At 41.1% G+C, this 104,431-nt stretch overlaps 1 protein-coding gene across 31 annotated transcripts; it reads left to right on the forward strand.

The window, feature by feature from the left end:
- Positions 1-2,796: 2,796 nt before the first annotated feature.
- On the forward strand, positions 2,797-94,274 carry C2CD5 (C2 calcium dependent domain containing 5). 31 transcript variants are annotated; one of them, XM_081926759.1, is made up of 31 exons: positions 2,797-3,178; positions 10,347-10,433; positions 10,874-11,045; positions 12,606-12,701; positions 13,746-13,901; positions 16,757-16,955; positions 19,808-20,017; positions 20,878-21,029; positions 24,225-24,416; positions 27,008-27,093; positions 27,885-27,917; positions 32,414-32,522; positions 38,205-38,270; positions 49,147-49,176; positions 52,636-52,750; positions 54,239-54,334; positions 57,091-57,282; positions 58,032-58,218; positions 60,662-60,826; positions 61,769-61,906; positions 63,528-63,591; positions 68,736-68,797; positions 76,015-76,113; positions 76,987-77,076; positions 79,616-79,703; positions 80,657-80,743; positions 87,988-88,029; positions 89,897-89,998; positions 90,933-91,120; positions 91,760-91,906; positions 93,436-94,274. In XM_081926759.1, the coding sequence occupies exons 1-31, from the start codon at positions 3,089-3,091 to the stop codon at positions 93,577-93,579; spliced, it is 3,684 nt and encodes a 1,227-aa protein (XP_081782885.1). In that variant the 5' UTR covers positions 2,797-3,088; the 3' UTR covers positions 93,580-94,274. The 31 variants fall into 31 exon arrangements, with proteins under 31 accessions (XP_081782885.1, XP_081782858.1, XP_081782880.1 ...); XM_081926732.1 differs by having other exon boundaries at positions 2,798-3,178; positions 54,239-54,427; XM_081926754.1 differs by having other exon boundaries at positions 2,798-3,178; positions 54,239-54,427; positions 89,927-89,998.
- The last annotated feature ends 10,157 nt before the right edge of the window (positions 94,275-104,431 follow it).

The raw sequence follows: 104,431 nt of genomic DNA on the forward strand, positions 1-104,431 counted from the left end.
TATTCAGAAGGCGTGTGGTTCGTGTTTTCATTGTCCTATATCTTCTGCCCGAAGGCAACAATTCAAAGAAGTTGTGAGCAGGATGGGTGGGATCTCTCAGGATATTGTGTGACTTCTTGAAGCTGCGAGACGTGAAGATCTCATCCAGGGTTGGTAGTTGGAGCCCAATAACATTCTGGGCAATTTTAATTATTCTCTGTAAAGCTTTTTAATCCATTTCAGAGCTCCTCCCATACCACGATAATATACTATAGGTTAAGACACTCTCGATGGTACTGTGATAATAGGACAGAAGTAGGTGCTGAGATAGATTCAGTCCCCTGAGCATTCTCAGGAAATACAACCTCCCCTGCACCTTCCTCACAACCATATTAATATTTGCAGTCCATGAGAGGTCCTCAGAGATATAAATGCCCAGGTATTTAAAACTACCAACCCTCTCCACCTCCTCGCCATTTATGTGCAATGGTAAAAATACACTTTTCTTTCTCCTAAAGTCAATTATGAGTTCTTTGGTTTTTTTGGTGTTAAGCATAAGATTGTTTTCTTTACACCATTGAATTAACCCCTGTACTTCTTTCCTATAAGCAGTCTCATCGTTCTCACTAATGAGCCCCACCACTGTTGTATCATCCGCAAATTTGATGATTGTGTTGGACTTATACAGTGGGGTGCAATCAAATGTGTACAGGGAATAGAGAAAGGGACTTAGCACACATCCCTGAGGGGCTCCTGTGCTTAATACTAGAGTAGAAGAATAGTAAGGTCCCATTCTCACTGTCTGCGGCCTATCAGTCAGGAAATTCCTTACCCACAGACAGATCTTCTGATGTATACCCAAATTGGTCATTTTAAGGAATAACCTGTCTGGCAGAATTGTATTGAAGGCAGAACTGTAGTCCACAAACAACAGCCTTGCGTAGGTTCCCTGTCGTTCTAGATGACTCAGTACAGTATGGACAGCGATGGAAATAGCATCATCAGTAGATCTGTTTCTTCTGTATGCAAACTGGAACGGGTCTAGAGTGGATGGAAGACCAGCCTTAATATGATCTAGCACCAATCTCTCAAAACATTTCATAACGACAGATGTTAGGGCTATTGGTCTATAGTCATTGAGGGATACCACCACTGACTGCTTGGGGACTGGCACTATAATCGATGTCTTCAGGCAGGTAGGGACAGAACCCTGCAACAGGGATAGGTTAAAAATGTCCGTAAATACACCAGCTAATTCTGCAGTGCAGTCCCTAATAACTCGTCCCATGATTCCATCCGGTCCAGCTGCCTTCCTAATGTTAATGCTCCGAAAGGCACGTTGTACGTCAGAGGTCTGTAATAAAAATGGTTGTTTATCAGTAATAGTTTCTGATATGCTGGTAGCCAATGCTGTAGTGACGGTAGTTCCAGTTCCCACCTCGAAGCGACTAAAGAATTGATTCAGTTGATCAGCCAGGTGCGCACTGCTGCTAGCCAGTTCGTTTTTAATATTTTGCCCTGTAATTTGTCGCAGGCCTTGCCATACTCGACGAGGGTTGGAGCTCTCAAAATGCTTTTCGATCCTCCGGCAGTACATAGCTTTGGCATCTCTAATGCCCTTTTTCAATTTGGCTCTGGCTTCTCTATACTGTTGCGCATCACCAGAGTGAAAAGCAGCATTTCTTGCCTTTAACAGAAGATACACATCCCTGTTTAGCCAGGGCTTGTTGTTAGGGAACACCCGTATTTGTTTGGTGGTAGTGACAACATCAATGCAGCTTTTAACGTAGAACAGTACTGTTGAAGCGTATGTGTCCACATTATTCTCCACAAAAAGCGACCACTCGGTGCTCCGAAAGCAATCTTGAAGTTGCTCAGATGCACCTACTGGCCACACTCGTATCTCTCTAGTTGATGGTCTAATTCTGCGTACGAGAGGTCTATATGATGGTATCATAAGTAAAGATATGTGGTCTGACTGTCCCAAATTGGGCAAGGGCTTGGTCTTGTATCCATGCATGATGTTACTATATACTCGGTCCAGGGTATTTCCCCCCCTAGTGGGACAATCAACATACTGGTGGAACTTAGGAAGCACAGTCCTTAAATCGGCTCTGTTGAAATCACCAGCAACCACAAATGCTCCATCCGGGTGGGCCCGCTGCTGTTTGCTAATAGCAGTTAGCAGGTGGCCCATAGCTGTAGTAGTGTTTGCATCGGGAGGTATATACACCACTGTTATTATAACAACATTAAACTCACGTGGCAAATAAAAAGGGCCTTTTAACGCAGCTGCAGGTGCAGCCGCAGCAGCGACAAAACCCCGCTTGCAGGCATGGAAAAGCCCATCAATCTCCAGCTCGGTGCTCTCCCGCGCGGCCTGGGAAGGTAACCTAGGCAACCGCAAGCCGGGCTCCTATCGGCGACTCGGCGCTCGATACTGCTCTGGCCTCCACCGACGGCTCGCGCTTTATCCGCCCTGTTTTAAATAACGGGTTGACGAGGAGGACGCGCCCCTTTCTCCCCACCCCAAAACAAGAGGTCCAATGGGTGGAAGCCCGAGAATCATTTAAAATAATTTATTTAAAACGACCCCCTTCAGCGCTGAGACAGTTAGCCGGCTAATGGCAACAGGCCTGCAAGCTAACGCGCCTGCGCGGAAGTCGCCATCGTCTCTTGTCACCCGTCGTAACCGCATTCCCTTTCGCGCATGCGCAGACACAGGGAAAGCAGGCCTGAGGGAAGGAAAATCATCGGCGGGAGGGGGGCGGTGAAGGGAACGAGAGGAGCGATGTTGTTCGACGAGTGCGCAGGCGCGGGGAGCCGCCGCAGCCCTAGCCGTGGAGAGCCTCGTGCTTAATGCGCTCGGGGAGGGCCGTTGGGGAGGGTACCTTCTGCTCGCGCCCGAGCGCGCGCGGGGGGGATGCGCATGCGCACGGGCGACGTTTACACCGTTTCTGCCTCGGTCTCTCTGCGCTCTCTCCCCCCCCCCCCGGCCACCGCTTTCCTTGGACGGAGCCTCCGCTCTATGGGCCGCCCGCCTCGGGCTTTTACCTCAGCCGCCCCGGGCGGAAGGTGAAGAGGAGGAGGGGACTGAGGCGAAAGGAAGATGCCCGGGAAGCTGAAGGTCAAGATTGTGGCGGGGCGGCACCTGCCCGTCATGGACCGAGCCAGTGACCTGACAGACGCCTTCGTGGAGGTTTGAAGGGGCGGGAAGGCGGGAGGGGCTTCTCTCTCTCTCGGTCTCTGTCTCTCCTCAGGGCTCGGCCCCGGTCAATACACCTGCGGCTCTTCGCATTTATTGATTTGCCGGGGGCCATTTGTGCTTCCGAGGTCGTCTCGCCTCGGCGCTTCGACCGGCGGGGCTGGCGCCGCGCGGCGCCCTCCTCCTGTTCGTGAAAAACTTCGGAACTCCCTGCCACTTGAGGTCCAGCAGGCGCCTTTCCTGCGCATGCTTAGAAAAACAAAAACAAAAAAGCCTACCCGCTTTTTAGACTAGCCAGATGTTTGGGAAGTCGAGGTGGTTTTAGCTCGTTTTGTAAGGTGTTGGGTTGTTATTATTATTACTGTATTTATGTTTTTTGTAATGCGCTTTCGTTAAAAATAAATACAATCAAGGGGTGTATAATTTTTGTGGAATAGTTTTCTGCACACCCCCCCATTGTTAAAAAAAACAACCACCTCAAAGTGATTTAGGATAAAATTCTCACACACAAAAATCACAACCCTACTTTAAAACATACAAGAGTTAAAATACTAAAACAAATTAGAATCATCTCAACTTCTCTAAACAGTGGTGTTTTTAGCAGGTGCCAAAAATGCAATTTATTTTATTTGCTTATTAAACTTACTAGTCGCTTGTCACCCAAAGTTTTCCAAGCAACTTGCAGAAATATATAGCCAGATGGGTGGGGTACAGGTAATAAATTGTTATTATTATTATGCACCTATTTAATACCATAAGGGGAGGGGGGAATCATGCAATACTTCAGTATATCATCTTACATAACATTTAAGGGGAAAAAAACACACCTACCATAAGTACCGTAATAACAGAAAACAATAATTGCCTAAATTTGCATACAGCACACAGTAAAATACATACGTGTGTGTATGCATGTGTGTGTCTTTTTCATGTTCTGTTATTGTTTGATTATTTAATAAATCGTTCAGTAGATCAAACCAATCAAACCACTTTGCGAGGCCTGCGTGAAAAGCAAGTGGCATGTATGAACACCTTAAATAAGCAACTAATCACAATGCATTATTACTACTTACTGGTCACTTGTCACCCAGAAAGATCTCCCAAGCAACTTGAAAAGCACATACATTGGTGAATACACTATATGACAGAAAAGGGAAAATAAAGATATAAAAATTCTAAATAAGGTTTTATAAAGGGCCAGGTTGAATAGAAAATGAGCATGAATGTATGGTATATTCTTAATCAGATTATATGTAAGGTTATTACAGCAGTATTCTCTGTTGTTGACATTTGTGTGTGTCGAGAAATAATGGAGTACGCCTCCAGTGTTGAAGTCAAACTCCTGTGTTAGCAGCACCAAAGTGACAAAGTGACAGCCTGGACAGTGTATATAAAGGTCCTGGGCTGCCCAAATGACAAGAACCCCCTCTTGGCCTCGCTGATGTGGTCCAAAGGAAAGCAGAGCAATATGTTTGGCACCAGCTTGGCTGTAGGAATTGGCGGAAGGAGGCGTACAAAGAGCCATACAGCCATCTTAGGGACTCCACTCCGAATTTATGTAGTGTTTGCTCCTTAACCTTTTTTCTCCCAAAGATGTCCCACAAGGCAGCAAAGGTTTAGGATTAGAATTTTCCATCTTCTAGTTGGTCAGGCTACCTTCCCAGGTTGATTTGCCTCACCTGCCCCTCTTACCATTAATCTCCTAATATCCAACCAAAAATCTATTGTCTTGCAATTTCATTGAAACATAGAACAACAGAGATGTAAGGGACTCAGTGGGTCATCTAGTCCAGTCCCCTGCAATGTCCATTTGATGTTTGCTTTGCTACTGGGGGAGGAAGAGTCTTTGTCCTCCTCCACGTCCTCTCCTTTTCTAAACTAAAAAGTGTAAAATATTGTTGCTCCAACCTCTTGATCAAATCTGTGTTCAGTTCTTGCTGAGAATTGTACAAACAGTAGTTATCAAGTACCTTGTAGTTCACAGGACATGGCTGCTGGATTATATACAACTAGGTGAATTGCATGTCACACAGGCCTGATATAGATGGTAACTTGTTTTCCCGGCTTGTGAGCTAGGTGCTTGTGTGTTGGCCAGTGCACTTATGGCAGAGAGCTAGAGCCACTCTTGGCATGTGTATTTGCATGTGACCAGAAACGTGTGTTACAGATATTTGAGTACACATACAGGCAGAACACGTCTACTTGTAAAGAAACATAATATATGAAGTTGCCCGGTATGCTGCGCATAGTAGTCTACATGAAGATTTTATTTCTTATACAGTACTGGTATAAAAGGTCTACATGAAAGTGGTTTAATGTAATATTTGAAGTAATTATTCAAGGAATTGTTTTCCCCAATGCTTAGTTTAAAAAAGGAGAAATGTCATTTCATATTTTTTGTACCATATGCTTTCCTTTTATTAGCTATAGATAGGTGTTGGCTGTGTTTCTTCAGTAGTGATGGAACAACACTTGGCTCATACTCAGAAATACTATCTTTACTATTTAACTTGTCCCTGAGCTCAGTTCAGGCATTGAAAACTGATTTTGTGGTCTTGGTGACTATGTTTGGTGGGCTTTTTTCTACCTCTTTAATGAACAAGAGCCTGAAATTTTATCTCTCACATGTAAGCAAATTATTATTCATTGTACTAAATTGACAATTGACATGTTTAGGGTTGTCAGTTTCTCACATATAACAATTATTGTGCCTTTAATACAGTAATTGCTTTGCAGACTTCTATACGTAATGCACCTATTATGCCTGCTTATTGTAGGGAGAATGCTTGCCATCTTTTTCCTCACAGAGCTTCTGTGTTTTTAAGACTTGTATAATGTTCAGAAATGATAATGATGAGAATGATAACAGCAACAACAATAATTTATTTATGCCCCACCTTTCCCACTGATGGGGCCCAAGGCAGCTTACAGATAATAATATGAACTGATAAAAACATAGAAAAAACAATAATTAAAAACCTATCAAACATTGATAGATTATATATATGTATACAGTTTTAATTCTATTTAAAGCATATCAAAATTTCTCCCATAAATTATTGGGACAACAAGAAGGGAGACAGTCTTGCTTCTCTAGGGAGGGAGCTCCAAAGTCTGGGAGCAGCCACCAAGAAAGCCCTCACCCATGCCCCTGCCAAGCATGCCTGGGAGGGCAGTGGGACCAAGAGAAGGGCCTCCCCGAAGGTCTCAAAGGTTTGTTTGGGGGAATACAGTCTTTCAGATCGCCTGGACCTAAGCTGTGTAGGACTTTATAAGGGGATAACCAGTACTTTGAATTTTGCCAGAAACAGTCAGTGAAGGTGTTGTAGCAAAAGAGTCGTATGCTTCCTACAACCAGCCCCAGTCAACAATCTGGCTGCAGCTTTCTGAGCACCTTTGAAAAGCAGCCCTGCATAGAGCTTATTAGAGTAACCCAAACAGAACGTAACTAAGGCTTGTGTCACTGGCCAAATCAGATATCTAAAGGAACAGGTGCAGCTGGCACACTAACTGGGTGGCGTTGTGGGTTAAACCACAGAGCCTAGGACTTGCCGATCAGAAGGTCGGCGGTTCGAATCCCCGTGACGGGGTGAGCTCCCGTTGCTCGGTCCCAGCTCCTGCCAACCTAGCAGCTCAAAAGCATGTCAAAGTGCAAGTAGATAAATAGGTACCGCTGTGGCGGGAAGGTAAACAGTGTTTCCGTGCACTTCTCTGGTTCACCAGAAGCGGCTTAGTCATGCTGGCCACGTGACCTGGAAGCTGTACGCCGGCTCCCTCGGCCAATAAAGCGAGATGAGCACCGCAACCCTAGAGTCGGTCACGACTGGACCTAATGATCAGAGGTCTCTTTACCTTACCTTTACCTTTAATCCTGGACAATGCAGAGGCAAGAGGCAAGAAGAAAGTCTTCAGCATATGTGCCGCTGGGGTGCAAAGAACCACCCAGCGCCCCCAAATTTAGTTGTGAGCGCCGTCATTGAGTCTAACAAGCGCCGCCACTGGCACGGTGCATCTTTGGTAAATGAACGCACAAAGTCGAAAGTCCTTTAGTGAAACAGTAGGTATACATTTCGGTAATACCTAGGTATATATGTATTTTGTTTTTCTAGCTTGATCAAAATTATTTATTATTTCATAACAGGTAGGTATTTAAGAGCTTAGGCGGATTCCGCGGGTGGCACTTGGCGCCCCCCAGAATTCGCTGCCCAGGTGCCCTACACCTCTTGCACCCCTGGGCAAAGACAGCCCTGCAGAGACCTGGGCATACAAGTAGTTTCTACACTTTCCCCCATCAAGGCCTCTCTGTGATGTGGGAATTCATGTGGGTGTTAAAGACAAAGAGCCTTTGCAAAAAAGGTGATAACTAGATTTAAGTCATTTCTGTTATCCACTGTTGGTTCATTTACACTGTTTTAAAATCAGTTGCAATGTCAGCTAGAGCACATCTGGTGATAATTCAGGGCACAATTGGGAACCAAATGTGGTTTAAAGCCCATTTAAGAGCTTATTTTATGGTGGTTGTGGTGGCAAAAGAAATATTTCCCACTGATATTGCAACTGCAGAATGCCATCTGACAGTGTTGCTTAGGAAAGACAGGAGGCTGATACAGTTGGATGACTGTGATTCTTTGGAATCAAATATCACTCACTCTGATATGCTTGAAATATGATCTGTCTTGGATAACAAGCCAGTTTCAGGAACTGTATAGGATGTCCCCTTAGCAGTTGCATGGGTGATGGATTTCACCTGAGGTTGTGAACTAAGTACTTGGGGAAGTCTGGTCAACAATTTTCTCTCCTGACTTTCTTCTGTCCTAGCTGGTGACAGCCAGCTGAGAGGCTTTGCCTGCTCTTGTGTATATGGTAATGAATACAACTTTACCAGAGGGTTCATTTTGGGCCACCTTGAAGGAGGCATGGTTGTTCACATTATTTAGCTGTTTATAAACTTCTGTGACAATTGTAGACTGCGGAAAGTCAGCACACAAAAAAAATATGTATGTATGTAAATAATCACATAGAAAGATATTAATTTCACTTATTTTTGTACAAAAGTGTGCTTAAAATACTGACCTTTAATCTTCCATGTTAAATACTATTACAACACTGTGGAATGCCTCTGTTCTGTATTCTGCTCTTCAAAATGCAGTGGGTGGAAACATTGGAAGTCAAGCCTTTGTAATGCCTGAAAGGTCAGATACAAGTCTGATGCAGAAAACTTTGTGGCCATCTGAAAAAACTGTGCTTGTTCTCTTAGTTGAACATGCACCTAAACTTTCCAACATTAAGAAGATTTGTGTCGATTGTGTTCCAATTATACAAATAGGAAAAGGAAATACTGTATAATAACTAACCTTTAGTCTCTTTGAGTGAGATCCAACATTTCACCAGCAGACATAATGGGACTCCTTTCTCTTTCTCCCCAACCCCACGCCTTTCCAAACTAGTTCTGGAGATGCCTCAGCCATCTGGAGCATATTTTGGAGGAGTATGGGGAGAAGAGAATTCACATTTGTGCGAGTGGTTGTCTGCTTTGCAAGTGGAATGCCACAATTTGGTAACACTTTTTGAGGTTTTCAAAATAAATACTAATTCTTCCCTGTCCTCAGCTCTTTAAAATTAGCTATGATTCTTCTGTAGATTACAAAAAACCATGTGCAGAAAGAGCCTTTAAGCTCTGTGCCTTGCTTATCAGGCGCTGAGAAACTCTTGTGAGCTCTGGAGGCCTGCATGAGATCTTGGATGGCCCTGCGAGATCTTGTGCTGGCTCTGGAAGGTAAGATTGCTTGCACAGGGGTAGTTCCAGGAGGTTGTTTTGATTATACACGATTTTGACTTTACATGCCACCCCCTGGAACATCCTTCAAGATGCGATCCTACTGTATATTAATAGACTAAATAATTTCGTTGTAGCAGTTATGAAGCTTCTGACAATGTTGGCTGAGCCATAGGAATGTGATGAATGTTGATGAACATTCTATTTCCTGAGTGAATCAAGCTGTTAGCCATAGAATGTTCAAAAACATGGGGGAAGTTAAAGGACAGTTGGCCTTTTACAGAACCTAGAGATAGGCAGAGTTCTGTGGGCAAGGTAGGGAGACTGAGAGGCAGAAAAATGAACGAGAAGCCCTTCAGTCTCATGGTTGTTTGAGGGAGGAAGCCCAAGGTGTTTTAGCTAGATGTGTTTGCTTGGAAATTTTCTAATTTGGTTAATTTTCCAGACAAGCTCCTCTCAAATTTTGGGATATTGAGTCTTTTTGATTAAATATGTGTTGAATCCTAAAGATTTCAAAGTTGCATCTATTAGAAAATTGCACATGTTAAATAGCTTTAGTACTCGTTTTTAATCTCTCTTCTGTATGTGAATAGAAACTTTCCATCTTACACATTAGTTTACATGTGTATTGATGGAGCTGTAGTTGGGAGATGAATCCTGAAGGGACCTTGCTCTACATTCCCCCCCCCGAACATCTTAATTTTCCTTCTGCCTTGTTTTTCATTTTTCACGATATAATCTACAAGTGTATAAGTCCTTCACTTGCTCACATGTTCAATAATTATGTGTAGAATCTGCAAGCATGCTCACCCACAAACACTGTACAGTGAGCAGATAGTTTTCACTGTCTAGCCCACTTTTCATCTCCCATATAAGCACAGCCATTTTCTTTCGCACCACTCATTTTCTCTCATTCTCACTGTTCTGCTATAAACCACACACTGTTTTCTCTCATGCGCATTCAGTAATCATCTTCAGAGTCTTCTGAGCCTATGCATTGTTGTTTGCTGTCTCTTAGGAGGTATAACAGACTAACTGCTGAGGGATAGAAGTGCTAGCTGCTTACCAGCTGCATTGGAATTGAAGATGTAAGCTGGTTACTATCTAGTTTGGAACTCTGAGCCAATCTAGATGTTGGGGTTGTGACTTGGCATACCAGGACAAAAATTTCCACCTCCCCAGCTTTATAATTTCAAAGAACTCACAGTGTTAAGTCAGAGCAATCACATTTAAAGGCCCACCTTACAGACATGTAGCAATGGTCTGTCAAATGTTTGAAAACAATTGCATGGCACTAACTTTACGTTAAAAGTGTAAGTTTTGGAAAAAGGTGGAGAACAAGATTTTGCTTCAATTTGTCTTTTTTTTTTTTGGTATATTTTTCAGGTGAAGTTTGGAAACACCACATTTAAGACAGATGTGTATCCCAAATCTCTCAATCCTCAGTGGAATTCTGAATGGTTTAAATTTGAGGTAAATTCAACAAAAAAGGTAGACTTCAAAGCAAATTATTGAGTAAGCCCAAAGAATGTCCATTTTCAACTAACAGCAGCTCCTCATTTTGTCTGAATCAGCACAAAATGTACTTAATTTAATCTGGTTTGTCCAAAGAAAGAAGATCAAACTGGTTTCTGATTTTGGATTGTTTAGATAAACTGTAGCAAAAAACTTAATTGCAGTTCCCATTTCAGACAGAAAAACAAACTAGTTGAAGAACAGAAGTGGATGTTTTGTAGTGGTCATCTGAACAGAACTATTTGGAATTCGTAGTTTTGAGTCTCCTACCAGTTTCATGTTAATCTTTATTGTATGCTCCACAGGGAATTTAAACTAGCAATTTTGAATCAATAAAGGTTTTGTTAATAGAGATTCTGCCTTGTGAAATTTTGAAGCTCCATATTTTTATTTTCTAGGTGGATGATGAAGATCTACAAGATGAGCCTCTGCAGATAACTGTTCTTGATCATGATACTTATAGTGCTAATGATGCCATTGGAAAAGTTTACATTGATATTGATCCTCTCCTCTACAGTGAAGCAGCTACAGTTATTTCTGGCTGGTTTCCAATTTATGATACGATACATGGTGAGATTTTTAACATTGTTTTAAAACATATTTTATTTGGCAAATCGTTTAGGAGTGTTGGGGTAGACTCATTGTGCCATTTAAAATACAAATTAGTTTTAAGTTTTCCTGAGACATCAGTTGAGTTCTTTCAGTTTCACATGTTGTTTCAAAGAAAGAAGTTGTGTTTAAAGTTATGCCATTTTTTCTTTTGCCATGGATCATAGCACTGGGATGACAAATCTTCCAATGCTAAATCCCGGAAAATCTGGACAAAAATAGTATAATATAATATAATATAATATAATATAATATAATATATGAGCAATACCTAAACAGTGCTGTGTAATAGCTGTTGTGATGCAGCTTTTGTGTGATCTTCATTGTTAGTAGACTCACAGAAGTTAGTGATCTAGTTGGATCTTGCCCTGTGTAATGTAAGTTTGTGTGTGTGTGTGTGTATGTGTGTGATGCTGTTTTTATAAACAACAGTTACAAAACCAACAATAATAAACGATTAGTACTGATATGTCTACATTAACTTTGTGGAAAGAAATTTAATTTAAATTAATTTTAGAAACAAATCAAATAATTCTGCACCATATACTTAATGTGGTCACTTAAGTTATACTTAACATTTTAAGATAATTTTAAGAATACCAGGTGTAATCTTTAAATCACATTCTGCCATCATAATATTTTCTGAAAAGCTTTCCTTAAAAAACTAGTTATGGAAGGAATGCCTTTTATTTTAAGTAGACCTGTGTTATGGAATGATTTGCACTCTTTTAAAAAGGATACAGCACATGACATAGGGTCATTAAGGGTGTTCCTCAATCAGTTTCCTGATGAACTTACTGGCTTTGACTCATGTTTCAAGGGATTAGAGTTCACAGAGTGGTGAAGCAATGTGCTGAAGCAGTAAGTTTTACTTGACATCAGGCTTACACCATCCTTCAGCTAGGACATAACTATGGAGGGTTTCTTGCAGCTATTTAGATCTGTTCTTGACATACTCTCCAGTTTGACACTGTTGCAGACTGTGGTTGTTTTTATCTTCCCAAGATGCAGGTTCCCAAGCAGTTTTAATTCACTATAAAAGTTGCTCATACCTTTCATGTTGTATTCCATGTTGTATATCATGGATATACTATAATATGTGATGCCATAGAATAAAGAATATTCCATTGCTATTTGGGACTGAAATACTGAATAAGAATGTTCCAGTTGCATCTGCCCAGTTATTAAAATTTTCATTAGAGGCCCTTTTATAGGTTACTTCTCAGTCAGGAAGAATCTGGTGACATGTGAAAGGACATTATCTACCAGTACCCCCATTGCCCAGTCCATGTGGTGTGTTTAGTTTTCATTTGAGTACCTATTTGATTTTTAGTATTTTTGTGGCTCTGTTTTTACCATCTTTTAATAGATTATCTATTGTTTTCTGTTCTTTAATTAATTCTGAACCCCCTTGGGAGTCTTTGGGCTGACAATGGTATTCCGATATTTAAAGCAATCATGGAAGACTATTTTTCTATTGTAATACAAATTCTCACTTTCTCGCATATTTTTTACAAACAGGTATACGTGGAGAGATCAATGTGGTGGTGAAAGTAGACCTCTTCAATGATTTAAATCGTTTTAGACAGTCATCATGTGGAGTTAAATTTTTTTGCAGTAAGTCTAAAACCATAGTTGGAAAAAATTGTCTGTGAAAAATGAGATAAGTGATGTACTAAAGAAATAAAGCTTTTAAGATTTATATTCTCTAGATTGAAAATAGTCAGTTAGTGCAGAATACAAGTGCCAGAAGAGACTGCCTGTTTGTTTCCATCCCCAATTCAAAGCAAATGGATTTATACATACATACATACATACATATATACATACATACTTACATACATAATAAGGTAAAAGGACCCCTGACCGTTAGGTCCAGTCGCGGACGACTCTGGGGTTGCGGCGCTCATCTCGCTTTACTGGCCGAGGGAGCCGGCGTACAGCTTCTGGGTCATGTGGTCAGCATGACTAAGCCTCTGCTGGCGAACCAGAGCAGTGCACGGAAACACCATTTACCTTCCCTCCACAGCGGTACCTATTTATCTACTTGCACTTTTGACATGCTTTTGAACTGCTAGGTTGGTAGGAGCAGGGGCCAAGCAATGGGAGCTCACCCCGTTGCGGGGATTCGAACCACCCACCTTCTGATCGGCAAGCCCTAGGCTCTGTGGTTTAACCCACAGCGCCACCCACGTGCCTACATACATACATACATACATATATTTAAACCCTTAATAATTTTGGCATCCAGATAGCTGAAGGAGCCACAAATCTCATACCAGACTACCCACACTTTTGCAGTCCTTTTGCGATCCCTTACTCCGAATGCCTCCTTTGGAGGTGAGATGGGTATCAACTAGCAAGGGGGCTTTTTTGGGGAGGCTGTGGTGCCCCAGCTATGGAATGCTCTTTCCAAGAGGCTTCTTGGTACCAGTGCTTTTTAAAATTTCTTTTTAGTGCTTGATGTTTTTAGCATGATTCATCTGTAAGCTTTTTATCTTTGTGTTTTATGGTTTTTTGGCGGGGGGGGGGGTGTATTTCTATTTTTTAAAAAATCAAATTATTTTATTATAATCCGGCCTGGAATGAGTTGTGGGAAAAGGTAGTATATCGTTGTGTTAAATAATTAAATATTTTACACTGTGCTTATGCTTTTAACAGCTACTTCTATTCCAAAGTGCTATAAAGCTGTAATCATTCATGGGTTTGTAGAAGAACTGGTGGTTAATGAAGATCCAGAATATCAGTGGATAGACCGAATCCGTACACCAAGGGCATCAAATGAGGCCAGGCAGAGGCTTATTTCATTAATGTCAGGTAATTACAATATCATTTATTGCCTTGAAAAAGACACACATTAATCTAATAAAGGCTCTGCATTTCTGTTAATTTCTGTTGAGATGTTTTGCAGATTTTATTACTGTGTTTTAAAGCCAGCTGAACATTTTATAGTTAACATTACCTGGAAGAATAGAAAAGTATCAAGTTTGTAGTTCAGGGCTGCTTCCTGAACAATCCTTGCCACTGGAGACTCAGATGGCCATGGTGGTTAGGACAACATTCCACCAACAGCAACTGTTGTGCAAGCTGCACCAGTTCCTCCGCAGAGGTAACTTGGCCACAAGCTAGTAAATGCATTAGTAATTATGTAGAGGCTATTCATATAAATCTTGGTAAATAAAATAAAACAAGTAACTTTTAGACTGGATTATTGCAATGCACTCTATTTGTAGTTGCCCTTGAGGCTGATTTGGTGGTATATACAGTGGCTAGGATGCTTGATGGACTATCCTACCATGCACATATTACTTTGGTGCCAAAGGAATTGTGCTGGTTGTCTGTTTGCTGACAAACTGATTGTAACGTTTTGTTACTCTTCTTACAAAGCCCTATACAGCTTGGGACCAGACTACTTGAGGGCCTCCTTCTGTTTAAACCAGCTCAGTCCCTATATAAACCAGCTCATCATTGTGGGAGGCCCTTCTAGTCATACACGTCCAGCAGAGTTGCATCACGTGACTGAAAAGAGGGCCTTCTCTGCTATGACACTCACATTGTCGAATGACCTCCACTTAGAGATATGATGCAGGTGTTTCACCAGCCAGTAAAAGCTTACCTGTCACAGTTGTCAATCTTGGCCACTGATCCTTAATACCAGCTTTAAATGAACTGGATATCTGTTACATTCTTTACAAAAAAAACAAACAAAAAACAAATACAGTAAACTAGTTTGTTATTTTTATGATGAAAATGCTTTCTACATTTATTTTAAACAGATAAAAACAATTTCTCTCTTGGGTATTAGGAAGTCTACAAAAAATCATATTAATAGTAACTGGTAAACATTTCACTTGTTAACATATACAGTAACTTAATATAGCAATAATTTACAAACAGATACAGTAATTGCAACTTGGGGGTGGTGATTTCTAGTCTGTGTTGAAACTTTAGCTCACATTATACAGCAGCCACGTATCCCCTGGAAAGTTGGAATTTCAAAGGTCATTTTGAAATGTTGAACTATGTAAGCAATCTTTACAGAATAACAGTGTAGACACTGAATGAGTGAAGATCTGCTCTTAACTGCTTAATGATTCTTTTTCATATACTTGGCCTCTGATTCAGCCTACAGTTGTTTGTCTTGCACTGTTACTAATTATAGTAGTTCTAGCACTTAGCAAAATTTTTTTTTTTTTACTTTCTGAAAGTATATTATTTACAGCATTTAAAAGTTGGAAATCTGTTATGTGCTTTCTGATGGAATATTGCCTCCTTTGGAGGGGGTTGTAGTCCCTCTGAAAGACTGTGGAGATTTCTGCACCATTTCTCTACTTTTTGCTCTTCAATCACCTCCACATGCTCTATAAATTGCTTGCTTTGTGACATGTTCAGTTGTAGTTTGGAGGAGGTGTGTGGTCACAAGCATTTAGTTTTGAAGGTTGTTTTTTAATATCCGTAACAACATGGAAAGATGATTTAAATTACATCCTGTTATACAGAAGATGTAATTCTTTTGTATAGCTAAAGTTTCAGTGTCCATTTATTTTCAAATTTTGCATCAGTCTATGAATGCTTACATAGTACATGCAAGAGCAACACAATTGGGCCTGCCACAGAAAATGATCTACAAATATATTTAAAGTCTGCTTGTAGTCTGCAGAAAAACACTTTTGGTCTCGTACTAATGATGGGTTTACAGTCTCAATGCACTTGCCTACTATTAACACTGCTCCCTAGAGATTTCTTGATGATCAATTTTGCACATTAGAGAGTGTTTCTAAATTCTTTTCTAGGCAATGGATTTCAGCACTGCCTATGTTTATTCTGAACTTAGTTTACTACTGCGTAAATGAGTATAGGAATGAAGCTGGCATAATTTATATTTATATTTAGAGAGATTACACACACACACACACACTTTCCATTGTTGTTTTGTTTAGCACTAATACATCAGCTGTTGCTCCTAGAAGCTGTCAGCATGCAACAGCAGCCATACCCAGGGTCCAGCTTTGACTAGCTCTCTAAACCAGGAGAGGGTAGCCAATGGATCTCAAATCCTCAGTGAGTTAGGGACTTCCTCTGCATGTGAAGAAAGGCTCTGGAGGATTGTGCTGTTTTAAAATAAAAGTGTAGCAAATTTGAATAATAGCTCCTATTTTATCAGTATTATAATATATTAGAAAATGGCTTGGAAAATGTTTGGCGTCTATTTTCATGGTTATAAAAAGTTTCAGCAGAGACACTAAGGGCCACTTCACAGACTATATAGTTGTCATGAATTTAACCTGTGTACAGGAAACTTGTTTGCAAATAAGCATATATCTGCATCTGTCTTATTTCTACTACAGGGATAGGGAGCCTATGGCCCTTTAGATGTTGAAGGCTCATCAGACCTGAAGAATGTCCAACCACATCAGAAGGGCCATAGCTTCCCTGTAGCAGTTCTATAGGCATCTATAAAATATTTTTATGCATCTGTAAAATTGTAACTGGTGAAACAGTCCTTAAGCCCATGTACTTCTGGATGACAGAGCACAAAATTATAAAAAAGGGAATAAATCATGCTATCTAAATGTGAATACATTTTTCTGTTCTCATCTTTTTTTTGTTATCAGACTTGCAAATATATTTTAAGTTAATTTCTGGCTAACTGGCATACACCTCTTTTGCAGGAGAGCTGCAAAGGAAGATTGGCTTGAAGGTACTTGAAATGAGAGGGAATGCAGTTGTTGGCTATTTGCAGTGTTTTGATCTGGAGGGAGAATCTGGACTAGTAGTACGAGCCATAGGAACAGCCTGTACCTTGGATAAATTAAGTAACACATCAGCATTCTTACCCACATGTAATTCCCCATCCAAAGATATGAAGGAGTAAGTATGAGTCAGATGTTCATTGGAAAGAGATTTTCATGTTTTGTTTATATACTCATACAGTTTTGCATAATTTCATTTGTCTGCTGTGATTTCATACACACGTTCCTGCCTACCAATCTTGTTGGTAATTTTTTGGAATTTAGAAATCTGAGGGGATTCAAAATGAACTGATGGTCCTATTTGACCAGATGCTGCAGAAATAAAAATTGTGTGACAAATGCCTATGCAGTCATACCATATATAATTCTAGCAGTGTTACACAAGGAGCTGCTGATTGTGTTTGCCTCTTCTACGTTGCAGTTCGATGTGCGAGTTTTACTGGTGGTGAACCTGCATCAATGGAATGTTTTGTCTTTCAGAATCTTTTGCCATATTACAATTTTTCAACAGGCCTTCTGTTTCCAGTACTTGTAGTCTGAATGTGCATCTGCATAAGAGACAAAAGTATTACAATGTGAATATTAAATGCTATAATACCATAAGATGCTAATATGTGTTAAGCTTTTTCTATCAGGTTCTTATATCTGCCTTTATTCTAAATAAGAGAGGGAAGCACCAAGTTGTCTTTGCTGCTCTTTGACCTGAAATAGTAGGCAAGCTTTCACTTCACTTATAGTTCATGGAGTTCAGTTTTTAGCATGAGCAAGTGAAATAAAAATAGTAGCATGCCAGCCTGAAAGCACCTTGTTTGGGAAAGCTATGTATATGCCTGGTGAAAGAGCATCTAGCTACATTTACAGCATCATAAAGATTTTTTTATGCCAGCCCTAAGAGAAGGACCAGCATATGTTTTTTCTGTGTGTGTAAATTGGGATTATGTGTGCTCTAGTTGAGATAGCTGGAATCTTGAAAACTATCCATTACCGGTATTTAGGAGCTTATTATTGAAAATAATTATTTTCATACATTGAGGTATGTGCAAATGTTAGACTCACCCTCCTGTAACTGCAGTGGCGTAGCGTGGGTTGTCAGCACGGCAAGTAATTTGCACCCCCTAACCCGTGGATTTGTGCCCCCTAACCCGTGGATTTGCGCCCCCTAACCCTAAACCCCAGATGTTGGACCCGGTGCGGCCAGCCCCCCCCTGCACCCCCCACGTTACGCCACTGTGTAACTGTATATTTTGTCAATATTCTTTGTACACTGCTGTTGCTGGGATTGCTGAACCTTAGGTTTCACACCTATCCCATAATTCCGCAGTTAAACTTGCCACATTCTGTTTCCATATCCCTCTAAGGTTGGCTCAGGTTTTATGAGCTGCTGCAGGAAGCACCACACTGACATGGTTTGTGTGAAAGCAATTGATAGCTTAATGAAGGGTATATGGACAAAGTTAGTCTGTGCGATAGCTAATCAAGTTGCTTTTGCACTGGTAAGATAAATAAATGCTTCCAAATCTTTATTCTGAATTAGCTTCATTCATTGTTCAAAGTTGATGCTAGTTTGATCAGACGATCAAAACAAAATGCTTTGTGAACTTGAATATCACTGGCTATTTTTATTTATTTCTGTTTTCAGCTAGTCATGAGACTGGTCCACAGATACTGGCTTGGCTTGCTAGCCAACCTTTACTTGATCTTGCAACATACATCCTTCCTCAAATCCTCTGGCATGCACAGAGGGCTTGGCGGGGAAGAGTAGAGATTTTTTCCCTTTTAGCGTTAGTATGGAGAGAAATACTGCAACCCAGAATATATTTTTTCCCTGCTGTTTCTTGCCTTTTCCAATTCTCAGCACAAGTGAGAGTTTAGAGAAGTATGGGCTACTGGGTTTTATTTTCATCAGAAAACATGGGAAACTCATATATTGTGAGTAATTTGTATATACCCATCTTTTAGCTAAGAACCATGTTTTTTTTAAAAGACATTTTTTCTTTACAAAGCTTCCCTGTAGTGGAAGCATAGGTCCATAAGTAAAACCATGCAAGTGCCACATTGCTTTTACACATCTAATAACCTACTAAGAATGTTCTTCCTATATCTGTTGTCATTCCATCTTGAAAAGAAAATGAAAACATTATTTCTCCATTTGCTGGTTGCACCTTGCATGCTAAGATTTTTATATTTATTAGAAACAGAATCAAGCCAGTCTAAAGAAATTGCATTGAATCCAGGTTTTACAAGATTAGCAGGCACCTGCGGGTATTTATTTCTTCCCAGTTAACACATTGCTACAGATACAATGTCACTTTTAACAAGGTAATGCTTAGCTGCTTTCTTAAGATTTCATCTTAACTGTTTAGAGCAGGGGTGTAAAAAAAATGAGTTGGAGGGCCAACTTCTCAGTGAGTAGATCCTTGGGAACCACATCCATTTTTTTAAAATAAAGAAATGTGAATCCCAGCACAATTTGTTAAACATCTGCTGCTGAGTCCCCCCCTCACACCACAATTTCAAGTATTTCACTGTCTGGTGTATATCCCTGACGGGGCGGGGGGGGAGAGCTATGAACGAGAAGCTCCTGTCGGAATCCACTGTCCAATGGCTCCCTAGTTCATCTCCCTTGTGTGAGCATAATTAATTTGCCGAGGCCTTTACTTAGCATGAGATAAATTGGAGTGGCAGGCTAGAGCCATGTCGTTGATTGATCTGCTTGCAAGGAAGCATGCCAGTTTGCCATTTTTGGCTTCTTGGCTCACAAGACTGAAGTTCTGTGAAATATGGTAGGTGTCCTGTGGGCCATGTTGGGAACCACAAAAAGATATGATAAGGCCCTCAAGCCTTACGTTTGACACCCCTGCTTTAGAGCCTGCTCTTAAAGCTCCCTGAAATATTTTTTAAATGTAACTTTGCAATCTTTTGTATGTATTTTTTTTTCTTTCCTTCCGCCTTGGCTGCAAATTCTCTCAGGTCTCCGCTGGTTCATCCACCAAGCCATGGATGTCGCTCGACTCACAACAGCCCAATTCACACAGCTACTGGCTCACGGCTTACTCAGAACTTCTCTGTGTCTGTTCCCACTCTCATCTACACTGGTACGAGACTGCTCAGACTCAGAAGCTGGGGAGAGACAGGCTACAGGCACAGTGACTGCAAAGGGCAGGCAGGCAGGCAGTGTAGGCAGGTACCACAAAACCTTTCTCACTGGGAGTCTTACTCCTGGAAATAACTACATTAGTCTTCATCTGATACAACAGAGGTGATAGGCGACTGGAATTTAAGCATCTCTCTCTGTACTTTTGCTTGGTGTGTGTGTGAGTTTTTTTTCCCTTTCCAGTTATAAACTGAAAAACCTAAGGTGTGAAAATATCCCTTGTCATGGGGGGATTGGGCTTGATTGGGCTTCAGGCTTAATCATGATGTCCTCAAAGATGTTTCTGTGACTGAAGTCTTAATTTGGACAAACAGGTAAGGTACTATTAAATGTAACCAAGGTTGTCAATACAATGGTATCAGTCTGGTTTCCTTCTTTGTTTTTAGCTGTGGCACACTGCAGATGCTAAAGGATAAGGAAACTTTCTTGGAAATATATATGTGTGTGTGTATATATAAGTGTCTGTGTCTGTGTATATAAACACACAGATATATGGTCTGCAATTGTCTTTGTTTTCCTTTTTGATAATCTGGTTCAAAAAAGCATTTTGCACTGCTACCCCAAGTGATGGTTTTGATGGGTTTTACTTTCTTTGCCTGTTTTTCTTGGTTTTTGATGCTTCATTCCTCAGCTGTGTATTTTGTTCTTGTTTTTGTTTTGCTATCAAATGTTTGCCATCTCCCTGCAATAATGCTGAGTTGGTAAACAAACTTTTTGTTTTTTGGTTTTTTGCCGTTGCCTTTGGCCTCATAATCCAGCTTTGCACTTCAGGACAACTAGTGGCCCTTCCCCATCCCTTCCCACAGCCTGTTGTTGGGATCATGCTGCTATCAGCCCGGTCCTTTGGCATAGGATCACTGAATATGTTTCCACCTTCTTCTGGCAGGATTCCTTTCAATGAAGATCCCAATCCCAATCCTCATTCATCAGGACCCTCCACCCCTCTGAAAAACCAAATCTATTCCTTTTCACCTTCCAAGTCCTACAGTCGACAGTCCTCTTCTTCTGACACAGATTTGAGTTTGACACCCAAAACTGGTAAGGTGCTGCCACCCACGTTATTTTGATTTGTTTATTTGTTTTGTTTAATTTGTGTTGTTTCTATTAGCTTTTTTACTCACTTCCTTTTCTCTGTTTTTTGGCATTTAAGTTAGCACAACAACCGTAAAATAGGAGATCTCTCCTACTCCAATAAAGTTTGAAAACTGTCTATATGTATAACACTTATGAATTGATTTTTGCATTATTTTGTTTATGGACAGCTTTTGCAAGCTGACATATAGTACATCAGAATATAATAGAAAGGTTACAAGGAGTTTTCTTTTAATTTCCTCCACATCATATTGCAAATTATGGAGATAAATAGTCACCATAATATGTTGGGGAAGTAGTTTCGCATGTCCTTTTTAACAGTGTCATACTCATAAGACTAACTACCTTCTAATCCAAATATGTTTCTGTATGCGTGCACTTCTTGGCAATTAATCACTTGAGCTTTCTAGAAATGTGGCCGATGGGCTGCCTGCTGAGCTGCTTCCAAGCTATGTACAATTGGCATAGACACCACCTACTTTAAGATAGTAGTAAATTCTTGTTAGCAACTTATGTTTTTGATGTAGAAAACATTTTAAGTTTTATTATTTCATTTAATGTATGGAGTGAATGCATGCCATCTTACAAACACTGAACAAATGCCATAATCCCTTAATGTTGCTGCTTTACTCTGCCTGCTAATTCAGTGGTTCTCAAACCGTGGGACAGGCTTCCCTTAGGAGGCATGAGGCACCAGGAGAAAGGTTCCAGTCCGGGATAGGATCTTGAAAATTGTAGTGCCGTCCTTGGGCTCCAACCGAGACCTCAGTGGAGTACCCCTGACAAACAACCTCTCTGATCAGTGTGGGACTTGAGGCAAATTGCATCTTCTCAGGGTGATTTGACAGACAAGAAACCTAGAAACTGCTCCTGCTTTGATCTTTGATGAATCACTATGCAAAGCTCCAGTTTTCTTTTCTAAAATATATGTGGGGGGTATTATCCAGATCCTTATGCATAACAGCAAGTCACTTGCACCTAATTTAGGTGGAAGGATCTCTGCAGGTTCATCTGTGGAAAATAATTGATATTATGTGCAGAATGTAGTGGATGTTTGAAAAGGAGCCTGAGTTCAGAAAGTTTGAGAAACACTGCTCTAACTATTTGGCTATGTGCATTAATTTTCACGCAATCTACTTTTGTTCTTTTTGTCGTTAAGAACAAACTCTGCTAGAAGATAATGCAATGGTTTTGGTTGTCTTTTTGTTTTTTGAAATAATAATTTTAGAAAATGCTACAGAATCTCAGCTGTGAACAGCTGTATTTTAAATCCGGTTTTCCCCTGCCCCATTTTGTTGTTGTTGCACTTGAAAATATTGTAGGCTGGGGAAACCCAGCTAGATGGGCGGGGTATAAATAATAAATTATTATTGTTGTTGTTGCAGGTGAAATTAGTAATGTTAGGGAGTATGTTTTTCATCTGTTTCCTCTTAAAAGAGTACATCTTTATTTTGTACTTCCTTTGCTAGATAAAATGATACCTACTGTATATTCCTGTTTATGTTGATTTAAGAGGCTATTTTAACATGTGGTGGGGAATCTAAACTTGATCATACTTTGAGTAGGCCTATGGTATCCATGGGACTTAAAATAACTTTGGCATCGCTGGGTCTATTTTAAGTATGGATCCAACCCATTGTCTTTACAGAAATAAATTATTTTCCTATGCTGTTGAATTTAAAGAAATGGAAAGAAATAGTTGACATGGCATTAACCATTCTTAGAAAGTAGGCTAACATTTGTGCATGTGTGTGAGGGAGAGAGAGACAGACATGCACACATACACACACACACAGAGAGAGAGAGAGAGAGAGAGAGAACATTTACTGCACTAGATCTAATATAACTAATGGGAGGAGCAAGGATCTGAACAACTTGTCCAAAATCTTGCCCTCACTTACATTCCTTTGACTTTGGTGAAATTTAAGTAGGCTAATTGGCTAGACCATGGATGGAATCCAAAGGGCCTCTCATGCAAATGGGATACATTTCTGCTCATACCAAGTGTGTTTGTGTGTGTGTGGTGGGGAATTCTACATTTTCTTCTTATTCCTTCCTCCATCTACATCTACCCTGTTTCGTATCCCATTCTATTCCTAATGAACCCGGTCCTTTTCATTGGCTGAAGCTAGACTCAGTGTCTGGAAAGTTTCATTCCATTAGCAGAATTTGACTTGGAGTTTGTTGGATCTCAAACTCTGAAACCAGTTCCATGATGTCAAGAGAGGTTTAGACACATTCTGCTTGAAAAGCAAACCTCTATAATGCATGACAAATCAAGAAGAGTTTTCAAAAAAAGATTTCATACTGAAAGTTACTTCCTCATTCTACTGATAGAACACTTCCCATCCGCTAAGTGGCACCATAGGCTACAATCACGTCTAACCAAATAGAGTATACTAATAGAAATGATGGTGTATATTCTTTCTAAATATATTACAAGTGTATATTGCTAAAAAAGGGTCAAGTTTTGCTGTCAGCGTAGGTTAAGTGTTAGTGATTACCATCTTCAGAATGCTACTTTGATGCAGCTTAGTCTTGATTTATGACTCGTGCTGTTTTTTGGTTTTTGGCTTTTTGCAAACCAGCAGAATAATCTTCCTAATAAAATGTTTCTAGCTGTTTTTCTAACGCTGGTCATTACCCTAACATATATGTGGAGGAAATTGAGAAGATAGGAACTAAAAATAAAAACTTAGAGTAGATCAAACATGAAATAAAAATTAAAGGCTGTGTGGTTCAGGTTAAGAAATTCCAAAATTCTTCTGAAAAAGAAAATGTACATTTTTTAGGCTCGTGGAAAGTAGCTGTTCATCATCTGCAAGCAAATTTATTTTGAATATTAGAGTTCGAAATAAAAGTAAAAGCACATTGAAACCATTCCTGCTATTAAGGAAGAACAGTTTATTAAAGTATCATTTGAATGTGCTCTTCATTCACATTGTAGTGCTGTATTTGTCATTTCACTTATTGTATGTCAGTAATAGCTCATTCATATTCTGTTAGGTTGTCTGTTCGTTTTTACAAAATTTGTTTTTGCTTGATTCATTTTGTTTTTTCCCCTTCATTTTGCTTTTTTTCTTTTTGATTTCTTTTTAGTCATCTTCTGAAATCTATCATCTCTACTGCTTCCCTCCACAGCACCTTCCCCCCAGGGACCTAGGATTTTCCTGTATCCCAGCTCCCCTACACTATCTTGTGATTCCCCACAGCTTAAACAGCCCTGTCTCCTTCTCTCTGGGTCTATCTCTAACCCTCTTCACTCTAGCCATGCCAACCCAATTCTGAGGAAAAGTGTTTCTTTCACTGAAGAGCTGCTTCTGGCTGCTTCTGGTAGGATCAATCTTAAATCGCCTTGCTGTTTTTTTTTTAGTCCCACTATTGGCGCTGAGGGTAGTTTTAAAGCTTCTCTTGTTTTCGCTGCACACCCTTTTAAAACTCTGAAAACTGCTGGCTGCATGACGATAACAAAAGTCTACTCACTAAATGGGTTTTTCAACTTAATCAGCTTTCCCCCCTTTAAAGTTTGGTCACCATTTAAAGAAACCTCATCCTTTTTATACTACAGACTTTTCTCTTTTTTTCTCCAAAAACTTTACCAAGCATTGGTAATTGGCTTGTTTTTCATCATTAGATGGTGATGTAATAATTCATTTCCAGTCATTTTAAAATGTTCCTCTGTTTTACCTGGAACAAGCATTCATTCTTCCTCTTCAGGCCATTTCTATTACTCTGTTGACCATCATGTGGCCATCAGCCATATTTGGTTTCTGTCCTGTTTTGAATACCTTTCCCAATATGCACCTCTGTTTTGCCTGTTATTTCTCTAGATTGCTTTGCTGAATACATACTTGGTTAGTGTTTGTCTACAGGTAGTGTTTTAGTTGTCCTTTCTTCTGCAAAAATATGTTTCATTTCCACAAATAGTCTTCATTCCATTCTGTCTTCGTTCTTAGTATTGTATAGTCCCTTGTAAGATATTAAAGTAGATTGACAATACAGAATGGGACTATACAGATGCTAATGTTAGTTTCCTTATCCAAAAGCAGCTAAAAATATTTCCTTTGGTTTTTTTTTTTTTGTCCTTACTCTAGAATCTGGCAGTTTTAATAAAAGTGGGGGCAACCAACATCATGTAGATTACCAATATAAGTTCAAACACTTACAACCACTTTCTGCTTGCATTATTTGGATTTGTGAATTTGCAAGTGGTTAAAAAATTCCAACCATTTCAGATATTTTGTACGAAATTAATGTATGAATGGGTGGGAAATCTTACACCTTACCATGAGCTTATCTGTTCGAATTGTGGGTTTCTTTTTACTTGCCTTATTTTAAACAGATTAGTTTTTAGTCTAGTATAGGATGGTATTTAGTGTATGCATCAGTATTTGAATTGTCAATGGTATGGCTGTCCATATTTATTTGAGATAGGGATGCCTTTAAGGGGGGGCAAGGGGCTGAGAGCCCCCCCCAATTTTCAAGAAAGTAGACAGGCCCCCTCAATATTCTGCAGCAATGTTCGCACACTGTGTGTGCATGCCATGTGACGTGCGCACATCACGCTCAAGTTGCACGGTGCGTGTGACACGTCAGCATGTCACACAGCGTGCGCGAGTGATGCCAGTGTGTTGTGCAGGCACAGTGGTACCGGCCCCCTCAATTGCAGGGGCAAGCCGCTGTGCCTGATTTGAGATATTTAGAGTGCCAGTGATGTTCTGTTTTGTAAGTATTATGTGCTAATGGGTAAGACCCTTTTATTTCAGTGAGGCTTGCCCAAAAGCTGTTTCTGGTGGATTATATCTTACGAGAGAGAATACACATTTCATCACTGGGATTGTTATGATTTTTAGATGAGACTGATTCATATTGGTGTAAGGAAACTAGGCAGCATTGAAACAAGCCCTTAGCAAGTATATTGTAAAAAACATTACTGGCTTTGATAGTAGAAATTGCATTAGAAACACAGGAAGCTGCTTTCTGCGAAGTTAGACCTTTGGTCCACCTGCCTACACAGGCAGCTTCTCTCCAGAGTTTCAAGAAATAGTTTCCTTTCCCCACCTGCCAATGTCAGGGATTAAACTTTTGCATGTTTTCTACCCCTGAGCTGTGGCCTTCCTTATTATTTTAGATGCTCCTGCTGTGTGAACACTGAGGTGTAATGCCCCTAAATGCTTTAATACTTTACCCTGAAAATTTTACTGTAGAAACTAAAAGTGTTGACAGTTGCACGTTTGCCTTTCTAAATGCTCTGGGCTCATGTGAATATCATATAGTGCAAAACTCCAAGGTTTAGACCACTGTTGTGGTGCAAAAATAGTCTATTACTCTGAAACATTTGAAAAGAGAAGTACATAAATAATCCAATTACCGTAATGTCAGGAGAAGAGAGTCACAATCTTTTGCCAACAGTACACTGAAACCTCTAAAACGCTAGGTTTTACTTAACCACAATTTATGAGCATGCTGACAGATTTTTTTATTCTAATTGATGACCTGCTTGTAAAAGTTAGAGCTTGAAGCCTGAAGTTCCCAGTATTATCAGTGAAAGAAAGAACAAACTATGCTTAAATCTTTTGACCTTCTACTGTTTTATTTCTATCTACACTAAATCTCTTTTAATTTTTCTGTACATATTGATGGAAAATTTTGCCATCTTTTTGCTGCATCGGATAAATAAAAATACATTATTTGGTCTTCTTTACAATTAGAAATAAAAAGACCGACACATTGTATTTATCAAAATATGTTTTTTTGTGCAAAGGTACATGGTAAATGATTTTGGCTTTCCGAATCTTGCAAGTTTGAACTTTCATAATTTTTACATTTGCATGTATATGCCATGTTTTTTAAATGAAAATTCAGTATAATATATTATTTAGCTGTTTGATATGACTGCTTACTTACATGCTGATATCCTTTAGGAATGGGCAGTGGGAGTGCTGGAAAAGAAGGGGGGCCATTAAAAGCTCTGTTAAGACAGCAAACTCAGACGGCTTTGGAGCAAAGGGTAAGAAAAGCATGATGATCCTATTTTTAACTTGCATGTCTGAACCCGTCACTGTGGAAATGTCTCTTTATCAACTGCTAATTTCCTTGTTCATTAAACAACTGTTATCTCCTTATGTTGATCCTGAACTGTATGGGATTTAATCCTTGTTCAGATGGGAGAATTAGATATCCAAAACAAGAACATTCCACCATAAGTATGTACAGTGTTTCTGTCCTTTCTCCCAATTTGATAAACATTGTTGGATATCCATACTCAGACTCTAGAAAGCTCTAAAACAGAATTTAAAAAGCTAAATCTTCATGTAAATGAATTTGTGTGCCATGTCAAAGCAGCTATAACCTCCTCCAACTGCTCCCTAAGCTTGTATTTTTTAAGTGGCTATGAACTAGAACTATAAGCACATTCTGCCTAATGCAGTCTTTCTCAACCTGTGGGTCCCCAGATGCTGTTGAACTGCAACTCCCATCACCCCTAGCTAGCAGGGCCAGAGCTCAGGGATGATGGGAATTGTAGTCCAACAACATCTAGGGACCCACAGGTTGAGAACCGCTGGCCTAATGGATCTAAGCTCAACTGGATACCTGCACCTAAATTCTTTGTGAATTTCTGTTTTCTTCACTAAAGACAAACTTTTACTTGGGTTTAGAGGACTGTACCAAATGTTATATACTTAACACTGTATATGCACACACCATTAAAATGTGGATTAATTCTAAAATGAATAGCAACATTAAGTTTGTATAAGTTGGATGATTCTCTTTTCATTTCTTGTGTTACCCATTGCTAAGGGAGGATCGCCTCATAGGTTCTGTAGAAGGCGGGTATGTTCCAAATCATTGTGTGACATTTCTTTTAAGCCCTCTCTTTTTGTGTTAATTTTATTTTGAAAACCCATTTCGAGTTTGGAGTTACATTTTAGGAATTTGGGATTATTTGTTAATAGTATTATTTCCAGATTCCCTTTAGAATCCTTCGGATGCAAATTTATAAAGATTTCTCCTCAGATCATTTAACAAATCCAAGTCCTCCTGCTTAACCAATAGTCCGCATGACTGTACATTTCATTTAACTTTTCATTTCATTTAAATAGCAATTCATATTGTTTATTTTGTAATGTTTAATTTGAAAATAAACTAACGCAAAAAGGAAGTTTTTACCCTGTGCCCCTGTCTTAGTAATTTAAATGTTTTGTGGGTTTTTATACGTTGTTCGGGTTGATAAACTTCATTTTTAAACTCCCTTTGCAAGCTTTTAATACTTTGATGAATTCTTTATTAATACGTTTATTAGTCATGAACAATAATTATAAATGAGATACAACTTTGAAAAAAGCTAGGCTTAAAATGTATCTTTAAAAATGCCCTATACCTTCACACCGAAGAGTAGCATATAAACTCTGTGTGATGGTACATTGTGGGTCTAATTGGCATACTTGAAATATGCTTTAATTTTACATCTGCTTCTGTTTTCCCCTCTCCAGTCAAACCATTTGTTAGTCATCTGTAGTGCAACAAACCAAGTATTACAGCTATGTTCCTTCTATTGATTTTTGTTTGGATTATGCAGAAGTGTTTGTTCCTGTGGCCTGTACCAGTTTTAGGGGTTAGATTATAGGCCAGTAATGTGGCTAGGAAATAATTTCCAGGGGCTGGTTCTGATGTTACATTCATTACTTAAGGAATGTAAGAAAATGGCTGAAGATGTATTAATGTTTGTTCTGAATTATATGTGCAAAAATATACTCCCAATACTAAGAAAATAATATCATGGCAGTGAACAGCTTAAAATCAACAATAAAATTACATTCATAAAAGAAGTACTGTACAAAAAAACACTACAAATCGGCAATCATTTTAATAAATCAACATAGTAGGGTTACCTCTCAGAGTAGGCCTAGGTGAACAGATGAGTTGGATTAAAGGGACATCTAGTTCAAAACTCTTTTCTCCTAAAGCAGCTCCCTAGATGTCCGCAGGTGCCTCTCAAATTGGAAATAGTATAAGCAAAGTCTTAGATTGCTCATATATACTGGTATGCTGTGTTGTGCGATTGCACAGCTGGCTTTTTATTTTTATTTTTTTTTAAAAAAAACAATTGACTTATATAGTACAAGGAACTGGAGTGGAAATGGGTTGAGAGCTCTTGTGAGATGATTTATTGTTGATATCTCCTGTGCAAATGCATTTTGCAGTCTTTTTATTATGCCTTTTTAATTGGAATACACAGGACGTAGGGCTCTTGTTGGCTATTGGTCATGAAACCTCTACATTTGGAGACTATATAACTCTGAATATTAGGACTAAATATAATTAGAAGTCATGAGATTAAAATGTAGATGGCATGGGACAGGCCTATGTATCATGAGCTAGAATATGGCAGATGCCAAAATTACGGTTTGGTTTTATATATTGATCTAGTTTGCAAATTACACCAAACCATGGTTTGTGTTGCAAGGAAGAGCTGTAGTGAGTCTTGGGCTTGTGCCCTCCCCCTCTTGTTTCAGGCATGGAGATCAGAAACTTCTGTTTTAGATTATCCACAGTTTAGCATTATATCCAAAGCCTAAACAGTGGATAATCTTAACTGTCCTTAGTGAAAACAAGTCAGCATAAACTATGCTTTGAACTTGTCTTGTTTCCAATCACCATAGTTAAGACTGACCACAGTTTGTCAAGGTTTGGGCAACACAACAAAATGTGGTTAATGTAAAACAGAGGAAAAACTTATGAATGCCTCCTCACTGCCACCCTGGAAGAAGACGATGGTGGTGGGGGAACACACAGGCCAAAGGCTTGCTGCAGATCATCCTCATGGTTTAGCATTACAAGCCACTGATTCATTGCGAGTTTGAACTGGAAAAAAATGAGATGGCTTGAAATAATCATGGTAATGCAGGCTTAGAGGTTGCAAGAGTTGAATATCTTTTTTATTTTCCTTGTTCTTATCTCTTATTTCTATTTCCCATCTCATTTTAGAACTGCCTATGAAATCTTGTGGGTTAGATATCTAGTTCTTTAAAAACACCATACCTCTCAGCAAAAACAAATATTCTGAAATGCTAAGAATCGCATATTTTATTTTCAGACTTTTAGAAGGTTTTTCGAAGTTTGTGCTTGGCTTGTTAATGGCTTCTTGGCTTCTTCCATGCTCCTCTTTGTACTGCTTTTTTATAATCTAAGGAAGAATGTTCATGCTATGTAACTGAATCAGTAGATTATCCAGATTGTGAGCTTTATAGTATGAAAGTAGAGGCATCTGTCATTTTTCATGTCATAGTGTAAGATGTGATAATGATTATTTTCTCCTTTCCTTTGCACTTACCAATCATAGGAACATTACGAAATAAACCATTGTTGCATGAACTTCCATTTATTTTTTGCATTGATGCTGTAGAACTGGCAAATGGAAACCCATCTTCTTTCCCCCCATAAACATGCTATATATTATTGTGTGCAGATCTGCATTAGACCAACCCATTTGGGGCCATCCCTGTTTAGAGACAAAAAGATAATCTTTCATAACAGATATAGTAGAACTCTTGTTATCTGAATCTTATTCTCTAGATTCAGTTTTATCCCTTAAGTAGTGTAGCCATGTTCAAGAAAAAGCCTCGTGAAACATTTTAAAGTTGCATTTCTCTTTATTATTCTTTATGGGTTTTTGCTTGTAAATTCCATTTGTTTATGGGTTGTGTGACTACACAGAACATTTTCAGTTGCCCAGAAATTTCTGCTTGCTGGAGTCAAGACTCCCCCCCCCCCCTTATCTTTGCATCTCTCTGAACATTAGCCCTGTGGTTTGGGAAAGAGTGGTGCTACTCCTCTACATGTGCTTCATGTTCAGACCCACTCCTGCCATCCCTTTCCTCTTTCCCATCCATTCATTTCCTCCTTGTAGCCCTTCTCCTCTTGCCCTCTTGTGTCTGGAAAGCAGATGTACATGATTTGAACTTAAGGTTGCAATGGGAAGGGGAACTGCAGCCTGCAATCACCTAGTGTTGCCTAAACCTAATTTATGCCAATGCATGGGTGTTTCATGCTGTGTTAGGGATCAATAATGCCTGTACAATAATTTTAACTTGACCACCATTCCAAGTATTGTGGGTATATTTGCCTCTTGGTCATGGGAGACTAATCAAATAATATTTTCCTAAGGCTTCTTCTCAAACATCCTGTTTCCCTGGGCTCCTGGAATAAATAATAATAATGCATAATAAGAATATTTTCTGAAATGATGGGCCCAAATTAATTTACTGTGTTTCTGGATGTGCTTAATGAAATAAAACACTCTAGCAGCTGAATCTCAGGAGCTGCAGAAACAGTGACAACAGTCATTATCATAATAGCACAAGGTACATCATTACACTAGCATTGTAGATTGAAATTTCAGCACAAACATGGGGGGTCATGGTGCCACTGTAATATGGCCTGATTGAAGTTAAGGAAAAATCCATGACTTTATTAGGTCCTAGATTCAGTATTTTTCAATACATTCTTCTCTCAGAGTAAAAAGACTGTTTAGCACCTATTAAAGCATTTGTTTGTCTTTTAATTGCCATTGTATAATGACTCTTTGAGGTCCTGTTTCTGCAAAATAATGGCAAAGTCCCTGCATAGTGTATTTATTTTTTATGAGACAAAAAATATGGAAGGTAAAGAAGATACCTAACTGCCAGAACAAAGATAGACTATAGGATTCCCAGCACAATTCATTGAGCATTTACTTAGAAGTAAATTACCGGTTTCCATGTGATTTAAACTCAGTATGGTTTCAACAGCAGCTATAGTAGTAGTAGTAGTAGTAGTAGTAGTAGTAGTAATTAATGTCTTGAGCTCCCTGGAAGAAAGGAAGGGTAAGAATGTAGTAATTAAATGTAAGAATTAAACAGGACTTACAAGTAAACACCACTAAGATCAGGCTCTAAGTCTCCTAATAATATCTCTACAATACTCCCTGATCCTTCTTAATGTACTCACTAGTACATTTTATTGAGTCCAGCACGATGTACCCATTCTGGGCTTTAGGATTCCAGTGTCACAATATATAGTTAACATCCCAGCCCAGGAGCAGCATTATGAGGGGGAAAGTAGTGTCTTAACTGCTTTTGAGATGTCTGCTAACCCCACAGCGTGTTGGGTCTGTGGATGGCATACATTTTGCTTGTTTAATGCATAGTGTGTAAATCTTTAAAAAGCATTTTGCCAACTGTTTTGCTTTGCCTGTGTTTCAAGAGATACTTGCATGTTGATTGGTGAACAATAGGCCAAGCCCTTAAGATCAACTATAATTCCTTCCTTTTTTCTTCTTATCGGAACAGGAATTTCCTTTTTTTACTTTGACGGCCTTTCCTTCAGGCTTCCTTCTTCATGTAGGCGGTGTTGTCAGTGCTCGCTCAGTGAAGCTCCTGGATCGCATTCACAATCCTGGTATGTTACAGGAATAAATCTTGATATTTTGTTGTGACCATGACACTCTGTATATTTATATATATTTATTGGAGGTAAGACCTTGCAAAATGTTTTGAAGTGAAATAAACAAAGCTTTGAAGTGAAATAAACAACAGCCTTCTTGTAAATGTTTTCAATGTCATCGAGCTATTTAATTATAATGCCAGTGATATATAACATCAGAATCAATGACAGAACTGAATTCTCAAATTGTAAATCTTACCAGGACTCTCAAGAGAAAGTGTTCAAGTGCAAACTTGGATGTTTTTCTGTTTCAGCTCTTTTTAAATGTTTGAAAGTTGGCTATTGAGGATTCTTCCAGAACCTAGGAACAGCATTTCTAATTTTTTGTGTGATGAATCAAGGAAAATTGCATAAATTATCCTGAGATTTCCCTAGAATATTCTCTAAACATGAACAGAGTAAGATTTGGAAGTGAGGAATTGCATTTTTCAGCAAGTTAGAGGCAAGAGGTTAGAAATGGCCTTATTCAAATGGTGAGCTCCCAGCCTCTGGTCTGTTCCTCTTAGAACTAGAAAGCAAATGTTTTTTCCATTTAGCATTACCCATTTCCCAGTCTAATCTTTTTTTCCACTGGGCTTTAGTTAGGATAGGAAAGGGTGTAAGTTAGAGTTTGGTGGTGTCCCATTTATTCTAGACGAGCAGAGAAAGTGGAGCAAAAGAGGTTAGTGTTGGAAGTCCCAGAGGGAGTAATTCCCTAGACCGGGGTAGTCAACCTTTTTATACCTAACGCCCATTAATGCATCTTTCTTGATGGTAAAATTTCCTTACCGCCCACCAGTGCTCGGTGGAAGGAGGATTCAGCTTGCGCCATAGAACCCCCTACCGCCCACCTAGAATCCTGAAATGCCTACTAGTGGGTGGTAGGGACCAGGTTGTCAACCCCTGCCCTAGACTCCTCCCTTAAGGAAACATTTCACCCTGCTTTTCCTTGGATAGATTCAAAGTGTGATACTAGTGCTGGGAACTTAGTTGCCCTTTCCCCAATCAGGAACTTAAGCTTGAACCATCAGCAGTAGCCTCAGTTAGGACACACATATCAGTTTCTTTAGACTCACAGCGTAGACTACAACCCTGCTTCAGTCTCCTGTTGCTCAGAGTAAGCTGTGGAGCCCTGTGGACTCGGGAAGGAGGGAAGGAATAAAGCCCTTGAGCTTAAGGTACTAAAGGAAAAGGAGCAAGTGCCATTAATGCAACAAATCTAATTGTAAACATAAAAAATAAGAGTTATCTGGTGGGCACTAGGACACAACCAGATGAGATTGTATTCTTCCTGTTGCTTGAGGCAGGAAAACTCCGAAGGAAGGTCTCAGCCCTCTGGGAATGTCAGTTTGTTTTCCCACCTCAGTTGCAGCAGATCTATATTCACTTACTGCTCTTCTGGCCTTTGCTCCCAGTTCACCAAGTTGTCATTTTCACTGTTTTTGAGAATTCAGAGTGATTGCACTTAGTTACTGTGTTTCAATGTTTCAGTGTGTTGGGAATTTTATTTTCAGTCAGTTGTCAGTTAAATTACCTCATTGTGGTGTGTCTCTTATTAACTGCCCTGTTAGCGTTCCTATTTAATTGAGATCCTGTTTATTCAAATTAACTGAGTCTTTTAATTCATTCCTCTCATTTATTAATTCATTATTCCTCTCAATTCTTTAATTGTGAAAATTGATTTTACTTGAATAATTATTTTGCTTGATTGAAGAAATTAACGGAACCCTTTAAAAAGCACAACCTCCCATTTATAATCCTTCTCGACTCCCCTATCTTGCTGCTTGGTAAAGGCTGTGAACAGGGACCCCTGACCGTTAGGTCCTGTCACGGACAACTCTGGGGTTGTGGCGCTCATCTCACTTTATTGGCCAAGGGAGCCGGCGTACAGCTTCTGGGTCATGTGGCCAGCATGACTAAGCCGCTTCTGGTGAACCAGAGCAGTGCACAGAAACGCCGTTGCGGTACCTATTTATCTACTTGCACTTTGACGTGCTTTCAAACTGCTAGGTTGGCAGGAGCAGGGACCGAGCAACGGGAGCTCACCCAGTTGCAGGGATTCAAACCGCTGACCTTCTGATTGGCAAGCCCTAGGCTCTGTGATTTAGACCACAGTGCCACCTGTGTCACTGCAGTTCTACTGACTGCTAAATACCTTGTGCTTTAAAGAAAGGTTCCTCTTCCTTTGTGCAGGGACTTTGTTGATAGAGGGCAAGAAGCAAGGTGTTGGAGCCAAGTCAACAAGGCATGCAAATATATGTCTGCCACTTGAAGGTGAAACAGCACACCATGACCAACCCCACAGTAGCAGTGGCAGCAGTGGGCAAGGAGATTCTAGAACCTGATTGGCCAGCAGCGGGCAGAGGAGGTGGCCATCAGCTTCAAAGCTTGTGTACAGGCAAGCCAGATACAATGGTGAATGTCAACAAACACCAGTGAATCACAGAGATGAGAAACTTTCTGCAGATGATAGTGGATCTGAGTCAGCCCCAGATCAACAGGTTTTGTTGAATTCTGATAGCTCTTCAGGGTTTATGGCTATGGATTTTGAAGAACCCTCCTTGCCTGTAGCTCCAGTGTTTATGAGTTCTTCAGTGCAATTCAGTTACTTTGTCTGTATAAACAAGAAGATCTACTACTCCCTCTGCTCAGTGTATTGTACAGCAGCAAGCTGTTATTTTCTCCTAACACCTGTCACATTAAAACTAATACATGCTTAATGGCTGAGATTTCAGCAGAATTAGTCACAGCAAAACAGTATTCTACCACCACCCTTCCTAGACGAGTTGCAGCTTGCATTTTATCTGACATAGATTTCACTTCACCTAACTGTCACTGCAGACCCATTCCATAGGGGCTGTTGCCACTTCAGCGGCATTTTCCACTAACATGCCTCTTCAGGAGGTTTGTGGGGCAGCCACTTGAGCTAGTCCAAGCTCAATTACTAGGAATTCTAAGATTAAGACAAACATTTCTGCAGAGGCTGCATTTGGGAGGTGAATACCTACCCATAGATGTTAGGATTAGCTTTAGAGCATCCTGCTTTATGGTGTCTAGTGCCTACTAGAAAAGGGACTATTGGTTCTATATGAAAGGTGTTTTTGAGTGGCCACTAGAACATCCACAATACATCCTAGACTGACTGACAAGCTTATAGTTAAGATTTGGTGTTAGGTGTGGACTGTCCATATAGTAACCTTGTGTCTTTATATGTTATATGTAGTTGTCTTAATTTTTGGCTGTGGTGTTTGTTAGTTGAATGGTTGGTCTTAGTATGAAGCAGTTTTTGCACTTGGCCAGAAGGTGAACTGACATTTTTACGGAAACTTCAAGGGAGGGATAAGAGATTGCTTTCTCTGGAGTGATAACATTTTCCTACCTTAAGCAACAGAAGGACCACAATCCCACTTTGTGGTATCCTAGTGCCCACTCAGAAACACCCTTCAGATCAGTCCCTTTTCTTCTAATTCCTCCTTATTCCTCTGTACTCTTCCTGCTCTAAGGAATTCTGGAGAAGACTGGATAGTTATGGGAAAGGCAAAGAGCCAAATAAGTATTCTTCATGTGGAACTTTTCCTAATATTAACTGTTTCACAGATCCTGTCCATATGATGAGGCCAACTCCAAAACCTTCATCCTCAATAAAGGGGGAACTCTAGTAGTGGGACAGCTCCTGTAAAACAGGGACTCTATTTAAGCTTATTAAAAGGGGGAACCTCTCCAGTTTCAATAGTACTGAATGCAAAAAAAAGATAGTTGCTTTCCCTTAGAAGTACTTTGAGAGAATTATCACTTAAGGTAGTGGATGCACGGGCTCCTTTTGCTTCCTAGCCTCTGGAAATAACCAAAGTATTTCCTGGTTCTACGCAATCATTTTTTCAAGTTTCATTTCCACCCCTCCTTGCCCAGGTTTTGGTCTGAATGGAAGACTCCATTAGCAGCAAAACCCAGAAACAAGTTGAGATATTGATTGTGTCCCCTTCCTAAGGACATCTCTAATCCTTTAATAGCCCCTAAAGTGGATGCTTCTGTCATTGACTTGTTTTCTATGACAGTTTGCATTGATTTGTAATTGATTTCCTAGCAAGGTAAATGTCAGAAAGGTAAATGTACCCCCAGAAGAAGCTTTATGTCATGACAGCTGCTCGTAAGGCATTGACTGCAGGAATCAGTTTGTTTCTGTGGGCTAATCACCCAGCATCACTTCTGATAACCTGTTTTTTGATGGTCTTGGTAAGCTGTCCTTGGCATCCGCTTGGGAACAAATGCTATTCTGCATGCTTTCAGATTGTTTTGTGTGAACCACAGTGGCTAATATGGTTGCTTGGCTTGGTCACCAGAAGGGCCCTCTGCTCATGTCCAAAGAGAGGAGATTCTTTCATTCTTGGTAGATCTCCATTTTGATAACTTTCATCTCACCTAATCCATTTCCAACTAGGTATAGACATAGGTATAAATAGATGGTTCCTGTTTCTGTTTTTCTCCTTGATGAAGTCCTGTGTTTTGGTGTTGTAGACTGAGGACTGGGAGCCTTTTCTTTTGGGTAAGGTCATTTTCTATGTCTAACTTTTGGAAGAAGAGGACTTCCCACTTCAAAAAATTTCCTCTGTTCCTGTCCAGATTGGATATTGGTCAGATCAGACACAATCTCCCTTTTGCCTCTAACCAATAAAGATATGCCCATGTCCAAGCTCCTTAACAGATCTTGTGTGTATCTGTGGAGGTAATACCTAGTCAGCATGCAAAAGGGACAGCTGCCTGTGGGGAATTCCCCTCTTTCGAGCAATTCAAGTGGGCCCAGGTTGTGTGCATTGGTCTGGCCCTGTTTGGAGAGTAGATGATTCATGCCTAATGTTGCTCTTGTAGAGAGAGCCTTCTTATGCAGTTGAGACCCCATCGCTTCCAACATGCAATTAGTTCCAGCCAAGCTTTTTCTGCTGTGAAATTTTAACTGTTTTATACATTAGCCACAAAAGTTGAAATATAGCCATTTAAGTACTTTTCCCTTTTCATGTCTCAATACATTAATGAATCCTACATAACTTGAGAAAATCTCTGTGTAGCATGAAAAGAGAAAGGACAATTTCATTGGAACATTTTCCAATCTAATTTCCTGTTTAAAAAATACCATTTAAAAAATAAAAAGAAAAATGCTTCATAAGAAAACAAAGGAAAATCTAGAGGCAGGTGAGAGATGCTTGTGCTGATAAAATGCTAATATTGGCTATTCAAAAATAGTTTCTCACAGAACTGAAGCAACACAGTAGTTCTGAAACTGTCCCGCCATTTGCTGTCTTTCTTTAAAACGTTATGCTATCATTTCTGCTCAGATAATATTAACTGATAATTCAAGAGAGAAATACATAAACTGCTAGATGAATAAGTAGGGAAACATAGAAAAGGACTTTTGAAGCATGGTATTGGTAATTGCGTTAATCTTTTTTTACTTGATAAATATAGCTAGAAAAATACAGCATGATCCTTCCATCCTTCCTTTTCTATTTTCACTCTCTTATTAACTTTGCTGTCTGTGTCTTTCCAGTTCCTGTGGAGTGGTATTAATCAGTTGTGTTCTTGTTGGTGGTGTGCTGTTTTTTTTCTTTCTTGCTTTCACTATTCTGCTAAAACTGATCTACTAATTTGCTGTTTTGAACTCAGCCTTTGTCGGAATTATGGGTAACACAAGATCATACAAACTGCTAGACTGGAATAGTTTCAATTCAGGTATTTTATTAGTCATTCAGTACTACATACGCTGACAGAAATTATGGCAGCTCAGTGAAGTCTTTTTAGAAAAACGGTAGCTTGTTACCAAGTTAATATTTCAAATTTTAATTATTTTTTATCTTGAAAATTTGCAAAAGAATTTTCAGTTTCAGAACGTTAAACCCTACTATTAAATTAAATCTGATTTAGTTCCTTGAGAGCCTCCCTCAGCCAACCCTTTGCACCCAGATAAATCTAATGAGCTCATGCTCCATGTTCTGTCATTTGTGGAAGGGTCTCTTCTGTGACATCTCCATTAGAATGCCCTTCCCTGAGAGACAATGTTAACCTTTTGAAAGCAACGTAGGATCTTTTTGTCCCAACAGGCATTTAAGGAACTGGGGAGAATATGGGTAGTTCTTACTTCTGTTTGGGGGATTTTGAGAGATTTTTCAAAATGTATCATATCATTTCCATGAGGATTTCTTTATTTTTAAATGAGCCAAAGTGCTGGGCAGAGTGGAAATATAGCAACTGCCAAATTACCAAACCAAATTCTTTTGACATAATGGAAAGCCCCTTGCATGCTGCAAAGTAACAACATTTTATAAAAATAACCATTTCATAACATTTTCCATTGGAAAGCCTAGACTGGCAGCCACCAGAGTCACATCTATAACTATGGTGTTATATCTCTTGATTTTCTGTCTTATAGGGAGGGGTGGGCAGAAGGGCATCCATTGGAAATTGTATGCTTTCTTAAAAATCCATAAACACATATTTTTTAAAGAAACACTTTATGAAAATGTATAATGGAAATAAAAGAGAGGGATCAGATAGATCAGGGCCTAGGAAGTGCTATGTTCAGAAGTCTGAATGGTGAAGAAATACTTCTAGTGTACTGGTCTATACCTGAATAATGTAACTGAGTTTGAGGTTGGTAGGTCTTATGGAGACGAATACTGTTACAAATGCTTTCGTTCCACAGTAATTTTGGAAGCACACACATGCAGCCCTTCCCATTTTGTAAGTGTGTGAATGGATGGATACAGGAAAAAAAAGTTTGAATAACCTTTTGAATAACAAAAGTATAATTAAAACCAGCTTCCAGTGACAAGGTTCAAAATACACACAAACACACCAAAATTGAATCAGCAAATCCATATCATATTGCCAATATGGTAACAGTGTGAATGAACCTATAAAATTTAAAATGTTATAATTATTATTTTTTACTAATAGTAATTTAATTGTGTTAAAATTATTTGATTTCATTCCCGTTTTATAAAATAACTTTACACTTAGTGGGCTGCCTATATTTAACTTCTGAACACTTCTGATCCTTGCTTATAAAAAAAGTCAAAGATGTCATCCTGTGCCCACTAACCTTGAGAGTAAACCCATTAAACACAAAAGTGACTTCTAGGTAGGCATTTATACTATTGCACTGTAAGTTAACCATACAATGAATTCTTAATGACTGCCTCGATTTCAGCTCCTACACAGCAAGCAACATGCCTAAGCATCTTTGCATTTGCTATTTGGCAGCGGCAGGGGGGTACTTTAACATCCACCCACACTTATCGTGTTATATGTAGTGTTTGCATAAAATAGCTTCTAATGAGTGCCTGATCTCAGATGAACCCATCATAGGAAATATGAGTCCTTGTTGCTAGAAAGTAAAGGACAAACTACAGAGATTTCAAGGATTAGAAATAAGTCAGAAACAGGAAATAAATGTGAACTAAAGAGATTAAAGCAGCAACTATTCAGGATTCTGAGGATTCCTAAATCCTGATGTCCAAAAAAAGCACGCATTAGTCATAGGGTCACCTTCACTCATTAGCTGAATTCACTGAAAGCAAGAGCAATAATGTTGGCTCATCTCACAGAAATCGCTTAGAAGGTTGCCTACACATTTTGCTTTCTTACATTCTAGGAAGGTTAGAGACTTACTTTAAAAAAAATGAAAGCTCAGAGTCTGGATCCCCTGGTAGTATGAGCCAATTGCACAATTCTAATCTGGCCATGGCTGATGTCCTGAGCTTCCTGATCAGGGCTTGTTCTCTTCAGTTTATCTAGACTTTCAGGATATGTCAGTTGGCTCTCTGAATAATACTGATTTAGTAGTTGATAAATCTAGAATTCTAATATTTCTTATTGTTTTGATTAAATGAATAAGCAAGTAAAATATGTTTGAAAAGAAACCAATTTATTGTTTTCAGTTTATTCTTAATATTTATCCTATATGAGCTCTGTAAACTGCTTTAATCTCTTAAGAAGCCCCACAGGGGGCCACTGGTATGGAACTGGAGTAGGGTAGCTGAGTTTTGAAAGCAAACTTAGAAAGCTAGCTTAAAAGTGTAATTTAGATGGTAGATAGCCCAAGGTCTAATTGACCTTGGCAGCATTACAGAAATAACTTGGTGTAAACATTAACGGTCCTTGAACAATTTTTTCCAATCTATTAGACACCACAGAGTTTTTCACTGTGATGTTATCTTATTCTTCTGTCTCCGCATTTTATTTATTTTTTTCCAATGACTGTGTTAACTTTTGAGGAACAGTTTTTATCTCCAGATTATATTTCCCTTATATCCAGCTTTTAAATTGTAAGCATACACTGCCGTTAAAAATCGTTTGGTCTTTGCATCATGCAACTACAATTTAACTTTCCCTGTGTGACGTTACTGTAGCTCTCATTTTCATTAGTAATCTTGGAAATTGATGTTTGGGATGTAGTGTTGCGGGTTGTTCAGCGAGCCCTAAGCCTTGTTGCTCTCATGAAGCATCTGTCAGTAGCCACAAGATCATCACCTTCACTTTAATTGTGAGGTCACTTAATGTTGGCTGTTAAAGCGGTTACCCATGATTCATGGTGGCATATGTGTCTATTAAGTTTATGGTTTATCTAATACAGTGAGTTCACAGTGATTTCACTGAATATCAGAAAGAGAAGCCCTTCAATCTGGAAGTACTATGTAGAATTTTATTTTCTGGAAATGGATCAGGATTGAAAAATGCAAGGGAGGGAGTAAGAGCAGAGGGGCTATTTTTGAATGTTGAATGATATCATCTGATTAAAAAAATTTTTTTATCTGATTAAAATATTTTTTGATGGAAACTCCCTTTAAAAAAAGTTGGCCTTGTTTCTTGGAGGATATATTTCCTTTTCAGGATCCTGAATACAGATTATATTGCCTAGTCTAGGTTTATAACTTATATTGATGGCTAGACTTCCAGAATGATAGTGTTACTCTTTCACAGAAAAGCAAAACTTTGTGGCATCTTAAAAATCAGCAACTTTTATGGCATAAAAGTGCAACAGGAGCTGGCTTCTAGTCCACAAAAACTTATGCCATGATAGAATCATAGAATCATAGAGTTGGAAGAGACCACAAGGGCCATCGAGTCCAACCCCCTGCCAAGCAGGAAACACCATCAGAGCACTCCTGACATATGGTTGTCAAGCCTCTGCTTAAAGACCTCCAAAGAAGGATACTCCACCACACTCCTTGGCAGCAAATTCCACTGTCAAACAGCTCTTACTGTCAGGATGTTCTTCCTAATGTTTAGGTGGAATCTTCTTTCTTGTAGTTTGGAACCATTGCTCCGTGTCCGCTTCTCTGGAGCAGCAGAAAACAACCTTTCTCCCTCCTCTGTGTGACATCCTTTGATATATTTGAACATGGCTATCATATCACCCCTTAACCTCCTCTTCTCCAGGCTAAACATGCCCAGCTCCCTTAGCCGTTCCTCATATGGCATCGTTTCCAGGCCTTTGACCATTTTGGTTGCCCTCCTCTGGACACGTTCCAGTTTGTCAGTGTCCTTCTTGAACTGTGGTGCCCAGAACTGGACACAGTACTCCAGGTGAGATCTGACCAGAGCAGAATACAGTGGCACTATTACTTCCCTTGATCTAGATGCTATACTCCTATTGATGCAGCCCAGAATTGCATTGGCTTTTTTAGCTGCCACGTCACACTGTTGGCTCATGTCAAGTTTATGGTCAACCAAGACTCCTAGATCCTTTTCAGATGTACTGCTCTCAAGCCAGGTGTCACCCATCTTGTATTTGTGCCTCTCATTTTTTTTGCCCAAGTGCAATACTTTACATTTCTCCCTGTTAAAATTCATCTTGTTTCTTTTGGCCCAGTTCTCTAATCTGTCAAGGTTGTTTTGAAGTGTGATCCTGTCCTCTGGGGTGTTAGCCACCCCTCCCAGTTTGGTATCATCTGCAAATTTGATCAGGATGCCCTTGAGTCCATCATCCAAGTTGTTGATAAAGATGTTGAATAAGACCGGGCCCAAGACAGAACCCTGTGGCACCCCACTAGTCACTCTTCTCCAAGATGAAGAGGAACCATTGATGAGCACCCTTTGGGTTCGGTCAGTCAGCCAGTTACAAATCCACTGAGTGGTAGCATAGTCAAGACCGCATTTTACATGATAAATTTGTTGTTTTTAAGGTGCCTCAAGATTCCTGGTTGATTGTGCTGGATATACACATCTTAGTAGCCTTTTGTTGGTTCATTTTAATACCATTGAGTTGCATCCAATAAACTTGTTCTGTTAGTGCAAAGACTTCCCCTTGTGCATCAGAACTTTCCCTTGCTCTCCTCTCCCGCTGTGATCCCCACACCTCCCCCAAAACAGATCTGAGAGGGACCTCTGAGAGCAAGGGAATTTCTGTTGCACAAATGGAAGTCTTTAGTTTCTCTTCAGATTGCAGACATCTTTCACCCTTAAAAAAACCAAGTATATAGGGCCCACATACTTTATCTTTTATGCAATTAAATTTGGGAGTAGTTGTTCTGTTAGTCTCTAAAATTATTCTCATGCATAAGAACCTTAAGAAAACTTTTGAAGCAGCCTCCTACGGAAGCTTCATATATTCTTTATTGTAGATCTGTCTCTATGACCATAATGGCTGAACTGCAACATTTTTCAATGCTAAATGTCCCTGTGAATCTCTGCATTGTTGGCACAAGAAGAAGTAGATTGTTTTAAGATTGCTTACTGTAGCTTGCTTATTCCAGCTAATACTGGTAGTAGCAAGCCAGTAATATCTGATATAATGTTGAAGAACGTGCTGCTAGCAGGCTGCCTGACTGTTAGTGGGATTAATAACTTCATAATAGAGCAATTCATACTTGATTCTCATCCAGTTGAACACTTGCTTAACCTGGCTTATCATTCATCTCTTAACTTGGAACGTACAGCTGATGAGAATCAGTCAGCAGCCACCTTTTCGTTATGTAGGTCCCTTTGCTCTGTGCAGAATAGTATTTTGAAACAAGCAAAGCTTGAGAAACATTGGCAAGGGTTGTATAATAGCCCTAGGTTAAAATGACCAGGAGAGCTTTTCACTATATACTTACTGGGCACATTGACCTCTTAGAAGCTTCTAAAGAAAAGTCAGCCCTAAATAGCAGAGCCATTAATTATATAGGGTTGTCTACCCCTGTGTGGACAGGAAACAGCACATTGAGGGGATGGGGGAACTACAGACTGTTCTAGGTATGATGCTCTAATGTAGGCATGATGGCCCACAGGTTGACTCAAAATAGTTTCTGTGTTTTAGTGTGATTGATTAAACCAGCTTGGCATCGGAGCTTCTCAACTTTATGGCCAAATGGGATAATATAATGCATGTTCGTTTAATTGTATCACAGTCTCTTTCCTCTTGTAACAGGATTGTAGCAGAGATATTTTCTGTGTATCCATGTGAGATACTGCTTTGGACATTTTCAGTGTTTGCCTGGAGATCCAGAGCTTAGATACTTTGCTATTCTTCAAGATACCAATCTTACCACTAGGTTTGAAATAGGCATGGAAAGTGCCGGGGCAAGTGATGCACACTAAAGCAAAATATCCTAATTTCACATAGATTCTAAGGAGGTCTGAACAGGCAATGAACACCAGAACATCACTGGGGCATGTGATGTGCTGCTGTGGTTTCGGAAATGCCTGTCATGGCCAGGCAATTGACCACAGTAGGGGATCTTTTGCAGAATCCTCCAAAGCTATAAATAATAAAGGATGCGCGCGCACACACACAAACACACACACAGTAGGAAATTGCTATAAAGACTTATTTAGCGAGCTATGATAAAATGTAGTGCTAGTGCTATTATTATTGTTAATATACCCGACTACGACTACATTTTGTGGGTGCTATTCAACTAGGTTTTACATAGATGCATTGAAATGAATGGACATGACTAAGGTAGACCCATTAATTTTAATAGGTATACTTTGAGTAAAAGGTATTGGAATAGCGTGCTGAGTTATTATCCATCTATCCATTCTTCAGGGAAGCCTGATGTTTTATTGCTTTTTTATAATTATTATCATTAGTTCTGTTGGAAGCCGTCCAGAGTGGCTAGGGAAACCCAGTCAGATGGGTGTGGCATTATTATTATTACTATTATTATTATTGTTATTATTATTAATTTTATTCACCAGAAGGTCCCAGTGTAGGTTTCTGTATACAAAAATGAAAACAGTACCAACCCATAACACAATCTGTGTTTTCAAATGCAAATTGGAAGATAATGCATGTTGGATCATCCAGGCAGTACAGGGAACTAACAACTTACATGTGTTTAAATTGTGTACATTTAGCTTTATGCGCTTGCCCAAAATAAAAAATAAAAAGTGGAAAGGGGGGCAGGTGCCTGGGAGAAAAAAGGCAGTCCCACCCACTATTGAACCCAATTTGTTTTGATTGTATATGATTCCTCTCTCTTTTTTAAAAAAACCTCAGATGGTAGTGTAAGAGATGATTATCCTTTCTCATAGAAACTTCCATTCAGAACTGTCAGTGCCACCAGCATAATTTTTTTTAAAATCCATTGAGTTTTAAGTATAAGCTAGGATCTTATTTGCTTTTCAGGGTTGATTCCTGAAAATAAATAAACAGGAGTAAGGAAGCATTTTGAGTATAATTGTCTTAGTAATATTTGGGGTTTGTGTTAATGCAATATTTCTCTCTTTACATTTTTAAGTTGGGGTACTTGGGTGGATTTACCCTTTCAATAGTCTTAATCATATCATACAGGCTGCAATTAAAGCATATTAATTAGCCCTGGTAAATTATTTGACTTATTTCTGACAGAACTTAATTTAAGGGCATGGAGCCAATGTGCAATTCTAAAATCATATCAGGAGAAGGCTCATTGGTGTATGCATGAATACACCAACAGAAGTTGATATTGACTACAGCTAACTTGTTAGAAGCAACAATTTTTCAGCTGGAGTGTCCCATTACTGCTCTACTAATCATTATCCTCCAACATCTTATCTATTTGTAGGAACTAAAATATTGATTCAGCCCTGTAAGATTCTTGTAATTCCAGTGAAAGATTCAAATGCAGCAGAATTTTGTACAGATCTTCTGCTCAAACGTTTTTAGGGAATCCTTGCTAAACTTACTTGAATAGATTTTTGCTAGAAAAGCTTGTGACTGAGTGCTCTGTATGCTTGCCTTTTGCTTTCACCTAGACTCCAGGGCCATTACTTTCTGTAACCATTTCAGTGAGCTGCCATAGTTTTCAGTCTGTACTGTCACCTGATCCAAGCATGCGCCAAAATACCCACCGTTTCTGGCTCCTGTCTGCTGAATCTGCTTTGCAAACCCTTAGTTCTTTAAGCTTTTGCTTTAGCCCGGAACAAACAGGCGGCACCCTTCTGGAGTGTGCTGGACCCATGCCATCCTGCTCCCCCCCAACTCCTCTATTGTTTATGTAAATCCTTAGCTTTACGTAAATGTGTAAATGCTCTGATGGCATCCCCATGTGAAATTGTGTGGCTCGTGTAAAAAAAAAAATACATGTCAGAAAAAATAGAATGCTCCACATTGCACTGCATTCCAGTGTTTTGTATGAAAAATTCTTGCCATGTTGTGGTGTATTGATTTTTATTTATTTATTAAAGTCATTTTTATCTTTTTACATGCAAGGTAAGTTTGCATATATTGTGTGTGAATATGCATTGCATTTTGTATATATACAAAGTTCTTTGGTTAACTTTAATAGAGGGGGAACTAAAATCCATTAAAACCTATGATGTTGTGGAAGAGAAATTCATTTCTTTTTTACCTTTCAAATTAAATTATGTATGAGAGGAGAAACTTTGTTTTAAAACTTTGTAGTTTGGCATGTGGTTTTTCTGGACGCAGTGGAGCTGGTCCTGTTAAGTGATCCTCATAGTTCTTCTCTGCTAAAAGCTAGTTAGCTTGGGGGGGGGGGGATATTGGTTTGGCCATTTGTTATTGGATTCCATGTGGCGGTATGCCACATGGCGTTTAACCATGATCTCACAATGTTCTTTGCATTTTTAGGTCTGGTTTTTAGCCATTGAGTGGTTTTAACTCAGTGACCTTTCAGTAACTGGTGCTAGTCAAACATTTACAGTGAACAAGTGTTCACTATTGTGAAGACACTACAATCAAATAACACACATGAATGGAGCTCATCAGGATTTATTACTGTAAAGATAGCAGGAATAGGAGATAATTTGTTTTTAAAGTCTGTGAGCTACAGAATCCCACTTGTTAGCAGAAAGAAACAGGATGAGTCTAGGGATCTAGTCTAGGGATCCTTCGACAGTGTTTCTGCCTCTTTCTTTTGAGCATTTCTTTTTTTACCACTATGACCTTTTTTAACCATGTTTGCAATTTTCATATATTTGCTTGTGTTTTGATTTTTTTTTGTTTGCCTTGTTAACTTCCCCACCCTCCCTCTCTCTTGTCTCATCTTCTCTGACCTGCTTTTCTGAACTTTCATTCAAACTTGATTATTTAGAAGGTTAAGCAATACTATCAGTAACTACATATGTTATATATGTTGAGACATGGTTGCAACACAAAAGAGTGATGACACTTAGATTTTTAGAGTAATTATCTTAATATTTTCTTACCATGGATCATTGTATAACTTAGGAAAAGCTGTTTTTTTTCCCTTTTCCCTCTTTTAAATACCTTGTTTTTAGAAAGATCCCCAAACCAAACTTAATTATAATCCCTTCCAATATCTTACAAGCCCAGAATATTTTGTCCTTTTCCCTCAGTACCCCTTTAAGGCATGCTTAAGGAACTTTGAAATCTCAGTTTTATTACCAAAAAGCAGCTTCTCATGCTACTTTCTAAGAGTGCTTTTAGGATTATCACAAGTTTCAAAAATGGCTAGTCAAGCAGTGCAGGGGGCTGCCATTGGAACAGCATTGAAAAAGCCCCAAGGAACTTGCTTCCCACTCCTCTGGACTGTTGCCTGGGTTCTCCACATACAGAATTTGAAGCTTGCAGTGTAAGGTTAGACGAACATTTTCCCCATCAGACTCCATTCGTGCCTAGAAAGGTATTTGAGTGAGCTATTCACTTTCCATTGTAGGAGTCTGGCCTGCTTTAGTTTTTGTCCTAAAAAGACCCCATCCACTTGAATAACTGATCCTCAGGCTCTGATGTCTGGATAGAGTCAAAAGTCCGCCCTTGACCGGAGAATAGGAAAGAAATGGAAACAGATGAATGCCAAAGAAGTGGGTGCACCTTGTAAATCTGTTTGCCTGCCTGTGATCCACTACGGCAGAAACTAATAGAAATTAATAGAATGCTAGGTTTAAGTATATGCTCCAAATTTCATTTTGGGAGATAAAAACAGGAGTTACAGATATATGATTACTTCTACACTTTTTAGTAGCTGATGATCTCACTATGCCGGCAAATGCATTTTTGCTTTACCAACACAGTACCACAGAATGGCAGTGATGTAACACCAGTACAGGTTGTTGTCTGGACCCAGGGATGGCCTTAACATTAGACAGAATGAGGCAGCCATCTTACAAAGTAGATGATGATGAGCGGCAATGAGGTGCTAGAGGACACAGCTATGAGTTCCATGATTCCTAAGCCGGCCGACTTCCCTCAGGTGTAATGGAGAATGCTATTCTGCCTCCAGTATTAAAGTAATATCCAGCTTCCATTCTGGTCAGCTTCTGTACATGGAGTGTATGGAGTACCATCTTGTCCTTTGCCTCAGGCAGCAAAATGTCTTGGGTCAGCCCTGTCTGGAAGTAAACTATAGTCGTACCTTGGATCCCAAATGCCTTGCGAGTTGAACGTTTTGACTCTTGAATGCCGCAAACCCGGAAGTAAGTGTTCTGATTACAAACGTTCTTTGGAACCCGAACATCCAACGCAGCTTCCGATTGGCTGCAGGAGCTTCCTGCAGCCAATCGGAAGCCGTGCCTTGGTTTCCAAACGTTTTGGAAGTCGAATGGATTCCATTCGACTTCCAAGGTACGACTGTATCTTGATTCATTACTAGATATCCTTAAGCTCTTTAGAAGGCATGCCCATTTGAGTATTGACAAGCTTTATTCTCAAACTTTTACACCATGAACAAGGTCTACCTATTTTATCAAGAAGATTCAGTAGTGCCTTAGATAGTTAGGCCTTTTGAGAAGCCCTACACGTTACATGAGAACTGGTGAACCCTCCAAGTGTTCCTGCACGACAATTCTTATTCTCCATGACCATCAGTGGTGGTTGAGGGGCTGTGGGGAGCTGGAGTTCAGAAACACCTAGGGGACTGCAGGTCTTAAATGGTTAGCTGCTAGCCTTCCATTTTGTGGGGGGCCTTGAGCCAAGCCCCACCACTATCACCCAAGATTTCACTCGAGCTGCCAGTTTTTCAGCCCTAATTTATAGCAGTATGCTTTGTATTTTTAGTTTAGTCACTGCATGCTTTTTAAAAAAGGCAGGGCCAGCCACATTTAGAATAAATATGGCTGTATGATGATATGGTTGTCATTATGGAGTCAGTGAAACTCATAAATGCATTCATTTTATTTCTCTTTATGGTGACCTCTTCTGAAATTGTGTTATGGAAAGGGAGTCCCCCAAGCCCTCTCTCCTTTATAAGTAAGCTTTCACAGTACATAGTAAGTCATTTTTGTTTGTTTTTGTTTTTTTGTTTATTTGCTTGTGTGTGTGTGCTTGCTGCTGAATGCATTTCTTTCTTCTTAATTAGCAAGTCCTGCTCTTAAACACATTTTTCTTGAGAATTAAGATTGCTTTTGGATTTTTGGTTGTGTTGGGCTCCATAATAACCTCCACAAATATTTCTGCTGGTGCATGTGTAAGCCATTTGAAAAATAAATGAATTAAAGATTCTTGCTCTGAACACCCTGCTTGTGAGTAAGTTCTGTTTGCAATCATTGGAACCCACTTCCAAGTAAATCTGTTTTAAGACCAGGGTGCAAAAACAAGGTTTGCCTTCAGTGCATCCTCACAAACGTGTCATTTATGGTTACAGTGTTAACAAAATTGTTCTTTAAAATGAATGTTATACCTTGATTTTTTGATTCATTTAATAAATGCCATTTTATTTACTAGCCTAAGACAACATCTTTCCCTTTTTGGTTGCAGCAGCAATAGGCTCTGTGTCTTATTTGATTATTTTTTGGTTGTCATATCATTATGAAAACACAGACTGGTAGCGAAAGAATGGCTTAACTGTAAACTATGCCATATTCCACATTGCTCTTGAAATAGTTTAAACCTCTTTCAGTAGAAAAAAAAGTTGTATCAATTTGATATCATGGTTAGATATGCTCCAGGAAAGTTAATAAAAGAAAATACCTGGTGGAAATTATCAAGCCTGAGACCATTTGCAAGTAAAACAAAACAAAATAAAATTCATGTCTTTTTGAGCCCTCTTTCCCAATAAAACACCATAATTGCCCATAAATTGTTGGGGTTAGCAACACTTCACTATGTAAAGTGTGAAAACTGATTCCATCATTTAAACTTAAAAAGTGACATTAACACACATATACTTAAGCAAATGCTATAATTACATTATAACAGTGCAGTGATAATGAGTGGTGAACTCCTGGTAACAACAAATAATTGTTTTATGTTGTTTTTCATGTATACTGCTCAGGTTTTTAAAATAATAATAATAATAATAATAATAATAATAATAATAATAATAATAAGAAGAAGAAGTTTATAATTTCTTCTAAATTAATAACAGGGCAATCCTAACCATGTCTGCTCAGAAGTAAGTTCTATTGAATTCAATAGGTCTTACTCCCAGGTAAGTGAGGTTAGTATTGCAGACTTTGTAACCATAGTGCATGATAACCGAGCAGCCTGAGCAGAAAGCACCACTTTTCACAACTCGTAAGAGGAGGCCAGACAAATGATTTACCAGTTCTGAGACTGCCCTAAGCAAGCTAGCTACATATCTAGACTCAGAGCAGAGGTTGATGAACTTTAGAATTAGATCAGCCACAAGGGGATTTTTCAGGATACTCACACTACAGTGGGTTGTTCAGTTTCCAGACATAAGCAGTGAGTGTCCACCATATATTTAAGCACCATCAGCCACAGTTTAATCATACATGTGGAACTGTGTACGAAAACAATCTGGTCACAGGCATCTATGCCGCCTTTAATACAATACAGAATGGTCTCAAGCTTAAAATTCTGATCTGAGAGTACTACGTAGTTAGCCTATGACTGAAAAGTGTCAAATCTTGAAAGCCAAAATATGTTGCTGTTGACACTTCAGGATTTGTGGGCAAGGAACTTGGGGAGAATTTCTGGTTTGTTTGTTTTTTCAGTGAGCAACCCAGAGTCAGGTTTTTCGCACCAATCCCCTGGCTGTTTATTGTTTATATTTCATCCATAATCCTGTAAATCCTGTGTTGCTTGTTTCTTGACTACTGTCTGACTACTGTTCTCCAGTCCCCGCTTATATATACATATCTGTATCATAAGCATGATGTTTTGGAATTGCAATACAGCCAGAGTTTTATGCCATACTTTGTGAATTTGGATGGCATATACTGCCTCATTGGACATCTTTCTTTGCATGGCACTAATTTTTCACCAGTTATTACATTATCATATGTAATAATGAAATATTGTGTGTGAGTGTTATTAAACGTATCCCATAGGCCACACACAAGGGTAAGCTTGTCTCTCACACCTGTAGTTCAGCGCTGAAACTTGTCCTCAGTTTGAGAACTGCATTCTTTCTTTTGAAGGAGGCCAGTGACATTGTGCCCTAGAAATCATCAGAACACATTTTGCAGAGATGGTTCTATGTATCTAGAGATAAATGGGCATCTAAAGGTCCTGAACTGTCTTGCCACCTGCAGAAGTGAGGATACTGGTTGCTTGCAGTTGGGGTCTCAGTGACCCCCAAAACCAGGTTATTTAGTTTTGCACAAAAATAGCTATGATACAAAAATGGTTTTGCTTTTTCACAAGAAAAGTTCTAATTGAGGGGTGGGTTATAAAGTGGCTTAGTACACCTGTGGGGGTACTATTGACCCTTGATCCCATCTGTGATGTTGGTAGAAGTTGAGATACTGATTAGTCTGTTACGAAAATAGAACATTTCATCCTCTATGCTCCTTTCTGGTGGACAGAAGAATTTCTGGGCTAAGCATCTGCAGCTATGGCCAACAACTAAAATTATAAGCAGCTTTGTACAGGATCATTTTGACCTCTGGCGCTGTGTGCATGCCTCAAAAGCTGTAAGGGTCAAAACACTGATTTCCCCTCTCCCACTGTTAAGAAAGGAAGGCCTAAACATGGCAATTTATACATTGTCAGAGTTAAGGACCAGAAGTGAGGTCCTTATTTTGCCCTAATGGGCAAGAGGATGGCTATTGGCTATGACCAGAGGCTGAGGGAGAAGGACTACCTGGAATATGGAGTTGTAGAAGACTGACAAAAAGTTTTATGATTTTTGCTCTCAGGGTGTATTCGAAAAACAAAACACCATCGATGGAGAATTACATATAGCAATGGGGGCTTCTATACACAAACAACAAGTGTTAAGCTCCACATTTCTTGGTATCCTGACTATGGAGTTTTTGAAAGTGATGCCCAGAGAGGGAGGAAACCACAATGAGTGTGATCTCTTTAACATTGAGATTTGGTGACTATGGATGTCCTTACAGTGGGATTTGAGGTAGATCCTGGTTGCAGAGGCTACTGCTCTATTTTAGTCAAGAAATAAATACGCACATATAAGGTTAGATAGGAAATGAGTGCAGCTCATAGCCACAACGTTCCCCTGTGCAGGCAATGTTGGACAAAGTAAATCCATAAAAATCTTGTGTTTTTCTAAGAATTAAAGAAGTCAAGTGAATCAACAAGGTTTCAGTTCATGAAATCAGCACTACAAAGGAATAAGCAAGGTTACCTAATCAGTATAGAGATAAGCTGATAGGAAGCAAAAACAAAGTTGTCAGGCGCTTGTGACAGCTTGAAAGCTAAATTATTCTTGATCTTTAGCCACAAAGTTTTACAGGCTTGTGTTAGTGCAGAACAGTGACTGATTTTTGCTTTATCTTTCAGATGACCCAGAGACACGAGATGCATGGTGGGCCGAAATACGACAAGAAATTAAATCCCATGCAAAGGCACTGGGGTGTCATGCTGTAGTGGGCTACAGTGAATCAACTAGCATTTGGTAAATCACTTATATTTTTGTAATGCTTTCAAAATGAGTCCTGAATCATACAAGCAGCATGTGTGGAAGGAGAAGAAATTACTGCAGGAAGCAGTGTGTAGGCAAAGCTGAGATAGGCAGTGAGAATGCTTCAGACAGTGGTGCAGAAAACAGGCAGAGAGGCAGGGACCCCCTTTCTGGCGCATGCCAAAGATGCATCACTGTGATGTGTTTCAGATGCCTATTAAAAACCTACTTGTTCAGGCATTTCCTGACTCTTGTTTTTTAGACTGCACAGCTTGGTAGTTTGTTTCAGTATTCTGGTTCTGGATTCTTTTCAGTGATAATGTCTTTTTGTGTTGTTATTTTTAATCTAAACCTTGCAGTTTTATGTTTTTTACTTTGAAAAATCACTTAGATTTTTGAAACAAATATTAATTGGCCTATAAATTAATGGAATAATTGAATAAATAAACATAGCAGCAGCACTGTAGGAAGTTTCCATTACTCTAGTATTGGCTGCTGTTTCTTGTAGATGAAGCAGAACAATTAATTAGATCCTTGTATTTACAGGAGAACATAGTGCACCCTAGGGATGCAGGTGGCACTGTGGTCTAAACCACTGAGCCTCTTGGGCTTGCCGATCAGAAGGTTGGCAGTTCGAATCCCTGCGACGGGGTGAGCTCCCGTTGCTTGGTCCCAGCTCCTTTCAACCTAGCAGTTTGTAAGCACGCTAAAAAAGTTCAAGTAGATAAATAGGTACTGCTCCGGTGGGAAGGTAAACTGCGTTTCCGTGTGCTGCTCTGGTTTCGGTGTTCCGTTGTGCCAGAAGCGGCTTAGTCATGCTAGCCCCATGACCCTGAAAAACTGTCTGCAGACAAACGCCGGTTCCCTCGGTCTGTAAAGCGAGAAGAGTGCCGCAACCCAGAGTCATCTGGACTTAACTGCCAGGGGTTCTTTACCTTTTTTTTTATAGTGCACCCTTGCTTAGGCTTCACAACCTATGGGAGGATTTTATGTGTTCTCTTGTCCCGAGATCATTCTTTGATCAGTGCTGCTTGGAAAGAAATGTCTTCTTTTTGAAGTATGATAACTGGGTGGCCAACTATCTCTAAACTTCACAGCAGTAAAAGTTCACTCATTCAGCGTGTTTGGGAAAATATGCCAGCAACAGTTCTAGTGTATATTGGTAGAATAGAAGTGGGGAACCTTTTTGACCCAGTGGCTCAGATCTTCATCTCCCCTACGGGCCAACTTGGATTGGGTGGGTGGGATAGACACCTGCCAATCATCTGTTGACAAGAAGAAAGTGCAGTCCTGTTGGCTGCAGAGGGCTGTCTCACCTTTCCTGAATGCTGTAACTATATTCTTCACCTTGGGCTATACAGCTCCAAAAGGGTTTGCTCTGAATTGGTTTCATAATTGTTGTTTTGACTTTTATTAAATAGGATGCCTAAAAATGCATATAATCAAAAATGTGGCTTTATCATCTTCTTTTCTTTTCTGTAGTGAAGAGGTCTGTATTTTGTCTGCATCTGGCACGGCAGCTGTACTGAACCCTAGGTTTCTCCAGGATGGCACCACGGAAGTCTGTTTGGAACAAAGGTTGTCATGGCAGCCTGGCTACTTTTCCATAGGGTCAGAGAAGGGAGAGGTTGATTTTTTTCCTCAAAACCAGGATAGTTCTTCTCTATTAGGGTAGGTTACCAGTGTTACAGTACAGGATGCGGAGCCAACCACTTTACTGATTTTTCACTAACAACAACAGAAGTTGTGGAGCTCTGCACCAAATCTCTAGCCTTATTGTTTTCAAATTTCTAACAGCCTCAGCAAGGTAACACATTTGACTACTAACCACATAATGCAAATCTTTTCTTCCTCTTTGCCACTCCTTCCTATTCTGCTTCTCATAGCACACTGCGTACAAGTGACCCCCTGTGTCGTTTCACTGCATAAGCTTGATGATAAATGTATCATGTGGCAATTTGCCTCTCTTGAAATATTGACGAAATCTTTTGAATGGGCATGGGTAAATTTAACTCTTTAAAAATGTCAACTAAAGTTCATGAAACGTTAGAGGTATTAAGCCTGAGAAAATCGGCTAGAGTTGATGATATTGAAGCACAACTCATTCTTCAACTTGGCACTATCTAGTGGTTTAGGACACAGGTGCTTTCCACACTATCCACTAGGAAGCAGGCTGTATTGATAAAAAGTTTTGGCTTGAGGTTAGACTAGAAGGCAGTTCCCACTTTCTCCCAGAAGCCAGTATTTCCCCTGCCTCCCTGCAGGCCTACAAAATACTGCAATGTATATCTGTTGTTACATCATTGCATCTTGGTAATTCCCCCTCCCCCTTGTTCCTTCATCTTGCCTTGCAAATATTAGTGAATTAAACTTTTACTTAAATAAAGTACATCTTAACCCAGTTCATTGTTAGGGATCAAAAGCATTATGTCTGCACCTAACCATTTCCCCTCTGTGCCCTCATAAAAGAGTATATATTGTTATCCCTCCCCCAGTATATAAAAGAGTACAGTGGTGCCTCGCAAGACGAAATTAATCCGTTCCGTGAGGCTTTTCGTATAGCGGTTTTTTCGTCTTGCGAAGCAAGCCCATTGACAGCTTAGCGGATTAGCGCTACAGCTGTCAAGCGGCTTCCAGCGATCAGCTGTTAAGCGGCTTATCAGCGGAACAGCTGATAAGCGGCTTAGCGGCTTAAGAAAAGGGCGAAAAAAGCGAAAAAAACCCGCGGGGGGATGCAAGATTTTTTTCGTCTTGCGAAGCAACCCCATAGGGGAATTCGTTTTACGAAGCGCCTCCAAAACGGAAAACCCTTTCGTCTAGCGGGTTTTTCGTCTTGCGAGGCGTTCGTCTTGCGGGGCACCACTGTATCAAATAAATACAAAGATGGTAAGCACCACGTTTTGAATATTATATGTGTATATGCTGTTCTTTTCAGTGGGCTCTATTGCAAGAGATGTTCTTGTTGAATTTTATTTTAAAGCTGTTGTTTATGCAATCCATCCCTTCCATTAGACCAGATGAGTTTGTTTCAGTGCTTCTGAAGGGAAGGTGTTTTACGTCTTAACTTTTGCTGCTTGGGTTGTACCCAGTTGTTTTTATGATGAAGCTTTCATATGCAAATTGTGTTATCAGAATTCCAGTTTTTTTATGCCGAAAGCATCAAATTGGTCCACTTGCTCAGCTGAAAAATCCTATCAGTGCAAGGTACAGCGAAGATGTGTGGTAGTTTAAAAATAAAGAAGAGGGATAAGGTGTTATATGTGCAGATAACAATATAAACTACCATGTCCTGTGATTTAATTTGCTTATCCCCAAAACATATATCCCACCTTTCTATGAAATATTCAGTGCAGAATATTTTGAGATTTGCAAACAGTAGCTCTCCATGTTCAGATTACGCTGCAGCTGTCAGAAACATGAGACAATACATACGTTTAGGTGCTCCCTATTTCCCCAAGAGGTAAGAAGTAAAGGGGTAGTATTATGGGTTTTCTTTGGATCAGGAAAATAACGTTAGGTGTTCTTGCCATAATGTGTTTTATTTACAAAGATACGGGCAGAGTATAGAACAAGCAAAACAGACTCCTAGAGGAGGCAGCACAACTGTTAATCCTGCATCAGACTCCCAAAGAGAAAAATTGCACCCCAAGGTGTTTTGCCTTTTGCTGACTCACTGCTCTCATGCATTCTATCTCTGCTCAAATTCAAACTGCCAGAACCTGTTCTAGAGGTGCACAAACTCTCTGAGTGTTATGTTCCAAAAACAAGAGCCCTTGGGGTACAGTCAGGTTTTTTTGTTAAGACAAAGGCAAAGCCACAGCCATATATTTGCTCATTCTAATCAAAACAGTCCATCTTATTACAGTACTGTGTTGCAATTGTCCCTCTGATTTATGCAACTTGGTTTTTTCGTTGTACTGAGCTTTTATATTCTTGTTAAGACTGTAACTCTATAGAAGCTTGACTTTTAACATTGATAAAATCAAGTATTCTACCATTAGTTCCCATGTATTCCAGCCTTACCTTGCATATACAAGCATACCTTAAAAAGGAAGGAGGGAGGAGAAAAAACTTTTATACAGCGTCCCTGCCTGATTTCTTGAAGGCAATTTTGACTCACTACAGGTGACAGGTGTGTGACTGTTTACCAGCTTAATCAGTTGCAAGAACCATAAAAAGAGAACAAAAGTTGACCACCACAATATATGGGTTCTGTTAGTGCCTGCATGGGTCAGTTTTTTTAAAAAAAACACACACAGTAAAATACAATATTTATATTTCACAAGATGGTGTCTGAATGGTAATATTAGATGTCTCACAATCTCATTTTTTAGGTTAGAGGAAACATCACCTCTGGGTTGTGGCTTTTGCCACATACCATACGATGAGCTCAACATGCCATTCCCTGCTCACCTCACTTACTGCTGCAACTGCAGGAAGCAAAAAGTCCCTGATGTTCTTTTCACAACAATAGATTTGCCTGTGGATGCACTGGTGGTTGGGAAAGGATGTCTCATTCAAGCCAGGTATCTTTCTGCCAGACTTGCTTTGCTCTCTGATTTGACCTCTCTGTTTGTTTTAAAGAGCAGGCTACAGTTATCAATGCTGCCTCCTTTAACAGCATCTGAAAGTTTCCTTTTACCAAGAGCAGGTCTACTCTGGAAAAGGGAAGGCAAAAAATGAATTTTAGTCTGGACGCTTTTTGTCAAGACAAGCAACTTGTTACTTCTGACGCATCATTTTTTTTCTTACAGCTTAAGCACATTTTCTAGGAAGGAGGTACCATTTAACTGGGCGATACTCCCTTCTGGGTGGAACTTGCATTCCCCCCCTTTTTTAATTTGCATATTTAGTAGATAATGCTGCCCATAATTCTGTTGCTGCTAAGCTTTAAAACTCATCTGTCAGACTGTGTTTTTTTTAATCTAGTCCTTTGTTTTTGTTCAGACCTTCTAGTTTACCTGTTAGACCTTTGCTAGCTTCAACCCATTTTACCTGTAGCTTGGCATATCACTGATTGTGGTGGGGAGCCTCGGGAATCATGCTTTTATAGAATAGGGCATTTTATGGTGTTAAACTTCTTAGCCATTGCTAAGAGACCTTTCATGTAAGACCAGGCCTACCACTCTGGGTAGTATTCAACTAGGTTTTCCTCATGGTAGATGCATTGAAATTAATGGAACTAGCTTAGTCATATACATTAATTTCAGTGGGACAACTCCAACTAAAACATAATTGAACATGACCCTTTGTGTTTTACTGTCCATCCCAATAGGTTGTGTCGGCTGAAAAAGAAAGCACAAGCCGAAGCAAATGCAACTTCCATCAGTAATCTGCTGCCATTTATGGAATATGAAGTACACACTCAGCTGATGAATAAGCTAAAACTGAAAGGAATGAATGCTCTTTTTGGACTGAGGATTCAGATCACAGTAGGAGAAACAATGCTAATGGGTTTGGCAGTAAGTTTTTCTGTATTTATTTTGGGGTTCTTTTATTCCCTATTCTGGAGAGCAGTTAAAATAAAATAAAACCCATATAATGAAAACAACACCTCTATTTAAATTAGAATATCCCCATAGCTGCTTACTCCTGGTCACTGGATGCCAGTACAAAGAGGAATTTTTTTTATATTTCTTCTAGAAATTATAGAGGATCAGATTTTGACTAAGATAGTCAGGCAAAGTCTTATTGGTAGCCATTATGTTCTCTAGAAAGTGGCAATCTTCCACAACCAAGTAGGTAGGCTCTTTAATAAAGTTGGCGATATTTGGCAGTTAGGCCTTCCAAATTTATGGAACACATGCATTCAGGCATAGTATTCTACACAAGGACATGCATTGTCCTATTTACACACATGTTATAAAGAAAGTAAAAATACATGTTATAAATAAAGTAAAAAAAGTAACAAAGTATGGGCTATTTACATTTTGTGCAACCATACGTTTTTCTTTTCATTGCAATTAAATGAGAATAGCATTTGCTGTGCCTTAATTGAAACTTGGTCAAGCTACCGGTAAAGCATACAGAATTGACTCAGAAGGTGGTGTATTTGGCCTACAGGCAGCCAGCTGGCCTTCCATGCTTTAAGAGAAGTGGGCTCCACAGTTGGTGAACAGCCACCTGGAATGCCTCAATACTTTTCCATGATGGTAACTGCACAATTAAATAGACGGTACAATCTAGTCTTAGTTGTGATGCTTTTTTGATTATGTGCCGTTTAGTCTTTCTTCTAAACTGCCATGGAATATGATTGAAGGGCAGTATAAAAAGTACCTATTATAAATAAACGATGACACCAAAAAGAGAAGGTAGTATTTAAGAGATGTATTTAGTTGATTAAATGTGTTTTTGGGGATGAGGGAAGATTATAGGTTTGGGAATGGCAGACTTCAATGGACTTAAAGGTTTTCAAGGCTCTAGAGAACCTGGAAAATAGCCATTGGCAGGTGGTAGAATCAGCAGGAGACACAACTGTGGCTCTCTCCAACCAGAAATGAAGGTTACTACTTAAAGAGTCAGTCTGCATTTCCCATAGACTCCAGTCTCATGCTCAAAACTCTGTCCCCCCCCAAAAAAACACCTTCCTTCCCTTTGCAACATCTTTCCTATATTTCAGCTCCTCCATCCATGTCAGTATATGTTCAATGGCATCAGCTGCACTCCAGAGAATTGTGTTCCTGCTGCTAAGTTCTAAGGAGAGCCAGTGTGGTGTAGTAGTTAAGAGCGGTGGACTTGTAATCTGGTGAACTGGGTTCGATTCCCCTCTCCTCCACATGCAGCTGCTGGGTTAGCTGCCTTGGGCTAATCACATTTCTCTGAAGTCCCTCAGCCCCACTCACCTCACAGAGTGTTTGTTGTGGGGGAGGAAGGGAAAGGAGAATGTTAGCCGCTTTGAGACTCCTTCGGGTAGTGATAAAGCGGGATATCAAATCCAAACACTTCTTCTAATGTGTGATACGGAAAGCAGTATGCCTCTGAATACCAGTTGATGAGAATCACATGTAGGGAGAGAGCTGTTGTCCTCACAACCTGCTTGCAGGCCTCCCATAGACATCTGATTGGCCATTGTGATAACAGGACTGGACTAGATGGGCTTTTTTGCCTGATCCAGCAGGGTTTTTCGAGTTCTTAAATAATTGTTGGTAGAAACAGTCTTGCAGCCAGGAGTGGAGCATTCTTGAGTTCTCTTCACCCATTCTAAAGAGCATTTGTGGGCTTGGGAGGTGTGCTCCTAAGCCCCACTATTGCTGCACATGCGTTCACACCCCTGCACCATCCTACCCAGTCTGAGGCATTGCACTTTGTTTTGAACGCCTGAAGAAAGTGAATGTTAGGATGAGAACTATGATCCAGCCGTTTATCTTCTCCATAGTTTTCTAATGAAAACAGAGACTTTGAGATTCAGCATTTAGGGATGTTCCTTGAAGGCTGCTGGCAGAATAAATCTCATTGTGGTTCAGGATGGGATGCATCCTGGTTAAGTTCTTAAGATGCTTTGTCTGCAGCTTCTATGTTATCTGTTGTATTTTGTATATAAAACACAAAGTTGATATAAGAGCTAGGGCACTCTAGACTCTTGCAAGATCCAGCTTATAGCGGTCTTTGTAAAATTGTAAGTATGAACAATGAAGGCGATATCTGTTACAGTGTATGAATTTTTGTGTTGCTAATCTTTTTTAAAAGCTGAATGGATTACATATTCTGTCAAATGGGTTTAGTGTGGAAAGCTTCCAGAAGGTATTCCAATAGTATAACATTACTAGAAAATTTGTGATTGTGAGATTCAAGTTTAAATAGTGGACATTTAACAAATAGTGTGAAATGCATGCTTATAAAGCCTTTTTTTTTATAAAAGCATGAATATATATTGCACTTCAATTTTTTTTGTCTTATTCTTTAAAGTCTGCCACAGGTGTATACCTGACTGCTTTACCATCTCCTGGTGGGATTCAAATTGCTGGGAAGACGCCGAATGACGCCACTTACGAACAACATATATCACACATGCAGAAGAAGATAAATGATACAATAGCCAAAAATAAGGAGCTTTATGAGATTAACCCTCCAGTAAGCAAGGTTATGGAACAGTTCAAACAATTCTGAGTCATACAAGTTCATACCTAATCTATATTCTAATCTCTATTCTGTTAGCTAATGCAGAGTGGATCATGCACATGGGCAAAGAAACTTACATAGAAGGTAGCTGTGTGCACAAGTGGGGGAGTCTGTAATTTGGGGGGGAGGTAGGTTTCTTTTTATTAATATAATGCATATATACAAAGAGGTTTGCAAGAACAACTGAACCATTCCTCCTCATGCCCCTTCACCCCCTGATGTATCTCAGGCCTAAATTGGTGGCTTCTGTAAAGGAGGAAGGCCAAAAGACCAAAGAACCCAGATACACAACGTAGGTCTAGGCTTGGTTTCCTCATTTCCTGCCTTGGCTTACCCTCAGGAACCCGCAGTCTGCTCACTTCTGTACATAACTTTTTAAACTGCAGAGCCCCAGTGCCCCTGCATTTCATAGAGAAAGCATAAGTTGTAGGTGGATTCTTTAGTCTAAGAAGATGCTGGTGCTGCATCCATTAGGTTCTCAGTTGGTTACTTCGGGCAGGAACAGTTAAACAGGCAAACACTTTATTGCTTCCTCAGCTCTTGAACTGCAGTATTTCTGCTTTAGGGGATGCTGCCTCTGTGCTTTTTTTTAGACTGCAGAATCCATGCACCCCTTCATCCACTGCCAAGCAAGGAAGGGAGGAAGCACCAGCAATCGAATGGTGCACTTTGAAGAAGTTCTGCGTTGCATGAATTAGGACCTGATCCATGCTATTCAACACTTCTTCAGATTGTACCTTTCAATGTGTTGAATTTGGCCCTGATGATAAAGGGCAGTGCCTGTACTTTTTGCCTTTGTTTTGGAGGAAGGGTATAGTGGCATGGCATTTAAAATAAGCGAGATTTAATAAAATAAGGGATGCATACATGTTTTCATACCATTGTTCTGCTTAGGAGGCACCTGAAGAAATTATAGGTTCACCCATTCCAGAACCAAGGCGTACTAGGGTGCTAAGATCACAGTCTGAAAGTTCTGATGAAATTACAGAATTGGACCTGTCACATGGAAAAAAAGATGCTTTCGTCTTGGAGGTATGTTCTGTAAAGTTTAGACTTCTACATGCCTTCTGAAGAACTTAAAGGGTATAAAAATATCAAAGTTGCTAATTAAAGAATACTTTCTTGTTAAACACTAACACATCTATTGTGGTGCAAGCTACTGTGAACTAGATTCTACTTCATGAAGTATAATCCTTGGGGAGGGTTGGGGGTGTCCACTGTCATAAAGTATACGATTGTTTGCCTTACACGCCTGATTTTCTATAATAATAAGTTGCAGGAATTCAAAAATTTTCATGGTAACATAACAGCCCTAGGAGAGGCAACTCTAAAATTCTTAGTGACAAACTTATAGTTTAACTATCCAAATTATCAGATATGCTCTATCAGCCAAAATAGACTAGAAAGGGGTTAGTGGCCTACAACAAATATTTTTTAGCTCCTGTTTGATCAATGAAGACCTAAGTGTATAAGTTGTTTGTTATTCTCAGCATTCATTGAGCTCTTCTGTTTTTTTCATTTCTAGATAAGATTGCTTTGATAATTATTAACCAAAGTATTGCTTTATTTGTGACATTGAAGGAATATAGCTGTTCAGAATTTTGTATTTTGGTTGGTTGGTGAAATTGTTGCATCTGCTTTCTGACCAAGGTCAGAGATTCAGCTAAGGAACTTAGTAGCTAAGGGAAAAGTTGAACAAAATATTTAAGGGACCTAACAGGTTTAGGGAAATGAAAACTGAAAGAGCAGTCATCTACTGTCTGGTGGTCCAAAAAGTTGGGAGGGGATGCCTTTTCCTCTCTTATTTGTATTTTGCTTTAATGGATAGCTGTCAAAACTATTTTTTAAAAAACAAATGTTTTTCTAGAACAGCTTTAAAAACTCTGAATTTGTTACCTCACACAAAAATCTTAAGTAAAAACTAAGTTTGTTTTGGGTTTGTGTCTTTGCCTTCTTATTCACCCCTTACCTAACTGCCTTACCACTCTGTCCAATGTGGAGATTTGGCTGCACCAGTTAAGAAATGTTGGAGAGAGATAGGGGAGGTGTTTAGTGGAAGGAGCCAGGGGAAAATGGTATCCATATGGTGACAGTGGTAAAATTGAAGAAGGGGCTAGTTTAGCAGGCTTGTTTGCTTGCATCTCTTCCCTCTCACAGCCCAATCTACAGCTTGTGCCACTACAGATCAGGAAATAAATTTTTTATAAAGTTGGCACAGCTATTCTTTATGAAATAAATACATCTTTTAAAAAAATATGGACAGTTGTTTTATAATCATGAGCATTTAAAAATAGTCCCAAATCAATTGAATTGTCTTGAAGAGCGAAAAACCAGTTGAAATTATTTTGGCTGTGTTCATAAACACACTTTCTCTTGAGCATGTTACATTTAAATTCCAGCTCAATTTGTCCAGGGGCAAACTTAGTCGTGATGGTGATTTTAAGCCTAACTGAAGTTACCAAACATGTTTTTAGGAGCAAAAAAGCCTTGGCTATACCTATATGCATGTATATGTATACGTATATGAATATGTATATGTATGTATCTGTATGTATATGTATGTATGTATGTATGTCATACAGTATATGCTGTATTAATCTTGATAATTCAATTTCAGAGTGCACAACATAATTTATATACTGTCTTTTTTCAGATTGATGATACAGATGCAATGGAAGATGTTCACTCTTTATTAACAGATGTCCCTCCACCTTCAGGTATGGTAAACATTGGTTTCTAATTTTGTTGACTTTAGACAATTCTCTCCGACAATAAACTGCCGATTCTCTTCATTTGATCAAGAACCATGTAATCAGGTATATTGGACGTGTTCCATCCAAAGGTGGGGAACCTTTAATTTTGGATTGAACTGTTACTTGCATAAAGTGACCTGAAACTGTGTGAGACATTTAATGCTATATATCTGAATCACTTTTGTTAGCCTGGACTTTAGATCAATAATATAATACCCTCTGAAGAGGATATTATCTCAGTAAGTTTTACAGTGAATTTATAATGTAGGTCAGAATTATTACCCCCCATATTAGAGAAGTTTCTGAGGTTGAGAGATGATGGCTGCATTCATATATATACTGTCAACCCACAGACTGAAAACCAGATTCCATTCTGGTGCTTCTCCATCCTGGTTTTTGCATCTCCTAACTCAGAATGCTAGTTTGATGCTCTGAATTAATTCAATATTGGTTTTAAGCCTGTTTTCCTCATCTAACTCCACAGGATTGATAACCTTGGATCCTTGTTAAATATTTGTCTAAAACAGGGTGGATTCATTTACAGTATCTCTCTAATGCTATCTCTTCTGGCACTGGCTGAGATAAAGGCTGAAAGCCCAAACTTGCACAATCCTCAAAGAAGTGCTTGAGTCCTGCCTGGCTCTATGAGTGTGTTTTCGACTAAGTTGTTGAAGGATTGGTCGGTGCTGCAATACAATCTACCAATAAGCTGTGTGCATTTCAGTAGCCGTTGTGTGGGTGTTTGTTCCTTCAATATCGGGTTGCTTATAATGGCTGTGCCCTGATGAGGTTCCCATGTCCACAGAGTCAGATTAGAACAAGTTGAGGGTTGACTCTTTTCTGACATGCTTTGCAGCGTGACCCTGAAGGTCTGTTCTCCAAATGCTACTAATGTGACCAATCTTTTCAGTGTAGGTCTTTATGTGATTGGTCCCTGGATTAGCTCACTTTACTCGCCTTCCAACTTTTTAGCATTTATAAAATAAAAAAGAGATGACTTTCCTTTTTTTGTGCTGGCACCACAAATTAGAAACCTTCATATTACCTGCTGAAGGGTGATTAAACATGCTCAGATTAAGGGGATCCCAGCATTGATTCAAGGTTCTGCTGGTTAAGAATCCATCCTATTATTGTTGAGCAGTTGGTTAATAAATGTGTTGTGTTCATAGAAATTGTATATATTCTTGTTCACGGGTGGCTAATCCTTGTCAGGCCGAGGGCCACGCTGACCCCTGATGAATTCTGGGGCTGCATGTAAAAGTGGCTGTGGTAATAGCTGCAGTTCTCAAGGCTTGTTTTCCAAAAAGCATTCCCAGCAGCTGTTTTACACTATTTTAAATCATTCATTATAGCTCATAAAATTGCATTTGTTTAAAAGAACAAATTCTGAGGCAGTCTTTCAGGGGCTCACAAAAACCCTTTGGCATTATAGTGTCACAAAAAGGGATTCATGGGAGCAGTCAGTAAAAAATGAAGTGTAGGGGAATGGACATGTCTTGTGGGTAATAAAAAACCTTTTTGCATGGAGGACCAATTTTTAAAATTTAAAAACACTATGTTTTGGGGGTGGTCTTGGTCACAAAAAGTTGTTGTGTGTGTGGATATGGCCCACAGTAAATCATAGAGTAGTCTTGCATACCATTACAAGCAGTGCTGACTAGCCTGAGATTGGGACAGTCATACTTGCACCCAGAGCTGGACTGTGCTTTCTCCAGTGGAGTGTCCTTTAGTTCTGTTGCTGGAACTGGGAGTGCCTGAGTTTGACTCTGAGGTTTAGAATGCAGAAGCCTGGCTGACAAAACTAGAAGCCCAGGCTCCTGTTATTTAATATTACTGTGATCAAATTTGCAGATGACACCAAACTGGGAGGGGTGGCTAACACCCCAGAGGACAGGATCACACTTCAAAACGACCTTGACAGATTAGAGAACTGGGCCAAAACAAACAAGATGAATTTTAACAGGGAGAAATGTAAAGTATTGCACTTGGGCAAAAAAAATGAGAGGCACAAATACAAGATGGGTGACACCTGGCTTGAGAGCAGTACATGTGAAAAGGATCTAGGAGTTTTGGTTGACCACAAACTTGACATGAGCCAACAGTGTGACGCGACAGCTAAAAAAGCCAATGCAATTCTGGGCTGCATCAATAGGAGTATAGCATCTAGATCAAGGGAAGTAATAGTGGCACTGTATTCAGCTCTGGTCAGACCTCACCTGGAGTACTGTGTCCAGTTCTGGGCACCACAGTTCAAGAAGGACACTGACAAAGTGGCACGTGGCCAGAGGAGGGCAACCAAAATGGTCAAGGGCCTGGAAACGATGCCTTATGAGGAACGGCTAAGGGAGCTGGGCATGTTTAGCCTGGAGAAGAGGAGGTAAAGGGGTGATATGATAGCCATGTTCAAATATATAAAAGGATGTCACATAGAGGAGGGAGAAAGGTTGTTTTCTACTGCTCCAGAGAAGCGGACACGGAGCAATGGATCCAAACTACAAGAAAGAAGATTCCACCTAAACATTAGGAAGAACTTCCTGACAGTAAGAGCTGTTCGACAGTGGAATTTGCTGCCAAGGAGTGTGGTGGAGTCTCCTTCTTTGGAGGTCTTTAAGCAGAGGCTTGACAACCATATGTCAGGAGTGCTCTGATGGTGTTTCCTGCTTGGCAGGGGGTTGGACTCGATGGCCCTTGCGGTCTCTTCCAACTCTATGATTCTATGATTCTTGCTTTCCTCCTCTTGGCCTGGTCAGTGGATTAGTATTTTCTACTTGGCCTGTCTAAGGGTTCCATGCTGCTTGCCAATCCTAGGAGCCAATATAGATTACCCCATTCTCATCTCTGCCCAGTGGTTGTGCATAGACAGTATGAGATAGCTCACCAAGCTAGGGTCTCAGTACTAGTTGGCGGGGAGCAACAATGGGAGGCTGTTGTTATGCTTTTGTGGGCTTCCCAGAGGCATTTGATTAACTGATGTTGGTAACAGGATACTTCCTACAGTTGATGGATATTTGATGCGATCCATTTAGGCTTTTCTGACATTCTTCCACAGTCATGGTCATTCCCCCACCCCACTCTCTTATCTCTTGAAACTGCTTAACCTCCAGAATTTGAAAACACACTTGTACTTTGCACTGTTTGAGGCCCTGCAGGTCCAATAACAGATGCCACTAACTTGTACTTGAATAAACTGCTGTCCGTGAACTGTCTTTTAGGTCAGTGGACAGAAAAGGTTTCAAAGTCAAACAACTAAAAAGGGTACAGGGGGTGGAGCGCTCAGCGTGCTGAAATGCTGTGTTCTTCCATTAACTTATCAGTTTCATGATTTTCTGCAGTGCATCACAACTGTATAATAGCAAGATTCTGTCTTTCCCACCACTTCATAACCCTTGAGAATAGCAGAGACAAATGCAAAATATGTGGAAAACCTTTTGGATATTGCCTTTATATTATCTTTTAGTTACTTAGTTTTATATTGGCTGTTTATAAACCGCTTTGAGGACTGTCATGTCAAAATATTCAATACAAATTCTATAAGTAATAAATTATGCACAATCACACTTCATGGGCTAGTGAGTCTACCAACAACATCCATAAAAATTGTTATATTTTAGTGCCTATTTGTTTTCATTTCTCAACTTCCAAATTGTCCACAATCTACTAGCCACTTGACACTTTTGATACATCATTTTGTAGTCCTCCCTCCAATATCGTCTTTCTTCCTTTAAACCCTTCCAGTATTTTTTGGTAGTCAGTTTCTCATATATAGGCTAGAATAGATCTATTTCTCTTGCTGCATTCCATAATGGATTTAAGAGGATTTGTGGCTCTAGGAGTGCCCCCTGGTGGAATTTGTCAGCCACTATAGTAGTGCTAGTGGGATTTATTTCTCATGAACACTTTACAAAGTGTATTTTGTTGATTTTCTCTACAATTATGAGAACTAGAAGGTTGAAAAATATCAAAAAATATCTCTTCTTATTCAGTCTATCTTCAGTCACCTAGACTGAACAACTGATTGGATTTTGCAGTTATTATTTTTTTTAATCTGACTGCAAGTACTTTCAAAGGAACCACCTTATATTGCGTTTGACCATTGGTCCATCTAGCTCAGTATGGTTGACACTGACTGGCAGCAGGAGTTCTCCATAGCCCTACCTGGAGATGCTGGGGATTGATCATGGAAGCTTCTGTTTGAAAAGCAAATCCTGTGCCACTGAATCATGGCCTTTCTCCAGTTGGGGATCTCTGGCTCATATTATATTTTTACTGTTTTCCTGCATGGTTGCTTAAAATACATAATCCTGGCCACTTTCACAAGTGGGGTGTCAGGGACTGGCTGGGCAATTAGGAATGGTAGGAGGCTGCAGCTGGAAAACCCTCTAGTGAAGCCACAGAAGAGGAAGACTCCAAACCCAGGGATTGTTGGTGGCACACGGAAGACAGGTCAGAGGATGAAGGGGTGCAGGCAGAATGGTTGAATGCTGAACAAGCAACAGGCTTGAGTGAGAGAGAGGAAGAAGAGGCAGAAAATGGCAGGAGTAGGGGAGGTGGGGGCTGAGGCTGCAACAGATTCACAGGAGCCTGCTGGTCCTACTGTATGCAGCTCCCCTCCCCCATTGTCTCCAAGCGCTTGGAGAATTTTGCATGTAGCAGAATGACAAGCCCAGAGGTTGTAGCGGCCCCCTCCCCTGCAGAGTTTAAGACTGCAGGGAAAACGGCTGGATGGGGAGGAGACTTAGGGGGAAGTGATCAGATCATCAGTTCTGGCAAATTCTTCAGTGGGGCCAGTCTCATGTAGGATTTTCTTGTTTGTATTCTGTTTCCTTGAATAAAGAATCAATTTTACAGTTCAGCTCTGAGTCTCTGAACTGACCTGCAGTTGAACCAGCCCTGACATTGCATTTTAAAAACTTTCTGTACTCTTACTTTTTCTAAGGATTAGCACACATATTTGTGCAGAATATTTCTGGATTGTGTTTTTCTGATATATTATGCTAGTTGAAAATCTAGCTGTGAAACTACACAAAACTTGAAAGCTGATCATGTTACACAGCACCATAATAATGTTCTCTGCTATTAAAAATAATATCTTTTATGTGATTTGGCAGGATTTTATAGCTGCAACACAGAAATTATGCCTGGTATAAATAACTGGACTTCTGATATACAGGTAAAGAAAAAAGCATGCAAAAACAAAAATTAAATGCCTTTTCTTTCATAGTGAAATGTATAATCTCAGACCTAAATAATTATTTGTGTCTAACACAGTGTTTAGCATTCATAAGAATAATTATCCATGTAAAAAAATTATAAGAGCAAGATCCTCCATACCATCAGTTCTTTATAAAAAATTAGGGCCCAGTGGTGGCACGATGGATTGTATCTAAAGGTGCCCTTCCACTCAGAGAAGGACCATTTTTACACCTTCCACTAGAGTCCCCTTCCTCATCCTGCTGCCCTCCAGATGTTTTGGACTAAAACTCTTACCCGCCATCACCAACAACTGGAAGGCAACAGGTTGGGGCTGGCTAAAGAGATTGTTTGGCTTCTGCAAACTGTGCTCAAGATGAAGCATGAGAACTGCTATGAAACCCACCTTAACAAATGAATGAATGGACCCGAATATCTCTCTTCAGCAAAGGTTTACAGGGCACTTTACAAAGATGCAAATAATAATAATAATAATAATAATAATAATAATAATAATAATACAACATAAGATCCAAACATAAATTGCAGTGGGGAAAACGCCACACAAAGCAGGAGATACTGTTTTTAAAATATGAGGAGGAAAAGTATTTGGTGCCCCAAATAAAATAATTTGCATGCCCTGCAAGCCTTCCGGGCACCACGTCTAAATGTGCCTTCTTCTCCTTGGTTGCTAGCCACTTCACCTCAGGTGGAGGCATTCAAACGAGAGCGCTGATCAGATTATTTTAATACACAGCCAAGTTGCTATGGGAGTAATTACTGTTCCATTTCCCTGGGTCCCAAACAGTATAGGGCATTATAGCTAAGTGCTAGCAATTTGAATTGCACTCTGAAATGCACCAGGAACCAATATTCAATATTACTGAGGTTTTGTTCCCGATGACCAGTCTCAGTTAGCGTCCTACCAACTATGTTCTGTGCAGTTTTCAGTTTTTGAGCTGTGTGCAAGTGCAACATGTCCCCACCCTCATCTACCAGGTTACGGTAGTCTAATTGGAGCATTACCAGAGCATGGATGACTGGCTATCTAGGAGAGGTCCCAGTTACTACACCAGCCTAAGCTGGTGAAACATATTATGTGCCACTGATGTAACGTGGGTCTGTTGTGACAGACCTAGGAGTGTCCTCAAGCTGTGAACCTGGTGTGGGTATGAGTGTAATCCCATCGAGAACAGTTTTAACACCATCAAGCAAATGAACTATTACTCCACGGAAGTGCTCATCAAGATTGAGTTTTGTTGTAGCACTGTGATGGGACGATGAGCTGCTTGTGCGTAAAATGCAAGTCCCTCAGAGTTTGATCAGGTTTTCAAACCTCTGCCTGTGACGGAGCCCCTCCAGCATGGCTGCGTCAATCACTAGTAGAATCCGAAAGTGGCTGCTTTCGGAAACGTTTCCAACATAAAAGCTCCTTAACGGAAACACGTCGTCTGGCCTCTCGGCGTGACAGTTTCCGTCGAGGTGTGGGTGTCCCTATAGGAGGTCCTGAGACCTCCCCACTGGTTTCGCTTGAAGCGTCTCTGAGCCATCCCTCCGACTCACTTTCCCTTGGAGTTCTTGCTCGCCCTCTACTGGTTCCCTCTTCCGCTGCTACTGCTCTCTCAACCTCAGGGAGCCTTTGCACCTGCGGCGCTTTAGATGTCAGTTCCCTGACATCCACCTCCCCTCCAGGGCCCCCTTCACCTCCTCCCGTCTCCTCTCCTACTGGCGGTGAGGAGGTAAAACCCCTGAAAGAACCTCCCTCATCTTCCGACGTCGCGAACACTTCCTTCCACTTGTTGCTGTTCCTCCTCTCTAGGTACTCTTCGTCATCAGAGTCCACTCCATCTTCCAACTCCGACTCCGTGAACCCTTCCATTTCCTCTTCCTCATCGGTGGTGCCGAAATACTCCCTCCTAAACCTTGCTATAGGCTGAGGTTTCCTCGGGAACCTTTGGTGGAACGTTTCTGTTAAAACCTCGTCATTGACTTCCTCTGCACTTACCCAGGTGTTTTCTGACTCCGGTTCCCCTTCCCACGCCACCAAATACTCCACCTGATTACCCTTCCACCTGGAATCGAGGATTTCCGCTACATGGTTGCGGCGTTCCCTCTCTTCCAAGGCTGGTCCCCTGACGTGCTCCCCTTCACGTCCCCCCCTGTATGGTGACAGTAACGACCTGTGGAACACTGGGTGCAATTTCATGTGGTTGGGTAATCGGAGTTTGAAAGCTACCGGGTTGACCTGCTGAATCACCTCAAAGGGTCCCAATCTTCTGGGCCTCAGTTTCTTACAACCTCCTTTGAACGGCAACCCTCGGGTTGACAACCACACTTGATCCCCCACCCTTATGGTTTCACCTTCCCTTCTGTTCTTGTCTGCCTGCTTCTTATATTGTGCCTTGGCCCTTTCTAAGTTGAGCTGGAGCTGCTGATGGATGGCTTCCATCTCTTCTACAAAATGTTCAGCCGCTGGAACGCTCCATCTCTCCCCTCCTTCCCCTGGAAATGCCCTGGGGTGACACCCGTAATTAGCCAAAAAGGGACTCATCCCTGTGGACACATTCTCCGCATTATTGTAGGCAAATTCTGCCAACGCCAACTTTTCGACCCAATCGTTCTCTCTGTCGTTGACATAACACCTAAGATATTGTTGAAGAATGCCATTTGCCCTTTCCGCCTGCCCGTTGGTTTCAGGGTGCCGGGCAGTTGAAAAATTAACTTCCACGTGTAGCAAGCTCATGAGCTTCCTCCAGAACCTGGAAGTAAATTGTTTGCCTCGATCTGAGATCACCCTCGAGGGAGCCCCGTGCAACCTAAAGATATGTTCCACAAACAACTTCGCCGTTTCTTCCGCTGTGACTGCATGTGAGCATGCTACAAAATGGCACATCTTAGTTAACAGGTCTACTACTACCATGATGGCTGTTTTCCCCTTGGACCTTGGCAGATCCGTCATAAAATCTATTGATATCGCTTCCCAAGGCCGTTCTGGTGTGGGTAAAGGTTCTAATAACCCTGCCGGCGCCCTTCTTTCCCCTTTGGCTCGCTGACATTGGTCACACCCTCTTACATACTCCCTTACATCTTCCCTCACCTTAGGCCACCAAAATTCCCTGGTAACCAACCACATGGTTTTGTGTTGCCCAAAATGTCCCGCCGTGGGGCTATCATGCAACTGCTTGAGTACTCTCCCCCTCAATTCACCTTCGGGTATATACAGTGCCCCTTTGTAATACAATGCCCCATTTCTTTCCTCAAAACCTCCGGGGCTCTCGCCCTCCCCCCTGAGACCTCTGAGCTTATCCTGGGCATATTCATCATTTTCCGTTTCCTCCACCAGTTCCCGTTGCCCCACCAGCGCCGCCCCACACACCCAGCGGTCCTCCGGGATGACATGTCTCTCTTCGATCACCTCCTCCCCTTCCCAATATTCTGGTTTGCGTGAGAGCGCATCCGCCCTGACGTTTTCTGGGCCTGGCACATAACAAATCTCAAAGTTAAATTTGGAGAATTCCTGTGCCCATCTCACTTGTCGTTGGTTGAGCACTCGAGCTGTTCTCCAATACTCTAAATTTTTGTGGTCGGTGCACACTTGCACCTTGTGTTGTGCCCCAATTAATAAATGTCTCCACCTCCGGAATGCTTCGTGAATGGCAAGTAGTTCCCTGTCATACACCGTGTAATTCCTCTCGGACTTATTCAGTTTCCGCGAGAAGAATGCACACGGTCTCCACTCCGACGCACTCCTCCCCGGTTGAAGAAGGACCGCCCCTATAGCCCGGTCGGATGCATCTGTTTCCACTCTCATGGGTTTTTGTAAATCCACATGCAGAAGTTGTTCTTCCAAGGCGAAAGCCCTTTTCAGTTCTTCAAAGGCTCGATCCGCCTCCACCGTCCAAACAAATTTCTTCTTGCTGCTGAGGCAGTCGGTGATGGGCGCCGTCAAGTGGGCAAAGTTCTTGATGAACTTCCGATAAAAGTTCCCAAACCCCAAGAATCTTTGCACGTCCTTCTTGGTCTTCGGTGTCTTCCATTCCAGTACCGCTTGAACCTTGCCTGGATCCATGGCCAATCCCTTGTCTGACAAGCGGTACCCCAGGAATTCCACCTCCTTGGTATGAAACTGGCACTTCTCCAGTTTCACCCACAGCTGGTTGGCTTGCAGCCTGCCCAACACTTCTCGAACGTCCCTCACATGCTGTTCCTCATCTTCCGAATACACCAACACGTCGTCTAAAAAGGCCACACAGTTCTTGTAGAGCAAAGGTCCCAGAACGTGGTTTATAAAAGCTTGAAAACAGGCGGAGCCCCCTTGTAGACCGAAGGGCATAACGAGGTATTCAAAGGCTCCCAAAGGGGTAAACATGGTGGTCTTCCATTCATCTCCCTTCCTTATGCGTATCAGATTGTACGCCCCCCGCAGGTCCAGTTTTGTAAAAATCTTTCCCTTCCTTACTCTGGTCAAAATGTCGTCAATTCGGGGCATAGGGAAAGCCAGGGGCTCCGACACTGCATTGAGGGCCCTAAAGTCACACACCAGTCTCGGTTTGTCTGTGTTCTTTTTGTCCACAAAAAACACTGGGCTGCCCCCCACCGCTCGGGACTCTCTGATGAAACCTCGCTTCAAGTTTTTGTCAATGAACTCCCTCAGCTCCTGCATCTCCCTGTCTGACATGGCGTACAGCTTGCCTACTGGGAGTTGGGCCCCTGGGAGTAGGTTGATTTGACAGTCAAAGGGTCTATGCGGTGGCAGTTTGTCTGCTTCCCTTTCGCTGAATACGTTGCTCAGATCTGCGTATTGCGGGGGCACCTTCCCTTTGCCCATCACTTCCATCCCCGCTAGGGTGACTCTGTCTCCTCCCGAGACCTTCCCCTCCTTGCAGTGTTCTAGGCAATGCGCTGACCCAAAGGAGACCACCCTCTGATGCCAGCCCACTAGCGGATCGTGTAGCGCCAGCCAGCTCATCCCCAAAATGATGGGCGCTCCTCCCAGGATGGCCACATTAAACGCTATCTGTTCGGTGTGCCTTGCCACTCTCATTATCATCGGGACAGTCTGTTGGCTAACTTCTCCCCCCAACAGCTCTCTGCCGTCAATCGTAGTCACCTGCAAGGGGTTACTTAAAGGGATGGTCTGTATCTGGTGCTCAGCTGCAAACTCCTTACTCATGAAATTACAGGAGCTGCCTGAATCCAAAAGCGCCTTGACCTTTAGTGGGTGTCCGTTTGGCAGTTCTAGTAACACCTCTATCACTAAAGCAGGTCTGGGAGGTTCTGGCATGGGCACTTTCATTGCTCTTTGGCCTGGCTGCTGTGCCCCGACGGTGGCAGCCAGGCGTTGGCTTTTACTTGCTCCTTGCTTTCCTCTTCCTTTTCCCCAACAGCTCCTGCCATCCCTTGCCATTCCTTTCTTTGTGGGCAGACTCTGGCAAAGTGCCCTGGCTGTTGGCAGAGATAACATCTCTTGGCGCTCTTTCCCTCCTTCTTCCGCCCTTCACTGGGATTTGAAACTGCGCGCGCCCGCGCTGTTCCAACTTCCATCGGCTCTGCCGGCGGGAAAGATGGCTATGGAATGTCTGGAATGCGGAACTCCCTCCAACGGTCTCCTTTCCCTTCCCGCCTTTCCAAAGCCCTCGCCTCCTGGCGCGCTCCTATGGCCAGCGCAGATTTGGTTAATTGGTCCATAGACTCCGCCCTGGGCCCCCGGGAAAGCTCATCTTTGACGGTTGAAGAAAGCCCCTCTTCGAAAAGCATTTGGATGGGCTCCGCCGATAGGTCCCACCCCAATTTATGAATCAGCATAGTAAATTCAGTCCAGTACTCACGGACAGATCTGCTTCCTTGCTGGCAAGCCATTAACTGCCTTCGCACCACCCCCTGCTCAATATCGCTGGAAAACATCAGGTCCATGGCACGAAAAAACTTCCTCGTGTCCTTTAAGATCTCATTATTCGCTGCCATCAGGGGTCTAACCCAATCTTTCGCCCCGGATTCGAGATGGCCAATCACATACGCCACTCGCGATTCCTCGTCGGGGAAGTCATCAAACTGCAAGTTTAGAGCGTATTGCATCTCTGTTCTAAAGGCATGATAGTTCCTGGGATCCCCCCCGAATTTCTGCACCAATCCTGGTACCTTTCTGGCGAGCGGGGTGGTTTTCTCCTTTCCCTTTTCTGCATCCTGAGCCCTCCTCTCCTCAAGCCTCGCCGTTTGCAGCGCCAACTGGATCTCCAACGCTCTGTACCTTTCTTCCAGGCTTGGACCCCCTCCAGCTGCTCCTGCACCCCCGGTTCCGGCTGGGTTGCTCATGATGCTTCTCTCTGCACAAGCTGGCTTTCGGTGACTTTCGGATTGCTGTGATGGGACGATGAGCTGCTTGTGCGTAAAATGCAAGTCCCTCAGAGTTTGATCAGGTTTTCAAACCTCTGCCTGTGACGGAGCCCCTCCAGCATGGCTGCGTCAATCACTAGTAGAATCCGAAAGTGGCTGCTTTCGGAAACGTTTCCAACATAAAAGCTCCTTAACGGAAACACGTCGTCTGGCCTCTCGGCGTGACAGTTTCCGTCGAGGTGTGGGTGTCCCTATAGGAGGTCCTGAGACCTCCCCACTGGTTTCGCTTGAAGCGTCTCTGAGCCATCCCTCCGACTCACTTTCCCTTGGAGTTCTTGCTCGCCCTCTACTGGTTCCCTCTTCCGCTGCTACTGCTCTCTCAACCTCAGGGAGCCTTTGCACCTGCGGCGCTTTAGATGTCAGTTCCCTGACAAGCACCATGTGAAGTTTTTGTGGAAAAATGCTAGTGGGTTTCTCCACTACCCCCCTGCACCTTCAGCTCACAGATATTTGAAACCAAACCTAAAAGTTAAACTCTAAACTATGTTCCTAATCTTTCCCTTCTCTGGTACAAACCCATGCCCCTCCTTTATATAAATACATAGCACATATAGAATTTACTTGCACATACCAACCACATATAGAATTTACTTGCACATACCAACACAGGTTCCTGGCTCTTAGTTGTACTGTAAAATGGAACAGACAAGTTCTATCTGTGTTAAGTCATCCTGGATTTAAAATAACAACAACAACAGCAACAACAACAACAAACTTCATCACCTCTCTCAACCTTAATATGGTCTGTAATAAAATTATATTTAAACAGCAACTCGTTTACCTAATTTGTTGTTTCTGCTTTAGATGTTCACATCAGTGAGAGTCTCCAGACTTAATAATGTTACCCTAACAAACCAAACACTCAACAAGACCTTTAATGATCTCTGTGAGAATCTGCTCAAGGTAAATGAATGGCTGTTGGAACTATGTATGTGTTTGAACTATTAAGTTTTTTTGCCAATGGTACATAGAATTACTTTTCTGTCACTTCTCAGTGTCTACTTTTCTGCTTGTGGCAAACTGTGGAGTGGATTGCATAAGCTAATACTGAATGGGACAATGCTGGCGAGCGGGTGGGCACAGCCTCGTAGTAAAGCGTTGTACTAGATGGCTACCTAGTCCATTCCAACTTTAGGTCTCAGGAAATCATATACAAATGTTAAATGGCACATAAGATAATGCAAGTCTACATCCATTTTCTTGTTAAGACACCAGAGTAAGTATCAGTGTATGTGATTCATTAGCTATCTACTTTAAAACATCAAGGGTGCTTTTCACCAAAACTCTATTCCTGAAAACCACTGACAACATACAAATCCAGTAGCAGCACAACACCTGTGCCAGAGATGGAAGATTTTTTGCACGGGCATTTCTGGAGTTTGACCAAAAGCCACACATTCAGCATGGAGTGACAAAGGTTGGCAACTATACAGTAATTAGCAAAGTCATCAGATGATTCTTAAATGCCATTTTAATGCCACTGTAAGAAACTGAGTCTCTCCCCCCCACCATACATATTTGCAATATATATCTCCAAATGTATGAATCTTTCCAACATATCTTTTGCAAACCACTACAGGCAAGGGTCCAAGTATGCCAGAAACAGCATACTCAAAATGATTCATGCACACTTTAAAGGTAGATGGCAGCATCTGCTCACACTGATGTAGCTGAAGCAGGGAATTAGAGCTGGGCTACAAAGAAATGAAACCCAGACTTCCACCAATTCAGAGCATACTAGATACATAATATATACTAATTTCTTGTGTTCAACAGAGCCTGTATTTTAAACTTCGATCTATGATTCCTTGCTGTCTGTGCCATGTAAATTTTACAGTTGCTCTTCCAGAGGATGAATTAATTCAGGTAAGCCAGTCCATTCACCTTTTTGTATTTGAAGCTCTTCACATTAATCTGTGACAGGAGCAGACTTTGAAAAAGTAAAGCTGGTCAAGTCAGACACAGGTGATGCTTAAAGCTCCTTCCCAACCATTGAGTTTTACAATTTTTAAGTTTAAAAGCTTGGCCTGCTTAGCAAACAAAGTTTATGAAGATACTTTGGAGAATGACAGTTGTAATGCTCCTTTTCACTGCTCAGTTGCTGTAGGATATACATTCTCAAGAATGTGGCTGTTTTCGGCAAGGCCCTGGACATAGTATATAACTTTGATAATTTAAATGTGTCTCCACAGAAATGTTCATGTGGTTCCATGTAATTGCAGTGCTCGTTGCCATTTCCTTTTAAAATATGTGTGGCCATGCTGTGAGCCTATTTTAGCAATTGCTGTATTTAAATGAGAGGTTTGATGCATTCTAACCTTTTCAGTTATTTGCATGCCCCAGAGTATGGTGAAATCATGTTTAATTAAATTTCTTTCTTTCTTTCAAAGTTGTTGTGAGGAATGCTGACAGAAACAAAACCTTACTATGATTACACTGTTGCATACAAACTGTTTTGCTATTTTAAAAGGTTTTTCAGATGGTTGTAATGCTTGTAATTATTTTTTGTTTTTTTAAATGTGCTGTTTTGTGGTTTGCTGCCCTGGGCCAGCTTGCAGAGTTTTATAAAGGCAGAGTTTTATAAAATCTCAAATCAGCCATACAAAGTACTGTTGCCCTGGATAGTTATTTGCCTACCATTTTTCCTTTACACAGTCCCAGGCAACTTTATTTCTAATTATAAGTTATCAAAATAGGCTCACTCAATGGAATAGTTTGTATGGAAAGATCATTGAGTTCGATTCAGACTATTACAGTCATACCTGCCATCAGGTTCTGTTGATTTTGGGGGTGGAAGACATGGGGCTAGTGCAGTGATCAGACCCGATGCTGTCCCATGGTGCTAGTTTCGGATCTAGCAGATTCCAGTCTGTCACAGCCCCTCCCCCATTTGGGGGCTTTCTGCAGGTTGCTGGCAATCCAGCCTGTGGCACTTCTGCCCACTTGCATGTTTCTCAGGCAGAACAGAGAGTTCCCTGCCAGTGGAGTAACACTGGCAACACTCCATCAGTGGAAACTAGCAGGGCTTGGTAGAGGAAACCTCTGTCCAGTGCACACAAACCCTAAAAAGAAGGCAAGATCAATTGCAACCTTAGGTCGGATCCAATCCATAGTGATTAGGTTATGATGTTCCGTAAAAGTTTTTGAATTCAAACCTGTCTTGCACCCACTGCACCTGAAATGAGAGTCCAGGATTGGCAAGGCATAGGACAAATATCACCCAATTGGACAGCCTGCCTGCTGCCCAGTATTTCTCTCCCCAGCCCCACCAGCTGTGGAATGCTCATATGAGTCCCCTGGCATCAGGGGTTCACCCTGATGTGGGCTGTTTTCGGGAAGGCCTCATCCAAGAACCTGGATGGGTGACGGGCACCCCTGCCCCTAAGCTGGGGCCAAGGCCTAATTGGTGCCCCCCAATATTCCTTAGCCCCCTCCCCCCGCATGACTGATGTTCCTTCTGAGTGCCCTTCACTCACCAACAGATGTTCTGGCAATAAAATGCCAGAAAACATCCTGACTGATGAGGAAGGCAAAAAAATCCCCCCCAAACAGCTAAACATGTGGAGGGTAACTAGTGACAGCTGATGCCCATAGCAAGAGTATGCGACAGAGGGAAGGTGAGCAGGGAAGTCACCTCCAACACTAATGTGTCTCTGTGTGGCATGTCCAGTATTTAAATACTTGGTGTGGTCCACAGATGCAAAGTTCTGGTTCATGGCAAGTCTCTGTCCCCCAGGCGGTCAATTGAGCTTGGACTGGCACCCAGTGAGGGCCAGTGGAGGTGCACTTCCCAACACCTCTTCAAGCCCAGTTGGCTCCTTCACCCTTGAGCATGCCGTCTGCTGAGATCAGCAAGTGAAGATTTCTGTTAACCACCAGTTAAGAAAAATGCCATGGTTAAGTTAAAAAGCAAAGTGTAAAGGTTTGCACAATGTGAGTCTGTATATCTCTCCAAAGTGTAAGGTAAAGGGACCTCTGACCATTAGGTCCAGTTGTGACCGACTCTGGGGTTGCAGTGCTCATCTCGCTCTATAGGCGAGGGAGCCGGCATTTGTCCGCAGACAGCTTCCAGGTCATGTGGCCAGCATGACTAAGTCGCTTCTGGCGAACCAGAGCAGCACACGGAAACGCCGTTTACCTTCCTGCCGGAGCGGTACCTATTTATCTACTTGCACTTTGACGTGCTTTCGAACTGCTAGGTTGGCAGGAGCAGGGACTGAGCAACAGGAGCTCACCCCGTCGCGGGGATTTGAACTGCCGACCTTCTGATCGGCGAGTCCTAGGCTCTGGTTTAACCCACAGCGCCACCCGCGTCCCTTGCCCAAAGTGTAGATGGGGTTCATTTTAAACTTTGAAATAAAGTCTAAGGAATAAAAACCTGACAACGTTATATTTACAATTTCAGGTCACTGTTACAGCAGTTGCAATAACATTTGACAAACACCAAGCTTTGCAAGCAGCTAAAACTCCTGCAGAAAAAACATTACAAAGAGGTAAACACATTGAGGAACTTAAAACTGTCAGCTCTTGCCTTTTATGTGTGCTATAATTGTTCATTGTCACAGCCATCTCAGGATGTCCATTCATTTAATTGGGCCTAAGTGGGTGTCATTAGGTGCAGCACTGCAGCCTAGACACCCTTTCCTAATGTTGCTGCAACATATTTCATCTTTAAAATCGTTATGGTCAAGCAGCTTTTATCATTTTCAGGTTTGCTTTTAACCACTTCTTGCAGGCTGTGGCATGTTTCACAAGCAAGCGAAACAATCATACATTTATGCTGCTCACACACACACTGGGATGGTGATGATGCATGCAGATGCTGGGGGTGGATTTAAACTCTAATGTATTTAATCCCAGGCCTTGATTAAGATCGATTAATTTAATTGTAGTGTGTGCAGTGGCTTACAGGGTGTGAGTCTGAGAGTAAACTGCATTAAAGTGCCCTGCGTTCATGCCTCTGGGTAATAGAATTAACATCAACTGAAGCAATACCTGTGGCTAACCTTAAGGTGTGATATCTCAATTTAACCGGTGATTTTTCCAGAGGGGCACAGGTCTTCAGGGCATATTTAGAAAGAAGCTGCTGGTACTACTTAATCAGTTAAGTGAGCTGTAGTTATTAGTGAACATCTCTTTGCTTTCCACTACAGTGGATTGCTAAGGAAGTTGTCCTGTTCTCACAATGACTTCTGACTGTGCAGCAGGTCATCTTTTTTTCTCCCCAGAGTAAATCCAGAATACATTGGGGGAGCAGAAGAGAGGAAGAGGAAGTCCCATTGTGCAGGCAGAAGTCCTTGCATTAAAGGGACAATTTCATTGGATACAACCAAGTCTGTGGGGTTTTTTGTTTTGTTTGTGTAGGTAGGTATATGTGGATTTTGTCAAGGAGAAATAAATTAAGGTTTTTGTGCCTTTCTTCTTCTGTTTTTGTTTTTGTTGCCAGCTTCTACAGACAATGAAGAACAGCTACAGTTTCCCATGGAGCTTTCTTCTGATCCTCATGCTCCCCAGCAATTCTCGCCAGCAAAAGGTTGGTTAAAGAAAAAGGCCACATGCTTATCTTCCTGTGTTCCATCCACTTGCTCCTTTTTTGTTTGTCAACCTTAGAAGTAGCCCTGCTACGCAATGCAAGTTTTTTGTTTGCCAAAAAGACTTCATCCTCCGGATATGTGAGGAGGGCGAAACAAAATGTTCTTAATATGTCCGCTGTGCAGTCTCTTTTTAAAAACAGGGTGGCTGCTGCTGAAGAGGGAGCAAATGAACAGGAACAACTTGTGCTTCTTTTACTGCTCTTCCGATGCTGCTTTGAGCTGCTGCCAAACAGCCATTCTAGTCTAGAGACAGCTGCATTTCAGAACAGTATGAGGTGGTTCATCTAACTACAAAATGTGCTCTGAAGCGATGGGTTTTGCTGAGTCTGAATCAAGTCTTTTTGGAATTTTAAGAATTGTAAATATTGTAGATTATTTCTCTTGGAGAGGCAGATTTAACTAACAATGCACCATGCCAGGTATTTTCCAAAGGAAAGGAAATGTTCCACCACCCTCATCCTAAATCAGGCTTCCTCAAACTCAGCCCTCCAGATGTTTTTGGCCTACGACTCCCCTGATCCCTAGCTAGCAGGACCAGTGGTCAGGGATGATGGGAATTGTAGTCTCAAAAACATCTAGAGGGCCATGTTTGAGGAAGCCTGTCCTAAATCTTTATCCTAATACAGAGGTTGTAGACTTCACAGTGGGGACCCACAAAATGATTAATCCAAACTAGGGAGATGAGACAAAGTATGTGATTTGGCATAAGTGCAGAGTAATGATCGCTGGAATAAATATTCCAAATTTTGCATTAAACTGATGAGGTCTAAACAGGTAACTACCTAGAAGAAGAGATATTAGCATTGCATTGGAAAGCTAATTTGAAATGCCATGTCTTGTGAAAGTGTTTTGCTACTCAAGTCAACACAGCACATCTGTAAAGAGGTCAAACGTATAACGCTATACATGTCTGTTGTGAAGCAAGTCCCAGTAATTTCAGTGGGCTTACTTCAAGGTAAGTGGGCATAGAATTGCAGCCCGAATCAACGAAGAGTATTGTGATACATTAAAAGATGAACAGTTTTATCATGGTGTAGGTGTTTGCGGCAAGAGCCTACTTTGTTGGATATATGAGGTTCCATCCTGTTGAAAGGTGTATGTTCAACAAATGAACTTCAAAGGGAGGCTCCAGCAGGAAAGTGCTGAATGAGAACTTAATCAGTTAATTTTATGTGAAGAAAATGTATTTTTTTCTTATTAATTATTGTGGATAATAACATTTAGTCTGTTACAGATTTTAAATACTGTATTTGTTATGGATTTTAGTTGTTTGGATTTTATTGTTGTAGCTTGCTTTGATAACTTTTTTTGGTGTAAGGCAACAAAATAATTTTCTCCATCTGGACTTGACTAGATCTGTTCTACCACAGTTAATTAATGCAGGATATATAGGATACGTGACCACCAATTTCTGCTCTTGTGAATGGTCACTCTGCTTTATGAAACAAGACTCATTTTGTTTTTACTACAACATCAGGAGTGTAATTAGGGAGTGTCCCAGAGACCCGAATCCCACAAGATGCCCGGAGTCTTCCAAAGTGCAATGCCCAGGAGACCACAGCCAACCACCACCCTAAATTTCCCAGAGACCCTTGTTATAATTTTAATATGTATATAAGCAGCCCATAGCTCAGAATAAGCCCTGACAGGTAAACTTTGCTTCCTGCCCCTTGGAAACTTTGCTTCCTGCCCCTTGAGCCTATATTTGCATGTACATACACTGCAAATTTGTGTCATAAGCCTGTGCCCCAAGTCTTTTAAGTACCTAACAATGCTCCTGTGCAACTGATTAACATGGCTATCCTCTGAAACACTTATCCCTAAAGTCAGTTTTAACAGATTATGCTAGGTCATTGCCAAGTGATTACACAGTTAGTGTCTTGAGGAAGCTTCTGGAGCAACACACTATTGACCACACAAATACTTCAACAAATCTATCCTGTTGCTGAGTTTCTGTTTACCAAACCACCCTCCTCTTCTTTCTACAAATCAGAATCTTCTGGAATTCCATGTATTTCATTGTGTAAACTTAGCCTTCTTGCAGGGTTTCACTGTTGCTAACTTATTTGGCTTATTCTTTTCCAAAGATTAGTAGGAGACCCTATTTGTAAAATAACTGCTGGCCAGTAGAGGGTAGTCTACTCCCTTGTCAGCAAACAGTGTGTTTAACATTAACCATGGACGGTCTGTGAAACGCAGCAAGCATTTATCTGAGATCATCAAGGTTCATATCAACGCCTCCCATTCTCTAAAGAGAATTCTTTCTTTTGGAAAGATCTGTAGTTGATTTATGATTCATAATTTACTTGAGCTCCTGTGAGAACTTAATTATTAAGTTCATTTGCACTTCAGGCAAAATAATAGATTAACAAACCAAACATTTATTACGTTCTCACTAAATCCCCACAGAGTGCAGTGTTAATGTAATGGTGCTAAAGGGGTATATTCAGCTTACAAATAAAATTCCTGCCTGATCAGGTTCTGTTTTTTAAATTTCTGTAACGAAAACACAGCTTGGACAATTGCCTGCCTGCCTTCCATAAGGTCTTGGAATATTGTTTTGCGTTACCATAATACTTAGGTCCTGTTTTTTTCTGCGTTTTGACTAACAGCCTGCTGCCCTCCCTGCTTTCTCCCAGCAACTTTGAGACAAACTTGCATCATTACAAAAGGATCAGGGAGCGTCTGCATGCAAATAAGCATGTTGTCGCCTAGTTAAAGCATTATGTTCTGCATGTAGTAAAGTATGCAGGGAAGAAGGTTAGTGTGCATAACCCCTGTTACACATTTCTGCTATATTCTTGGGAAGAAGTAGCATGTGAACAGGCCCTGTATCTCTAAAACAGAGAGACCTTAACCTGAGTAATGCTGTTTAAATTGTACTATATACATTGTGGGTTCATGAAGGCTTCAGCCTGAATTTGTTATCACTTTTCAGAAAGCAGGAAGCATTGCACTCCAATTAATCTGGCAAGTGAGATTGATTCACAACTGCAGGCATGTAGTCTTTATATGTACACATACACACAGGCAACACATATACACCTTCATAAAAGTGCAGACATTCTTTTATTCATATTGTTGCATTCTTATTGTTGCACATTACAAGAAAAAAACCCATCCCAGGAAGCAAAAATTGGGACAACATGAAGTTCTTTTTTCACCTTGACTTTTCACACAGATACACACATGACTTTTCTCTAGAGTTGCATGCACACAGCAAGTATTGCTGTGGTGTGTTGACACTAGCTAAGCAGGCATGTCTGTCTAGGAAATCTATAGTCCAATAACACCTGATGTGTGTTTAGTATGGCCCCTCACCATCACATTTTTGTTCCTAGCTTCCTTCAAAGCCCCACACCTAGCACTGTTTCATACACAATTTTAAAATGTATCCGTAAAAATGCAAAGTGTTTATATGACAAGTTTGTGTTTACAAGCACATCCATTATATGTGCACAATCATCAGACAGCAAGGATTGGTTATAGCTCCTTTAGTGTCAGTCTTTGCTTTGCTGCTGTCATGTGGATAAAATGAGCCCTAGTTGACATAACCCATGTTGATGGTGCTGGGCTAGTGTATAGCTGCACTAATAAAGAGTTGCCAAGGGCACACATGCAAAATAGGGGAAATTTATTCTCCTGGCTTAAGATTCTCCAGCCTGGGCTGAAACATAACCTTTTTATGGTTGACAGAAGTGCAGATTAAGTTAGTGAAATAGTGTAGTTAAACCATGTTCTTCCATAAAGAACTGACATGATTTACATTGATTTGTAGAAATTACTTCAGTCGTGGTGAGGTAACCAGTGGCCCACAGGTCAGATTCAATCCACCAGCCTGCCAACTTGTCTATGACTGTCTAAAAGTGACAGTCAGAGCACTGCCTCTGGCAACAGCTGCTTTCAGCATAGGCAAAGGAGAAGGTGGGCAGCTCTTTGAAAGCATCAGAGGAGATTGGGAAACCATTTGTCTCTGCTGCTTGTGATATGCTGCCTACCTCCCTCTTCAGCAACTGCTCAGAGCAGTGGTTTCTAATGTCTTTTGTCTCCTTTACTGTTGGGAAAAGCGAGGGATGAGGGAGGCTGGCTTTATTGGGATCCACTGCCTCAAGGCAGCTGATGCTCCATAAATGAACATAGGGAGAGGTTGCCACAAGGTGCCTAGCTGCACCCACTGGTGGTTTGAGCCCTCCAGGTGGTTGGCCAAGGGGGGATGTGACTCTCAGGCAAAAATTGGTTCACTGACACTTGATTTAAACTGTAGTAACAATTGTGTTGCATTGATCCTATAGTAATCAAACCAGATTTTCTTTAGCAGAGCAGCATTTGAACACCTGGAAAAGCTTGTTAGATAGCCAGTACCCAATGACAATAATATACATAAAATATAAAGAGATATTTTAAAATGCTGCTTACATAATGACTAGGGAGCATTTTTTCATTCAGAGTGAATGTAAAAGTTTCTCAGTAGAGAACTGTATACAATCATATGAAATATCCATGTCTGTAACCTATATGAAGCCCTCATTTTGGGGGTTGTTGCCTCTGTTTGTGCATAGAGAGGTTTGCTTTTATGATGCTCTTTGCAAAATCAGCACCTTGGAGAGCAGAATAAGGCTGGTAGTCTGGGGCTGGAGACAGCCATTCATTTGGGTGTGTGTGTATGTGTTGAAAATAGTTTATTACAGCCATGGTTGCCTGTGCTATGTGTTTGCTTTCCCCACAGTCAGCCATGGCAAACCAGAGCAGTTCATAAACCTGCAAAACTTGCTTGATCAGAGACAACCATGGCACTAAAGAACTAACAAACAGCAACACACAAAAACAAAACATGCCATCTGTCTTCAGTCTGATTTTGCTTAGTGGAAGCCTTTATACAGTGTTTAGAAAGCTGATGAGAGAAATTTGTGGCTTTTTCATGCTAGAACAGATGTCAGCATGTAATATGTCAGTCAGCTCCAGAAGTTTTGTGAGGTTCAGACTTGCGGCTGATTGTTCTTTTATTACAAACATATACTTCTTTGGCAATTTTCCAGTTTCTTCTTTGCATGCTTACCTGAAAACCATTTACAAAATTTCAGTTCTTTCTTGAGCCTGGTTTACCTTGGTCATTCCTGTTTCATGCTTCTAGGGCGCTGTAGTCTATACTATTATGGGTTAGTTTGTGTGGGATGAATATGTGGCAGATCATGGGTTAAGCCAGAGAATTCAAATGTAGTCACCTTTTGGATTCCTATCTTGTTGCCCTGTGAACTGATAGACCAACTTACAGATGTCAGCACCCTGGTGAAAAAGTTCTGAAAATAAGAGAGCTCATCTGAAAATAATTATGATGAGCTCTCTTAAATATTATGAAGGTAAACACAAGCTTCCTGGATTAGAATTTATTTCATTTGAACAAGACATAACTAATTTTGGGTCTGTTGGACTCAGAAGAAGAAAGAATGTGGCATAGAAATGATAACAAGGCAAAAGATAATTGGATACACGCCAGTCAGGGCACATGCCTCCATTGCTAGGAACAGTTGAGATAGGCTTTTTAAAAATGTTCTGTTGTTTGCCTGCAGTTCTTACAGAAGAGCTTGAGTAATAAATTACTTGGCTACAAATGAGTACACCCCATGCTAGGCTTCTAAAAACAAGACTCAATCAAAGGGCGGGGGGGGGGGGCGGACCTGACTGAGGACAAAATAGAAATGAACAATAAAGATCATGTTTGAAAGAGAAGAGGAAATTCATAGGAAAGAAACAGTTCAGCAGATTTGAAGCATGTGATGAAACTGCAGGGTATGAAACAATGATGGTGGTGATGAGGGCTTAGAATTGGGCACCCTGATTGGAGTGGCACTTTTAGTGGAAAGTGGAGAGTTATAGCAGAGTCAGTATTCAGTAATAGGAAGATTCATACGGGAAGAAGAGAAGCATAGAAGCTATGAAGGGGGAGCATTAGGTAGCAGTGCAGGACATAAAAGTCCCTTACCCCACGAAGAAAGGCAGATACAGTATAGATATAGAGAATTTGATAGTTTCTTAGGAATCCCAGATTCTGCTCACAAAAGTCCAGGGATTATCAGCAGCCTTGCATTTGTGATTATACATTAAAGCTTCAGTTCTGTAATTATACCATGCACTTATGGTAGAGTTCACAGAGGTAATTTGGCTCCCAACATTTGGGATACTTAGAAAGAGAAGAGTTCTGCATGCTCAGCTTCCGCTTTAAGTTCTGAGAGGTAAAAAGCATTCCTTGTGATCTTTCGCTGACAAAAAAATTGTGAGAGAAACTGTCCCACAAATTTTAAAATTTATCATGTACAATTTTTAAAAGGTTACACACCTTATAAATTTAATCTGTGTCACAAACTTGTACTAGCTGTTAAAATTTCCCCACCAATAATTAGTGGGGTCAATTTTACATACCGTACTTGCAACAAAGATTTTCCCTTCCTTTTCTTTCTTTCTTTCTTTCTTTCTTTCTTTCTTTCTTTCTTTCTTTCTTTCTTTCTTTCTTTCTTTCTTTCTTTCTTTCATGTTGGGCTCAGTCTTGGCTTCTGCAGGGGAGCAAAATGGCTAAGTCAAATATTTAGACTTTGTTCTTTCCAAGATTTTTAGAACTTAGTCTCTGCTTTTATAACCTACATGCATAAGTGCATCATTCTATCGTTTCTTCTTTTTCTATTCTGTGATTATCAATCCTTGCTCCCTCTGCTTTTTCAGTTTAGCTGCCTATTCCATGTTAGGTTAAGCATTAACCCTTATTCTTGCATAGCCATTCTATACATTTAGGTTCTATGGAGTGTAGGCAGTAAATGTAGTAACTTCGCAGACTACATGCTTCTTTTTTTAGCACTTGCAGTTCAGATTTGCAATCCCTTGCTATTTTTAAACAGAGAGCCTCCTAAGTATGGAAGGCCATAGAACTAGAAGAGAATCTTTTTAAGGTGATATCCAAAGACGCTTTGCCAAGAAAAATCAGTCCCTCTTGAATGTAGTACAAAGTTTATTGTATTCTGTTGTGAACAATAGGTTGTGCAAAGTTAATGTTGTGTGAAATAAAACCAGAAAACACAACACAGGGATTTCTCTAGCAGATTACTCACTTTAAAATTGACATGAAATAAAAATCTGTATTAATATAGTTAATGTTTCTTATGTCATATCAGTGGAATTCATTTTGTCTTATTAGAGGACCTGGAGAATGCAAGTTCCCACACAGCTGTCCAAAGAGGTGAGTTTCCTTGATTTAGCTATAAGCCAGAACAGGGGATGCATTCCTGGCTCTGTTGGGGGTACACTTGGGATGTGGCTTCAAGCATTCAGGAAGTATGTACCAGTTGCCTTGGAAAGCATGCTCTGATGTGGCTTATTGATATCTGAATATGCTCATCAAAGTGTTTTTATATACATTAGGGATAGCTAGAATTAGAAGTGACGGGTGGTCTTATATTGTCGCTTTGTCTTCCAGAACAATTTTCAGAATAACTGGTTGTTCAGTTCTTCATCTTCCTTTAATGTTATATTGAAATCCTCAGTTGTTGTTTTTTTACGGAGGACTGGAAGGGGATGGAACTAAAGATCAGTTAATACATAAACAATGCATGCTGCTGTGGAATTCTTGATACCAGTCTTTGTGCCTGCCTAGGAAAACTCAGTAATCGGGGGGGGGGGGCGGCGGGGACAGACCTTCAATTTTCACTGCAAGCAAGGGTAACGATCTTGAAAAGGAAGAGGTGTTTCAACAGCACAAACAGGGGCTTACCTGCAGTATATTTTATTTCCTGCTTATCAGGAGGAGTTCTGTGACTTTTAAATTAAAGCTGAAAACAATTGCTGAACTTTTGATCTAGTGAGCTTGTCCGGGAAGCTCATAAGCTTGGGTTTAAGAGTTTGAGTGGCCATGCAAGGAACCCCAGGTGTTGGATTCAAAACATCAAAGTTGTTGCCAAAAGGGTGCAAATACTTTTCATTTATTTGTTTAAAAGATTTGACTGGCATGGATACTGTCGAGGGTGAGGTGTGATATCCTAAGGACATTATATGGGAGTTTCCTCATTCATGCAGCCCTGTGCCAGTTATTTTGTTTATTATAGTGAAAATATCCTTTATATTTAAAAATATGTGCTCAGAGCTGAATGACTCTGTCCCATTTGACCACTGTTTGCACCTGAATTCACAACATCAGGTTACCTGGGTAATTCACACCACTTATATTTGTCCAGTACAGATCATTTCATGATGTATTCATTAACTAAACATATCACAACACTGAGCACTTCACACTGGTTCAGACAGTCAGCAGACCCCATTCAAACTGCAGCCAGCAAGCACTCACCCAGCAGGGATCACATTGAAGAGAGAGCTGTACAAAACAGCATGTGGGGACCATGTACACTGGTGCCATGATTTGTATAGTCACAGTGATCCTCCAGATCAATTCGTTCTTGCAAATTGCAGCAACTGTGTGAATCTGTTCATGTGATCTCTGCTTCCTTGCAGTCCCCGCTGGTGGCCCTGCAGACTCCCATTAGGCAGTTTGTGTGGACCTGTCTAGTTTCTGCTCTGGACCAGTGCCTGAAATTGGTGTATCTAGGGAATGGAAGGTACTTGTGCAGTATCTTCCTGCTGATCATCATACAGCAGAAGGCTCAATTTGTGATGCCTTGTAGAAGCCTCCACAGTGATCCCAAGCACTGTAACTTTCAGAAATGTTGGACATAATTCACAGAATCATCAGAGTTGCCAAAAGGGCATCTCTTGAAGCACCGCCAAGCACTCTGAAAGCACTGTTACAGAAAACTGCAAGGCAGTCTTATAGCAGCAGGTACTCTTTTGAATTCACTGCTGTAGAAATGGATAAAACAAGACATGTATGCATTTATCGTAGGGATGATGTTTCTAGATGTTCATACTACGTAGGTGAATCATGTCCTACCTGTGATGTCCAAGCAGAGGCAAGCACTGTGTTTTCTTGGAAAACCACTTATTCTTGGATGCAGATAATTGATTCATCAGGAGGAGCACTGCAATGGGCAAAGGGGCATCACCCATATTTTTTTCCTTTGTTTTTCCTTTTGTTTTTCTGTCTGTGTTTCCAGCAACATCAGTTGATTACAGTTCCTTTGCAGACAGATGCAACAGCTGGATAGAATTCATTAAACTGAAAGCTCAGACCATAAGGCGTGGATCAATTAAGACAAGTAGGCGGTCATTTCTACCACATTCTGATCATTGGAAGCGTAGTTCTGATCTTTCAGTGGCAAACGGTGGAGCTCCCTACCCAGTAGTGGCATTGCAAAATCAGTGTCCGAGTGTGAAAGCTGCAGACACACAGCGTCTGTTTTTGAAAACATTAATGCCAGGTTGATTTTGGAGCACATTGTTCTGTGCTCCAAAAGTAAACTGCCAGTAAATATATAGGTGATAAATAGGCTTGTGAATTGTACAACTAAAAGGTATACATACCGTGTGGCAGAAAGTGTATGTATACATCAGTGAAATTCTTCAGACTATGCAAGGATCACCTGCATGATATTTGTGGCAGCAATCACTGAATTACAAAGTGGTGAGTTTTTAATTTTTGTTTAAGTAGTTCAATGGCTGCAGGTATGACTTTTGCTTTAGTTACCCAAGATGAAGATTTACCTGGAAGCTGACAGCAATGAAGAATTTGTCCAAAATTTGAAAAATGCTGGACTGGAGAAACATGTCAACTTTCACACTCTTTCCTGTAGACTTTTTGTCGTTCCCTCTAGCAGAAATTTTTACCAAATTGTGATACCTTTCCCAACCACTCCCTCCCTCCCTCCCTCCCTCCGCACTACCTGTGTCTTCACTTTATAACTGATCATTTGTATGTGCAGCTGCTGGCCTCAGTGTTTTCTTTTGCAGGAATGCTACTCTTCTTCCAAAATTAAATCCCATTCAAGCTTTTTGTCCCTCGTTTGCATGTGCTGCATGGTTATTTCTTTTCTATGGCTGAGCATCACGGGCAGCTGAATGTTGTCACCAAGCTATGTGGAAACCATGAAGAAGGCTTAAATCTGTTGGAGCTACCGATGCAACTGTCCATATATTGAGTAGTTATTCTCTGTCTGTCTCCCTTCTTTCCTTCCTCCCTTCTGCCACTTGTAGCAATTTCATTCGACAAGCCAAGTCCATTGACAGAAGGACAGTCCCGTCGTTCTGGCTCATCCGGCATGAGTTCCACTGTGCCAGTTGTTAAGATGACACCTCTTTCTTTCATCGCTGGGGCAAAAATAACCAAATACCTTGGAATAATCAACATGTTTTTTATACGAGAAACCACTTCTTTGCGTGAGGTAAGCTGCACTGGAGTTCGCCTTTCTCTCATGGCTAACATGGCTGATCTTGGGTTTTAGTTATGCTGGGTGCAAGAGATTCAGCAATTCAGAATTAACAGAAAAATAAAGGGCATAAATCTTGCTTGAGCAGATTCCAGATTATCATATCTCCATATACCTTCACTATAAGCAAAATCCAATGCACAGTTGAATTTGGTGCTCTTTTTAGCAGATTAACCCAGCCCTTGATTGTGTGCTTGCAGAAAAGATCCACAGTATAGCTCTGCTACATAATTTGAAAAATGAGGTATGCTATTATAAGGCAACAATAACAGCAAACGTTTTGGGAGCCTAAGCAAATTGTCACACAGTCCCATCTGTTCCTTGTATGGTTTTGAATGCTATCTGTGGTTTTTCATTGCTTTTTTGCTGATAAATCAGACTGTTTACTTGGAGGTTTGAAGTAGTAGTTCTCAAAGTATGTGTTAACTCTGAATGATGCTTTAGAAGACTAAGAAAAACGACACAACTCTTTTGGAACAACTGTTGATTAGTTTTCACTTGTTTAGAATAAATTTGAAACTAAAGAACAGTAAGTGCTGGGGATGGTTTTACTAGTGCCTTTCCACTAAAATGCATGTTGGTGTGTTTTTATAGGAGGGCGGTGTAAGCGGTTTTCTTCATGCATTCATTGCTGAGGTCTTTGCAATGGTAAGGGCTCACGTGGCAGCTCTTGGGGGAAATGCCGTTGTCTCTTACATCATGAAGCAGTGCGTGTTCATGGAGAATCCAAACAAAAATCAGGTAAATGGTGCTTGAAGAGAACACTGTATGTCTGCACATAAACGGTCAAGGACTAGAGAAGCCTGACAGCATTTGCAATGTACTGGCATTCAGGCAAGGTTCTCCTAACTAATCAGTCTGTTACAATATGAGATCATCGCAGCTGCAGACAGCCAGCTTGTTTACATCACATGATGGGGCTGACTGTGGGAAACAATGTTACAGTCAGTTCACAGGACAATTCACCGGAATTTGCTCAGTGTGTAATATGAGACCTTCCTCTTGCATATGTACAGGAAGTCTCTCTCACTTGTTTGCTGAAGTTTGAAGTGATCGGACATGTTTTCTGTAATGCTGCAAAGTCAGAAATAAAAGTATGTAAATAGACGTTTCTGGCTATCTCCTTTCCCTGCTATGGAAGCAGGAGGGAGTGGGTGTGCACTTCCCACGCTGGGAAGTGTCGCCTATCAAGACCTAGCCTGGAGCCTGCGGGGATTGCAGCCAGGGAGGTCACCGGAGACCAAGCCGGGAGCCTGGGAGAGTTGCCAGCTTCTCCCGAGAAAGGCTTGTTTTCCAACACAGTCAAGAACTCCTGCTAAGTAAACAACCTACCTGTTAATCACACCATGTCAAGTGATTGACGAGTGGGTTATCCCACTCACCTGTCAAAAGTTGGCACTCGGGAGTGGGGGCAGATGACAGTCTGGCTCACAAGTCCAAAAGGGTCCCCCACCCCTTCTGTAAAGGGTTTGTGACAGCCCCTGGGCCTTAAAATGGAGCAATTAGACTTTTCATTTGTTTGTAGCTACTGGAATTCTTGGCTAATAAATGTGGCTGCATGATTTGGCTCCTTTTGTGTGTGAAGTCGCAATAGAAGCACAGGGAATGGAGGGCTGCATTTTCCAAGAAACACCACACTTTTGGTAAAATATACATATAACATTCCCACTTTTTACGGACAGGAGTCTTAAATCCCGATAAAAAAGGAACAACTGCATTTATTGCACTGGGCTCCAAAGGCCTTTTGAACAATGTGTACCATTCCAAAAAGGACGTTGGCGAATTGTCAATTTGTAGCTTTCTGCTGTGTCAGCTTTCAAAGAAATTGAAAGGGAAACACATGAAAAGTGAGGCTGAAAAGGCTGAGCATCCTTAGCTTGGAGAAAAACAAATGTTTATTTGTTGGGGCTGTTAGGGAGGGCCTTATATTCACAAAATGAGCTGGTGTAGGCGGAGAGGAAATAATTATTTACTCAGGCCATTTCACACAGAAACCATCTGTGTGATCAGAAGCTTCTGAATCTCTAGTACTACTAGTTTTGGCCTCTGCTGTAACCATCTGCAGAAAGCTCCTTCTCTGCTAGCGTTGCTGCAGCTGCTCATCTGTAAACTTTTTGTCAGCACTTGGCTGCTTCTGGCAGCAGAGAGGTACAAAGACCTTGTCCGGTAGCAGGAATTTATTTGCACATTTCAAAGTTCTGTGTAAACAATAAGGTTCTGTTTAAAGTCCAGAAGATATATAACTGGATTCCCGCTTTTTGTCTTTGCAGGCACAGTGCCTAATAAACGTCAGCGGAGATGCAGTAATCTTTATACGTGAATCGGAATTGGAAGGAGCAGCAAACCAGCTCTCCACAAATGGCTCTCAACCTACCAATTCAAAAGATGCCGTAAGTTACAACATGAAGAAGTGAAATGGCTTTAATTATACCTCGAGGTTATCTTCAAAGTGTCAGATGCCATGGCTTTCATTTGTTTCTTTTCAATCAGCAACACTCCTTATATTAAGGACTGCTCCGTTTTGAGGCAATCATAAATACTGTCCATCAGGTTTCGTAAGAGCCCCTGTGCACACAAAAGAAGATCTGTCTAAAGGAAGAACTGAAAATAGCAGATGTTCATCAGAACTGAAGTCATCAGGATATCGCCCTGTATATTATAGGGCCAGAACAAAAAAAATCTTACTTGGAAGCTATCAGAAACAAATGTTACTCATTCTCAGAGGGAGGAAGAGAGGATTTATATTACAACTGGAATATAGCTGAGAAATTCAAATCTCACCATGTGTTTTGAGAAAGGAAAAGCTGGTTCCAACAGCACTGCCAAATATGCAACATGCAAAGTAAACATAAGCTTTTGGAACTAGTGACAATCATCGCCCACATGAACTGGACAGACTGGATGTAGCTGCATGTTAAAATATGTTTTTTCATGTTTGTGAACTATTGAATATTTTTCTATTGTACATTTTTTAATTTTAAATTGTTAAATAGAATTATGATAAAATAACTGGTTCAGATAACTATCGACATTTTTTGTTATTGGAACAATAGCGGTAGATTAAAACCTGCTATCTGAAGTCTGTGAAATCCTAGCTGCGTCTGAAGAGGAAATCAGGGCTTTGGATTTCACAGGTTGCAAATACAAGGAAACTTGGAGAAAGAGCAGTATTCTAGAAAGGCCACCACTCACAGATGGTGTTAAATATGGTACCTAGGAAGATGAGGATTGCTGCAGTAAACAGAGGATTAGACACACCCAGAGGGATTTGATAGAATATAACAGTCCGTAGATCTGAGAAACTGCTATTAACAGCTGCGATCCTAGACACTTGCATGCGTGGATAGGGGAGATAAATGCATGCTGAAGCATGAAATATGTTTTGAAAGTTTCTGTGGCAGCAATCACTTGGCTGAACAGGCATGCCACTTTTATTAAAACTGGCTTGCCTCTTCAACTGATGAGTAGCTGTAGGAAAAACTTTGAAAACCTGTGGATGCACTCCTTCCCTCACTCATGGCCATATAGAAGCCTAGCTGAAGTGTTTTTGATGGCCTCCAGTGTGGAACTTGAAGAAAAGGTGTAAACTTGAATGTAAATAGATGACATTTTGCTAGATCTAGCTACAGAAATTATCTATTATTTGTCCAATTCAGAGATTCCATTGTAAATGAGAATGATGAAAATCACATTCCTATTTGCATAATAAAGCTTCTTTCTTAAAAAAAAAAAGATAATCCTGATTTGCTCTTTGGGAGAGGTGGTGAGGAGGTAAGCATGCAACAATTTTTGGGTGGGTTATATCAGTTGTATATTTTGCATTAGTCACACTCAGAGATTACCCGCTGAAATTAATGAATTCAGGCTCCTTAATTACAGTGGGTCTATAACCACATTTCTCAGTATCTATTGGCTTTGTTGTAGAAATAGCTAGAAGCAATTGCGGAACACAATCCTTGGAGCTGCTTCGCAGAGATACGTTGAGGACATACTGACTGCTAGATTCTCACAGGTTGTAGAAGGTAACTAACAGGTGCACTAACAGAAAAATTTAATGAGCCCCCCCCCCAAAGTTCTGTGAGTGACGTCCAGGAAGTAGGGTCTCAGCTGGCATACTAGATGGAGTTGGTGACTTCTTGAAAGCTGACACAGAGTCAGTTTTCTTGATTCTTTTATCTTAATTCATTTCTAACTCCTAAAAATCGATGTGTACTGTTGTCATACCACTTGCCTATTCTATTTTTTTCAATCACTGAAGTTCTGCCAGGCAATAGAGGAAACAGCCTGACAGATGAAAGCTATTTTTCATTCTAGTCCTATGGGAACCCCCAGTTCCATTTAGTTAACACATTGTTTTATTTGCTTTAACATCCACCACACTTAGCAGTAACTTTTTACCAGTGCCTGTGTTAGATAACATACATGGCGACCTCCATCTCCACTGGTTGCTGTGGAGAAATGAATGCTCAAACAAAGGCAGAGCACAGGCCATTCTTCTTAACTTCCTGGCTAATGGCAGAATATTTGAGACTTAATTATTGTGGTCTGCATCCAGTACCGGCTTTGCACTGGCAGAAAACACTTCCTTTCACCTAGTTGTCACCAGTCCCTTCTACCCACTTCAGCTCCCCTTGTCTCCTCTGAAAAGGTTAGTAAAAATAAGAAAAAGGTAAAGGACACCTGACAATTAAGTCCAGTCGCGGACGACTCTGGGGTTGTGGCACTCATCTTGCTTTACAGGCCGAGGGAGCTGGCATTTATCCACAGTTTTTTTGGGTCATGTGGCCAGCATGACTAAGCTGCTTCTGGCGAACCAGAGCAGCGCACGGAAACGCCGTTTACCTTCCCACTGGAGCGGTACCTATTTATCTACTTGCACTATGACATGCTTTCAAACTGCTAGGTTGGCAGGAGCTGGGACCGAGCAACAGGAGCTCACCCTGTCACAGAGATTCGAACCGCCGACCTTCTGATCGGCAAGCCCTTGGCTCAGTGGTTTAGACCACAGCGCCACTCGCGTCCCGGAAAGGTTAGAGGAACCTTCAAAACATGTTCAGATATGTCACAGAGGGTGGTAGGGAAGGGATATGGAAACCCATTGCCCTTCAGGCCTCTCTGTCTAGCCCTTGGGACATTCTCCGAGCCTGCTTAGCCATGCCTCTCACTTTGTATCCTCCTTGATTGTTTTTTCCTGACTGGAACCTGTCCTTGAACTCAGATGATGTCTTCCACTTGCCTGAACAGAAGGTAGAAAGGGGTGTTTGGTTGCGAAGAAACTTAGCCTTATAGGTAAAATTCATGTTTATGGCTCTGAGCACTTTTGACTCTGGCCCTGTCCACCACTGGCATGTGGCCCCTGAAAGGTCCAGAAGGAAATGTGGCCCTTGATCTGATAAAGATGTCCCATCCCCCAATGTAGGGGGGAAGTGCTTTCCACTAGTGCAAAGCAACTATTGGATAACCCTGTAACTTCTGAACACAGGGGTTTTCCTTGTTGTTACAACAAGCCTGAGTCTCGGCTAAATATATGCTCTCTCTTCAAGCCTTTAGCAGCAGTGTGAGGGAGAGGGAGAGGACTGTGATAGGCAGATTGACAATAAGAGTGTTGCATGCAGTTGTGAACTTTTAAGAGAACACACCTTTTAAAGGAGATTCTGAAGCTTGTCAAAGATTTTTTTATTCATAAAGGCACAACTGCTGCTAGAGAGTTGCTGCTGCTGTTGCTGCTGCTGCTGCTGTTGTTTTAATACCGCCCTTCACCTAAGGTCCCAGGAAAGAACCCTGGTTGCAACAACGAAAGCACAATGTTAAAAGCAGTTTAATAAAACAACTTACAATCACAAAAAGAAGGTGGGACTGTATATAAGGGGAGTGTAGAGACATAGGCAGTATTTTAGATATTTGGGGCCTAAGCCATTCAGGGCTTCAAACTTGTAACATGAGCACCTTGAATTGGGCCAAGAACTGAATTCTCAAGCCTCTGTGTTTTGGAACAATTGCGGCAGGAAGAGTAGCAGCCATTTATAAGTATTTATAATGCTGCACATGACACTTTACAAAGAACAGGTCTCTAGCCCAAAGGGCTTACAAAATCTATATTAAAAAAAATAAGATGGAAACAATAGAAGATGTAGGGGAGAAAGGCAGGAGTAAGGCTGAGTCTTCACAATCATTTAATCTTTCAGTTACGGTTGTATTGGTTTTTCAGAATAGTTGTTTTTTGAAATGGTAATGAAAATCCCTTCTTGAATGCACAACTTGATTTAAAACCTCGTTCAACATGCTACTCATTCCCTTAGGATCCCAGTGGGACACACTTGCATCTGCTAAAGCAAGCAAAGAAATAAATCGTTCTCATATTTACTGGAAGCAGCTTTTAAACATGCAAGATCATCACTTTGTGGAAGACGGCTTTCCAAACCTGATAGACTTCACGTGTAGGCTGCCCAAAGTGGTCAGATATCGGGTCAAAGAGGGGAATGGGCAGATTTTGCTCAGAGTATATGGTACAACCCAAGTTCACCCAATTTCTCACTATCTGAGATCCAGCAGTCATGCACCTTGCAGTCCTGCCTGTAATGCACATCAGGTTCCCTTCATGACACTTGAACAGGAGGTAATTTCTGAGAGCAGAAGTATGTCTTCCTTCTACCAAAAATTCATTCTATCAAAATGTATGTTATGATTTATGGAGGGATCTGTTGGTGTTTATTTTCCCGGTAAACGTATGTTGTCTGTTAAACGTTTTAACACCGCCATCTGGTCTAATTAATGACTTGCAATAGTTGCCTCCTCTAAACATGAGCACTACCATGTTGCAAAACATTTGTCGTTGCACTTGTAGTGAGACAAGGTAGATTCTCATCTTCTGGCGATCAAAGAGCTCGTCTGAACAGCGGCTTCCCATTTGGATGTTGGGGCGAGCAGTAGTCCAACAACCTCTGGAAGGCCACAAGTTCCCCATCCCAGGCTTAGCCCATTCTAGACCACTCCTTGTCATAGGAACATAGTAAGCCTTATTACAGAGTCATGCCATTGGTCCACTGCCTACATTGACTGGCAGCAGCTCTCCTGAATCCTGCCATCCTTTCTGGAGATGGTGGGGATTGAACTTGGGGCCTTCTGCAATGCAAACCATGTGCTCCGTCTCTGGGTTATGACTCCCTTCACATTATCTGTTGTTGGCATCCATCTGCCTTGAGAGACAATAGCGTTTGCCTTCAGGGGTGAAGTCAAAACACTGTATTAGCAGCACTGAAGTGACCTCCCCAGGGTACAAGCCTGGGCAGTGTATATGTAGGTCCTGGGCTGCTCAGTCGACAAGACCTTGACCTCGCTGATGTGGTCCAAAGGAAAGCAGAGCAAGACGTTTGGCACTAGCTTGGCTGCACGAGTTGTCGGAAGAAGGCATACAAGGTGCCATCCAGCCATCTTAGGGACTCCACTCCACTCTGGATTTGCCTAGGGCTTACTCCTGAGCCTTTTCTTCTCCGGAAGATATATCCTGAAAGGTTTAGGATCAGAGTTTTCCTTCTACTACATAGGCCACCTTCCCAGGTTGATGAGCCCCATCTGCCCTTCACTTTCCTCTAGGGTTGAATCATTGGGAGCCCAAATGAAATAAAACAGAACATCTTAGAAGTATGAACTATAAGGATGAAGCACATTTTGCTTCTTGAGGTAAAGGACAAGATGGTGCCTCCCATTTCATGTACCAAGAACTGATCCAACTAGAAGTTGAATCTCACTTAGACACTGGCAGTGTTCTCCACCACACCTATGGGCAGCAGGCAGTTGACAGCAGCTACCCAAATGAATGCTGTAGCCCAGGAGCATGGGAGGTCTCCTGGAGATACCTCCATACTTAGATGAGACAGCCACTTTTGGCAGGCCAGGACACATGCCACACACACAGACCTGCTCACTTCAAAGTGATGTGCCCTCAAACCCCGAGTTGGCTATTAGATGGAGCAAGCGGGACCTTCAGCATAAAGTTGCAAGGAATTCTCATGTTCCTCAGTGTTCCTGTTCAGCCATTTCTGTTCAGGATTCTCTCTCCCTAGCCCAGTTCCTCAGTTTACCTTTTCATCTAGCGCCCATGACTACTGAGCATGCGAAGGTGGGATACAGGAAGCTACCTTGTGCTGAATTGGTTCCTCTATCCCGACACTGCACCCCAACTGGCAATTGCTCACCAGGGTTTCAGGATCTTGCCCAATTCCACATTGAGACTGAACCTGGGCATTCTGCATGTGAGACAGATGTTCTGCTGCTAAGCTATGTAGATGTTTTTGTACCTCTGGGAACCCCACTGTTTCTAAGCCATCCTATTTTGGCTCCCTTTCTATTTTCACATACCATAAAGTTGGATGGGACCACAAGGGACATCTAGTCCAGCCCCCTGCAATGCAGCAATCTCAACTGAACCATCCATGACAGATGGCAATCCAACCTCTGCTTAAAAACATCCAAGGAAGAGGAGAGTTCACCACCTCCCAAGGGAGTCTGGTCCACTATTGACAGCTCTTGCTGTCAAAGTTCTTCCTGATCTTTTGTTAGAATCTCCATTCTTATAACTTGAAGCCATTGGTTCGAGTCCTGCCCTCCAGAGCTGGAGAAAACAAGCTCGTTCCACCTGAGTTTTCTATTAAAGGGTAGGATCGTGATAGGTGGGTGTTAAATCGCAGTCCCGAAGCTTGCCTTTTTTGCCGCACCTTGTTAACACTTGTGGTCTGTTTTTTGTGTGTTTGATCCTTGCTCACACAGGTGGCCTTATTGACCAGGCAAGCTGGGTCCCTGTGGCCTGAGTGATATTGCTGTATGCACAAACTGGGCTTGTTGCTATCCTGGTACTGTCTTGTCACTTCGCTCTCTTCTAGCCAGTCTGGCATCGTGATGTAGACCGATGGTTCAGCACTGCCATATGCGAGAGGAAATTAGCGGTCATGCCACCCTGGAGGCAGAGAGGAAGGCAATGGGTGGTATTCTTTAATCCCAGCAAGGCTGCTTCTAGAAGAAGAGGAAAATGAATATCAAAGGAAAAGATCAGAGGCACCCAACAGCCTCCAAAGACAGCTCATAGACCATAATTTGTGACTCTTCAGCATGTATGATATATGTATAATGAATGCACACAGGTTCATTTTGTTCCGGCAGCCCACCTCTTGGCTATTGGCTGCTGCTCTGGCAGGAGGACACGGAATGCTAATGAACATTCTGACTTCTCAGGGTGAAGGTTCCATGAACAGAATGCTGACAAGATGCAGTTTCTGTGAGAGCAAGGAGAATTTTAAGTCGGCAGAAGGAAGGACCAAGGAGGAGGAAGAGCTGTGTGCTGTTAACGGGAAGGAGGCAGCGGCACTGGTTCTGGGCAGCCAGGAAAGACGAAGACAAACTGAATGGGGAGATGGTTAAGGAAAAGGGATAGGACAGGAAGCAGCTGATCACAGGAATGGGTCTGCCATGACCCGAGACAGCCAGTAATGTGGATGCATGAAAAACATACCTATCTATGATGGGGTCACAATAAGACACAACTCATCATCAGATGTTTTCCATGTGACAATCAGAGCCATTTAGTTCTCTGGGATGGAATGTAGCGGACCTTTGATCTCTGTGTTAATTAAAATCAAGCTGCCAAAAAGGTGTGGGAGGGAAATCAATATTGTTGAAGCCAAGAAATGTCATGTGAGTGGGCTTTAAAGGTGCTATGCCCAAACTGCAGCATGAATTCTGCTGGTTTTGAAAGGGAATAAAAAAGACACATGCATTTCCCTGCAAATCTTTGCCACTAGCTGACTTCCTGCAAATCTCCCCTGCTGCTAAAGCATCTGCCTTGAAAGCATCTCGGTGCAAATCCTAATAGCTCTCCACAGAGGTACCACGCATCTCCTTGATAGGAACTGAGATGTCTTGGCCACAAGTGTGCGCCAGAGAGCTAGCATGGAGACAGATGGGCCCTCATGTGCCTTGTGCATGATGATGATTTTGCATTGAAATCTGTACATCCAAGATGTGCCCCTGGTTTGATGCCATGCTGATCTAGCAAGATTAGCACAACACACGCACCCTTTTCCTTTCTGATCAGCTTGGCTTTTATCGATCTGCGTCTGGAAACTCTGCAGCCCCAGGGGGATAGATCAGCAACACTAGCCCATGACGTATGTGGATGTCTAGACATATATCTGGGAGCAAGTAGAGTGCTGAGCCTGTCCCAGAGAGCAGGATGCACCTGTACAATAAATGCTCTTCTTGGGAAGTGAAGGATGAATCAGGAAAAGGTTGAATGAGGTCCTGGGAGTTTATCTGGAGGTTATGCTTAGATGAGCGTAAGGAAAACAGAATTCCTTCATGGGAATAAGCCACAGGGTCACACGCCCATCTAGTAGGCCTTGCTAGCTGCAGCAACTAGCAGCTACTCATTTTATTTTACAATTCGCACCCTTTAAAAACTAGCTTCAGAAACTAATTCCTACTGGCTAAGCAGGCACAGCTGCAGAGTCCTGTTTGAAATGTTGGCAACATTTTTGTGTGTTGTGGAAGCAGAACATTTGGGGGGGGGGGAGTTGGAGGAGATAAAAGCAGAATGGCAAAACACTGCACATATACGAGAAGTCCCTCTTTTTGTCTTTATTTACTGCATAGTTCTCTAAAATACAATTATTCAACTGAAGCTGAAATCTACACCCATCCAATTTATCATTGGGAATAAGCTGTGTTTGCCATGAGGGAAATGATTTTGAGCTGGCTGCAGCTGTTTATTATCCATGAAGTCCGGTTGAGGCAAAAGTCAAAGTAAAACAAAATCTCGGCCGGTGAAAGATGGCTCAGTGTTGTGATCAAGTGGGCAATCTGGTTTTTCAGCCTTGAAACAGAAAAGCTTGTTAGGCTGCTGGGCTTATGGGAAGCAACAGCGTCAATAAAGGATATTTTTTATCATGTGCCAACATTCCCCGCACTATACCAGGACCGGTTAACACTGGCCTCTTTGTTGCATTGCATGCGTGAATGGACTATTGGATTCAGTCTCACCGACAGAATAAAATCTTCACCTGCCCTTATAACAGTGGCTTTGAAGGCTTAGCATCTCCCTGTGTCAGAGTGGGCTCTGCAAGTCGCTAGTCCTCATGACCAGAGAAAACAGAGAAAAAGGGCAAGGAGGAGGCAGGATTCAAGTGAGAATCCGGCTTGTTCTGAAGGGGTAGGGGTAAAGCCTGATAGATTGTGACATAGCTGCCCTGAGACCTCCGGGTATAGGGCAGTGTATAAATTTAAATAATAATAATAATAAATGAAAGGTGGGGTCCCATCTTCCTGCCTGGGTGTTCCACAAAGTCATGCTCGCTTCCTGCCTCTCCACTTCTTTCCTGTTGTCTTGAAGACTGTAAACCTGGTGAAGAGAAAACAGAAGCCAAGCTACTGACCTTTAAGAAAATATTCTAAATCCACGATACAGCAATGCTGTTATTAGGCTAACCAAAATATCACAGAGTAATTAGCAAGCTTTCAGGTACTCTATAGCTCATCAGATTAATGGTTAAAACAGAGCATAGATGTTTGTGTGCAAGGGGAAAGTCTGACTTATGCCATGGACTCCCAGGGGGGTCATTCCATGCCAAATCACCTGGTGCCATGTGCTCTCATGACAGATTTTCGTAATAAAAAAAAATATGTAAAAAATATACCTATGGTATATAAAATAAATATAAAAAATATACCTATGGTAAAGGTATCTGACCATTAGGTCCAGTTGTGGACGACTCTGGGGTTGTGGCGCTCATCTCGCTTTATTGGCCGAGGGAGCCGGCATACAGCTTCTGGGTCATGTGGCCAGCATGACTAAGCCGATTCTGGCGAACCAGAGCAGCACACGGAAATGCCATTTACCTTCCCACCAGAACGGTACCTATTTATCTACTTGCACTTTGAAGTGCTTTCGAACTGCTAGGTTGGCAGGAGCAGGGACCGAGCAATGGGAGCTCATAACCTCAAATTAATTTTTTTAAAATTTTTGATCCAAAATTGGGTGCAGGAGAATGTTTAAAAAATTTCAATTTTCGTGTGATTTAGACTAATGCAATTTCTGCGTCAGTTTAAAAAAAACAAAACTGTTTCACTTGTTTTTCAACCAATTGGGCTTATTTGGGTATCAAAATAAAGCTAATTGTGGTCTCTTTCAAAATAAGGTATAAAAATGGTATTAAGTGCCACAGAAAAGGGTCACTGACCAAAGTGAATTTTTGTTATTTTATTCCCAGTAGGTTCAATAAGCCATAGCGCACAAACCACAACTAATACATGTATCATACTTTTTTTGTAGAATGGGCTAACCATGTACTTGTTATGTTTTAAAAATAAGGGGGGTGTTTTTTGTGCTTATAAAATAACCACAAATTTCTTGGGAAGAAAATCTGAGTGGTGAGAGCAAGGTCGAGTATTAAAATCAGGTGATTTGGCGTGGAATGACCCAGAGTGGTATTCTGCTGTTTTACTCAGTAGTAAGCCTGTTTAAATTAATGGGCCTCCTGTGAATTAGTTTCAATGGCTCTATTTTGGGTACCACCCAGTTGACTACCACTCAGAGTATCAAGATGGAGTGTGGAGGGAGGTAGAAGACAATTAACTAAATTAGGGTCTGTTAGGGGGCTATGTGAGGGACGCGGGTGGCGCTGTGGGTTAAACCACAGAGCCTAGGACTTGCCGATCAGAAGGTCGGTGGTTCGAATCCCCACGACAGGGGTGAGCTCCCGTTGCTCGGTCCCTGCTCCTGCCAACCTAGCAGTTTGAAAGCACATCAAAGTGCAAGTAGATAAATAGGTACCGCTCCGGCGGGAAGGTAAATGGCGTTTCCGTGCGCTGCTCTGGTTCGCCAGAAGCGGCTTAGTCATGCCGGGCACATGACCTGGAAGCTGTACGCTGGTTCCCTCGGCCAATAAAGCGAGATGAGCGCCACAACCCCAGAGTCGGTCACGACTGGACATAATGGGACCTTGAGCTTGTTTGGAGGTTCTAGCAGGGGATCGCAGCTATCGTATACCCTTGACCGAAGAATGGTACACTCCTCCTGTCTGGGATGGTTGTCCTCTTCCACCGAGCGCGCAGCTTCGGGAGGGACGCACATGGAGCGGTGAGGGAGGAAGGGGACACCCGCCTAGCCAGCCAGATCAGCCGAATCAACCCTGGCGATCAATGGGGTGACAGATGTCGCAGCCAGATCGCCCTCACATCCTTGCAAAAGCTTGCAAAAATATACCACTTGCCCAATAA

This window comes from Podarcis melisellensis (assembly GCF_964234715.1).
Source record: "Podarcis melisellensis genome assembly, chromosome: 10".
Lineage (NCBI taxonomy): Eukaryota > Metazoa > Chordata > Lepidosauria > Squamata > Lacertidae > Podarcis > Podarcis melisellensis.

Coding starts and splice junctions, on each gene's coding strand:
- C2CD5 (XM_081926732.1), top strand. CDS start 3,089: ATGCCCGGGAAGCTGAAGGTCAAGATTGTGGCGGGGCGGCACCTGCCC. Junction 24,417..27,007: donor GCTGCTTCTGGCTGCTTCTG/GTAGGATCAATC, acceptor GATATCCTTTAG/GAATGGGCAGTGGGAGTGCT. Junction 80,744..87,987: donor GCAATTCTCGCCAGCAAAAG/GTTGGTTAAAGA, acceptor TTGTCTTATTAG/AGGACCTGGAGAATGCAAGT.